This window comes from Euprymna scolopes, chromosome 33 (assembly GCF_053919585.1).
Source record: "Euprymna scolopes isolate OS-2025 chromosome 33, ASM5391958v1, whole genome shotgun sequence".
NCBI lineage: Eukaryota > Metazoa > Mollusca > Cephalopoda > Sepiida > Sepiolidae > Euprymna > Euprymna scolopes.
The window spans coordinates 73986947-74131125 of NC_136514.1; the positions used below are offsets into that span (position 1 = coordinate 73986947).

General features: G+C 33.0%; 3 protein-coding genes across 6 annotated transcripts in view; 2 read left to right on the top strand and 1 right to left on the bottom strand.

Moving 5' to 3' along the window:
- Positions 1-10931: 10931 nt before the first annotated feature.
- Positions 10932-25489, bottom strand: LOC145258298 (large ribosomal subunit protein eL36-like). Its single transcript, XM_080116340.1, has 4 exons — positions 25368-25489; positions 25028-25124; positions 16798-16932; positions 10932-11075 (listed from the first exon to the last, which is right to left on the bottom strand). The coding sequence occupies exons 2-4, from the start codon at positions 25121-25123 to the stop codon at positions 10968-10970; spliced, it is 339 nt and encodes a 112-aa protein (XP_079972466.1). The 5' UTR covers position 25124; positions 25368-25489; the 3' UTR covers positions 10932-10967.
- Positions 25490-48710: 23221 nt separating this feature from the next.
- On the top strand, positions 48711-109849 carry LOC145258299 (uncharacterized). Of its 2 annotated transcripts, XM_080116342.1 has the most exons (11): positions 49109-49220; positions 52150-52236; positions 56431-56494; positions 69194-69284; positions 76499-78954; positions 88968-89136; positions 92548-92686; positions 96968-97046; positions 98371-98418; positions 105036-105097; positions 109672-109849. In XM_080116342.1, the coding sequence occupies exons 3-11, from the start codon at positions 56465-56467 to the stop codon at positions 109784-109786; spliced, it is 3189 nt and encodes a 1062-aa protein (XP_079972468.1). In that variant the 5' UTR covers positions 49109-49220; positions 52150-52236; positions 56431-56464; the 3' UTR covers positions 109787-109849. The 2 variants fall into 2 exon arrangements, with proteins under 2 accessions (XP_079972467.1, XP_079972468.1); XM_080116341.1 differs by lacking the exon at positions 52150-52236 and having other exon boundaries at positions 48711-49220.
- Positions 109850-141214: 31365 nt separating this feature from the next.
- The window catches only part of LOC145258300 (uncharacterized), an 84899-nt gene continuing 81934 nt past the window's right edge, over positions 141215-144179 (top strand). The window contains exon 1 of one of the 3 annotated variants that reach the window (XM_080116345.1): positions 141215-141774. The gene's annotated coding sequence lies outside the window, so the exon portion shown is untranslated. Of the gene's footprint in view, positions 141775-143086; positions 143436-144179 lie in introns of those variants that run through there. The other 2 variants (XM_080116344.1, XM_080116343.1) reach the window with 2 other exon arrangements.

Consider the following 144179-nt stretch of genomic DNA (forward strand, 5'->3'; position numbering starts at 1 on the left):
CTTCAAAATTGTGGTCTTTTTCCCTGAAAAATTTGGCTTCAAACATTGATTATAGTCTGGCAACCCTGTTCCAGCGCCCATTTTAAAATCAGTTCAAAAAGATTTTCCTTAGAAAGATAACTTGTTTTCGGGGCTACTCAGTCAAATTAGCTTAACCTAATCAAGTTAACTAGAAGATTCTAATGATTGCTTTCAGGTCATTATTTCATTGGTTGAGTCATATGATGTCAGCAAACATGAGCAGATGACAATTAAATTTAGGTGGTTTTCTTCAGATGCGATTTTGGTGTTGAACCCTCAACAACTTATTTTTAATCTACATGGATATAGTTTTCCTATGTTATGAAAATTGTTTTCACTTAAATTATTTAATTATTCTCCTTTATGATAACTCAATATAAAAATGTCCAGAAGTGATTGAAATATATGTTATTTCAACATGCTTTCAAACTATAAAGAAGTTGAGATGATTGATCCCTTAGTTGTTAAGTAATATATATTTGAAATCATTTTTGAGACTTTAAACAATTTTGAGAAGACAAATTTATTTTTCTTGGAAAAACATCCAAGAATTAAAAAAAAAAAAAAATGTTGACAGAGAGTCAATGTTTTATTTTGAAAAATTAAAGACACTTAATTTATTGTATTTATTTTCTTGGAAAAATCCAAGAATTAGAAAAAAAAATTGTGACAAAAAAATCATTATTTAAAGTTATATTTGGAGAACCCCCATGTAATAACAATTTTATTTAAAGAAAAAGATTGTGACAATGTCATTATTTAACGAAGGTTATATTTGGAGAAAACAAATCCAAATGTATCCTATATTTATTGATAATGCATTGGAAAACATTCCGAATATTTTATAATTCAGTCAGAGTGGCTAAATATTTAAGTGTCATTGAATTAAAATTCATTTATCTAAACGATGAATGAATACAAATAAATAACTAAAATATGTCTTCACATCTCTAATTTAAACTTTACATCCCAGAAATTATTATTTCTTTACTAAAGAAAAGGAGAAATTATTTGTTAAATATTTATGTAATATTAGGTTAGGATATAAATATATTAATTTTCAGAGTATCGAGTAATATTTTGAGAATCAAGAAGAAAACAGAAGAAACGCATGAAATACATGTTTGCCCAACATTCAAGTAACCCTTTCGATTAATAACTGTTTTCTTAAATTTGTCCTCAGTCGTGCAAGATTTCCATAAAAAAGAATGGACCGTTTGATTGAAATTTTTTCACGGAGTCATGCAAGATTTGCATTAAAAAAGAATTCTGTTAAAAAATATGGCAATTTTCTCTTGAAAAAGGCGGCTTATTGTTGTGCAAACAAAAATTTTTTTTTTTTTTTTTTTGTAATTTTAAAAATATTTTTCTCTTATTTTGTGATTAGCATAGGACATTTTCCCCACATTTAAGAATAAACATACTAACAGTTTTTGCTAAAAATGTCTCCCTAAAATCGGCTCTTCCTCTCCAAATTGTAATTCCTAAAAAGGGAGCATCAAAGTGTTCTACTTGAAATGTGAATTTCAATTGTGAAATTCAATGCAAGCACCTCAAACACAAACAATTCATGCACACCGAATAAATTCTTTCAAACATCTCTAAATGTGAGAATATGTATAAACATATCGAATTCGTTAACTATGTTTATTTATGTATATATATATATATATATATATATATATATATATATATATATATATATATATATATATATATATATAGTGAGAAATTAATCTCACAAACTCAATACTCCCTGGCAGAGGCAAAATAATTCCACAAATTACAAAAAACTATACCTTTAAACTCAAATTTTATTCAGTTATAACAGCAAAGAAAAGTTATTAGTCCTGATACAGTCCTTGCAAAACGGTGAGTCAGTTTTGTCTCCCGAATAGGGAGCCAGTAGTTGGAGTGGTAGTTCGGTTTTCCTTCAAAAAGGATCCATGATAATTCATGGTGTTCTTGGCAAGATTTCTGGTGCCTTTAATTAGGCATAAATCGAGTCCCTTGGGACCCTAATTGAATTGAGAAATGTTCAAACATTTGTGATATAAAGATGATGAAAATGTTCAAATGATGCCATCCTCTAATTGGGATATCTTCGGCACAATATGAAGGTGTCTCTGCTTGTAGAGATTTCAAGTCCTTCTTCACCAAACATTTAGGTGATATAACATGAAGAAATTGTTGCGGCTCCATTCTCGATAAGGCATTCTTCTTGGATCCGACTTTTGGTGAGTCTTTCTTGCCAGGTGTTTTATCATAGACTGAAAACAAAATGGATATTTACAAAAAAGGCGCCAAGTAATTATCTTGGCCAATACAAATAAACCAATCACAGGCTGCCTACTAGAATTGTGCATAGGTGGCTTAAAACAATGAAACATGGCATGTAACTGGAATTTTTCACAATATATTTACCATATTTTTGTTGAAAATTTCCTGGTCATGTTTTTTTTTTTTTTTTTCTGACCTTTCACATACACGATTAAATTTAATATAAATTAGTGTTTTGCTGCCTTTTTCTTTTCTTTTTTTTAAACTAAAACATGATTTAAGTAAAACTTCTGGGTGCTTCTCCAGAATTCCTCCTATATTAATTTTTTTTTTTTTTTTTAATCTGTATGATGTATTTACTGTGACTGGAGAAAATGTCAGATTCCAAAAACTATATACATTGTCAAAGTAGTTTTATTTTTAACCAAGAAATTCAAATGTTATGAATAAACAAGGAGGGACAGTCTCATATTTAGAAACAAAGGAAGATAACAATAATTCAAACTTGTGAGATCAACATTGTAATGTAAAACTAATTGATTTTCGTGATTTTTGGAATATGATATTTTCGTTCTGTAACGGGTATATACATCATATTTTTCTGCATTTTTGTTTTTAATCTAGGGGGAATTTTAGACAACCACTAAATTTTGAAAACGAATTTTACAAAAAGTTGCAATAATTAAATTTTAATAAAAAATTATTTTGTTAATTTATAAATGTTAAAATACCTCATACACATAGAAACTGATATTAAAAGGTAATTATTTTTATAATCTACTTAAGAAATTAAACGATTTTGAAAATACTCGAACTAAAACGCGGTTTTGACTCGCTCGCGTTATTAAGGGAAGGGAAGTAACTCTAGATAATATATTTTAATGCACAGGCCGGCAATATTCACAATTTTGTGTCTTATGTTGAAACAGACAACATGGCCACCAAAATGTCACGTGATTTGTGTATATGTAAAATGCGAACCCTGGAAAAATGAAATTAAATATATTTTAATAGTTTTTACGTCTTGCTTCAATTTTTACTTGTTTGTTAAGCGCAGTTTTCTTTATTTATTTAAAAGAAAAATGTTGAAAAAAAGTTCTTGATTGTAAACAAATAATATTGGTTTAAATCTCTTATTAAAAAAGAAATGTTACGGTTTTTAATTTAATGTTGACTTTTTTCTTTTTTTTTTTCTTTTAAGTCGGAAAAGAGTGTTCTTGATAATTGCTCATCTCCTGACAAAAGTACACAATAAATGTTTTCTTTATTTTCCTAAATAAATGCAAGCGTTGAAGAAATTCTCATAATTTCATACAATTTTAGGTTAAATTCTCATTTAATAAACCAATTTATTGTTAGTGAAATTTGTTTGGATATAATTCCCAAACAACTTAAAACTATTATTTTTATTTTTTTATTATGATTATGGTGATGGTGATGCTGGTGTTCGTTAACTTTACAGTGTTATGATGCTTTACACGGGTTAATTTTTCACTCAAGAGCTGGCTTTTATATCAAAGTTAGTAAGTATTTTCAAAGGGTTAATTAGATGGAAAGCACCAGGCATAGTATGTTTGTTCTGCCAAGCAGAACCGACTTCTGGAGTACGGTGATGTTATACTTTATTCACAAGAAATTCAACTGTTTCTCAAGATCATCTGAAATTGAGCCAAGTGCACATATGATGATTAGCACGATGGAAGTTTTCTTATTCCCCAATCTAGCAGTCTCCACTCAGTTTCTGGAAGTTCTGTAGTTTCTCATTTTTCTTGCCTGCTAAGTTGATGTCCTTTGGGCAAGCCACGTCAATAATTTGGCATTCATTGGTCTTCTTATTCACAACTAGTCTGGGTGCCTGGCGTTGCCCAGATGTTTCGAGGTGTGTGTTGAGCAAAGAAAAAGAAAAGTGGTAGTAGGCAGGCAGGCTTGAACCCGTGATGCGAAGGCAGAAAAGAAAGTGAAGGAAAATCTGACGTCTTATCGCTACTACATGAGGCGACCAGAAGTCTAAAGTGTTCAAATATAACGTAATCAATGAAAAACAAAAGATGACTTGCAGAAATGGCGTTGCTTTTAAAGCTCCCATGAAAGCAAATTATACACAAGGTTGTTTTTAATGTGGGGAAAAAACCAGCTCCCTCTAAAACGGGGAATCTCTGGCAGTATCCAAGTAAATAGTAATTGTCTCAGTATGAAGGGTTTCCCCTACATTGACCAAGGACCAATTACAGAACTGATACTACCTGGCCTAAAGGCCAGTTGGTTGCGTTCCAATAGTTTTGCTTTATTTATACGAAAAAGACAGACAAACACTGGAGATGACAGCATAGTGGGAATTTTGTTTAACTCGATCAAAAAAAATAGAGACAATGTCCGTTTGCGAATGCAAGATAATACGGTCTGGGAAGTATAAGGAAACTTCTCACGGAATCTAACCAACGCGAGAAACCCGATGCAAAAAGCCTTTCATGAATATACGCAAATGTGTGCGCCAATCTTGCTCTATATATAATAGACCAGCAGCAGTGCCTGGTGTTGCCCGAGTGTTTAGAGGTGTGTGAATGGGGGGGGGGTGTTAAATCCAAACAAAGCGAAGTAATAACCCTGTTTAAATATTATAAACAAAAAAAAAAAAAAAAAGCGAACGTGATGGAAAAAAAAAAACCCAAAAAAAACGAACGATGTTAAAACTTCTTACTGAGGCTGCCCAGTATTACCCGGGTGTTTGACAGTGTAAAAAAAAAAAAAAAAAAAAAAAAAAAAAAAATTTCTGGTAGGTAGGTAGGTAGGCTCGAACCTGAATCCTTGAGGCGAAGTCGGAAAAAAACATGACTTACCTCGACGCTACGGGGGCAGCGGCAATGATAATGTTTGAAATTGAAGCATTAAGAAGTTAACTGATATGTGCGTAAATTTTATAAGGTCAAACATCACGCCATCATGGAATGAAATCCCGCACTTAAATTTGGCTGCGAGGCAGTTTTTTTGGTTTTGTTTGTTTCCCCAAGATGGTGGGAGAAACCCAGTCCAAATGAATAGCAATTGTCTGATATGATGGTTTTAACCGCATTGATCAAAGCTGATTTGCTTTCTGGACGTCCCCGGTGCGAAATCCGAGGAATTGACCTCATTTCAATTTAATTCCCCTTTATTTATACTAAATAAAAGAGCCAAACAAACACGCAACACAGCGAAATAGCACAAATTTTATAAAAGTCGATCAAAATAAATCTAGACACGACGTCCCTTGGAAATCGTAGATATTATGATCTAGGGGGTGTATAAACTGTGACACAATGACATAGCCTCTTTTGAGGGAGTTGGGGGCTTCTACATCAATAAACCTTGTGCCTAACTTGGTCTCTGTTTGTGAGGTGCAGGTATTAAGAAGGTGTTTGTGATTTTGAAAATGTTCTGGTATGACTCAAGCAAAGAATGACAGTTTGTTTATAATATTGAACCAAGGCAAAATGATATCAGACCTTAGAATTTCAAAGGTCAAACACGAAACAACATAGATACAAAAACAAAACAATGTTTAAACGTTATGTATTAATGCCCCCCCTCTCTCTCTCTCTCTCACTCCCTCTATTACTCTTTCTTCATTGAAAGAGAGAATTAAATATAATTCTATCGTTTTAAACAGTTGGCACTTGCATTCTGGAGTCGGCGGACGCGACATAGCATGCGTCTGGTTTCAACTGGTCTTTATAAAAATATGCTCCTCATTGTTAAATCTTAAATAAATTATATTTTTATAAAAATGAATTTGTTTGCTATTTTTGTACAAGCGTTAAATTTCAGCATACCATTAATGCTGACGATGAAAAGATGCCTGTAACGACGCAATGAAGACAAGAAGCGACCCATACCAGCCAGTTATAGCTGACGACATCTCGACCCGTTGTGTTGATGTTTCCATGTGCCTATCGTTCGTTCCCCCGGAGAGCTGGTTGCGTTCCCAGGACGTTCCTCAGCCAAGTAATTCACCCAGGGGAAACGAGAACCCCAGCGAAAAAAGCCTTTCTTGGACATACAAAAATGTGCCCGCCGCATTTGCCTTTTTATATATATATATATATATATAAAGACTACAATATCTGGTTACCTCTTCATTACACTGAACCATGAAATCCTCGATAATCTTAACTTCCTCATTTTCCACTACTGCTCCTGGGTAATGTTGGAACCATTTGTCCGTCATTTGGATTTCAAACTTCTGGCACAAACTCTCATGCAGATTTGCATATACTTTGTAATAGCGTCGTTTGTACTCTTTTTTTAGCTAGTATAAAACACGCACTAACAATGTGTGACACTGTTTCAAAATTTACACCACACAGCCTGCACTTATCAGAACAATCCTTCCTGTAGATATTTCTATTAATTGCATTTGTATTTAGTGCCTGCTCCTGAGCAGCAAATATAAGATTTTCTGTTTCTCTTTTCAAGTCACCTTTAGACAAAAAATTCCACATACCCTGGCATTTTAGTGTCTTAGTATCTTGCTCAAACTGACCATGAAGTTTCATTTTTTACCAACTCAGTCATCTTTTCTGCTTTGAGTCTTACTTTGTACTTCTGCTTATCTTCCAATCATTCTGTTTCTCTTTCGCTACTTGTTCAAGTAACACGTCATGACTGTTAGCCAGGAAGTGGTGCACACTTCTAAGCTCTACCTCGACACATTCTTCAAACCCACTCAGCCCTCATCCTCTTTTCTTCCTTATGATGAACAGCCTACGCACATCAGAATTTGGAGGAAGTGCTCCATACTTTGTTAATAATTTCCATGCATCTATCGAGCTATTTCATTTCCTCCTGAATCCATCCTACAAAATCTGCACTTTACCGAATTACAACAGCCCATGAATTGATGGCTGTGAACAGGTTCCTACCATTTGGTTGAGATTTCAGTATTTGGAGTTTTATCATACACACTTCTTTCGTCTTCTCTTTCATCCCCCCCCCTACTCCTTCATTTGGCAAAATGATCTTTCATGGTTACTCTCTTCTTCCCTCGTTTAAGAGCAACAATTACACATTTGCAAATTCCAAACTCCATATTTATGTCTTAACTTCACTGCTGGACAGGTTGAACCCGAAAACAAATTTCATTTTCTGTTTTGCCAAACAATTTCAGATCATCCATAACATGTGGCTGATCTCCGGTTTGTCCTTCTCCAGTTGCTGTCCTATCTTTTGTCTCTTAATACACGTGTCAATGGTAGGAGTGCTATCATGAATAGAAGTGGTGAAAAGAAATTTCCCTGGAAAATTACACATTTGATGTTCCTATTTACAATGCCTCCCCACGGGACAGAGTTAGACACCAGGGTCGTTTTTTTAATGTGGAGAAAAGGAACAAAAACAAATTGTCTCAGTCGTGAAGGATTTCTCCACTGACAGAGAACAAGAAATTGAAGTGTAGATCTGAAGAACAGATACTATACTTTGATCTTGACCCGAAGGCCATCCTGAAGTTTTGCATTTTAAAAATGGTTTTCCAACTGCTCATACTTTCCCTATGAACTCTATATTTTCAGCCAATCCTTCCAGGACTCATAGGCTTTTTTATGATCTACCAAAGATACATTCAAAATTCTTTAAAATACATTTATCAACCGATAGTTAGTCTTTTATTTCTAAACTCTTTTCCTCTCGCCTTTTTTGCTTAAGTGGTAGCAAACCATTTATTTCAAGATGGTCATAGATTTTTGTACTGAATATCACTATCAATGTCTTCCATAGCAAGCAATTGCTCTGTAATTTTCAACATCTGGTCTTTTAGCAGGATTTTCTATGACTAAAATAGTCCTTCCTCCTACCAACCATTCTGGTATTTGGCACAATCATCCAGAGACAACAAGAGGATTCCTGTGAAAGATGGCAACCAGTACCCATGAATTCTATCAGACTCGGCCCCTTTTCACTTAGGCATGAACTTCCTTTTCTTCAACACAATTCTTTTACAAGAATTCTAAAAATATTCAGTTTTTCCTATTGCTCCCATTATAAATAGCCTAAAAACAAAACCCCAAACTAGCGTGAAAAACTGGTGACTAATATCCCACACATTTACCTGGTTCTGTTTTTGTGATGTCACATGGGATGTAGTACAATTTACTCAAGTCTATTTGTATTATTCTGTAGAACTAATATTATTGCTTTTATTTTAATTGTTTTTAATTGCATTGCAACATGACTGTTGTTAGGCTAGGAACTGTAGTTCCTCAAAGCATAGACATTACTTCAGATTTGTGGAATTTTAATAATAGGTATTAAAACAATTTCTTTAAGTATTTTTTTTTAATGTTTTTAAAGGGGTACAATATAGACCAAAATCTCATTTGACGGTTAAAATATATTTCAGATTTGCATTAAATATGATCGAATCATTAGATGCCAATTAAGCAAGATTTCTGTAAGCCCTAAATATTTTCTAAAAAAAAAAAAAAATTTTGATCAAGCTTTGACTAAGGGTTCTATACATTTTCAACTTTATAATGAACTTGTTTACATGTAAAAAAAAAAAAAAAAGAAAAAAAAAAACGGCTCTAAAATGGACTAATCAATTAAAAAATTTACAATTACGCAAAAGCATTTTACGGATGAATTAATTGAAAACTCATGGCCACTCTACAAGACAAATAAGTTGGTTAAGGCTTGTGTGATGAAATAAAAAAGCACTTGGACTATGCCCTTTACTTAAAAAGTGGTTCATTATGAACAAGCTGCTAATAATATCAATAAGGCAAGACAGTTCTGCTAATATGGATGAAACCAATTTTAATCTTATTTCAAGAGAAGGCCACTCTAAAAAAAAGTACAAGGTGCAGTAGTTGTAGTCAGAGAAAATAACATCTGTTATTGCATGTATTAGTAACAATGGATTAATTGATCATAAAATTAGAAGAGGTTCTTTCAAAAAAGAGGATGCGAAAGAATGAACTGGGGAGTAATTTAGAAAGACAAATGAAATTTATGGAAGAGTTGTTGTCTTAGCTAACATTTCTTGTAATTCAATTGAAAAAGTTGTGGAAGCGGATGAATTTAGGTAACAGAAAGTTTGCGACATGCCCCCTATAAGCCCGATTTTAAATTTTATAGAAGTTTTGGACAATCATTAAAGCAGAATCTATTTGCATTTTAAAGAGGTGATGGTCAAGGATCCTTAATTACTAAAGAATTCTGCCGTAGCAAATTAGAAATGATGATAAAAAAAATTTGCACTAACTTCGTACATGTAAATATAGATATATTTTAAATAAAATTCTTAGGAAAGCTGATATTATTTTTATATCCTTTTAAGTAAAAATTTTAAAAAAATATTAAATTTACTGGACTTGGATTATTTTACATGAAAATAAGTTCATATTGAAATTGAAAATGTATAGATATGAAGGGTAGCAGTATTGTCTGATTTTAATCTTTATTAGCAGATGTGACAGTGATGAAAATATTCAGAATATTCGTTTCCAGATTAAAATGAAAAACATACAATTTGTATTAAATTAGGATTATTATTGTTTTGATGTTGAATGTTATTATGTTTTGATGTTGAATGTTATTCTTATGTTTTGATGCTGAATGTTATTATGTTTTGATGCTAAATGTTATGTTTTGATGTTGAATGTTATTCTTATGCTTTGATGTTGAATGTTATTCTTATGTTTTGATGCTGAATGTTATTCTTATGTTAAATGTTATTATGTTTTGATGTTGAATGTTATTATGTTTTGATGTTGAATGTTATGTTTTGATGTTGAATGTTATGTTTTGATGTTGAATGTTATGTTTTGATGTTGAATGTTATGTTTTGATGTTGAATGTTATGTTTTGATGTTGAATGTTATGTTTTGATGTTGAATGTTATGTTTTGATGTTGAATGTTATGTTTTGATGTTGAATGTTATTCTTATGTTTTGATGTTGAATGTTATTCTTATGTTTTGATGTTGAATGTTATTCTTATGCTTTGATGTTGAATGTTATTCTTATGCTTTGATGTTGAATGTTATTCTTATGCTTTGATGTTGAATGTTATTCTTATGCTTTGATGTTGAATGTTATTCTTATGCTTTGATGTTGAATGTTATTCTTATGCTTTGATGTTGAATGTTATTCTTATGCTTTGATGTTGAATGTTATTCTTATGTTTTGATGTTGAATGTTATTTTTATGTTTTGATGCTGAATGTTATTCTTGTTTTGATGTTGAATGTTATGTTTTGATGTTGAATGTTATGTTTTGATGTTGAATGTTATGTTTTGACTGCAATTGTAGTATTAATACTGTCAACATTAAAGATTTAACCTTCAACCTCCAAAAAAACTGTCACTTACAATTGAATTTTACCTCCATGCAATTGTAAGTGATACCAGCAATACAATTGCAAACTACTTAGGACTTCTAAGCAAAGAATATGCTACTCCCATAGAAATAAAGGGCTCCATTTGAAATCCCATACAGATTCTCAAGTTTGACAAGATACACCTAAAGAAAGTCGAAGGTTACATCAACCAAACATTTGTGAGGATATCACTCATGAGAACAATAGTCAAAATAAAAATATAAATAAATCCTCATCTTAAAAATTCAGAAAAAACAAAAAAAAACCCAACTCTTCAATGTAGGCTGACATAATGAATTTATTCACAATTATTTTTACTTGTGCGCAGCGGCTGCTGCAGCAGCCTGTTGAGCTTTTCGCATCTTCTGCAATGTGATTTGCATTTCTTCACGTTTTGCTTTGGCTCGGAGATGTGTTCCCAACTGAAAAGACAAAAATCAAATAATTTGTGAGAAGAAACTCAATAGCACAATATGTAACCAATTTGCTGGTTAAATGTGACAATTATTACAAACTGAATACTTTGGTTCTGTTATTGTAGCAAAATCTGACAACTTGTATGGCAACTTCTCAAATGCAACTGTGATGTTAAGTTATGTTGGTCAAAATTGCCGGTTCCTTCTTTCATCGGATTATTTTGATTATTGATACTTATTAAAGATATTCCGATACAAAACCTATCAAAGAACACTGCTAGGCACAAAGTACCTTAGTGTGAAAGTTCATAAAAATCAACCCAACCATTTTCGAATGCATAGGAAACAAACTCACACACATACAGAGTTCCTTGTACATAATAGAGGTTTCTAAAATACTAGCCTGGGTGCCCGGCGTTGCCCGGGTGTTTGGAGGTGTGTGTCGAGAGAAAAAAAAAAAAAAGGTAGTAGTAGGTGTAGGCAGGTTCAAACCCGTGACGAGAAGGCAGAAAAGAAAGTGAAAGAAAACCTGACATCTTACTACTACGCTATGACATGACAGGAAAATTTAGCGATATCAATCAAAAAATTGACTTGCAGAAACAGATAGCTAAGTTAATGAGTTGGTAGGTTAAGAATCACGTATGCGCAGAAATGAAAAGGGTTTTTATAGTTGGCTGAACGCCAGTTAAGCTTCCCCGCTTTCTACTTTGTATTATTCACTAGGGGGGTGCCTGGCGTTGCCCGGGTGGGGTGGGGGAAAGATCAAAACAAAATGGGCAAAGTAATAATTGCCCGGGTGTTTGGAGGTGTAAAAGAACAAAAGAAAAAGTTTTGGTAAGAAGGTAGGCTCGAACCTGAAGCCTTGAGAGAAGGCGGAAAAAACAGTCCGACATATTACCCGACGCTAAAGAGAGAGAACGGATGAAATTAAACGTTTAAAAAGACAGATTGAACGTTTTCTAGGTCAAGCATCATGCCATAGTCGTAGTAGTAGAAAAGGAAAATGAAGGAACGATTTTTTTGCTACCCTCATTGAAGGTAAAGGAATGAATGTCTTTTAGACAATTTTTCAATACTTGTTGTCCGAAGGGTCGAGCTTCAAAATGATACCTATCTGGCGCAACTCCGTCTTTGTGGAAAGTTTTTGCGAGACATACAAACACACACACACACACACATTTTGCTTATTATATATTAGATTTGTTTCCCCACGATGTTGGGGAACACCAGCTCCCCCCAAAAAGAGGGAACTCTGGCAGCGTCCAAATGAATAGCAATTGTCTATTGATCAACGCTAATTGAGTTCTGGACGTCCTGGCAGGAAGACCAGGAGGCACTGCTGTTTGCTTCGATCAGTTTCGCTTTTATACGAAAAAGACAAACAAACATTGGAAAGAACGGGACGGGGGGGAATTTTTTAAAAGTCAATTAAAATAAAGAGAGACGACGTTCGTTCGCATATCGAAGATATTATCTAGGAAGTATAAGAAAGTTCTTCATAATAGTAACCGAGGCAAGAATCCCCACAAAAAAAACAAAAAAAAAACTTTTTTTGACATACAAAAGTGCTTGTGGCCGCTTTGCCTTTTATATATACAGACTAGCGGGGGTGTCCGGGTGTTTTGGAGGTGTAAAAGAAGAAAAAATGTTTTGGTAGGAAGGTAGGCTCGAACCAGAAGCCTTGATGCGAAGGTGGAAAAGAAAGGGGGGGGGAGGAGACTGACATCTTACCTGCTCGGTCACGGTGGGAGAGGAAATGAAAACTGTTTTAATTTAACGATTATCAAGTTAAATGACAAGTGCATGACTTAACTTTGGCGCTGCAGGCAAATTTCTGCGTATTTGTTTGTTTCCCCCTCCGCCAAGATGTTGGGGAAGTGTACCAATGAATAGCAGTTTGGAGAAATAAAAAAAGGAAGAGTATGCCATTTGTTATTCCAATGATTTGGAGAGAGGGTAAAGATCATGTGTCAGACTGCTATTTCTGCATGACTAATCTTAATCACAAGAACGAGCATTGTATTCAGTACCTTAATGTTACGTCGGCCATATGACAAGTCCCTCATGGTCCAGGCCTGCCCATTCCTGAGCCAGATGTTGCAATGGAAGCTGAATACTCTTGAATTCCAATCAGTTGCAATGGAATCTAGCTCTGAATCAGAATCTGATACCGCACTAGACAGGGCAGAAGGTGGAGAATACATGCTAGAAGAGAATGACCGGTCAGTGCCTTCAACACAAGCCTCAATGACCTGACATGGGATTTAAACCTAGAAAAGGAATTAGCACAGCTTCTGGGTTCTCGTCTTTGTGAGAAAAATTTGTTAGCATCCGAGACAACATTCTTTTGGTACCAAGAGCGTGAAAGAGAATTTAGACAGTTCTTCATAACCCAGAACTTGTCAGGAGTTTACTGTAACACCATTGCTGGTTTGATTCAATCAATGGAGCTGGACTATGTAGCTACTGAATAGAGATTGTTGTTCATCGACTTTTCAAGCAGAAGTCTCAAGGCAGTCCTGTCCTCCTTCACAACGGAAATAGATAATCTTCAATTCCAATCGGTCATTCGGTGTAAATGAAGGAAACTCATGACAACATGGACCAGCTACTGTCTGCTCTGAACTACAATGACCATGGTTGGTTGATCTGTGGAGATCTTAAAGTAGTTGTATTGGTTTTGGGACTACAGGGTGGTACACAAAGTACCCATGCTTTTTGTGTTTGTAATAGTCAGGCTGATGATCAGCATTTTGTCAGACAAGAATGGCCACCACGACGTTTGGCACGGGATTCAAACAATGTTCAGGCTCGTTCTCTTGTTGAACCAAACAAGGTCTTACATATCTTACATATATTTTACATATCAAAGTGGGACTGATGAAGAACTTTGTGAAAGCAATGAACAAAGACGGCACGGGATTTACTTTTCTTCAGAAGTTTCCTCGAATAAGTCTCGAGAAGCTTAAGGCTAGCATCTTTGATGGGCCTCAGATAAGGGAACTTATGAACGACTGTTTGACGATGCATTGAATGCAGCTGAGCTGTTCGTTTGGTGGTCGCTTAAATCAGTGATAAGAAACTTTCTAGGAAATAACCGAAGTGCAAATACAAGAAAGAAGTCAATAAGCTCTTGAACAGCAATAAAAAAATTAGGGGCTTGTATGTCAGTCAAAATGCACTTTCTACGGTCCCACTTAAACTATTTCCCTCAGAACTGTGGTGACTTCAGGGAGAACATTTCCACCAGGATATTCGTATCGTGGAAGAATGCTACCAAGGCCAATGAGATGTGAACTTTCTTGCGGACTACTGTTGGTGTTTGAAAGGAAACGTGGTAGCTGCCCAACACAGGAGAAAGTCATCCAGGATTAGATTTTCTGTAATATATCCTCTTTATCTTCGGAACTATGCAAGAAAAGATTACTTCTTTTGTCGATTTTTTTCCTCCAAAATTAAAGAGAACAAATAGCACTAAATGGTGTTTTTAATTATTTTTTACTGCCTCGTATCTCAAAATTGTGACCTGATTGAACAAAATGAGTGTGACATTCTGCATAGCATATTACCCTGGAATCACTTATCAGATGCTTTACCTTTGAAACTTCGCAGACCAGTATTATGTAATTGCTAAAATTGATAATTTTTACAAAATTTTCTACCTTACGGATTTTTTTTCTTCAATTTTTGAATATTTTTTATTACTGGAACACAAAAATTCAGCAGGTGCCATTGGTTTCACTTGTAATTCAATATTTCAATTTTGCTACAATAGTCTGTTGCTTCTTTACAATTTTTAGAAATAAAATTTAGTAAAATTCTTTTTTCTTGAAAAAACACAAAAAAAAACACAAAATAAAATCTGATTGGTATGACTGCCATACCATAAAAACAAATACATAATGCCACTATATATGTATATATGATCCCCATTCTAAAGTTATGGGAATAAAGTGAGTAATTTATATACTTTTGAAAGGATCAGCAGATAGGTTTTAACTTCATTTTTGCTTTAAAGTTCATTAAAGCTTTTTATGTATAAGAATATTCAAAGTCTATTTTAGAAGAAATAAGATGATCATTAGTAAAAGAAAAACCAAGTTCACATGTGGTAAAAATAAGTTAATTACTACATGATTTGACGAGTTTTGTAAAGTTTACATTAGATTTAGCAGACACCAAGCTTTGTTATATTGAAACCTGTAGTTCTTGAATTTGAAAAAAGTGAAATTCTGCCTTTTCTGATATCAAAGTAACACCTTTGCTGTTGAGCCCATCGCCAAACCAGAAGTGATGTAGGTTTAAATTAAGGCTAGACAATCATAAAAAGGGGATGACTTTTGAAAATATTGGTGAAAAAAGCAACCCCTCCCTGTAGAAAAGTGCCCAGTTGAGGGTGAAGGAATTGATGTTTTCGGTCACAATTTTTATATTTGTCATCCGAAGGATCAATCTTCAAAATGATACAAATCCCATGAAAATATGTCACTTGTCAAAAGTTTGTGCAAGACATACAAACATACATTTAAACAGACAGGTAAGATTTATATTATAGATAACATAGTCATTAGTAAGAGAGAAACAATTTATCCATGCTGTTACACTGCATACACACGCTTAATACAGTGATAATGCTCTGCTGGTTAGTGATGATTTCCTTGAACTTATTACATCCATTCCTAATTCTTGTAATCACATTTGTACTTGCTTCACCCTGTGCTCCAAGCGTATCACGATAGTAACAATATTTCTCACCGTTAAGTTTCATCATGCAGATATGCTTTTAACACATAAATATCATTGGTCGCAATTGTTGTAGACATAAATTTTTGTCTTCTCCACAACCGCCCAACATCCACTGCCTTCGGGACAAGATCAAAGTGTAGTACCTGTTCTTCAGATTTGCACTTCAATTTCTAGCTCTCTGTCAGTGGAGGAGGAATCCTTCACGACTGAGACAATTTTTATTTTTGCTCCTTTTCTCCACGTTAAAAAACGACCCTGGTGTCTAACTGTCCCGTGGGGAGGCATTGTAAATAGGAACATCCACAGCATTTCTCATAAAACATTGAATTACATCAAACTCTTCCTACAAATCGAGTAGGGAACTTTCCAACGATACACTCACTGATCAGAACTTAGGACTTGGTAATATTCACTTTCCATCTCGTCCAAATCTTTAACGCAACAATGAGGCATTTTTTTATTTTATTTATTTTTTTTTTTTTTAAATTATTTCTGAGATTCAACATGCCACTTGTAATCATGTAATGTGCCTGGTATGAGGTAAATATGTTCAATATTCAAATGTAAGGTTCGATACTTTTAACTCTACATAGATTCCAGATTTTTAAAATAATTTGGTGACGAATGTTTGTATAAAAAAAATTAGATTGGGAAATGTTGCTCTTCCCAAAAGATCATTTCATTCAAATTGATAAAAGGATCATTTCATTCAAATTGATAAAAGGATCATTTCATTCAAATTGATAAAAGGATCATTTCATTCAAATTGATAAAAGGATCATTTCATTCAAATTGATAAAAGGATCATTTCATTCAAATTGATAAAAGGATCATTTCATTCAAATTGATAAAAGGATCATTTCATTCAAATAGATAAAAGGATCATTTCATTCAAATAGATAAAAGGATCATTTCATTCAAATAGATAAAAGGATCATTTCATTCAAATAGATAGAAAATTTGTGCATTTGTTACTTACTCGTTTTTTGCAGAATTTCAGAGCTCTTTTGTCCTTCGAGATCCTCAACAACTCCTGACACCGTTTCTCATAAGGAGAGAATCCTACAATTTCACGGACAAGATCCCTCACAAATTTAAGATGTCTGGATGATCTCTGGGGAAGAAAATAACACATTATGGCCAATCAGTAGGAAGTTTGGCAGCAATCACAAACGGTCTCACAGCATCAGTTTTTAACCAATGTCAAACTAACTTTACGGTTTATGCGATATTATCCAGGTTGTTAGCTTTGGTAGTAAAAACTATTCTAAGATGTAACAATTTCTGTGCTGTATTCTATAGAAGTGGATTTTAAAATAAAAATTAAATTAAATACCAGGTCATCACTTATCAAGTCATGATGGAAAGAATATATCAATATATCGTATTCCCAAAATTACGTAAACTGATCAAGTAGTTTAAGTTTAAATTTTATAGCTAACCGAGGAGCCACTATCTCGCAAAAAATGGGGGATAACTCAACATAATTCAAATTTACAAGCTTTTTGCCGTTTCCAATAATTGCTTAAAATTTATAGAAGAAAAAAAAGGTACTTGTACAGTTTAATCAAGACATTCAAAAATAAAAATATCAAAGATTATATTGTATGCATCCGTTTTGGACTGAAGATCTGCGAAAACAAATTTCATTTAATTTGATCAAGTAGTTTTTTTTTTTTTTACAGCGGAGAAACATTTTCTTATAAGAGCGCGTTGAAGTCAGCCATCATGGAACTTGTTGAACACGTCACGGCGAGATAACTCGATGTAAAGCGCCGATACTCCCTCACCATCTTTATTACTAGCTTTTCTTGCTAAACATCGAACCTTTTGCTCGGTTCGATAAATTGCTTTTTCGCTGTAAAAAACTACTCGATGAAATTAAGTGAAATCCCCCCCCCCCCGACTACGTGCAATATAACCTTTTTCAGTAAAATTTTACATTACGTTCGTATATAACAAAATATTTTTTGTGTAGATTTTTGTGTAAATATGCAAACCATTTCCACCGCAAAAACAGTTTTCATGATATGAAGAAATTACTTTTTCGAAAAGTGGGTGATCACTTTTCCATGTAAATTTTAAATGAGCACCCACTTTCTGGCCACCTGAGAAGCATTTTTTTTTTTTTTTTTAGTGTTTATTGGCCAAAAGCTTTTTCGATTTCTTTTTCTGTTGTCATCTTTCAATAAAGACAAGGAAATAAAGAAAAATCGGTATTTTTTACTTTAAGGCTTGTCTCACATTCGTATAGAAAAAAAAAAAAAAGTTTTGTTTTCGGTGTGCTTTAAAAGAAGATGGTAACCGTTTCTGTTGCAAATTTCTCGTTTGTATGGTATTAACCCCTTAACTTTGGGACTATTTTCCATTTCACAGCCCAGCCTTCGTTTACACTAGGCACGAGGATAAAAAAGGCTGTTAAATGCGCACTCACGTCTCAAACTGCCTTGTCAGTGTAGTATTGGAAATTTTTTTAAATTAGACGAAAAACAAGTAGTTTTCCAAATATGAAGCCATGTAATTCTGGCCATTTTTGTACGCGCAAGTGCGTGATGGTATTAACCCCTGGACTTTTATATTTCACAGCCTAGCCTTCGTTTACGCTACGCAAGAGCAGAAACGAAGGCTGTTAAATGTGCACTCACGTACTAAACTGCCTTGTCACAGTGTACTATTATTAGATGCATCAGTAGGTGTGTCAGAAATTTCGTGAAAAATAGTGAATAATTCCACCTCGTCTTTCCAAGCTTATAATTCCTCGAAAAATGTAATTCAAACCCTAATCTTTTTTTTTTTTTTTCAATTAAAGGTTTCAGTAAAAAAAAAAAAAAAAAAAAAAAAAGGTTTTAAACTTCGGACTTTACAGCTAAATTTCTAAAAAACACTTTTTTGTTTTAAATTTGATTATGTTATTTATTGATCTTTTTCCTTCAATTTGTGATATATAAAACTGGTGAGTAAATTAATTATTTATTTTTTAATAGACACTTGAAAAGGGTGGGGGGTGAATAAAATAATAATAATAAAAAAAAACTTTTGTCTAAAATATTATATTCGGTTTATTGGAAAGAGCATAAAATTTCACATTGACCCTGAAAATATCGTAAAAATAGAATCAATAGAAAATTTTTGATTTTTAAAGTTTAAAAATTGAAAAATACTGAGCTCGTAAAATTCATTACTGTTTAAAAAAAAAAAAAAAAAAAAAAAATATTTCTATTACTTTTAAAACAACTTGAATAGTTTTTTTTGGAAGTATAATCCATAAAGAAAATAAATAACCCACTTTTAACAGAGAAATTACAAGATTTAAAAGAGAAATTACGAATTTTTTATATTTTATTCGCAGTTTCGTGTTAGGGGTGTCAAAAATTCCTACAAAAATTCTGATACACCTAGTGCATCAGAATTTGAGGGCAATTTTTGGCACCCCTAACCCAAAACTGCGAATAAAATATAAAAAATTCGTAATTTCTCTTTTAAAAGTGGGTTGTTTATTTTCTTTATGGAATATATTTCCAAAATAAACTATTAAAGTTGTTTTAAAAGTAATAGAAATATTTTTTTATTTTTTAAAAAAGTTTACAAAGTGTCTGCGCGACTTCATGCAGCCATTTTTTTTACATAATAAAATCAATTGAATTTTACGAGTTAATTTTTTTCTTCAATTTTTAAACGTTTAAAATGCTATCAAAATTTTTCTATAGGTTAAATTTTTACGATATCTTCAGGGTCAATGTGAAATTTTATGCTCTTTCCAATGAACCGAATATAATAGTTTAGACAAACTTTTTTTTTTTAAATTCACGCCCGCCCCCCATCTTGAAATGTCTATTAAAATTTTAATAATTTACTCAAAGTTTTATATATTTTGGGGGGGAAAATTTACCTGTAAAGTCCAAAGTGTAAAATTTTTTTTTTTTTTTTTTTTTAATTGGAAGCCTATGTTCTGCTTGTATTGTACAGTAAGTATTGGACGCTGACAACAATTTTTTTTTTTCATTTCATTCAACGTTTTCTTTTTTTGGGATATTAAAAAAAAAAAATTCACTCGATAAAGTAGAATTAAAATATATTAAATCCAAAAATTTACATATTTCTTTGTGAAAAGAAAAAAAATTCCTCGACTGTATTTTTTTTTTTAAAGGGCAAAAACTCGTCTTAGTTTTACTTCCTTCTATCCATCTGTAGTTCAAAACAACAAAAAAAAACTACTTTCCGTTTTTCGATAAGAACGTAAAAAAGCTTACATAATGTCGCCTTTTTCAAATCGGCGTTTAAAAATTTTAATTTAAAAAATGGAATTTAAAATATAAATATGGATAAATTCTTACACATTGATTAGTAATTTTTATACGTAAGTGATTTTTTGGAACTTCGATTATAAAAAAATCGTAAAATTTGGTTGATTTTCTTCAAATCTTTTTTTTTTAAAGAAAACCGATTTAAAAAACAAATATTGCATAATTTGCTATTAAACCTGTTTTTAATTTTTGGTCTTTGCACCTTTAATTGAAAAAAATAAAAAATAAATAAAAATAGGGGTTGAATTACATTTTTTCAAGTAGTTATAAGCTTGGAAAGATATTCAATTTTTTTTCACGCATTCTTAAGGTCGGTTAGTGAAAAATTAAAACAAGTAATTTTTCAAATATTAAACCATGTTATCACGAGCGGCCATTTCGTACGCGCATAGTCGACGCGCGTGCGTAGGCGATGGTTAGGCTGTGAAATAGAAAAGAGGGATTTGTTTTACTGTATACAGATTCGAAAAAGTTATCAAAAAACAAATATATAACAAATAAATGTTATCAAAGGCAAGATAAGTTATTTTTCTACCTAACGGATATGTTTTTATTGTTTTTGTTTTTTTTATTTAATGTAACATTTATTCAGCTCGAAAAATAACTGTTCACCGATGTATTTGAAAATTTAAAATGGCGCCCGACTCTCTTTGACACGGTAAGTTTTGGAAAAGTAGTTAAAGATTAAAAAATAGGCAAAATATTGTTATAAAAACCCACCGAATATGTCAGCCTATGCCACGGTAACATATACTGAGCAAGTTTCTAACAGTATTGTCTAGTTTTTTTTTTATTTTTAACTCCTTTTCCCAAACTTACCGTATCAAAGAGAGAGTCGGGCGCCATTTTAAATTTTTCAATACATCGGGGTAAACACTGTTTTTCTGAGCTGAATAAACATGTTACATTAAAATACTAGAAAATTATCCAGTTTGGTAGAAAAGTAACTTATCTTGCCTTTGATAACATCTGTTATATATTTGGGTTTTTTCTTAACTTTTTCGAATCTATGTATACAGTAATACAAACAAAAAACTTTTTAGCCAATAAACACACAAAAAATGCCCCCCTCAGGTGGCCAGGAAGTGGGTGCTCATTTTAAGTTAAATTTACATGGAAAAGTTGTCTGGTCAGCCACTTTTCGAAAAAGTAATTTCTTTATATAATGAAAACTATTTTTTTGCGACGAAAACGGTTTGCAGAAATCTACACAAAAAATATTGTTATATACGAACGTGAGACGGGCATTAAAGTAAAATAATACCCTTTTTTCGATATTTTCATTTTTTTTAATGTCTTGATTAAACTATCACATGTGACAATTTCATGAACAATTACAAGTTATTTGTAACTCATAGCAATGAGAAATATCCACTCTAAACCTGTTTTTCGCCTGCTTTTTATTAATAATAAATAAAAAAAACTTCAAACTTGGAAATACGATTTAAAAAATAGCGCGGATCAGTAAGTGCACTGACTGCACTAGAACCTAATTTTTAGTGTTTTCATTTAATGTAAAGTATTCATTCGGCTCGAAAAACAGTGTTTATCGATGTATTTGAAAACTGCAAATGGCGACAGACTGTTGACTACGTAAGTTTGAGAAAATGAGTTAAAACTTTAAAAAAAAAAAAAAAAAACTATACAAAATACTGTTAGAAACCCAACTAATATATATCAGCCGATGTTATTTTTTTTTTTATTTTTTAATTACATTTCCACTCCAAACAAGGCATATTGCCACTTTGTTGTAGGGAGCTACTACCAGGGACATAATACTTGGCCTTTTGGCCAAGATCAAAGTGTAGTATCTGTTCTTCAGATGCTGCCCTTCCATTTCTTGTTCGCTTTCGGTGGAGGAGAAATCCTTCACGACTGAGACAATTTGTACTATCAGGGACATAGGCATCAGGGGTACTGTGTAGGGAGTTGGGCAGCAAGGTGTCGGTTCACGTTGAACTTCTGCATGTCAGTAGATTTGGGGAAGCAGGGACCCGGCAGGGAATAACAAAGTCTAGCTGTCCTGGGGAAGAAACTATTGGAGTAGAAGGCTCTCTTACATCTAGGGATCTCTGTGAAGGGGTGTGGTTTAGCTGCTTGTCGGGTTTGTCAGGGGTATTTAGGTCGAGGGGGCACAAATGCTTGCAGTTCGTCAGCATTCACCGTTAAAGTACTTGTAGAAAAGGCAGAGGGATGCAACATTTCGTCGATGGGACAGGGGCTAAAGTTTAGATGACAGTTCAGGGACCTATCAGATTGGCGACTCTTTTGAACCTTGTCTAGGAGCGAGAGACTAATGGTAGATGCACCAACCCAAATATGACAACAATACTCCATACATGGGCGAATGGTGGCCTTAAACATATTTAGTGTTTCTAACAGTATTTTGAGGTTTGTATTACTGTACACATGGATTCGAAAAAGTTGTCAAAAAAAAAAAAAAAAAAAAAAATTATATATATATATATATATATATATATATAAAACAAATAAATGTTATCAAAGGCAAGATAAGTTACTTTTCTACCAAACTGGATATATTTTTTGTGTTTTTATTCAACCCGAAAAACAGTGTTTACCGATGTATTGGAAAATTCAAGATGGCGCCCGACTCTCTCTTTAACACGGTAAGTTTGGGAAAAGGTGTTATAAATAATAAACTAGACAAAATACTATTACAAACCCACTGAATATATGTCAACCTATGTCACGGTAACATATACTGAGCGAGTTTCTAATATTTTGTCTAGTTTTATAGCACCTTTTCCCAAACTTACCGTGTTAACGAGAGAGTCGGGCGCCATTTTGAATTTTCCAATACATCGGTAAACACAGTATGTTTTTCGAGATGAATAAACATGTTACATTAAATAAAAACACAAAAATTTATCCAGTTAGGTAGAAAAGTAACTTATCTTGCCTTTGATAACATTTGTTATATATTTGTTTTTTTGGCAACTTTTTCGAATCTATGTGTACAGTAATACAAACCCATATTTTGTACAGTTTTTTTTAGTTTTAACGTTCCCAAACTTACGTATTCAATAGAGTCCGCCGCCATTTGTATTTTTCAAATACATTGGTAAACGCTGTATGTTTTTCGAGCCGAATAAAACACTTTACATTAAATAAAAACACTAAAAAATTATCCAGTTCGTAAATTTTTAGATTAAGTCTATCTCCACAATTTTCTTTTAAATGACGACTTTTAATGGTTTTCGACTATGCGGAATACGGAAATCGCATTGAAACTTTGCAGAAATGAGTAGTTATCGAGATATAAATTGTATTATGCATTGTATTCTTTGGCGGACATCTTTGTTACGCACGCAGATTTGTTTATGGCGCACACGCGTAAAAAAGATGGCCGCCAAAAATACAATGCATAATACAATTTTATATCTCGATAACTACTCATTTCTGCAAAATTTCAATGCGATTTCCGTATTCAGCATAGTCGAAAACCGGTAAAATCCATTGAAAGCGGTCGGTGGTTCTATGAGAAAATAAAGCTGTGTACGCATTATAAATGTTTCTTTTCTGTGTCTGACGTTATACATTAGTACATTAGGGGTCATTTCGAGTTAAAAGTTTATTTACTGCGCTCATCTGGACTAGAGAAAATCATGATTTAAATGTGTATGTCTCGTCTAAATAACTAACGATAATTCTCTGATATGGCCGACCAGACGGGTGATCAAAAAGTCAGATCGAGCGTACCGGAAAACGAAATGAGATCAAATTGACAATTGTTTAGTTCCTATCTTGATGAATTTATGTGGAGAGAGCGAGCGGGAACCAATAAATTCGGCGAAATCCTTTGCTGCATCGCGTACATTTATTCTACATAAAAAACATTGAAAAACAAAAATTTTAAAAAAACATTTGAAAAAAAATTTAATTAAAATTAATTAATTATAATTATTTTCCATGTTTTCTTTTGTTGTTGTTGCATTTATTTTACCTAAGTAGAAAATAAAATTTGTTTAAATTGTTTTTTAGAATTTCCGAGTTGTCAATTTGGTCTCATTTCGTTTTCCGGTACGCGGTAACGCTCGATCTGACTTTTTGATCACCCGTCTGGTCGGCCGTATCAGAGAATTATCGTTAGTTATTTAGACGAGACATGCACATTTAAATCATGATTTTCTCTAGTCCAGATGGGTGCAGTAAATAAACTTTTAACTCGAAATGACCCCTAATGTATAACATAAGACACAGAAAAGAAACATTTATAATGCGTACACAGCTTTATTTTCTCATCTAAGAACCGCCGACCGCTTTCAATGGATTTTACCCGAAAACCTATAAAAGTCATTTAAAAGAAAGTGGTGGAGGTGGAGCTAATCTAAAAAATACCACGTTTTTATGATAGCGCGTTGAAGAATTTTTTAGACCACGCCACGGGGAGATAAGTCAATTTAAACCGCCGACACTTCCCCCCCCCCCCATCTAGCTTTTCTTCCTAAAAATCGAACCTTTTGCTCGGTATCATAAATTGTTTTTTCACTGAACTTCATTTCATAACGGATACGTACACTTTAAACTTTTCGATAGTTTCATTTTTTAATGTATCGATTAAACTGTACAAGTACCGTTTTAGATTTTTATTAGACTGTAAGGTATGTAAGTACAGAATAGATACAAAACAACCTCCCCATGGTAGAATGGCTTTCTAAATAATACCGTACCAATAAATAGCACGGTCCGTAAGCTGCACGAGTACGCCAAAAAGTATAAATTTAAAAATGAAAATATCTATAAAAGAGTGTGTGCCTTATTTTAATTCGAAGAATATATAGAAATTGAATTTACAAAACTGAAAAAAATATTTTGAAATCAGTTTAAGATCGTGCATTTCACTTTTAAGATGGACAATTACAACAAGAAGTAAAATTAACTTACGTCCTTTCGTCTGGAAGGTTTCAATTTACGGCCAGGCAACTTAGTAACCTTATGGCCTTTGTTGAGACCAATAGCCAAATCGTAACGGAGAGGCATTCTGAAAAAAAAAGATCACATTTGTTTGATTTAAACGCACGAAAACAAACACGTGTAAAAATCTTTACGGACTAATAGGAATTGAAATTAAAATAAGACAACAAAGGCAAACGAAAAATCGATAAAAACCACATATAAATAAAGTAGATAGATATGTACACAAATTGAAAAAAGAATAGATTTGAATTTAATTATTAAAAGGGTATGATGAAAAAAGATAAGAGACAGATGAAATTATGTATACCTGATGGCGTGGAAAAAATGGCTGAAAGGAAGAGGATTGTGGGTAAATGTCGGTGCTGCCCTCTTTCAATAAAATAAGGTAAACGCGAGTTATCGCCCCTTAATTTTTTTGCCTCCTACCACAACTCGATTAATTCTTTCTGATTTTTCAACCGCTGACTCTCAAATTAAAATTGTTGCTTAGTTTTTTTTTTTTTTTTTTGGGGGGGGGGGGGGGCTAGAAATAAAGGGTATTATCTGCTCTCAGAACAGATGAAAAAGGAATCCTTCTTGACTGAGGCAGTTTTAATATTTGTTCCAATCGAGGATATATATGAAGAATTACTCCACCCTCGAAAATTCCTTTAAAATTACCACTCATGTAGGTTTTCGGGGGCGCTGAAAACGAAAATAAGGTTTAAAATTACGGCAAACGAGTAGTTTCTTAGATATTAAGAAATGTTAGTTTTAAAAAAGAGGGGGTCACTTTTCTATATTAATTTAACGTAAAATGAATACCCACTTTGTGGCCACGATTTTTTTTCGTGGGTGGGGTGGGGGGCTTTCTTTCCATCCTCGGAAAATCCTTTAAAATTACCACTAACTTTTAAAATTCCAAGAAACAAGTAGTTTCCAATATATGAAGAAATGCACTCACTTTATGGTCACCTTTTTTTTTAAGTGGGGGGGGGGCTGCCGGTTTGTTTCTCGTTCTTTTTTTTTTTTTGAGGGGGATATTCAATTATAGAACTTGTATAGTTTTTTAACAGGTGCTTATGCAGTTTAATTAACTGTTTTGAGCAGAAGAACTGTTTAATATTTTTGTAAAATATTAAACAGTTCTTCTGCTCGTTTAATGTCGGTGCGTTACTTACGTTAAAACGGTTAATTAAACTGCATAAGCACCTGTTAAAAAACTATACAAGTTCTATAATTAAATATCTTACTCCAAAAAAAAGAACGAAAAGCAAACCGGCAGTTCCACCCCCCTCAAAAAAAAAAAAAAAAGGTGACCATAAAGTGAGTGCATTTCTTCATATCTTGGAAACTACTTGTTTCTTGGAATTTTTAAACGTTAATGGTAATTTTAAAGGATTTTCCGAACCCCCCCCCCCGAAAAAGAAATCGTGGCCACAAAGTGGGTACTCATTTTACATTAAATTAATATAGAAAAGTGACCCCCACTTTTTAAAAACTAACATTTCTTCATATCTTGGAAACTACTTGGCCTTGATAATGTGTTGATGCCTATGAAAAAAAAAAAAAAAAGAAAAAATCCAATGTAAACAAGTTCTAATTGAATCGTCCCCCTAAGTAATCCAAGTTACAAAATTCCCACTATTTACTATGCTAAAATCACAATGACTAATGTATACCTATTAACCCTTATCCTCGAGTGGCCTCTTGGCCTTGATAAGTGGTGACACCCATGTAAAAAAAAAAAAAAAAAAACTACTCGTTTGCCATAATTTTAAACCTTATTTTCGTTTTCATGACCCCGAAAACCTATAAGAGTGGTAATTTTAAAGGAATTTTCAAGGGCGGAGTAATTCTTCATATTTATCCAATCAAGAGTACCCCTTTTAGGGAGCTGGATTTTCTCCCACTTTAAAAACAAATTTTATGTAAAACTCTTCCCTCGTGAGGAGGCAAATAGGACCACTATTTTATTTTATTACTTGTTTAATGTTTATCAAAACAAAACACATCCTCCATTAATTCTTCAACTAACCCTAAGTTGGAGTGGCAATAATAATTTTTAATAAACACTATTTGATGTTATTATTTCGTAATTAATTAATTAATATTTGTAAAAGAGAAAAATCCGAAAAAAAATCAAATTAATACATTAATATCGTGGATTAATTTTCCCTGCAACTGTTTGAGAAAATCAGACATTGATAGTCCATAAAATTTTCATAGAGAACTGTACTGACCTCCAATTTCCTGCATAAAATCGCTGATGTCACAATTTTGTGCATAAATGAAATATTGACAGATGGTCAAAAACATTAAATATGAATAAATGGAAGTAACATCTTTATTTTACTTATAAAATATTTTATGCTTTTTAAACTCTTCAGCTTTATAAAATATTGAAATTTCAAACTATTATAATATATTTTGCTAATATTTTGTAAAATGAAATATGTGCAAGGCTTACGTACAAAAAATTTCCTCCTTGTATATTTTATGAAAATTACATAAACTAATCTAAGTGGAATGAGTAGAGAAAATTTTGTGGAAATCCGACCATTAATTGATTTTTGCTAAATTTCTTAAACATATGTATGTCTGCGCCTTAAAAAATGGTGACCATAAAGAAACATTGAAGGTTTCTCCATTATTGTATCGAAATTCGAAAATCGAAAAATTGAATTTCAAGCAGACCCAAGGGTTATTTACTTCATTGCCATGTCACATTAATGAACAGATCCAAAAATTATGAAAAACGATAAGGTAAAAAGTTAATTATTAATAAAGAAAAATTTCGAAGATAATTAACAAAAATTGGATTTTGCTTAAAAAAGAAACTGGAGAGGTAATTATTTTCTGAAAATTTTGAAAATCTTAAGTCAATTTAACAAAACTCAAATTTCACTAATTATCTTCAAAAACTATTTTCATTAATAATCAATTTTCTACCTTATCGGGTTTTTTTTGTAATTTTTGAATACGTTCTTCAGGACGATATAACAATTAAATAAATGCCACTGGCTTGATCAGAAATTAAATATTTCAATCTTAGAATTTTGCTCTGATAATGAATAAGTACCAAAATTGTTTTAAGGCGTCGATAATGTAAATGTCACGGTTTTAACCAAAGGAAATCGCTCATTAAAAAAGGATCCCAATTCAAAACATAAAAACCACAGCCGACAACCCTTCAACAAGTAGTTCGACGGGAATAATTATTCTGTGGAACTCTGAATAGTACCATTCCTGCTAGAATAATATTCACAATTTTCCCAGCTTCAATTTGATATGACACATGAATATAAACCTCAAACAGATGACTCCCTACAACACTTTAAAGACACAAGAACAAACACAAATCAAGAACAAAAAACGATGACCAGCGTCGCAAAGCCACAGTGTCTACAACTACGTCCGCCAGACGAGTATAAATACAGCAAGTTATTTCAACCAAAGGCAGACCAGACTGGCTCCTCAGGTAGCGAGGATCCCTCCATCAGTGACCCAACCCAATTCAGCAGCAGCAGCAGCAATCATGTTCACGCAGAACGGTTTAGACTACCTTCCCGACAACGGCTGAACACAGTAGCAGCAGCAGCGACCACTCGCCGTCAATGCACTTAATTCCCAGCAGTCCAGCTTCTCAAGCCAGCACACATTTCCCATAGCCACTAGCGAAGACCTCATAACTGTGCCAGTTTAAACACCAGCTGGACTCCAACTCTCAACCTGTGATGTGCTTTATTGGTACCTAGAGAATTGGGTATTTTTTTTTTACTATCATACGCATCATAGTTTCTCCCCAAACTAAAATGTGATTCTATTTGGGGGTGGGGCTATTGCATATAAAACAGATTGAAAAATTATCCACAAATTAAGAATTTTAAGAAAAAAATTAAATATTTTAGAATGGGAGAAGATTGTTTTTCTACAAAAATTTAACATAAATTGAGCACCCATTTAAAGGCTAATTAAATGGAGATGTGTCACCAACTATTTTTTAAAATAATTTGGAGGGAAAGCTGTGCAAGATGGATGGAGGTGTGGGTTACCTAAACACTTCTTTTTCTGGCAAAAAAAAAGTAGGGCTGACCAAAAAATTGCAGGGCGGAGGGGTCATTTTTTTTTCAACAATAAAATAAAGCAGGGGTCTCCAAACTACAGTCTGCGGGCTAAATCCAGCCTGCAAAAGTATTTAAAACAGCCCATGGAGCTCTTGTTGAAAATAAATATTTAGGAAAATCAGAAAATGATTAAAAAAATGAGATTTTGGAGAACCAGTTTCACTAAAAAAAAAACAAAAAAACAAAACAAAAAAAAGCAAAGCTAATGAGCGAAAGAGTATAAAACACGTCCAGATCATTTTTTATATTTTCGCCTGCATAGCTTTAAAGAGTCAGCAATGGCCTCCCATTCGAAAACTTTGGAGAGTCCTAAAATAAAATGCAGAATTAATATTGTTAATATTGTTAAGAGTCAACCAATCGATTTTTTAAAATATGTCAATTTTTTAAATATGTAGTTTTAAGCAAAAACAATATTACTTATTTAATTGTTTTGTCGAAAATAGTAAGGTATCCAAAAATTATGAAAATTCATTCAGAGGAATAATTGCTATTGTGTTTTAAGTAAAAACAAGTCTATTGGTATAAGTTAGAAATGCTGGAAGCCATAGAAATAGATTTATTAAGTCATGAAATAATGGCTGAAGTCTGAGATTTAATGATGGCTCCACCCGGATTAATTTCATACAATATTTTTAGAGCCAAATTAATAAAAAGAACATTGGACTATCAAGAGAAACATCTTCATCAACTGCTTGTTGAAGAAGAATTAGGTGAATGAAAGCCTTCTGAACTCCTAAGGAGGATGAAGCAGTTGATAAGAGAGAACCCACTCCTGCTTGACATTTTAAACAAAACTTTTCATCAACCGATTACCATCAAATGCTTAAATGTCCAAAGAGTTGGTTGACTTGGCCAACAAAATCCTTGAAGTAACAACTACTGTAGCCTATTGAGTCAGGCTCAATCCTCAAACTCTTCTTTTCATCCATTTGTGGATGATAAGAATGCTGTAGACTTATGAAATTTAATAAAAAAAATCCATCAAGACCTGAGCAATCGATTTGCAGAAACTGAATATAAGGTAGCAACAACAAGAGCAATCATGATGCAATAATTTTCAGCAACCTTGTCATTGTTGGGAGCGCTGCACAAGTCACCCCGAACAAATAAATAAAAAGAAATACACTACAAAAATAATGTAAAATAAACTTTTGTTTATTTTCGTAAAAAGAAAAGAATTTTTTTTTTTTCTTGGCGTGCGAGAAGGGCTCAGCCACTGAATCATTTGACGAGTGTCGGCTTGCGGCGACTTGACTTTTTGCTGGCATCTGCTGTCTATCTCTGTCTGTCTAGTTTACTCTCTAATAAAAGAAGTTCTTTTTGGCCCTTTTATATGTTTTAATATGGCTCCCAGAGGCTTGTACAATATAAGTTTTTTTTATCGCGCCCTGATTGGTCAAGAATTCATATTTTTAACGGAGAAATGTGCTTTCGCCGACATTGGCCATTTATCAATCGTCCTCCTTTTTGACCCTAAGGGGGTTGGAGTGGGGGAATGCTGTAATGCCCACGCAAATTAATTTATAAATTTTAATGTGTGTGTGTGTGACTTGGAAAAATAAAATACGAAACAGCACACCATGCTAATAGTAAGGACATATCTTTTCATTAAAATCATAATAACAATAAAAACCTTTGTTGTTTTCATTATCGTTTCTGAGAAATGCCAAAAAACCTGTTCATTCACAAAGCCTATTAATACACCAGGAAACGGTGCATCCAGGCAGTAAAATTGATCGACTCCTAGTGGGATTAGCATGTGTCACACCTTTTATGTTAAAGATAATAACACTGGTATTCGTTTCTTCATAGACACTGGTGCTGAACTGAGCATTATTCCTTATAAATTGCTTGATGAAAAGAAAAAGCAAACATCATTACATTTACAGACTGCCAACCATTCTTCTATCCCGACTTTTGGAGAAAAGTCTATAACTTTGAATTTAGGATTTAGACGCAGTTTTCAGTGGGTATTCACAGTTGCTAAACTATCAGTTCCAATTTTGAGAGCAGATTTTTACATCATTTTGGGATACTTGTGGATGCTATATGAGGAAGATTAATCAACAATAATACAGGATTTATAGTTCATGATAAAATTAATAACTTAACAAAGATAAATCCTATCATTTAAAAAAAGTCAGCCAATGTATATACGAACATCCTTAAGAATTTTCCAAACATAACTCAACCCATTTTTTGTGATAATAAAGTCAAACATAATGTCAACCATCATATTCAAACAGAAAGAACTCCAGTGAATGCTCGTCCGTGCAGACTCAGACCTGATCATCTTAAAACTGCTAAACAACAATTTCAACATATGTTAGACCTCGGAATAATTCTCTCTTCTAATAGCAGTTGGTCATCACCATTTCACATGGTTTCCAAAAAGACAACCAGTGACTGGCATCCATGCAGAGATTATGAGACATTGAATAGCCACACTATCTTGGATAATAATTCAATTCCACATATGCATGATTTTTCGAATTCGCTCCATAGGAAATCTATTTTTTCTAAAATTGATCTTGTTTGTGCATATAACCAGATTCCTGAGGATCCTGAAGATATGTCTTAAACTGCTATTACCACCCTGTTTTTTTTTTTGTTGTTTTTGTTTTTTTATACATGAGAATTACAAGGCCCAGAAGCCACTCAAGGATAAGGGTTAAGAGTGTTCAGTAGTCAAAAGGACAATATCATAGTAATCATTAGAAGTGTAAATTTGGTAAATTGGATTACTTAAGGCGAACGGCTCATCAAGAACTTGTTTACATTGGACTTGGAGACGACCATATTGTAGTCAGCTGGAAAGCAAATAAACAAAAGAGAGTTCCACAGGCGTGCAGTTCTAAGAAAGAAGCTTTGTTCATGGAATCTAAGTTTAGGTTTGAGCGCAGATAAAGAGTGGGGGAAATTATTGATAGTGTTTTTAGCCAAACAAGAGGGGGGACCATAGATTGGAGCCCAGACGAGCACTTGCCATGAAAATAATGATAAAACAGAGACAGGTTCAAAACGTCTCTTTTGTGTGAAAGACGTTGCAGGGAAGAGAAAAGGGCATCCCTGTTGCAAGTTGCATTTCAGTGAAAAGAGAAAAAAACTCGAACAAATATTTGAAGGAGGACACAAACACATGTGTGACAGATATAAAGAGAAGTATATTTTATTTGGGTAAGGAAGAGGAAGCAGGGAATAAAAAAAAGGGATTATGGGATTACAACGTAAAAGGGAGGTAATCATAAAAGGGTTCATGATAAGAGTTATCGTACTTACTTTCAACAATCTCCCACTCGGCCACACAGTCTATTCTGAACTCTGTCAAGGCAGCTCCTGCCCTGATGTGATAGTAATACTCCATCTTTGGACGTACCTGGCTCTTATATAGGTAGAGAATTGCATCAGCAGGTAGATACCTACAGGATCGATAGAAAGATCCCACCATTTTTCCAGTGACCTTGGCAACGGATTTTATGTACGTGTTCTATTTTAGATCAGAAGTAAAGGTCAAGCCCAGAAGATTTTCAAAACATGGAGCCTCCCTGACGAGAGCCATTCATTTTAATTGATGTTCAGTTGATGATGTAAAGATTGAAGTATGGTTTTAGATGCATTAAAAGTAAGCAGACACTTTTTACCCCCATTGTACCACATGCTGAAGATCAGAGGAGAGAAAATCAGAGAGAACTTCGTCATTTATGGCCTTTGATGTGCTGCCATAGATGGTAGTGTCGTCAGCAAAAATGTCTATGAATGATCTAAGGATGTGATTTGGAAGATCATTAATGTAGATCAGGAAGAGAGTTGGACCCAGCATGGACCCGTGAGGGACACCAACATTACTACTATGAGTCAACTGTTGTTTGAACTTTACATGTTCTTCTTGGGATGCCTTTTGGTTTAAGGAATGGTGGTCAATATTTTCAAAGGTTCATAGACACAGTTATGTGTGGATTACCATTTGTATATGCTTATATTAACGATTTATTAGTGGCTAGTTCTTCTGAGGATGAACGCATCCAACATCTTCATCAATTATTTCACAGACTATCAGAATATGGTGTTATCATGAATCCCAGTAAATGTGAGTTTAGAGTTTCTGTATTATCTTGGTCATGTTATTGATAAGCTTAAAACTATTATTTATTATCCTGCTCCAACTTCTCTTCTCTTCATAAACTCCAGAATTCTTCAGCTTGATTAATTTCTACAAACGAACTTTACCCCACTGTGTTGAAATTTTATGACCTTTAATTGATTTTCTGTGAAAAAGAAAGAACAAAAATGAAAAATTATATGGACCGTTTATAGGTTGCACTAAAGAAGGACTGAATCATCTCGACCAGAAGACCAGGAAACTCATGACTATACATAATGCACTACACCCAAAGGATCGATTCTGCATGAAAAGGAAAGGCAGAAAAAGAGAGCTAGTTTGTATAAATAACAGAAACTAGACTGTATAAATAACAGAAAAAAAAAAGAATGAGAAAAATACATCATGCAGAACACTGAAAGAATAATTACTGCAGCAAGAGACACGGAAAAAACAAACAAGACAGAAAAAAGAAGAGATAAGGAATAAGACAAAAAAAGAAAAATGTGGAGAGAAGCATCTACATGGAAGATTCATAAGGATGACAAAAAATGAGACTAATGAGAACACTTGGACATGGCTATAAAAAGGAAAGCTAAACAGAGAAACTGAATCTCTAATAACAGCTGTGCAAGATAACACAATTAGAACCAACCACATCAAAGCAAGGATCGACAAAACACAAGAAAACAGCAAATGCAGATTCTGTGGACAAAGAGACAAAACAATAAACCACATAATAAGCAAATGCAGCAAAATAAACCAGAAAGAATATAAAAATAGACATGATCAAGTTGGGAAAGCAGTACATTAGGAATTATGCAAAAAACTGCATCCTGAACACCCAGACAAATGGTATAAGCACAAACTGGCAGCAGTACTTAAAAATGAAAGTTACAAAATCTTATGGGACATGAATATACAAATGAATAAACTCATCCAAGCAAGAAGACCGGATGTCATAATAGTTAACAAGAAAGAAAAGTCCTGTCAGATTTTGCCGTGCCAACAGATCACAGAGTGAAAATCAAGGAGACAGAGCAGCAGAGCAAATACACGGAACTGGCCAGAGAACTCAAAGGAATATGGAAGATGAAAAAAGTCAAAATAACACCACTAATAGTAGGAGCACTAGGAAAAATACCGAAAAACTTTGAAAAAAAGAATGGGAGAGATTGGAATCAGAGGAGTTGTTAAGAAGATACAACAGATAACAATAATGAAAACGGCTGAAATGTTAAGGAAAACCTTTGAATGTGGAGACCAACACACAAGCCAGGCATACATTATAGGCACAAGCTGGACATCTAGACACTGCCGCACTGCCGCAGGTGTAAAACACAAAGGGACAACACATGGAACCATGAAAACTGAAAGTGCATAATTGCAAATTAACCCCACCCCATCCTGTGCCCCAACCTTTTTTTATGTGACCATAAATTAATGCGACACAAAATAAGTGAGGAGGGTTAAGGAGGATGGCATGATCGAAGAGTGAAAGCACTAGCCACACCTCCACTAGTGCAAAGAGGACTGGGACCTTGGGGAGACTTATTGTCACCCAAATTCCAGTGAAGACCAATGGTCACTGACAACAAGAAATCAATGGTAAGTGGCTGTTGCAATAAGGCAAATTCAACTGCAAAGGTTATTGAGAGAGGTGGACAGTACTGGAAATCTGGAGAGACTTATCACTCAGACTTCAGAGAACAAGTTGTTCTCAAAGAGAAATATTTGATGATGGTCTGTGTGACTACTCCTAGTGAGTAAAAATAAAATAATAATAAGAAGAAGAAGAAGAAGAACAACAACAACAACAACAGCAACAACAGCAACAACACCATTAGTAATAATGCTAGTAACTATAATAATAATAATAATAATAATAAATAATAATAAAATAAATAATTATCGTAATAAAAACATAATAATAAAATAAAATAATAATAATAATAATAATAATAATAATAATAATAATAATAAACCAAAATATTAATAGTAATGATATAAAATGATAACAAAAATATAAAAATCATTTTTATATTTTTGTTATCATCTAATAATAATGATAATAATAATAATAATAATAATAATAACCACTACCAACGTAATAATAACAACGAATATAATAGTAATAATAAAAATAAAAATAATAATAATGATAATAACAATAATAATTAATTAATTTTAAAGGATATTTAAAAAAATATATATTATTTAAGCAATTTATATAAAAAATAAATCCTACACTCAATATTTATCACATATAAATTGTTACAGAGTCTATACAGATTTAAGTTTATGTAATAATAAGGTATATGTAATTTATAATTTTAAATATACATGGTAAGTATTAGAAATTTAAATTGTTAAGAGCTCAGGATTAGGATAAAAAAATTACAAATCAGAGTTAAGACATTCTGGAATTATTGGTAATAGTCAACACTTTGGAGATAAATTGAAGGAAAGTGAATATTTGAAGAAAAGAATTAGCAATTTCAACCAATAATCAAGAAGTTAAGATTAAAATTTAAAATTTAAGATTAACAAATTTAAAATTCAAGTTAAACTATACTGAATTTCCAACATCTTAAAAACTGACGTATATTTGAATAAATTGAGACATTCACATACAATGTAGGCAAGATATATAATATAGGTTATATAACATGAATCATAATAATCTATAAAATCTAATATATAAACGGCTATATGTCTGTCTGTCTCCATATTTTTAGACTCTATCTCCTCCGAAACTAAAAGTCACAGAGCGGCGCGAGAGGCATCAAGTTATTGGATATTTTACAGGCCGTTCTTTTATGTTTTTAAGTAAAAAATGAGCCAAAATTGAAAAAATCGTTAAACATTTTGTACATTCATCTTAGTTAATTTTTTAATTTTTAATCAGTTTATATATGTGTCATGTTGATACAGTGATAACGTTACCAGCTTTGAATGCTGCAGTTTCAGTTTCGATTCTAGCTGATGGCACCTAAATACCTTTTATTTTACTTCTGAAATCACGACTATAATAATATATACGAAATCTGGACAAATTAAAATATATTTAAGCGTATTTTACGTCCGCCATTATAAAATAATGTGTAAAAATATATGAAAGTAACATCATTAAAGGGAGGGGGTAAATTAATATATAAAGCGATAAAAGTGAGGTAAAAATACAGTGATAAATAAATTTTAAAAAATGATCCATAGGTACAGGTTAGAAATAACTGGTATGAAGATGTGATAAAGATAGTGCAGGTAGAAGTTTAGTAGATCAACTAGTTTGTGAAAATTTTAGTAATTAGGAGTAGTACAATAAAATACAGGAGTAAGTAGTAGAAGAACTAGATTAGATTAGACTGTTAAAATGGTAAATTAAAGGAGTGGAGAAAGTAGGTGGCTAAAGAGCTGTGATTTATAGTGCCTACAATTAATTCATATCTTTTTTTTTTTTAAGAATTAATCATTATCCTTAAATTTTGTGATAAATAGCTTTTCATTCAGGCAAAGAAAGCAAGGTGCATTTAATGATTGACAGGTTTTATTTATTTTTTTTTAATGCCACAATTAACAATTGGTGTTAGATTATTTCTTATTAGATCTCTGTAAGATAAAACAAGTGATGTCTTATCACTATAGTCTGGATTGACAAAGGAGTATTTATGCCAAGTATATCTTTGTTTGCAGCTAATTCTACCCTATGCGACGAAGGCCATCAACTCCCCATATTTCCTCCTATAACACAGAACAAGCTAGGTAACATACAAATATCCGTGCATGAGGTCGCCAAGCTAATCAAGAACCTTGATTCCAGTAAAGCAACTGGCCCTGATGGCATCCCAATTATAGTGTTAAAAAAGCTTCAACCAGAACTCGCTCCCATACTTACGAAACTATTTAAGTGCTGCCTTAAGGAGAAGTGCTTTCCGACTTCCTAGAAGACCTCATCAGTTTACCCTGTATTTAAGAATTCAGGTGATAAGTCATCTCCCTCTCAGTACAGACTAATAAGTCTCCTGTGTGTTATGAGTAAGTTGCTGGAATCCATATTAAATAGAGAAATAGTCAACCACCTCAGCAGGAACAACCTTTTTAGTGACACACAATATGGTTTTCGCTCTGCAAGATCTACCGCAGATGTGCTGACAGTTATATCCCACAGGATTAGTGAATCTCTTGACAAAGGCTTCCTTTCTAGGGCAATTGCTCTTGACATATCAAAGGCCTTCGACAAGGTATGGCATAAGGGTCTACTTCACAAGATTTCCAGCTACGGTATAACTGGAAATGTTTTCTCAATCATTAAATCATTTCTCTCCGATAGGCTCATAAGAGTAGTGGTAGATGGACAAAAATCGGAGGCCTGCAATATAAATGCTGGAGTCCCTCAGGGGTGAATCCTGGGCCCAACTCTCTTCCTCATCTACATCAATGACCTTTCTAAACACATACTTAAATCATTCGTTGACATCTATGCTGATGACACGACCATCTACGGCAACACATCAAAGGCTGTAAATGACAAAGTTCTCTCTGATTCTCTCTCCTCTGATCTCGAGCGCGTGGTTCAGTGGGGGAAGACGTGGCTGGTTACCTTTAATGCATCCAAAACCAAACTCCTATCATTATATCATCAACGCTCTGATCACCATCTGGCATCAATTGGGATGGATGGCTCTCGTCTGGGTGAGGCCCCGTGTTTTGACAAGCTTCTGGGTTTGACCTTTACTCCTGATCTGAAATGGAACACGTACATCAAGTCTGTTGCCAAGGTCACTGGAAAGATGGTGGGATCCTTCTACCGCTCCAGAAGATATCTCACTACTGATGCAATTCTCTATCTATATAAAAGCCAAGTACATCCAAGGATGGAATACTGTTGCCATATCTGGGCAGGAGCTGCTAAAAACAGCCTATCCTGCCTTGACAGAGTACAAAATAGACTTTGTGGCTTAGTGGGGGATGCCCTTTTCTCTACCCTGCAACCTCTCTCCCACAGAAGAGACGTTGCGAGCCTATCCTTGTTTTATCGTAATTTCTATGGCAGGTGCTCGTCTGAACTCCAATCTCTGGTCCCCCCTCGCCAATCTTTCACGAAAAACACCCGTCTAGCTGAATCCACTGTGAAAAATTTCCCCCACTCTTTATCTTTGCCTAAATCAAAACGTGGATTCCATGAACAAAGCTTCTTTCTTAGAACTGCACGCCTGTGGAACTCTGTTCCATCTGCCTGCTTCCCACCAGACTACAACTTGGATGTCTTCAAGTCCAACGTTAACAAATTCCTAATGAACCGCCCCCTTAAGTAAACACTTCATCAAATCTCCACACTAACGTAATGTACTTGCAATAACCCTTATCCCTGAGTGGCTCCTGGGCCTTGATAAGTGGTGATCACTGTGTAAAAAAAAAAAAAAATATTGCTTGTTTGACTGATGTAGTATTTAGGATCTTCCTGTGCTCTAATGTTGACTTGATAAATAACTGAGGTTGTTAGACAATTCTGTTTAAGGAGACATTCAGACTTATTCATACAAGTTTTAGTTTTTTTGCTTTGCTTAAGTTCTATGTTATCTTTCGAGATTTTTTTATTGTGTTTTTTTTACTATTTTTTCTAACTTATTACTGCAGCTTAATTTAACAGAATTTTTATTAAAAAATTTTGTGAAGACTAGGAGGGGGGAATGTAATTTAATGAGATTTAGAAGTTTTTTTTTTTACCTAGGTTATATTTTAACGATTTCGTTGAAGCAAGGTGTAAACCAAATGATTTTTCTTTTATGCTCTTTTCTAGATCTGTTCATACTAAGTGTAAGTTCAATGTATTTTATGGTCACTGTTTTTAATGGCCTTATTATAAAAGTTCTTATCGTTATTAAAACTAATTCTTCTGCTGATGATGCTGGGGATGTGTTTGATAATCGATTTTGGGTGGTTTATATATAAAATAGTAAAAGAAACACAATAATAAAATATATATGGCATACTCGGGTTAACACACCGGTTTTTGTCAGATCACCGAAGTTAAATAACGTTGAGTCTGGTTAGTATAAGATGAGTGATCACTTGTTACTGGTGTTTAACAATATCGACTTAAGAAAGGTGTGGTTGGAGATTGCACACCTACCACAAAAATTTTTCATAATGCGCAGGCACCCCCTTGTGGGTATCCATAGTTTGTTAAAGACTGAAGGAGCCCTTTTTGGGTGGTTTACAAGTAGATGAACATAGATATGGTTCATTTCTCCTTTGTTAAAATTTCATTGGTTGCTTTACCTCTAAAGAACATTAACCTAAAATTATATATATATATATATATATATATATATATATATATAAACACTGAACAACAGTTTGTTACTTTTTGAATATTGTCTCAATTTCTACAACTGATTTAGCATATTTTTATACTGATGAACCAGAAAATGGTATCCGTTTCTCTCTATAGGATTAGAATTTTGTACTTAGTTGAGTTGAAAAAAAAAAAAAAAACTTGTAAAAAATCAATTATATTTTTGTGGCATTATCAGCTTATTTTGTCAACATATATCATATTAAATATGTTTTCAAGAGAAAAAAATGTTTTGCCAAATGTTAAGTGTCGAGCCATTCTGTAGAACAAAGATAGCAGCAGTAGATCTAGTTGGCAAAGAATCAATGTAGTTACGATCTCAAGTGTTGAGTGATTCTGCAGAACAAAGATGGCGGAAGTAGATACATTCTGGTTAAGACGGAGACTGAAAGCAAACTGAACGGAATCCAACATTTGATATTTTTATAATGTGGTCGGAGGCTTCGCATTGGTTGGTTGTCATAACACGTAATTATAAATAAGATCGTCCAAATTTTGGGAGTCATGCCCTCCATTATTAGCAAAAACATTCTACCCCGCCCCCCTTTTTGATATAATGAAAAAAGTCCTTTCAGACTCAATTTGGTTTAATAGTGTAAAAAATAAAAGTGTAAAAAAGTTTTTTTTAAATATTTATTTTTCCCCTTTTTTATTTTATTTATTTTTGGGATTTATCCTTATTTTTATTGGACAGACAAAAAATATATAAATATATTGGTATAATATGTGTGTAAAAAGAAGCCATTTTTAATCCAATTGTTTAAGATTCTTTTTTTTGTTGTTTTTTTGTTTTTGTTTTTTTAACTATATTTACAAATACATACAGATATACATACTTTTTAAATATATATAGAAAAATACATACAGATATACATACTTTTTAAATATAAAAATACATACAAATATACATACTTTTTAAATATATATAAAATACATACAGATATACAGAACGTATATGTTATAAGAGGAAGCTATGACATTTTTAATTCAATTGTTTAGATACATACACATACATATACATACATATACATATACATATACATATAATGTGTTTTTTGAAGAAAGGTTTTTCTGAAGAAGAAAAAAAAGAAAAAAATCACTTTTTTTTTGTTATAATGAAAAAGTCCTTTCGGACTTAATTTGGTTTAATAGTGTAAAAAAATGTTTTTTAAATATTTATTTTCCCCCTTTTTTTGTTTTATTTATTTTTGGGATTTATCCTTATTTTTATTGGTCAGACCAAAAAAATATATAAATATATTGGTATAATATAAGTATAAAAAGAAGCCATTTTTAATCTGATTGTTTAAGATTCTTTTTTGTTGTGTTTTTTTTTAAATAAATATACAAATGCATACAGATATACAGAATGTGTTTTTTTTTTACACAGGAATCCCAACTTATCAAGGTCCGGAGGCTACTCGAGGATGAGAATTACTGGGTATACATTAGTGTCTGTTGTAAGAGAAAGCCATGACACTTTTAATCCAATTGTTTAAATACATATACATACATATATATCTATATACATACAATGTATATAGCTACAAAGATAAAATTAAAACGTTTTATCGCTGAACTTTTTGGAATCTTATTTGAAATAAATCTATTTACAGAAATGCAAAATGAGAAGTCGAAACCACACACACAAAAAAATTGTAAATTGTCCTGAGCATGACAATAACTTACGACCATTTTTTTTCTTGTTTTCCTAACCAAATTAACAACAAATATCTAACAGAATGTTTGGAGTTTTTTTTTCACAAAAAAAAAAAATGATTTTTTACTTCTTTTTTTCTTCTTCCTTCTTCAGACAGGAGCTAATTCTCACATCTCGAGATTTGAAATCCATTTCCTCCTTGGCAAGAAACATTTCCCTCGCAAATTATCTCACAAAAAAAAGAAAAAAAAATTTTTTCCACCGAAAAGCAACAATTGTTTTTACACACACAAAAGAAATAACTATGTACTGAACAGTCGAGTCCAAAAACGCATTACTGGCAACTAGTCATCCAAAACACTCCCAACAGAAAAACACACTCGAAACATTTATTTTTTCACAACCTCCACCGGAGTAAACTCATCAACAAAACAATTCGTCATGCATCAAGCCTTGTGTTGACACAAAAAAACAGATTTTACAAGCAGCTGTCATGGGCGGACATATTACAAAATCCTTACTACTTCAAATTTTCTAAATTACAACTGACACACATAAAAAAATCTTTCTTTTATTTCGATAAACATTGTTGGTGTTCTTCTGAAAACCAATCCAACAAGAGGGTATCTGTATCAGCTGAAATTTGCTACAATTGCAGACAGGAGCTAATTCTCACGGATTGAGATTTGAAATCCATTTTCTCCTTGGGTTATCACAAGCCAGCTCTCAATTTGGTGGTGGAGGTGGAATTTGGCTGCTTGTCGGGTTTTTCGGGGGTGCAAAATGAGTGGAGAGATGCAGCATTTTGTCGATGGGACAGAGGCTGAATTTGGTAAGGAATCGGTAATTGGGGGTTGGGGGATATTGGACTCATCCCCTCACAAGTATATAATAGATCCAATATATCTACATTGGAGAACACTGTAGAATAAAAAATATAAGAAAGCATTCTTGAAACTCAGTCCGATGCTAAAAAAATTTTTCCAATAAAAGAAAACAATATGAATCAAATATTTCAACCAACTCAGGCCTTCATCAATGAATTATAGACGTGTTTTCATTTCTATTTTTCTTTTCTTCATTATCGGACTATAATGGCAAACGTCAAAGATAGCCAGCCTCACTTTGTGTTGAGTAGAGGCAGTTAATGTCTTCAATTTATATGAATAAGAACCCTGATGTATAGAAATATTGGATCGATTACATAAAAACATGTGCCACAAATTCAAGATATTAATGACCGTCTCTATTGGGCACTGGGAGAGGTTGGCTGTCTTCAGTGATCGTTGTTATAATAATTTGATAATTTATTTGCTTCCCCACGAAGCAAATGTGACTCAAGGTCGTTTTTAATGTGGGGGAACACCAGCTCCCCTAAAAGTAGGGCAAAAGCAGAGCATCATTCTTATAGCTCAACAGTGAATTATAATTACACCAGATGTACCCGCCGTTGCCCGGTATTAAATGTAACATTAAAGTTTTTGAAAAAAAAAATGAAGTAAAAAAATAAAGAAAAAACTGGAGGAAATTCACACATGTGCATGCGAGTATTGTTTTTTCTAAACAGTTCACGGCTTGTAAATAAAAATAAAAAAAATACTCGAGCTGAGATTGAAACCAAAACCTAAAGACAGTGAGTCAAGTACGATAACCATCAGGCCAGCTTGTCATGATCTTTAAAAAGTGTTTTCAAACCTATTTATTCTTAACATAAGGAAGCTGTCATGTGTACGATTCATGCATGCGCAGTCGTGAAACAGTTGACAAACAGATAAAAATCTGATGAGCCCCCCCTCCCCATACTAATTTTTCAATTTTGACCCCTTAGCAGCCCTTTTTTCTGGATGAAAACATTGAAAAGCTTTCCACATGTCTGAATAACCTAGATCCCAAATTTCAAGTCTAATGATCAAAAATTTGTTGAGTATATAGGTTGAGAGTTGTCCTCACACACACACACACACACACACACACACACACACACACACACACACACACACACACACTTTTCTAGATATAATAGACAGATAGAAATGTTTATAATTCATTATTTTTTCACAACCTCCATCGAAGTAAACTTGTCAACAAAACAATTCGTCGCCAATGTTTAGCAACGAGCAATTTAATGACTTCAAATTCCACTGGAATCGTTCAAATTTAAAGAAATTATATACAATTCTACAAAAAAAATTTGAATACTGTCACAAGCATCAAGCCTCGTGTTGACACAAAAAAACAGATTCTACAAACAGCTGTCATGGACGGACATATTACAAAATCCTTACTACTTCAAATTTTCTAAATTACAACTGACACACATAAAAAAATCTTTCTTTTATTTCGATAAACATTTTTGGTGTTCTTCTGAAAACCAATCCAACAAGGGGGTATCTGTAGCAGCTGAAATTTGCTACAATCACAGGCAGGAGTTACTTCTTATGGCTTGAGATTTGAAATCCATTTTCTCCCTGGCTTGTCCAATCACAAGCTAGCCCTCAATTATGTGACCAATTTTTTTTTTTTAGAGGATGGTCACCACTTATTAAGGCCCGGAAGCCACTCGAGGATAAGGGTTATTGCATGTAAAGTAATCAATGGGATAGTATCGTAGTAATCGTTAGTATTGGAGATTTGATAAAATGTCTTACTTAAGGGGGCGATTTGTCAGGAATTTGTTTATGTTGGACTTGAAGACATCTAAGTTGTAGTCAAGTGGGAAGCAGGCAAATGGAAGAGAGTTCCACAGGCGTGCAGTTCTAAGAAAAGCTTTGTTCATGGAATCTACATTTGGATTTAGGCACAGATAAAGAGTGGGGAAAATTATTGACAGTGGTTTCAGCTAGACAGGTGTTTATCGTGAAAGATTGGTGAGGGGGGACCAGAGATTAGAGCTCAGACGAGCACTTGCCATGAAAATAACAATAAAACAAAGACAGGCTTGCAACGTCTCTTGCAGGGAAAAGAAAAAGGCATCACCCACTAAGTCACAAAGTCTATTTTGTACTCTGTCAAGGCAGGATAGGCTGTTTTTAGCAGCTCCTGCCCAGATGTGTCAGCAGTATTCCATCCTTGGACGTACTTGGCTTTTATATAGATAGAGAATTGCATCATTAGTGAGATATCTTCTGGAGCGGTAGAAGGATCCCACCATTTTCCCAGCGACCTTGGCAACAGACGGTGTACGTGTTCCATTTCAGATCAAGAGTGAAGGTCAAACCAGAAGCTTGTCAAAACATGGAGCCTCCCCAAGACGAGAGCCATCCATTTCAATTTATGCCAGACGAGGATCAGAGTGTCGATGATGTAAAGATAGGAGCTTGGTTTTAGATGCATTAAAAGTAACCAGCCACCTCTTCCTCCATTGTACCATGCACTCAAGATCAGAGGAGAGAGAATCAGAGAGAACTTTGTCATTTACGGCCTTTGATGTGTTGCCATAGATGGTCGTGTCATCAGTATAGATGTCAACGAATGATTTAAGTATGTGTTTTGGGAGATCATTGATGTTGAGCCCAAGATGGACCCCTGAAGGACTCCAGCATTAATACTCTAGGTCTCTGATTTCTGCCCATTAACCACTACTCTTATGAGCCTATCAGAGAGAAATGATTTAATAATTGAGAATACATAAAAGGCGAAATCCAAAACTCTTACTACCGTTCGCCCTGGCTTCAGCTAGCAGCAGACATTAGCGTAGGGGCTTTGGCCCTAGGCCGAACATAAGTACAACAAGCTAACATGGCTCTCTTCAAACGCACATTTATTTCCACGTGCGGTACCCAAACGAACTTTGTTTATCATGCTACAGAATTGCTATCGTCGATACATCAATACACACACCATCATCATCATCATCATCATCATCATCATCAGTCACTCGTGTCCGAGTAAGACTGTCCTCCGTTGTGGCTTCTGTGGGTCCTCAGGTGAGCATAGAGCCCAATCCTAGACCCAATTTGTCTTGTGCAATTTGGGCAGATAAAGGTAGTGGTGGTGGAGTGGGGTTGGGTGTGTCTGGTTGATAATCTGTCCTTTCTGTGCTTGCGTTTATCCTCAGCAGCTTGATTTAGGTCACTACTATAAAGCACACACACACACACACACACACACACACACACACACACACACACACACACACACACACACACACACACACACTACAACACACACACACACACACACACACACTACAACACGTAAATACACTGAAGACTTTGCTCTTTCTTTCTCCTTTAACCAGCCTCCTTTGTCCCGATGATTGCTGGCTGCAGAGATGTGTGGACTGAGCTATTCTCTCCTCAACAAGCCGGCAATATATTAAATCTATTTTTACACAAGAACATTTCCACCTACTAACCCATTTCTCTCTTGTACACACTACTAACGAGGATGACAAATAAAGTTGTTTATTAAATGTTAAAATGAGATTTCTTTTCGTTGTCTTCATTATTAACTGAAGCATTTTTAAGAATACACTTACAAATTTCACCTTTATTATTTTTTGTGATATTTTAGCATCGCCTCTTTTGAAGACTATATCATTTATTTGACTTCCGTCAGCCAGTCCGAGTGTAATATTATGACCCTTTTAGGCTGTGATCATAGCGTAGTATCTGTTAACTGTGGCAAGCGGGGTCAAGGGTCAAAACATTATTATTATTGTTATTGTACTATTATTAATTGATTTGAGCAACGGATGGTCGCTGGATCAGTTATTATGATTAGAAGAATAAACAATTTAATTGGGGAAGAGATGATTGACATGTGAATCGCAAAAGGAATGTGAAAATAGAAAATAGATGTAAACATTATTTTGGATTTGGATAAACAAATAACTAGATGGAAACATTAGGTTGGTCTGAGACACATAATTAGGTGACGTATGAGAACACATGACGTAGTTAGTTTTGGAGAGATTCAGAGAGTTGAGATTTGACCACCAAAGCGGACAGACGTCTAGACAGGGATGGACAGACAGCTAGGAGTGGGCTGTAAGAATAGAAAATGTAGACGAACTGCAGATCCTGTGAAAACCATTTGAGACAACTGTAATAAATTTATATTATAAAAATATAAAGAGTTGTTTAATGGTTTCACAAGTAAGAACAGATGTCTCAATTGGATGGTGCTGATCATTTCATGGTTCGTCACAGAGCAGTGGGAAGATAGAACCCTTCAAGAAAAAAGGTATGAAGCATATATTATTCTTCTTATATATAAACTGTAAAAATACCCCGTGTTATAAGTCTGATACAACATGATCAGTTTACACGTCAATATCATATCCTCCTGGCTAAACAACATACATACGATTTATATGCTTATTATCTGTCTGTTAAAAGAACAATATCTCACATCCACTAGATAACACATGACACGTTTTTAATATATCATCTCCTCAAATATAATCAATATATGTTGCACAACAAAATGACTGTGGATTAAAGTTTGAATCAAAATTAATAAAATCAGATTCCTTGGTGATAACGTGTGCTGTAGCGTCACACTCTACAAGAAGATTTTTACCGTTTGTCATATTGCCAGATTTACATGTGAATAGAAATGTATGTTCTTCATTAAAGTTCTCAGCACTTTTGATAGAGCCCACTTTTGAGTTTTTATATCGGCATTGGAAACTTTTGTGATTGGGTCGTCCACAATTATAGCAGATAATTTTATTCTTTTTCTTGGGAAAATTATTTTGGGGAAAACATTGCAGGGAGATGTGTAATTTGGTTGTGTTGGTTTTTGAGAAGCATTTTAGAACTTCATAATATTGCTAGAGTTATTATTGTTCGTGAGCATCTGATTCGTCTCTTCGTAACTACGCAATGCCACTTTAAATTCACTAAAAGTTATGGGTTTGTCTTTTTGCATCATAACAGTTGTAAATAGTTTTAAATCAGCTGTAAGTCCCTTAAGTGTCATTGAGATTAACAGGCTATCGCTTATTATTTCACCCGAGAGTTTTAATGCATTTTCTGTTGTTTCTGCCCTTAAAACAGTCAGTAATCGTTTCGTCTTCGATACATTTTAGAGACGTTAGTTCTGTATCTAGAGATAATTTTGGCTTTTCCTTTTGATAAATAATACGTGATTTTTGGAATATGGCATTTACATTTCGTGACGGGTACATACACTATAACGATTTTTCGGTTCTTATTCAGAATTCAATCCAATTAAAAAAAAAAAACATACAGAAAATTCTTTATGATCTATGTGCAGTCACGGAAGGAAAATGTTCTATTCCAAAAAATTACGTAAACACAAGTAGTTTTATTTTTATTTAAGAAAATCAAATTTTATGAGTAAGCAAAAAGAATAAGATAAGTCCACAATAATTAAAACTTACACGATCAGCCTTGTAATACTATCAATTTCATGTTAATTGTTTTAAATCGTTTAAAAATGATTTTCTTTATAAAAATATGACTATTTGATCAATTTACGTAAGTTTTGGAAAATTACATTTTCGTTCACGTTCAGTGACCATAAAGATTTTTTTTTTTAATTACGTTGAACTTTCGACGTGCACCCTAAATAATTTAAAAACTGGCAAATATGTAGTTTAGCAGCGTAAATTATTTGACAGACAAAAAGTTATAAAATCTATTTATTATTATATAAAACACATTTTTAGATCCAGAGGCCGTATTAAACCAGAAAAAAATTCATTTTTATTATTTTTTCATCATTTTTATTAGACTAAATGTACGACAATCGAGGCCGCCATATTGCGTTTAAAATGTAGCCTTTCTAAGGTTTGACAGATTGGCCTTTTTAAGGCCAAATTTGGCCTTCTTTTTTTTTTTTAACGCTCTTGAAATTTTTTTGACCGCTATTTTTTATAATGAAAGAGCGTAAAAAAGCCCAATCTGTAAAACCTTAGAAAGGCCAAATTTTAAAAATAATATGGCGGCCTCGATTGTCGTACATTTAGTCTAATAAAAATGATGAAAAAATAATAAAAGTGAATTTTTTCTGGTTTTATTTCAGCCTTAGGGTCTAATAATGTGTTTTGGTACTTGTACAGTTTAGTGAAGACATTAAAAAAAAATGAAAATATCGAAAAAAGTTTAAATTGTATATATCCGTTATAGAACGAAGTTCTCCGAAAAAATATTTCACTTAATTTCATCAAGTAGTTTTTTTTTTTACAGCGGAAAAATATGTTTTTATGAGAGCGCGGTGAAGGCGGCCATCTTGGATTTAAAAAAAATTGTTTGAATTTTAGAAATGACAAAGGGAGATAACTCCAGTTAAAGCGCTGACACCCATCCCCATCTCTAAATACTAGCTTTTCTTCCTAAAAATCGAACATTTTGCTCGGTATCATAACAAATTGTTTTTTTGGTGTAAAAAAAAAAAAACAAAAAAAACTACTTGATGAAATTAAGTGAAAATTTTTTTTTTTCAGAGAACTTTTCGTCCCATAACGGATACATACAATTTAAACTTTTTTCGATATTTTAATTTTTTAATGTCTTGACTAAACTGTACAAGTACCTGTGTTTTATATAAAAATAGTTTTTTATAATTTTTCTGTCTGTCAAATAATTTACGCCGCTAAACTACACATTTGCCTAAAAATTTATAGAAAATTCAAATTTTGGATCTCAGGCAATCGGCAATGCCTCTTCCCAACCAAAGGAGAAGGTAAAACCCTGGGGGGATAACCCTATTTGATCGACAAGAATAGCAAATACAGCTGAGTGAATTGAGTCGTACCGATATTGGTGTGAAGTTTGTTTTTGTTTTGTTATAGGAAAACAGGAAAATTCAAAATTTGGACATAAATTGTTTTCACACGCAAAAGAGTTCCAAAATATTTCATTCACAAAAAAAAGTCACGATCTTTTTGTCAAACTTATTTTTTTGGAATTTTTAAAAATGAATCGGAAACATCGTCTTTTGTACGAAAAATTGAGATTTGCGTAAGTATTTACACATTTTAAAAAATTTAAATAAATATATTTTTATGTTTGTTTATTTTAAACAAGAAAAACTTAGACGATACCAAAGTTAACGCATGTTTTCTCGTGTTTTAAAATTACGGTACTCATGCACAGAGTGATCCGTGCTGAAATAATAACGTTATTATTTAAAAGGCATTCTTAACATGGGGAGGGGAGGGTGTTTTGTACCTATTCTGTACTTTCACCTAACAATTGAATAAAAAAAAAAACATATCATAAAACTTTAATTAAACGTGGAAATACGATTTAAAAAATAGCGCGGATCACTCTCTGCATTAGCACCAAAATTACATTTTTAATTACGATGTCATTAAATGAAAATTATTATTATTAAAATTGGAGAAAGTATAGATAATGATTAAACGTTTTTATTTATATTTGAAAATGCAATCGCAATAGTAATTGCGATTAGTTATTTGTTATGACACAATCTGTTATCATTTTCGATGAAGCGGGAAAAATAAATGCCATTTTGATATTAAAAATATTATACAGCTTGTGTTTTTATTTTGGGTTTTTGTTTATGACTCGCACATTAAATTAATATTTTTTGGTACTTATACCGGATACGGACCGTGCTGAAATAATAAACTTATTTATTGTTAACACGCAGAAGGAAGGATGTATTGTATCTATTCTGTACTTTCACCTAACAATTTAATAAACAGAAGATACCGTAAAACTTGAAATTTAACTTGAAAGCCCTGTCTAAAGAATAGCACGGTTCGTAAACTGCATATGCGCCATTTTTATTATTTACTGTAAATCGAATATTTATTGAAAAAAAAAAAAAAAAAAAAAAAAAAAGTAATTGTGTAAGACACGACACGACCTCCGTTTGACAAGTAATATTGATTTTCTTAACAGGACATTCAAAATGGCCCTTCTAAATTTATTTTCATATTATCATCGCTATATCAATAAAATTTTGGGTAAAATTTAAATTTCCGTTTCATTTTTAAAACAACCGTAAAACAAAGCGTTCTTCGCAAGTTTTGCCCAATCTGGAAAACTTGGGGATGCGGAAACACACTACAACAACATATCAATAGAAAAAGAATAATTAGTTTGAAATTGAGAGTGGGGATCAGTTTCGTATATAAATTTTAGGGTTACAAAAGGTTGACCTCAACTATGGCCTTCGTAATGTCAACACTGATTTAAACATTCACAAGTCATATTTGAGTAAAATTGACTAATAGCTTACTTTCGTGGTGATTCGGCCTTAATCAGCCCGGAACCACCACGAACGAAATAGTTCGTCTCGAAGTAGATTTAAAAAGTCAAAACAGTAAATCGGAAATGGAAAATGAAACAAAGTAAAACGATATATTGTTTTTATTTATTTACTCGCATTTCAGCCCGGCGTTGCCCGGGTGTTTGGATGTGTATGTTGAGCAAAAAAAAAAAAAAAGTGGTAGTAGGAAGGCAGCCAGGCTCGAACCCGTACCGCGAAGGAGGAAAAGAACGGGGAAAAAACCTGACGTCTTTGCGGTTACGATCACATCACCGCTAAACCTGAAGTGACTTATGTTTAAATTAAGGCTAGACAATCGAAAGGAGAGGATATCTTTCAAAAATATCGGCGAAAAAAGCGACCCCCCACATCATGTAGAAAAGTGCCTAGTTGAAGAAGAAGATATTAATGTTTTTAGCCAATTTTTCGATATTTGTCGTATGAAAGGTCGAACTTTAAAACGATATTGATCTTGGTAAAATCCGTCGCCTCTGTCGAAAGTTTTAGGCAGACATGCAAACAGACGTACATTTATATATTGGTAACTAAAAGTTTTTGACCCAAGCCGATAAAAAAGCTTGCCCTATCTCTGAATACCCTTTATGGAAAATTTAAAATGTTTAGACCAGAAATTGTCTGAGTAATTTGGTAGAGACCGCAGAGGTCAAATTTTTTTAAACTTTGGCCCCTATTATGACACCTTAACATTTATTGTTTTGGGCTCAAATCAAGTTATTAAGTTAGATCTATGTCCAAGGAACCTATATCTAAAATTTCAAGTGTTCCGACCCAAAATTGTCGGAGGAGTTCGGTAGAGTTCTCAAAAGTCAAATCGTTGAACTTTGACCCCTTAACAGCCAAATTTCTGGCCGAAAACAGATCACAAAGATTTTCCCAAATCTCAGTACCCTGTATATCAAATTTCGAGTCTGTAGACTTTAAATTGACAGAGTTATTGCATAGGAAAATGTACACACACAGACAGACACACAGACATGTTCACTTTTATAGATATACTAGCGAGGGGTACCCGGCGTTTCCCGGGTGTTTGGGAGGGGGAATAAAAACAAAAAAGTAAGTATGAGGATCGAACCCGAACCCTTGAGGCAAAGTTGTAAATTAAAGTGTGAAAAAAAAAAAAAAGTGCGATGTTAACCATTGTCCCACCGCGAGATGCTAACGGAAACACGTTTGAATTTATTTAATTAGTTGGATTTAGCAGGTGCCCGTTTTAATGACTTAATGAGGTCAACTTCGGAATAGTATTCATTTACTGCTGAACGCTTTTTTTTTCCACCCCCAAGATGTTATAGGAAAAAGACTAACCCACATGCGGCGAGCAACAAATATTGAATATTTATCTTCCCGAAATCGAGCAAATTAAATAGACAGGCAAGCTTCGTTGTTAACTGTGAGATATTATGATTTGTATGTGATATAAAAAGTTTTAAAAAGTTGTTAAGCGAGCGACCGCTTCTCTGAAAAAAGCCTTTTGTTGGCATACAGAAAAAGCGAACACACATACATACATACACACATTTTCGCTTTTATATATATATATAGATTTATTCAAATTTTCTATTTACTAATTTATTTATTTCGTTTCATCTTTCAGTTCATGTGATGTTTTTTTTTGTTTGTTTTTTTTAGAACTTTATTCAGGTTTGCCAGTATGTACCTCGTCAATTGGAGTCAGTGAGCTATTGATAGTTTGTGTCAACTCCATTACAGAAAAGTGTGAGTCACATGGCATCATGAATGAAGTTAGGAATTTGTAAGATCTTGTTATTGTTGAATATAGCGTTGAATAGTATGTGTGTTGTGTATATACGTGGCATTAAAATGTCTTTTATGTTCTTATCATAATGGACCATATGTACGTTGTGTTTGTGATATATCACGGACTGTTGTCCTCATCCTAAAAGTCTATCTTAACAGCTCGTAACTCGACTAGTGTTGTTGGTGCATGCATGTCAACATGTATCATATACATAACAAAGACGACATGCCTATCTGCTGCTGGTCGCTTCTGGGGGATTCGCCAACGTCTTGGGGAACCGGACCTGCTTTAAGGAATACGCTTCACAAGACGAAGACGTTAGATTTTATCTATTTTATTCACTCCCAGGTATTTGTCATAGCAAAAAGGGAGGGATCAATGAACTCTCGGCTTGTGAGTTTTTCTATGTCTCCATTCTGAGACCGTCCCCTCCCTCATGGCGAGACCCGTTTTAGCCCATCTGTCTTTCTCGACATCTCGGACCGACTCAACTAAACTTAATTCAGCTTATTCAAACCAGAACACCTGACATGTCACGTCGGATCCCTGTTTGGATACTTCTGGTGCAATTCACCAGTCACAAAGTTTGATACATGTCAAAACATGTCACTATTCCAATTCTCTGTTGTTTACTCTGCTAAATAGATAGATAATTATATAGGCAGACAGATAGGTACATACATACATAAACAGTTAATTATCTGTTTACCTATCTATATGTACCCGGCTATTATCTAACTTTATGCCAAGGGTTCCATTCACAATTCTATGCAGATTTTCAAGTTCAAAAGAAAATTGGAGGATAAGTCAGTTGGAATATGACAACAGCATTCAAGATGTGAACAATAATCCAAATCATTAATCTTCAGTTCAAAAATTCTGAAATATTGAAGAAATTTGTTGTTGTTAAATTCGTAATTTGGGTGGTAGAACTGTGGGAGGATTAGCTCCTTTATTATATTTGTAAAACTTGCTGAAATCGATTGAAGATTTTTTTTTTTTGGTTTTAACAACATAAACTAATATTTGCCTTTATATGACTGATATGTCAATCAACAAGTTGAAAGAAAGTACTCTACACAGAAATATACTGACACAGGCTATGCCGATGGCCTTATAATTTTTGTCGATACTATGAGACCATCTACTCCCTATCAACGGCCCTGTCGGTGGGGCATTAGAATACGCCGACTGCCCCCCTGCAGAGGGTAAAAGTCCCTCAATGGGGGTCCTGGATATGACCTTAAACTATATCCAGTGGTGAAGCCCCAGCTTGTGGGCTTTGGGGAGTGTGGAGCCACCCTTTAATTACTATTGCTCCACTCTGACCCGGAGTGGTAGTACCTGTTAGGGTCCCAACTATGGGTTAAATAGAAACTGACGTGAAAACAACAAATATATTCTATTAAAAAATTTTTTCTTCAAAATCTTTGGATTCGGCATTAAATAACCCAAAAAGGGTTGATATGCCGTAAAACAAAACCAACCAACCAACCAACCAACCAACTCCCTATCAACAACAATTGCCGACTCCAATGTCTTCTTCTCTTTCATCTCTTCTGGCCGTGTTGTTTTCTCTCTCATCAGCGACCGTCGCAAGTATGAAAAAATAAAACAACTCTAAACATAAACACATTCTGCACGTATCCGTTGTACTCTGGATGTGTGTGAAGCCATCGACCTTCTAAACGCTTATGTCTGCATTTTATTTTTCTGTTGAGACCATGTTCGTTAGTCAATTGATCAATTCATCGTTTCATCTTGGGCCCCTAAAGTGCTCTCGATCTGGTCCAAGCTGCAACCTTCTATCAATTGTCCTCAACTGTCACAAATTAATAACTGTTCTTAAATTGTCCCTATCTGTCGCAAAACTCACCCCCACTCCTAAAACTGTCGATAAACTAATTCTAAATACATTCAGCTCTATATCCAATTTTTTTTCTTGGTGACCTCCACACCTTGATTAACAATCCTATTTCAGCTTTCCCTTGTGTGCCTTGGTGAACAACTTTCTCTCCATTGCCTTTCCTACAATCTCATTTCCTATAATTTTGTTCTGCTGATCAACTTATTTCCTCTTTTTTGTTACTTCCTAATACTTTGAGGGGGGGGTGTCATATCATAAAACTATTGAACAAGCAGAAACCCCATTACACTGTCAGACAATAATAACAAATTGTATTGAACACAAACAAAACAGCACATTCTGAAGAATCAATATGGAAATATTTCTTCTTGAATGTAACTTTTCTCCAAAATGTCGATGAGTTAACCTGAACAGTGAATCTGTTGATGAGTTAACTCTTAACAGTGAATCTGAAAATCAAATGGACTAGATGTGCTAGCAACAAGGCTTGAGCTGGACTGGACAAGATGGAAGCAATTTGGAAGTCAACTGAAATGTTACTTCTTGCAAGCCATTGTTACATTAGCACCCGCACCTTCACCAAAAGATTGCGACCTAGTCAATAAGGTATTAGAATATGCTGACTGCACTCTTGCAGAGGGTAAAAGTCCCTCATTGAGATCCTAGTGGTTAGGCAGACCATGACTTTGTTATATAAAGAACACGGTTTTTCAACACACCACTTTGGATCTTATCTGAATTAAGGCTGGTCCAAGAGATCTGATCCAGTAAATTTACTGGTCACCACCAATGTAACAACAATTTTTGGGAACGTATACCAAAAAGAACAGTCGGAAATAAGTCATACATCATCCACTATAACTATGCAAATCCTACAGCTATGCACCTTGAAAATGAAACTATTAAACCTGGTGATATTGGACCAGAAAGAGAAAGAAGCAACTTTAATAGAAGTTAGTAGTCCCAATGATGCTGGTTTAAATGGAGCCAAGAGGGAAAAGATAACGAAATGCCAAGATCTTATATATGACATGAAAGGAAACTGGAATCTTAAGAAGATCTTTATTATTATTATTATTATTATTATTATTGTTGTTGTTGTTATTGTTATTATTATTATTGTTGTTATTATTATTATTATTGTTGTTATTATTATTATTATTATTATTATTGTTATTATTATTATTATTATTGTTATTATTATTGTTATTATTATTTTTGTTATTATTATTGTTATTGTTATTATTATTATTATTGTTATTATTATTATTATTATTATTATTATTATTATTATTATAGGAGCAACCGGACTCATAAAAAGAATTTCAAAAACTACCTGGTAAATAGACCCAGTGAACTAAGTGCAAGAGAGATATAAACAATTGCACTTGAAAAGACAATTAGAATCCTAAAAAGATCTTTTGTTTTGGAATGTCTGAGATTGCAGGTGTATGTCTGGCATCCAGTAGGATGCCCCATCTCCAGTTAGAATGAAATGATAAGAAAATTAAAAACAAAAAAGAGACCTGGGCACCTGCCCTTTATATAATAGATTAAATAAGTATTGCAAATACATTGCGATGGAATAATTATCTGATTTTTGGTCATTTAAAAAAGAAGAAAAACTAATGTATTGTTTTTTTTGTTTTTGTTATTTTTTACAACTATTAATCTCCTTCCATTCCTTCCATATTATAAATTGGGTAGAAGGCAACATGATTAACTGCAGAATAAAAACATGGAAAAATTCCTTTTCTAACAAAAAAAAGGTTGCTTCAGCATCGAGTCCGTCACAAGTTTTTATTTTTTCAGAAATATATCCAATCTTTTTTTTTAAAAAAACATAAAAGAGAAGAAAGAAATGTGCACATGTATATAATAAATGATAACACATTTAATATCTGTAAAATAATATTACAATAATTTAATAATAACATTTATACCGACCTTCATTTTTACAATATTTAAGAATCTCTGTAAATCTACTCTACTGCCATCTTTCTACTCCTGGCTCCAGACATAACATGTCTCCACTGAGTGGCTGTACATATTTTTTAATAAAAAATTTTTTTTTCTGAAGAAGAAGAGTTATACCTTGAAAATTCAAAGAACATAACATCTGAGTTCGACGCATTATGTTGATAAATTTCTAATTGAAAATTATTGCTTTCATTATTTTCATTATTCTTTTTAACTTGTCTCGTACCAAACAGTGTTTTTCTTCAAAACTGCATTGTCCTTAAATTTTTTCATTTATTTTAATGTACATGCGTTATCTTTGTAGGAAACGCAAAACAACGAAACGTGAATTTAATTTCATGCCGATAAAACAAAGTCTTCCAAAAGCAGTAAGTAACAACAACTATATTTTTATTTTCTGCTAACAAATTTTCAATTCTTCAAGTGCTTTATTTTATGAAATATATCTGTAAGGTCTTACATCTTCCTTAATTCCCTTTGCTTACTTAGAAGTTCCTTGGTCCTGCGATGTATGAGGCAGTCAAAGTATACCATCGTTTTCAATTTGAAACCAGATTCACAGTGTCTCTCCAGTTTCTTCCTGTTGCAATCAAACCTCTCAATTATTACTTCCAGTTCAACTTTGGTCTTCCTCTCTTCCTGTCAGGAGTGCATTGAAACACTTAGTTGGCAATTCTGTCTGGGGCCAAACCTAAGGCATGTCCGAGCCAGCCTAAACATTGTTTGCAGATTATTGACGATATTATCTTGGTCTCTGACTTTTTGGTTGATAGTTCGATCGCTCCATTTGATTCCTAGAAAAGACCAAATCTTAGTACCTTCCTTGGAAGTCTATTTCAGGGTCCAGAGATCCTGATAAGGAATGTGGCCCTCTCTTGGTTCAATCCAAATAAGTAGTGAAAATAGTTCCTGGTGATGGCTGCATAAAACTATTTTGGGTACAGGAATAATAAGAAGCAATTGAAAAGAACAGTAAATAACTCCATTATTTGCTCTGTGATTTGATTTAGGAACTCAGCATCCTGCAATACATGAAGTAGTCAAAGTATACCAGCATTTTCAATCTGAAGCCATTCTTATTCTTTCGATTGCCTGCTTTCCAGCTGACTACAATATGGTTGTCTTCAAGTCCAATGTAAACAAGTTCTTGATGAGCCGTTCCCCTTAAGTAATCCAATTTACCAAATTTACACTTCTTACAATTACTATAATATTGTCCCTTTGACTACGGTACTCTCTTTAATCCTTATCCTCGAGTGGCCTCGGAGCCTTGATAAGTGGCGATTTCTTTGTAAAAAAAAAAAAAAAAAAAAATCCACAGTGTCCCTCCAGTGTCTTCTTGTTGCAATCAAATCTTTTTCGATTGTCTGCTTTCAATTCATTTTTGGTCATCCTCTTCTTTTTTTATTAGGGATCCATTGGAGCACTTGCTTAGAACTTCTCTCTGGGTCCCATTTTTGGGTATGTCCGAGCCCATGTACATGTGTTGTTTTCAGATTATTTATGATACCACCTGTTGGTTAGTGTGGTCTACATAGACGATAAAAGGCTTTGGATAATCACAGATTTCAAGGGGATTCTGCTAAAATAGTCATATTTTAAAAACCAAAGCACTTTTAGTCCTCCAAATACCATCGTTTTGTTCGGAAATGATTACTTTCAAATGAATTAATATGTAATAACATACATTATATATTTTAAGAGTTTTAAGCAAATAGAATGATAAAAATGTGAACATCATAAAACAGCATTTTCAGTAAGGTTCTGTAAAGACTCCTACGACCCCCAACTTGTAAATGCTTGTACTGTGTTTGTATAAAGAATTTTGTCATGAAATTTGGAAACTAATCTGGAAGAGAAGTCATTTTTAATAGTTTGGAGTGTCCAAAATACTTTTAATCACTCGTTTTGTGTTAAAAGAAAGAATTCAACACGATGAGTATTGAAAATTTTGAAAAATTTTCTTCGGACATCCACTCGTAAGTAAAACAATCTTTTTACTGTTTTTATCCATTAAAAGTATAATTGTATGCTGTTTTCTCTTGTGGTAGTTAGCAGTTTAAAATGATGATACCCTATCCCCCCCAAAATTGTTTCTATTTTTGAGTTTCGATGAAAAACTGCCTTGTAATATTAATAGCATCAACAGCAGCGATAGCACAGCTGTAAACAACAGACAAGTTTTTTTTTGTTGTTTAGTTTTATTCCAGAACGGTTTTTAAAAATAATTGTATACATGCTTAGTTAGAGCTATTTGGTTATCAGAGTATAATTAGTTTATTTTTTTTTTATTTTTTTTTTTTTTTTACATAGGCATCACCACTTATCAAGGCCCAGAGACGACACGAGGATAAGGGTTAAGAGTGTACAGTAGTCAGTTGGACAATATAGTAATTGTTAGTAATGGAAATTTGGTAGATTTGTTAATTTAATTGAAACGGCTCGTCAAGAATTTGTTTACATTGGACTTGAAGACAATTGGATTTAGTCAGCTGGAAACAGGAAAACGGAAGACAGTTCCACAGGCGTGCATTTCTAAGACAGAAGCTTAGTTCATAGAATCTACGTTTAGGTTTAGGTACAGATGGGGGAATTATTGATAGTGTTTTCAGCTAGACGAGCGTTTCTTGTGAAAGTTTGGCGAGGGGGGACCATAGATTGAAGCTCAGTTAGGCACTTACCATGAAAATAACGATAAAGCAAACTCAGAACAGAGGTTGCAGAGAAGAGAATTAGAGCTATTTTTTTATCATAGTATAACTAGTTTATTTTGTTACCATAGTATAACTAGTTTATTTTGTTATCAGAGTATAACTAGTTTATTTTGTTATCAGAGTATAACTAGTTTATTTTGTTATCAGAATATAACTAGTTTATTTTGTTATCAGAATATAACTAGTTTATTTTGTTATCAGAATATAACTAGTTTATTTTGTTATCAGAATATAACTAGTTTATTTTGTTATCAGAATATAACTAGTTTATTTTGTTATCAGAATATAACTAGTTTATTTTGTTATCAGAATATAACTAGTTTATTTTGTTATCAGAATATAACTAGTTTATTTTGTTATCAGAATATAACTAGTTTATTTTGTTATCAGAATATAACTAGTTTATTTTGTTATCAGAATATAACTAGTTTATATTATCAGAATATAACTAGTTTATATTATCAGAATATAACTAATTTATTTTGTTATCAGAATATAACTAGTTTATTTTGTTATCAGAGTATAACTAGTTTATTTTGTTATCGGAATATAACTAGTTTATTTTGTTATCAGAATATAACTAGTTTATTTTATCAGAGTATAACTAGTTTATTTTGTTATCAGAATATAACTAGTTTATTTTGTTATTAGAATATAACTAGTTTATTTTGTTATCAGAATATAACTAGTTTATTTTGTTATCGGAATATAACTAGTTTATTTTGTTATCGGAGTATAACTAGTTTATTTTGTTATCGGAGTATAACTAGTTTATTTTGTTATCGGAATATAACTAGTTTATTTTGTTATCGGAATATAACTAGTTTATTTTGTTATCGGAATATAACTAGTTTATTTTGTTATCGGAATATAACTAGTTTATTTTGTTATCGGAATATAACTAGTTTATTTTGTTATCGGAATATAACTAGTTTATTTTGTTATCGGAATATAACTAGTTTATTTTGTTATCGGAATATAACTAGTTTATTTTGTTATCGGAATATAACTAGTTTATTTTGTTATCGGAATATAACTAGTTTATTTTGTTATCGGAATATAACTAGTTTATTTTGTTATCGGAATATAACTAGTTTATTTTGTTATCGGAATATAACTAGTTTATTTTGTTATCGGAATATAACTAGTTTATTTTGTTATCGGAATATAACTAGTTTATTTTGTTATCGGAATATAACTAGTTTATTTTGTTATCGGAATATAACTAGTTTATTTTGTTATCGGAATATAACTAGTTTATTTTGTTATCGGAATATAACTAGTTTATTTTGTTATCGGAATATAACTAGTTTATTTTGTTATCGGAATATAACTAGTTTATTTTGTTATCGGAATATAACTAGTTTATTTTGTTATCGGAATATAACTAGTTTATTTTGTTATCGGAATATAACTAGTTTATTTTGTTATCGGAATATAACTAGTTTATTTTGTTATCGGAATATAACTAGTTTATTTTGTTATCGGAATATAACTAGTTTATTTTGTTATCGGAATATAACTAGTTTATTTTGTTATCGGAATATAACTAGTTTATTTTGTTATCGGAATATAACTAGTTTATTTTGTTATCGGAATATAACTAGTTTATTTTGTTATCGGAATATAACTAGTTTATTTTGTTATCGGAATATAACTAGTTTATTTTGTTATCGGAATATAACTAGTTTATTTTGTTATCGGAATATAACTAGTTTATTTTGTTATCGGAATATAACTAGTTTATTTTGTTATCGGAATATAACTAGTTTATTTTGTTATCGGAATATAACTAGTTTATTTTGTTATCGGAATATAACTAGTTTATTTTGTTATCGGAATATAACTAGTTTATTTTGTTATCGGAATATAACTAGTTTATTTTGTTATCGGAATATAACTAGTTTATTTTGTTATCGGAATATAACTAGTTTATTTTGTTATCGGAATATAACTAGTTTATTTTGTTATCGGAATATAACTAGTTTATTTTGTTATCGGAATATAACTAGTTTATTTTGTTATCGGAATATAACTAGTTTATTTTGTTATCGGAATATAACTAGTTTATTTTGTTATCGGAATATAACTAGTTTATTTTGTTATCGGAATATAACTAGTTTATTTTGTTATCGGAATATAACTAGTTTATTTTGTTATCGGAATATAACTAGTTTATTTTGTTATCGGAATATAACTAGTTTATTTTGTTATCGGAATATAACTAGTTTATTTTGTTATCGGAATATAACTAGTTTATTTTGTTATCGGAATATAACTAGTTTATTTTGTTATCGGAATATAACTAGTTTATTTTGTTATCGGAATATAACTAGTTTATTTTGTTATCGGAATATAACTAGTTTATTTTGTTATCGGAATATAACTAGTTTATTTTGTTATCGGAATATAACTAGTTTATTTTGTTATCGGAATATAACTAGTTTATTTTGTTATCGGAATATAACTAGTTTATTTTGTTATCGGAATATAACTAGTTTATTTTGTTATCGGAATATAACTAGTTTATTTTGTTATCGGAATATAACTAGTTTATTTTGTTATCGGAATATAACTAGTTTATTTTGTTATCGGAATATAACTAGTTTATTTTGTTATCGGAATATAACTAGTTTATTTTGTTATCAGAATATAACTAGTTTATTTTGTTATCAGAGTATAATTAGTTTAATTAGAGCTATTTGGTTATTAGGAGAGTTGCAGAGTTGGATAGTAAAAGTTTGACTCCGACTCCTAGAATTCCTAGGATGCCGACACCAACTCCTTTGATATCTTTGACTCCGACTCCGACTTCTGACTTCTTGACCCCTATGTGGAAATCTATTCTGCCAATCCACATACCAGCCTCCTACACCTATTCAGCAAGCATTTTATAAATACTTTTCATGTATATTTTTTACGTTTAACATTCACTTGAATGATAAATATACTCACATATACACTCAACCAGCTTTATAGAATAAGTTAAAATAATAAAAGGATAAAAAATTTACAATGAAATTTTATTATGCTATTAGTTCAAAAGGGACTACAATATTTAAGGATAAGGAAACCTCTTTAAGCCATGGCATTTCGAAGCCAAACGCTTCTCATCAGAAGACTAAAGACATATTATACAGTGAAGAAATTTTTTAAAAGATAATATTGCCTTTATGGAAAGAGAATCAAAGGAAAAACAGGAAAAAGCTATAAAGGGCTATAGTAGCATGAGTTGCTTCTTATCGATTTAGGCCAGTTTTAAAAAAAAATTTTTTTTTTTTTAGATAAGATTCAAATTCCGGATCAATCCTGGACTAATCCAATTGCAAAATTCTGTTTGATGTTGATCCTGTGTAATGTCGCAACCAAAATGAAAACAGCTGTACAGACAGAATATGCATCCGATGATCGTAAATATCTTGATGAAGTAGAAGCATTGCAGAACAGTACAAAATAATATATCTCCAAAAATAAAGACGAAATCAGACAAAAATCAGCTAAATTGTGTAACTGGTAAAACCAAACAAGAAAACCATGTAAAAAATAAATTTATTTGAGTTAAGGAGTCGGAGTTGGATAAAAAAGTCTGATTCCAACTCCAACTCCTAATATTCTTAGAAATCTGACTCTGAATCCAGCTAAAACCTCTGACTCTAACTCTGCAATCCTGGTTATCAGAAAACAATTATTAAAGTAATCCCAACCAGTTTGGTGTTATGGACTTTGTCCAACTTGCAATTTCTGATGAAATTTTTAAAATATTTATATGGTTTAAAAGACAAGAAAATAAGCTTTCTAGATGTATAACTTGCATGCACTTTTATAAATTGCATTAGTTTTTAACAGTGAATTAAACAGTGTTTTGCTTTGAACAACTGAAAGTGTGAAATATGATTTTTTTGGTTCACGTATACGAACGGTACCCCCTCCATATTTTTTTTTTTTTTCATTTTCGTCTTTTTTACAAATTTTTCAGCGGATTATTATTGGATGGACACTAATCTACTAGATTATAAAAAAAAAAACACACAAAAAAAAACAATAATATTTAAATATTTGTAGGGGTGCTCAGTTTCTAGTGAAGTTGAGAAATAAATAAACGTCTTAAACTGGAAAGTTTAAAAACAAAATAATGTGTCACTCAGTAGAAAAATAGACAAAAAATGTAATCTATATATATAAAAGCGAAAATGTGTGTATGTATGTTTGTTTGTTTGTATGTATGTATGTGTGTTTGTGTGTCCGCTAAAAACTTTCGACAGACAACGAAAATTCACAAACCCGGTATCATATTGAAGCCCCATCCTTCGCTCGAAAAATATTGAAAAATTGGCCAAAAACGTTCATTTTTTTTCATCCCGAAATCGACAATTTTCGACAGGGAGGGAGGGGGTCAACAAAAACTGTCCTCTCGTGAGGATGACCGATTCTACACATGCATCAGATGACGTCATGACCTGATTTACTTTAAATACTTGAAGAACTGACTAAATTTCATGTACATCGCGTTAGCTCAGTTGGTTAGTGCGTTGGTTCGTTATCTAAACGTTTTGGGTTCGAATCGTGGTGTGAGACGTCTTTTTTTTTTTTTTTTCGATTTTTTAAATTTAAATATTGAACCAGTGTTATTTAAGCCATTTTTCATGTAATGTTCGTTTTTCTGTTTTTTTTTTTTTTTACTTCGCTTATCCACCCCCGACCCCACACCCCAAAACACCCGGGTACCCACCGATTTTTTAAATTTTAATATCGAAACAGGCTTATTTAAGCCATTTTTCACATGTTCGTTTTTCTGTTTTCTTTTTTGTTTTTTCAATTTTTACATTTAACATCGTTCGTTTGCCTTACATTAGTTTTTTTGTGTTTTTTTTTTCGATGTTTTGATTACCCTCCCCCCCTCCCGCTTAAGTTTTAACGGTCGTTTTTAATGTTTTCTTTTTTACTTCGCTTATAACAAACAAACCTGGTCATTGACCTCATTTGCTGAATAGCTATTGCTTTCGTCTTCGTCATTGTTGTAATGCTCTACGACTTCCGTGCGCGCACCTGTCAATTTGGTTCTTAAATAAATTCAAACATCTTTCAGTAACTCATTCTGGCTGGCCGATTTTATTTTCAAACTTCGCCTCAGGGCTTCGGTTCGATCCCCTCCTCCCCACGGTTTCTTTTTTATTTAACAGCACACACACCTCCAAACACCCGGGCAACGCCAGGTACCCCCGCTAGTCTATATATATAAAAGCCAAAATGTGTGTATGTATGTTCGCTTTTTGTGTATGTCCAAGAAAGGCTTTTTTCAGAGAAGCGCTCGGTCGGCTCACAACTTCTTAAAACATTTTATATCACATATAAATCATAATATCTCTGAAGTAGCAACGGAGCTCACCTGTCTACTTAATTTGCTCGACTTCGGGAAGATAAATATTCAACAGTTTTCGCTCGCTGCGTGTGGATTTGGACAAGGGGAGCTGGTCCCCCCCCCCCAACATCTTGGGAAAATAAAAATAAAAACCCTGCAGTCAAAGTTGACCTCATTAAGACATTAAAACGTGCACCTGCAAATTCTAAGTAATTAAATAAATTCAAACGTGTTTCCATTAGTATGTCGCGTTGGCCCAATGGTTAACGTCGCACGTTTTTTTTTCACACTTTAATTTTCAACTTTGCCTCAAGGATTCGGGTTCAATCCTCATACTCACCTACCAAAACTTTTTTATTTTAATTTAACCCCCCCCCCCCCCCGGAGTTGTGATTTACCTCCAAACACCTGGGCAAAGCCGGGTACCCCCCTGCTCGTCTATATATATAAAAGGCAAAATGTGTGATCATTTCATGTATGTCTCGCAAAGGCTTTTTTCACCAACGGGGGGTTACTATCGCTTAGAACTGTTTATGTACCCCCTAGATAATAATATCTATGATTTGGGAAAGCGCGTAGCGTCTAGATTTAATTACAGGGACTTTTACAAAATTATTGCTATTTTGGCTTCTCACGTGTTGATTGGGCTTTTTTGTATAAAAAGCGAAACTAATTCAAAGCTAACACTGTTCTCGGGAAACGTTCAGAAGCAATCAGCTTTGATCAATGTGGGGCCAAACTCCATATATCAGACAATTGCTATTCAATCTGGACAATGGGGAGCTGGTTTCCCCCTCCCCAACATCTTGGGGAAAAAACCAGTCAAAGTTGGGTAAACAAACCCAAAAGGCCCCACAGCAAAAGTTAAGTCCGCTACTTCTATTTGACCTCATTAATGAGGTCAAATAGAAGTAGCAGAGTTAACTTTTATTGCGGCCACGTGTCAATTCTGTTTTTAATACTTAAATAAGTAAATTCAAATGTGTTTCCGTTGTATGTCGCGGTGGCCAAGTGGTTAACGTTGCATGTTTTTTTTTTTTTTTTTTTCTTCACACTTTAATTTCCAACTTTGTCTCAAGGGTTCAGGTTCGATCCTCATACTTACCCTACCAAACCTTTTCTTTTTTAATTTTAATCCCCCCCCCCCACTCCGGAGTTTTGATTTACCCAAAACCACACACACCTCCAAACAACCGGGCAACGCCGGGTACCCACCGCTAGTTGAAAATAAAAGTCAAATTCATCCAAAATTTGTGACCAATTTGTCAGCTTTAGCAAATGTTTTTTTTTTTTTTTTTTTTTTAAATAGATGGGAAAAATATTTGATACTTTTCCAAACGTCACATTTTCTGTTAGAGTGACATTACTTGTTTTAAATAAAATTTATCTTTGTTTTAATTCTTGTAAAGTTTCACAACCTCATTTACCTAAGTTTGCTTTTTTAAAAGTAATTTGATGTTCAAAATTTAAGTCATAACATTTTCAAAAGAATTATGAACCACTAACCGTAAATATGAGTGTCAAACACCCTCTTAAAATTTAAAAAAAAACTCCTTTAATCATACCTCTATTCGTAAGCCTCCTCCTAAAACCTTTAGCCCTAACAATAACGCTAAGTCTGAGGGGCAAGCTCCTCATCAAAAAAAATTCGTCTGTATGTTACATATAAAAAAACAAAAAAAAAATAGATCCTACCTTAAAATGAACATGATTTATCTCCCATAAAAATAAATTGGTTAACTTTCCTAAAATGCTAGAATGGCCTCAATATAGTGAATTATTTTACATTAAATTTATGTGAAACTAACCCCTATTCTAAATTCTAAAATTGTTTTTGTTGTTTTTGTCAAGTCTTCAGAATGTTCACACATAATTTCCCTTAGCCCCAACCAAAAGTCAGAGTGGAAAGCCTCCTCATCCTCCCATAATTGCACAAATACTCTCTTAAAACTACACATAACTGGCTTTAGAAAAAAATGGTTAACTGCCCTAAAGCGCTAGAATAGCCTAAAATGAATAATTTTACATTAAATTCTAAAATAATTTTTGTTTGCCTTCCATTGAAGTTTTTCAGGATGTTCACATGTAATTGCCTAAAAAGGTAGAATCTTATTTTAGAGAGGTAGTCAGATGGGGCGAGGTGGGGGGGGTAACAGACAGTGTTAATCTACAATAATAACCAAAGAAATATTGCAATTTATTCATTTTTAAACAGTCTTAGACTTTGATTTCAGTTTCTTGTACATAAAATGCATTATAATTCAACTTTGAGTTTTCTAATTTCTTTTTTTAATGAATACATGGCATTTTTAAGGAATTGCAGCATATTTATGCGCATTTACTGTAGATTATTTGGAAACCATTAATTTCTTAAGATTTTCAGTGACATATTCTGATCCCTTGCACAAAAATAAACTTATGTGGCAAATTTCATTGCTTAATCTTGTGTTTTAACAAAGATATAACATTTTTAATGAAAAAGTAGCGCAAAAAATGCATATGGTCTAAAATAGGGAAAAATATCCAAACATGCAAAGCACAAAATAGTCAAAACTGCCTTAATTTTAATTGGATTTTAAAAATTTTAATTGGATTTTAAAAATATGTATCTCATTATTGAGATATTTTAAGCCATTTAAATATTTTCATGCGTGTTGCTACTCTACGTTCTTGATTGATAATTCAATTGTTCCATTTGATCCCTAAAATCTTTCTAAGGCACTTGGAAGCAAATGCATCCAATTTCCTCTCTTGAGATTTCAAGTTTCACTTCCTTATAACAGTGTGAACAAAATGTTGCTTGTTTTTAAATCTTAATTTAGATCTGATGGTGAATTTTTTTTCAGATCTTGCAGAGCTAGTTAAGTGTTGCTAAGGCATTACCTACCTTGCACTGCAACTTGTAGTCTACAGTGTCTTTCTTGTTTATGTGATGGTGAAGTTGTCAACTATATCTATGATGGAAGAATGCGAATAATTTATTTTTTGTGGTCTCTGTTCCAAAAGAGTGGGAGAGAGAGAGAAAGAAAAATATCAGTATTATATTCACATTAATAGACCTCATATATCCACGTTTTTGTTTCTTCAGATCTAAATAAATAATGCATTGGTACTATCTTAATTTATTTTTTGGTTGAAAAAAAATGTTAAAAATGAATTACTTCATGACTTTTTGAAATTTGAAATGAATTTGGAAGTATTTAAACTGTCATATAGAAAGTAAATTAAACCAGTTTCAAAATTCTAAGCAAATCCTAATGTATTAAAAAGATTGGAAATTTTTACACTTTTTTTTTTTTTTTTTTTTTTTTTACTAATGAGTCACTGCTTATGAAAACCCAAGTGTCATTCAAGGAAAGGATTAAAGAGTTTGTGAGGTGGATGAAAATTTGAGGCAATCGAGTTAATGTGCTGACTTTGATTATCCAATAATTTAATTTATAGATAGCATGATGACTAGTATCTTACTATCACCTTGGGGCTTTTCCACACTCCTCAAAATCTCCAAGTAGAATCAATAATTAAAGAAACTAATGACTTACTTCAGAATATACGAGGTGCCTTCGATAAGTTTCCAGACTTTTTTGTACTGACATTTAAAATTGTAGTAGACTCTATTGTTATTCATATTATGAGATGACTGACCAATTTTTATGATTTCAGGTTCAAACGAACAGCTACAGCAGCAATTGGAATACACCCTACTAAAGCCTGATTGTTGCAACTGGTGAATTTCAAAAATGCAATCTGGAAGTGAGGATGCTTTAGAAGAATATGCAATAAAATTCTGTTTTAAGTTTAGAAAAAATGCCACGGAAATGTTTTAGACTGCTTTTGGACTATCCTATCTTCCATGAATCGAGCACCTGTTTTTGAGTGGCATAAGAGATTCAAGGAAAGCAGGGAGTTTGTGAGGGATGATGAGATATGTAGGAGGAGTAAGGAAATCAGAACACCAGAGTTGATTGGCCAAATAACGAATTTCATGGATAAGAACTGTCGTGTGTCTGTAGAGGCAATAAGTGCACAGTTTGATGTCAGTGTGGGAATTATGTGCACAATTATTTGCAAGGAACTGTCTCAAGGGTACTCAGAGAAGAAAGAAAGACGTCATGACAGCAGGGAGATATTTTAATTGGTCAATTCAGATTCTGCAGTTTTTGATGCTCTAGTGACCTGCGATGAAAGCTGGATTTACTGCTATCACCCAAAGACAAGGAACAGAGTTCCAGTGGAAGCATGGTGGTTCTCCCATACCTAAGAAAGCCAGGCAGAGCAAATTCACACAGAAACTTATGATAATCCCTTTTTTTGACAGCACCAACATGATCTACATGCACTGAGTTCCCACTGGACAGTCAACAAGGAATGCTATGTTGAGGTTTTAAGGTGAGTTCAGGAAGCGATTCCGTCTGAAGGGGTCAGCACTCTTCAAATTGGGTCAGTGGCATTTCTACCAGGACAATGCACCAGTCCACAACTCTATCCTTGTCACAGACTATTTGATCAAAATGGGCATCAAGACAGTTCCTCACCCTCCCTATAGTCCAGATCTTGGTCCCTGTGACTTTTGGTTATTCCCTAAGCTTAAGGAAAACCTTAGAGGCTGTCATTTTGAGACAGTTGAGGAGATGAAAGAGCCTGTGACAAGGGTCATTGATACACTCACACAAGAGGTCTTCCACAACCTTCCAGAAGCTGTTGGAATGGTACAACAAGTGGATTGCAGCCAGAGGAGATTACTCTGAAGGGGAATAACAATAAAAGTGGTCATACTAAAAAAGTCTGGGAACTTATTTAAGGAGTCTTGTACATTGTTTTTAAATAAATGCCAAACATTATTTATGTAGTCTCCAAACTATGGTAAAGTTATATTTAAAAAAAAAAATTAAACCAGAAAGTAAATTTTATGGTCGACAGGATAAATGTTTAACTGGATCATGTAAGGTATCAATTTGATATATTTTTCAAGATTCTTTCCATTATATTTTCAGGGAGATGTCCAGAATAAAGACATCACAGTCAATGAACAGACTTTTGCTTTGTCACCTCCAAAATGGGCTTCCAGTCCCAGGGAAACTCCAGGTACATTTTTAGTATTGTAGTTATGCTAAATCATAATTTTTCAAACATTTTAATCCGATAAACATGTCGATCTTTTAGAAGTTTTTACAATTCATAATTTATTGAATATTTCGATTATTGTAGCATTTTAACAAAATAAACAAGTTCTTTATATTGGGTACTTTATTATTTTTTTTAAAGGTAGCAAACTTGAAATTAAAATAAATCACAGAAAAATATTTTTATACAAATATGTGGTTCATATCGAAAATTTATTTTTTACATTTATTACTTAAATATAATATCTGGCATATACCCCCTGCAGCTCACGTATGTATGTCATAATCTAGAGGCCCAATTTCCACAAACTCTATGCATTAGCTTAGTATGTATTTAAACAATAACACGTCGACTGTTGTCTTCCAAGTGATCAATGTGTCTGGTTTATAAGTGAAAACATGGAACTTTACATATCGTCAAAGAAAATAATCTAATGGAGTTTAATCGTACAAATAAGGTGGCCAATTGATCGGTCCATTTTGTGATATTATTTGTTCATCAAATGTAAATAAAATAAATTTGCACAATTTGAAAATGCTGCTCAGATGTCAGTCTCTTCATTATGAATTGCCAAACCAAACTGAACACGAAATAACCAATAGTTGCTATTTCTGCAGATAAAGAAATAGACTGTCAGTTCAAAATTTGCCGCCTCTAAAAAAACACCCTTTACATATGTTTGGTGTATTTATACATACTTGTCTGATGTCATCACTTCTTTTAGTCATTGCTGTTTCATCTAGTGCTGTCTATAGAAATAAGCTTCTTTTCATGAAGAAAGAGGACACAAGGAGATGTATGGTGAGTTTTCTTCAAGGATTTATTTGGAGAGAATTAACTCGGGAGAGAGTGACTAATGTTATTTTAGTTAATTATTTAGTTCTTAACTTCCTAACTTCACTGAAATGAGTAATGCTCACAGGAAGACATTGAGTTAACATTAGATTATTTCTACATTATTGGCAGTGTCTCATTCACATGGCTTCTACGGAGAAATTTATTTGAAAACATTTTTTTCTCTCAGCTCAAAAACGTAACATCATTTGTCATTATCTCTTTTATCTACCTCTGCCTCAACTTTATGTAACTCATTTCTGGAAATGATTCTATTTTACAGATCCGGATTATTATCATGCACTCAGTGTGCCCTTTGTCAAAATTGGCACTAGCTAATTTAATTGCTATTGACATAAGTTCCTAATATTTAGCATTATTCGGGTTAGTGTTCTTATCTTTGCTGCGATTCTCACATTCTCATATCCTATCGGTGGAGGTACAAATTTACCCAGTGCAATCCTATCCAGACGGGTGAAACCCCTTCAAAAACAAAGCCACCTGTAAGTAACGGATGGCGACCCATGATACCTTAGAATGTGATCCTAGTAGCAAAGCTGTTTTTCTACTATAGTCTTAACTTCGTTTTTTTTTTTTTTTTTTTTTTTTTACTTGGGAGTTACCATTTATCAAGGCCTGAAGGTCACTCAAGGATAAGAGTTAATGAATGTAAGGTGGTAATGTGGTAACTTTGGTTAGGCGGGATATTAGAGACCCTGTCCGATCAATCAACTGGTTGCGTTATGCTCTAGCATCTGTAAGTTCATCCGCAATGGTTTTGTCCAGTTTGATTCTTATAAAAAAACGTAACGTTATTTCTCTTTTAGATTCCTCCTAAATTTATATTATACAATGGTGGCTGAGGGTCAATCGTGTTGAGAAATAAAACACAATTGTTAATGCATAGGAGTAATATCTTCTTTTTTATTTCTGTTAATTTTCAACCGAAACAATGTATATTGCCACGTGAACATAAGGGGGCTAATATTTGGGATCATGTCTAAAAGGGAATTATGTGGGGAGTTGAGCAACGAGATGTATATTTGTTTGCATTACATTTAAACCTCTGCAGGTTAATACAGTCAGGGAAGCAGGAAACAGAGAGGGAATTCCAAAATCTAGCAATCTGAGAAAAGAAACTATTAGAGTAGAAGGCATTCTGGCATCTAGTGACCTCAATAATGAAGGGGTGGAATTTTGCTGCTTGTCAGGAGTATGTCCATCAAAGGGGCGCGAGTGCTATGAGTTCATCAGAACACGTTCCATTGAAATACTTGTAAAACGGGCATAGGGATGCAACGTTGCAGTGATAGAACAGAGGTTGGAGCTTGGCTGATAGTGTGGGACCTATTTGAGACTTTTTAATTCCTCTCTAAGAGTGAGAGCTTTGTGATAGGTGCACCAGCCCAGATGTGGCAGCAGTACTCTATATATGAATGAATCGTGACTTTGTAAAGATATAGGACACTCTCTTGTGTGAATAATTTTCTAGTATGGTAGAGGGAGTCTATCTTTTTTGCAGCAGGTTTAACAATGGCCTCAATGGATTTGTTCCAGTTCATGTTGTCTGTGAATGTTAAGCTGAAGAGTTTGAAGGATGAGCTCTCGACTAGAACGTTATTTGTCATGCATGCAAATCAGTGGTTTTTCTTCTGAGAGTATTTTTTTTTTTTTTTTTTTTTTTTAGAGTAATAAATGCACTGTCTTTTGTAAATTTTTTCTAAGAAAGAAAGAAAAGAAATAACTCAAATCACCTGCGGCATGGTAAACATCCAAGACACAAGCCAAAGTGACGTTTTGATGTCATTGAAGATAATTTGAAGACGTTTAATATGAATATAAATTTTTAAGAGTGATGCAATGCATTCTAAGAATATAAAATAATTATCCCATACATAGAATTACTGGCAGGAAGATCCAACATTGCCTGGGATTGAATGATGATCAATAAATGTTTCACACTCCCACATTTTTACTGTCATCGAAATCAATGAAATCAACCATTTTTCAATCAAATCAATTGATTGCCTGTGCTAGTTGGGGACCCATTGCATTACACCGGAAGGAAGCTTCACATACCTCCCTGCAATGACTTTGTCCACAATACATTGTCGTCTACATTGCACTGTAGAGAACCTATTGTTGATGTTATAAATTTATTGATTTTATATGTCGGGCCTTTTGGCTTGTTTGGTAATAAAATTTCTCAAATGCACTTGTGATATTAGGCTGTGTAGGGTGTTAACTTTGGTGAAAATTGCCTGTTCTTTTCTTCATTGGATTTTTTCGATTATGAGAGATTCCGATACAAAACCTATCTAAGAACACTGCCAGGCGCATAAAGTATCTCCGTGTGTAATTTTATACAAATTGCTCCAGCCATTTTCGAGTCCATACAGGGATTTACATAGATAAATCTTGTTGAATTTAAATGTCATTTTAATTAATTTAATTGTCTCAAATCCACAGTCTACCTAACTTTGATTGTAATAATCACATTTATGTATGCATTTAGCCATAACTTTGCCCTCACATTTGAGCATCACGAGAAATGATATCCAAATTTTTATTTTTTTAATTGCATTTTCACCCCAAATAATGCACAGTGCTACTCTGATGTAGGGGCTCCTATCTGGGATATAATTTGTGGGGGTAATTTGTAGGGAGTTGAGCAGCAAGATGTCTGTTTACATTACACTTGAACTCGGTATAGCCAGGGAAGCAGGAAACCGGAAGGGAATTCCAAAGTCTAGCAGTCCTAGGGAATGAACTCCAGATACACAAATCTGCCCATGTAACAGAAACTAACGATTGAGCACATCTCATTAATACCACACCTGACTACAATCTAAAATCTTTTTTCAACAATTGGATACAGAAAAAAGAAAATTTTGTCCATACAAAATGTGATAAATAATGAACAAGCACCCACTTTTTTTTAGTTATTGTTTAATTCCTTTATGTTAAAAGACTTTAGTAAAAGGTGATTACATTCGTACAATGAAATGATATTTATTACAAATGCATCGACCTTAAAAAGAAAGATAAACTTAGTCAAATTTAAATGATGTTGTTTATAAACAATTTAGAGTTTAACCATTTTAAAATAAATTGTTCTCAAATCGAATTCTATTCTCATTGTTGGCTTTGTAAAGAAGAGTTGGTGTGAGTTAATGTTGAGATGGGAGATAGCCATTTTGTTGAGTCGGACATGTCTGTACTTATCCGACTAAGGTGGCTTGAAATGAAGAAGAAAATAGCGTGAGCAAGTTTCAGATAAAATACTGACATCTTCTTGACAATAAAATCAACTTTATTTAATAGGAATGTAAGGCAAGTTGGTTCAGTAGGCATGTACAGTAGTAGAGATGTAATTGTGTATAAGTTTTGTGACGCGTTTTTGGGGCTTGCCTCTTGTCTATAATTTTTATTTTTCATTTTATAAACGACTAGCGAGGGGTACCCGGCGTTGCCGGGTGTTTGGGGGGTGTTAAAAAAGAAAAGTAAGTATGAGGATTGAACCCGAACCGTTGAGGCAAAGTTGTGAAAAAAAAAAAAGTGCAACGTTAATCATTGCCCCACCGCGACATGCTTACGGAAACACGTTTGAATTTATTTAATTAGTTGGATTTAGCAGGTGCTCGTTTTAATGAGTTAATGACGTCAGTTTGACTGCGGGATTTCATTTACTGCTGAACGCTTTTTTTTTTTCCCCCAAGATGTTATAGGAAAAAGACTAACCCACATGCGGCGAGCGACAAATATTGAATATTTATCTTCCCGAAATCGAGCAAATTAAATAGACAGGCGAGCTTCGTTGTTAAGTGTGAGATATTATGATTTATATGTGATATAAAAAGTTTTAAAAAGTTGTGAAGCGACCGACCGCTTCTCTGAAAAAAGCCTTTTGTAGACACACAGAAAAAGCAAACACACATGCATACATTTTCGCTTTTATATTTATAGATAATGGAAAAAGCTATTAACCATTAGTCTTAAGTGAAAGATGATTGAATTATTACACTGAAATGTTGTTAATTATTACAAAGCACAGATCTTTTTTTTTTTTTTTTTTTTTTAAAGGGGGGGGGGGGAAATAAGATTGGTCTAATCAAATTTAATTAATTTAATGGTCTCAAATCCATGGTTGACTTTTTCTTTCATTGTAATTAAAAATCATCTTCAACTGATGTCTAATGTCAAGGAGTTAAACAATAACTAAAAAACAAATCGGTTTTCAATCTCGTTAATTTTAAATGAAAGAAAATCAGAACACATCTTCTTGTAATGTGGTCATTAAGCTTGAACCATGTTCAAACTTCAAACCTCTCTCGGACCCCCACGCCATCTGGTTCCATTCGTAAAGGAGCAAGCAAACAAACAAAAATAATTCTGACTCAGCTTTTTTTTCTGTTTTAGCAAAAAGTATTTATTACTGTTACTTTCCAAACAATGTTTGCTTATTTTATTTTTTTACTGTTCATTTCGTATGTCATGAGATTAACGAAATCCTGCCATCTCAACATCAGCTTAAAAGTATCTCACCGTCACCATGAGGCCACATGTCCATCTCAGCTGGCTCTCACTTCACTTCTCTGGCGACGACATGAAATAGTTTTCCCTCTTTTTCTTGCAACGCAAGCTCGTGCACACTTGCAAATTTGCATAGGTGCTTTAACGATTGCTGCTACTAATATTTTCGATAGCCAGCTATCCTTTCGGCTCCTGCTGATGTTTCCACACTCGCTAATACGCGCTCAGTTACCTTCTCACAAATTAATGATTAATGTACTTGAAGAAAGATTTAAATCGACCGTGGATTTGAAACCATTTTTCTGTTGTGTAGATTTCAGTGTCCCATCTTTCAATTTAAATTCAATTCAATGTAATGACCACAGCTCCCAGTTTTCTTTGATGTTCATCAGAGAGGCTTTGTATGAACAGACTTGAACTTTAAGATAAAGAATGGACGCTAAACAAATTTGAAAATGTTCACAATAATTTCATATTCGTTCATTTTTTTTACTCAAATAAAATATAAATAAAGAAAGGAGGAATGTTTGAAATTCGTATTATTTTGATCGAACTACTGTTCTCATCTGGATTGTTATTTTCACAACATTTCGATCAATGTAACCTCCAACCTTCTTCAAGTGTATCTTGTCAAACTGTGGATTCTTTCTGTCTGTCAAACTCGAGAATATGCACAGAATTTTGAATGGGACACTTTATTTAATCCACAGAGGTAGCTTGCTCGCGTTCCGTAAGCCATGATTGGGTAGTATTCCTAAGTAATTCACAATTGTATTTTGACTGTCATCCACACTAAGGATTGAACCTTCACACTCCAAAAGAGTGCAACTTACAACTGAATTTTACCAAGTACTTTATTCAATGATCCTTGCAAATAATATCCATATAATATTAATAATCTCAAGTGCTCAAAATATTAAAATTTAACGTATCATACTTTTTTTTTTTTTTCTGTAAGGCAGTCTAGAGATCAGTATTGTTTTTATGCTCGACCCTTCGGACGACAAATATCGAAGAATTGGCTAAAAACATTAATTCCTTCACCCTCAACTGAGCACTTTTCTACAGGGAGGGTTTGCTTTTTTTGACAATATTTTCAAAAGTCATCCCTTCTTTTCGATTGACTAGCCTTAATTTAAACGTACATCACTTCTGGTTTGGCGATGGCCACAACAGCAAACACGTCACTTTTTTTTTGTTCTTTTCCTCCTTCGCAGTACGGGTTCAAGTCTGCCTGCCTATTACCACTTTTTTTTGCACAACACACATCTCCAAACACCCGGGCAATACCAGGCACCCAGGCTAGTTTAGACTAAGTTAGAAAGACAAGGAAATTAAGTAAGAAATAATTTACACAGTCTCTCCTGCAATGAGTAAATTCTCTAAATAAAACCCTGGAAAATTCAGCAAGTCTCTATTGTGTTTCCATGTGCAAATAGTTTTGTTCATCTAGCTAAACAGAAGAATAGAGGTCGACAACCATGAGGAAATCATGGCGCACAAATGGAAAAGATACGATCTGAGAATAAAGATCAGCAACTGCGCATGTATTTAGGAAAAAGATTTTAATTGATTTATCTATTTATTTGATTGCTCACTGGTGAAAAAATATGCGTTTACATGAAAGACCACGTGTGAACTGGTTTAATGCTAAAATATTACATATCTAGCCACACTGAAGAGTCACGAAACGGTGAAACAACTGATTATATTTATACACACATATATTTTAGAAATACTCGTATTCATGCATGTTTCTCACAATATGTTTTATATAAAATATGTTTCCAAATTTTAATTTTTTTTAGCTACCCTCGGACAACAGCGGAAAAAGAAAATGTTTGTGGATATTTCACTTATTGAACCTCTCCCAGGTGAAAAAGTCCCTGCACCCAAACAAGATGCAGACCCAGACGAGCGGACTATAAATTTAGCTGCCCTCCGTGCAGCAGCTGGACATAATGACCCAAAGAAAGAAACAAAGGAAAAAGATGCCTCTGATGAAGGTTCCGATAATAAAGATATAGTCGGAAAAAATTTGAAGACGAAAGAAACCGATGAAAAAGGATCAGAGAAATCTGCACCAAGTTTGTCCAAAGTTCAAAGTTCAGAAAAGGAGTCAGACTCTCGGCTCAAGGAAGCCGATAGCCAACCTGCTGTTCTAACAACTTCAAAAAGAAAACCAGATTTGCCTTTGGATAAAGATTCAGAAGAATCTGTTAGGAAAATCTGGCAATCAGTCCGAAAGCGAAATTCTGGATCCTCTAAGGTTTCAAGATCACGGAGTTCTAAGAGTGGGAGCCAATCTTCAGGAATGGGTGAATCGGAAAACGATGTTCGCAAAACCTCAAAGTCATACAAACAAGAGGTGAAGGAGGCAAAAGGTTCTTCTAGTGAAGGATCTTCCTCAAGAACCAAACGGTCTAAAAGCCGAAATGAAGATGAAATTACCACGCAGAAAAATGTTCCAACAAGATCACAATCTCGAAGACTAAGCGAAGGCAGAAAATCAGGTGCTGATTCGGCAAATTCTCCTGATGATGAACATCGTCCGAGGGAGAGGCGAGTCAGTAAAATGTCCAGCGATTCTGCTGAGGATGTTGGATTCGGAAAGACATCGACAGATACAGTAACTGCGAGTGTGTCATCTGTACAGAGGAAAAGAAAAGTGTCAAGTGAAACAAAAACGTCCGAGGGAGTGCCATCCAAATTGCGAAAATCGTCTGAATCAGGTAAATCATCAAATAATGAATTGGCAGATATAGACAAAAGATCTGACAGCTCAGCAAAGTCCTTGACTAGAAGTTTAGCAACACAAGAGAAACGTGTAAAGCGATCCAGCAGTTCTGAGAAATCCAATACTATAATATCAACAGCCCAGAAAAAACATAATACAAGATCTAGCAGTTCTGAAAAGTCTACTTCTAGAGTGTCTACTGCCCAGAAAAAACGTAGTACAAGATCTAGCAGTTCTGAAAAGTCTACTTCTAGAGTGTCTACAGCCCAGAAAAAACGTAGTACAAGATCTAGCAGTTCTGAAAAATCCACTGCTGGAGTATCTACTGCCCAGAAAAACCATAGTACAAGATCTAGCAGTTCTGAAAAATCCAATACTAGAGTTTCTACAGCTCAGAAAAAACGTAATACGAGATCCAGCAGTTCTGAAAAATCTACTGCTAGAATGTCTACAACCCAGAAAAAACATAATACAAGATCTAGCAGTTCTGAAAAATCTACTGCTAGAGTGTCTACAGCCAAGAAAAAACATACTACAAGATCTAGCAGTTCTGAAAAGTCCAATGCTAGAGTTTCTACAGCCCAGAAAAAACGTAGTACAAGATCTAGCAGTTCTGAAAAATCAAGTGCTAGAGGCTCAACAGCCAAAAAGGATACCAGATCTAGCAGTTCTGAAAAATCTACTGCTAGAATTTCAACAGGTCAGAAAACACATGTGACAAAATCTAGCAGTTCTCAAAAATCGGTAGTAGAAGTATCATCGCCTGATAGAAAAAATGTCGGAGGATCAAGCAGTGTTGAAAAATCCATTGCTGTTCAGAAAATGCCTGTTAGGAAATCTAGCAGTTCTGAAAAAATCTTGCAAAACTTATCCCAAATGAAAAAATCTATGAACCGTGAAAAATTAGTCCCTGAAGAAGCCCAGCCTTCCACGAGCAGAGCAAGTTCTCACGTAAATGCAGAATCCAATATGTCTGCTAGTGAAGGTGGTTCTAAATCTGAAATGAATTCTCCCATCTTTCAGGGTAATTCTAAAAAATTGACCACCTCACAGCTCAGTGATAATTCTTCAAGTGAAGAAAAGTCACTTCATCCTGATAAATGGAAACTTTCTAAGCCCCAGGTCATGCCAGAAAAGAAAGGGGCAACATTTCAGAAAGGAGCCATGCCAAAACTGACAAAAGTTGCCCCCCCTCAGTCTTCCGCAGAAAGTGCTTCTACCGATGAAGACTTGTTTAACCCACAGAAGTATAAGATGTCCAATTACGAAATTTTAAGGCCAAAAGGTCAGCTTGATAAACCAGGGAAACTTTCTCCAACAAAACTGAAAAAAAGTAAACTTAAAAATTCCTCAGCAAAATCAACCAAATCTCAAAGTCAGAAAGCGTACGAACTGTCCCAAAATCGATCTGATTCAGATGAAAATTTGCCCCCCGCGAAAGGTATGAATCTATCTTCATCAGGAAAGAAATCTAAAAGGCGTTATTCCAAAGATGTTAGTGAGGAAATGTCTGAAGTGATTTCCCTGGTAAGTACTTTTTATTTTTTCGATTGATTATATATATATATATATATATGATAATTTAGATTATAAAATTTAATTTTATGAGCAAAGTGAAGGCTTAATCTTAATTATTATCATATTTGATTCAGTGTCCGTTTGCATTGAATGGCTTTAAGAAATGGACACATCAAAACGAACCTATTTCTGGCTAGGTCTTTATTTATCTCTCTTTCTCTCAAATACATTTTTATCATTTCCTCTCATGTTTTCCTTGACCTTCCTTTTTTAATTTGCTGTTTTGACTATTCTACATTTACTAACCCAAGAATTTTCCTCCATTTTTTTTCAACGCGGCAATACCATTGAATTCTGTTCTTCTATACACATCTCCCTATAATTGCCCGGACTTCATCTTCCTCTTAAATCATCAGAACTAAGCCTGTCTTTAAGACTCACAATACTCATCCATCATATCATTCTGATATCATCTCCATGCAACGCATATCCTTAACCCTCACTGGTCAGTTTTCACTTCCACACATCGTCACACTGAGTACACATGCTTGGTAGATTTTTCTCTGTTGGTTAGGAGTGTCAGAAAATGACTGAACTTGATCACACGAGCACCTTCTCCACCCTGTGCTCCAATGATCTCAATAAGGTAACAACCTCAATAGTTTCGCCATCCAGATATACGTTCTCATCCATCTCTATTGACTTACACTCATTGTTATCCTCTCTATTCCACTGCACTAATTTATACAAGTAGCACAAAACTCCTTTTCCACAAACTGAGCAGAGGAACTTCCATCTTTTTGGGAGTTTTCTAATACTTGATTTGGTCAGATGCATAGAGTGCATTGAAGGCAGTACATGTCGAAGACCTTGAGTGCATGAAAATCTTTGCATAGGAGCAGATCTTGCAGAGTTTTCTCAAAAACGACCGTTTATATATATTTTTTATGAACTTGCTTAAACTAAAAAAAAAAAAAAAGAACGGTCTAAAATATGTGTTAGAAACGTTGCGATAATTTTACCAGCAGTACACATGGAAATATTGAAATTGTTTAAAATATCTCAATACTGGCAGATATAGAAAGAACGTGATGATCTATGAAAGAATATCTTTAAATTTTTTAAATCTTAAATAAGGAAGTTATGAATGTTTTTGTGCCTTGCATGTTTTGATATTTTTCCCTCTTTAAGACCATATGCATTTTGTCACATTTTTCAGTAAAAATGTTATATCTTTGTTAAAACACAAGATTAAGCAATGAAATTTGCAATATAAATGTGCTTTTGTCAGAAAACAAAAAGCAATTATTTTAGAGTGGGAAATTAGTTTCACATGAATTTTATGTAAAGTAATCCACCATTTTCCAGACCATTCTAATACTTTAGGGCAGTTAATCAATTTATTTTTCTATGAGAAACAAATCTTGTGCATTTTTAAAAAAAAAGATTTTTTTTTTTTAGGGAGTTCAGGGTCTTTTATATTTTTATTTAGATTATTGTGTGTGATTTTAAGATAGTTTGTACGAGGGGGTGGGGCTTGCTAATCGGACTTAGGGTTAGTGAGAGATTTTTTGGGGGGATGGGGTTTGTCACCCAGTTGTCATGGTTAATGATTCGACAGGTTCAAGGGAGGTACTTTTAGGAGGTGAGTTTGTCGCTCGGACCTATATGGTAACATATAATTTTTTTTTCATATATATACCAACTTTTCAAATTTTTTTTTATATATATATCAACTTTTCAAATTGAAAAAATATCAAAATAATTTGGAGTACTACCTGCTCTAAAAGGCAATAATGGTTGGTAAAGGGGGAATCATTATACATTAAATTTATATGCAAAAATGATCACCCTCTACTCTAAATTCTAAATTATTGGTTAGCTTTTCTTTTTTTTCGAATAAATTTTGAAGAATTTGACCTGGATCCTTGGGATTTGATTTTCCATCAATTATGGTTTGGGCTTCACCAGCAGTCACTGGATTAAGTCAAGCAAAGTAACAGACGCAGAAGAATTTCAAAACAAACAAACAAACAAATCGTAAAAAATAGAAATACAATAAATAGCTAATAAAAACCTACTGTGAATTTATTGAATATATATATATTTTTTTTTTCAAGAAAAGTTGCATTTTGCATTGTTTATTTATTTTTATTCTTTTTTTTTTTGCAATTTTTTATCATCAAAAGTTGTTTTTTTTTAAAGAAAAGATGAATGTTTTTTTTAACCGTATTGTTAGATGAAAGTACAGTTTTTTTTTTTTCAAGAAAACTAACATTTTTGGTTTTTCTTTTTAAAGAAAATTGGCAGTAAACTTTTTATTTTGTAAACAAGTTGTTTTTTTTTTTTATAAGAAAAGATGAATGCTTTTTCTGAAAACTGTAAATTGTTAGGTGAAAGTACAGAAGTGTTTTCAAGAAAATTTACAAATTATTTTTTGTCAACAAATGTTAAAAAAATAAACAAAAAAATACCCCCCTCCCCCCCCAATAATTTAAAAATTACATTTTTATGCAAAAAACAAACAAAAAAATTGTTGATTTGGCATTTAAGCATTTGAACAACACTTGGCCTAATCCGGTGATTGCCAGTCAAGCACGAGCCATAAATGACGGAAAATCTAAAAATCCAAGTCAAATTCTGCAAAAGTACCAAGTTTTTTCAAGGTATTCATACATAATCACCTAAAAAATTGAATCTTATTTTTGTTTTTAAATTGGCAGCTAGAAAATCATTTCTAACTACAATCAAAGTTTGAAAATTAAGTATATTTAGAAACCAATATTTCTTGTAGAAAGTACTCTTTTACAAAAGAACCACAAAACTCATTATTTTAAACAAAAAGTGTTTTCTTTTTCTTTTTCCCAATTTCAAAGTAAATAGCTGATAATAGTTGCTGCTGCTGCTCCTACAACCACTTCCTTATAACTTATAACTAGGACTATGACAACAGCATATTCTTTTCATTGTTTTGACTCCCGAGTATATATCGACACAGTTAATCAACCGAGAACCACATCACTCTATATAACAGCATATAAGATATCAATGGATACGCACTCGAGAATCAAAACAATGAAAAGAATATGCTGTTGTTATAGCTCTACTTATAACTAAGTGATTAAGTCAAATTGTTTACTTGAGCTGAAAAAGGGTTAATATTTTGTGGGAGAGGTTAATTAATTGGTATCAAAATAGAAATCAACATAGAATTATCATTTTAACGCATGAAAATAATATAATAAAAATATTAATTTGCTTATTGAGTATGAAAAATATTTATTAAAAATGTTTGATTTTGACGTTTTATTTTAAAGAGAAAAAAAAAAATGAATGCACCAGTTCATTTTATACCGCAGCAATAAACAGGACTCCTGTTTTTTTTTTCTGATTTGTTTTCCAGATTTCATGACAAAATTCTTTACAGGGAAATGGTATGAAGCTTTTAAGCAATATGCAAGCCAAAAAAAAATCTGACATAAAATGATAGTTCCATAACATTAACCTTTTTATAATTATTTTCCTAAAAACTCTTCAAATATATAATGTAGATTATTTTTTTATCATTATTTTCCTAAAAACTTTTCAAATATATAATGTAGATTATTTTTTATCATTATTTTCCTAAAAACTTTTCAAATATATAATGTAGATTATTTTTTATCATTATTTTCTTAAAAACTTTTCAAATATATAATGTAGATTATTTTTTATCATTATTTTCCTAAAAACTTTTCAAATATATAATGTAGATTATTTTTTATCGTTATTTTCCAAAAAACTCTGCAAATATATAATGTAGATTATTTTTTTATCGTTATTTTCCTAAAAACTCTTCAAATATATAATGTAGATTATTTTTTATCATTATTTTCCTAAAAACTTTTCAAATATATAATGTAGATTATTTTTTATCATTATTTTCCTAAACACTTTTGAAGTATATAATGTAGATTATTTTTTATCATTATTTTCCTAAAAACTTTTCAAATATATAATGTAGATTATTTTTTATCATTATTTTCCTAAAAACTTTTCAAATATATAATGTAGATTATTTTTTATCATTATTTTCTTAAAAACTTTTCAAATATATAATGTAGATTATTTTTTATCATTATTTTCCTAAAAACTTTTCAAATATATAATGTAGATTATTTTTTATCATTATTTTCCTAAAAACTTTTGAAGTATATAATGTAGATTATTTTATCTTATCATTATTGTCTTAAAAACTTTTTAAATATATAATGTAGATTATTTTTTATCATTATTTTCCTAAAAACTTTTGAAGTATATAATGTAGATTATTTTTTATCATTATTTTCCTAAAAACCTTTCAAATATATAATGTAGATTATTTTTTATCATTATTTTCCTAAAAACTTTTCAAATATATAATGTAGATTATTTTTTATCATTATTTTCCTAAAAACTTTTCAAATATATAATGTAGATTATTTTTTATCATTATTTTCCTAAAAACTTTTCAAATATATAATGTAGATTATTTTTTATCATTATTTTCCTAAAAACTTTTCAAATATATAATGTAGATTATTTTTTATCATTATTTTCCTAAAAACTTTTCAAATATATAATGTAGATTATTTTTTATCATTATTTTCCTAAAAACTTTTCAAGTATATAATGTAGATTATTTTTTTATCGTTATTTTCCTAAAAACTTTTCAAATATATAATGTAGATTATTTTTTTATCGTTATTTTCCTAAAAACTTTTCAAATATATAATGTAGATTATTTTTTTATCCTTATTTTCCTAAAAACTTTTCAAATATATAATGTAGATTATTTTTTATCATTATTTTCCTAAAAACTCTTCAAATATATAATGTAGATTATTTTTTATCATTATTTTCCTAAAAACCTTTCAAATATATAATGTAGATTATTTTTTATCATTATTTTCCTAAAAACTTTTCAAATATATAATGTAGATTATTTTTTATCATTATTTTCTTAAAAACTTTTTAAATATATAATGTAGATTATTTTTTATCATTATTTTCCTAAAAACTTTTCAAATATATAATGTAGATTATTTTTTATCATTATTTTCCTAAAAACTTTTCAAGTATATAATGTAGATTATTTTTTTTATCATTATTTTCTTAAAAACTTTTTAAATATATAATGTAGATTATTTTTTATCATTATTTTCCTAAAAACTTTTCAAATATATAATGTAGATTATTTTTTATCATTATTTTCCTAAAATCTTTTCAAATATATAATGTAGATTATTTTTTATTGATCCAAAAGGATATTCGTTTCCGAACAAAATGGTTGTATTCTGAGGATTTGAAGTTTTTTCGTTTTTAAAATATGTCTATTTTTGTAGAACTACCTATAAATCTGTAATTATCCAAAGCGTTTTATGATTGATAGGTATTACTAATTTTAGTAATTAAGTCTCAGAATTTTTTAGATGAAGATTGATAATTCAGATAAATGTGATTACTATTCTCATTTTAGTTGTTATTTTCACAATGTTTCAATGAGTGTAACCTTGTTCAGGTGCATTTCTCAAACTTTGGAACCTGTTGCAATATTTTTGATATAATAATAGGGTATGATCACCAAAAGTTGAAAGGTTCTACTTATAGACACTGATGATAGGAACTGACCAATCAAACGGAACCACGTTCTGCTAGCAACCAATCAGAAATCAGAATTGCCCCATAAAAATATTGAATCTTTTAACAATTTTTTCATGTCAATATGAGAAAGATCTTTTTCTCTTTGCTGCAAAATTATATATTAAGTACAGAACAGCTACCCACTGTAAACTCTTCATGTTCAAGACTTGTACAGAATAGCTACCCATCGAAAATTCTTCAACTCCAGGACTTTTGCAGAATAGCTACCCATCATAAACTCTTCTGAAATTAAACATCGTTTTCAATTTAAGTTGAGAATTTTTAACTGAACCCTTTATTTCATCCATAAGGGTAGATTGTTTTTATTCCATCAGCCATAACCAGGTAGAAATATTAATTAATTGTTAATTTTAGTTATCGCCTTCTGTAAAAATTGAACCTTTGTGGATTAAATGAAGGTTTCAGTTTGAAATTCCATATAGGTTTTCGAGTTTGAAATAAAGATTTCTGATTCTTGTTCAGAATTCCTCCTATATGAAAAACAAAAATAACAGAAAATTTGTATGATGCATGTATCTGTGACAAAATGAAAATATCATATTTCAAAAATCACGTAAATTAATCAAGTAGTTTTATTTTTATGAAGAAAATCATTTTTAAGCAATTAATGATAATTTAGAGGTATTATAACAAATCTTGCTAGTTTGAATTGAGTTATCTCTCTTTGTTTTGATTCTTTATTTTTTAGATTGTTTTCAAAATGGCAGATAAGATAGCTGCTCTTCTGTTATTTATAAAATTTTAAATTCTTATTTAAAAATAAAATTACTTGATATATGATTTTTGGAATATGATATTTTCATTTTGACATGGGTGTGTACATCATACAGATTTTTTTATTTTGTTTTGTAATGTAGACAAGGATGTTGGACAAGGACCAGATATTTTAACTTAAATTTACTTAAAATAGCATGAAATATATTTAAGTTATTGGTAAACTGCGTTTCATGTACACATTTCCTGATTTGTCAAAAATATAACTTATTTAAATACAACCCCACCCTAAACCCACCTAAAAAAATGCCACCCCCAGAATTGTTAATAAAAGTAACAATTATTTCTGCAATATGCCTGACTTGCCCACTGAATTTGAGTTCTTAATGCCCAACAGTCTGTTTTTCGTATTATGTGGATTCTTCAAACTACTGTTCTCATCTTGAGTATTATTTTCACAGCACTTCGATGTAACCTCCGATCTTCAGGTGTATCCTGTCGAACTCTGGAATCTTTCTGTTGAACTCAAGAATCTGCACAGAATTTCAAACAGAACCTTTTATTTAATCCATGGGGGTAGCATGCTCTCGTTCCATCAGCTATAACTGAAAGAAACCCTAAGTAATTTGCAATTGTATTTTGAGTGCCGTCCGCACTGAGGATTGAACCTTCAACCTCCAGAAGAGAATTTTACCAAATACTTTATCCACTGCACTCTGAATCCTTGTGAATTACTTAGAATTTCCACAAAATCATGGCTAACAGAATGAGAACATGCTACTCTTGTGGATCAAATAAAGGATACTGTTTAAAATTTTGTGCAAATTCTTAAGTTTAACAAGATACACCTGAAGAAGGTTGGAGGTGACCTCAGCCAAAATGTGAAAATAATACCCTAGATGAAAACAGTAGTCTGAAGAATCCAAAATATGAATTATCAATACTCATCTAAAAAATTCAAAATTAGTGTGCTTTATTTCTGTTCAGTTATGTGGGGGCAATTTTATAATGGTACCCAATACATTGTAGCCTCAGTCGCAAAGTAGACAAAGAATAGGAAAGAACTTCAACTCGCTTTTTTCACATTGTAACAAAAATATTTATTTCCTCATTCTCCCTCCATACGTGACTTCTCGTTATAGCTGTGATGTTACCCACGTCTCTAATGTTATCTTGAACGTAATCCACATCTCTAACATGATCGTTTTCTCTAAGGTGATCTTTCTCGTTTTTATAGTCTTTTTCTTTACCGGTGACATCATTTCACATGCATTTGCACACGTGCATTCGCGCTCTGTTACATTTGTTGATCGTCTCATAAGTAGATATGATCCGTTGTGTTCTTCACACTTACCAGGCCTTAACGCTCTTCCCTTGTACACACACTTTTATCTGTTGGTTTATTTCAAAGATGATGTCTATCAAAACAATCTCCAAACTACTAAACTGTAGAATCAGAACCAAGTGAGAACCCATAACTCTGATACACTTTGCCAATAAAAGCATATTATTGGTATCAACTGAACTACTGTTCCTATCTTGTGTATTATTTTTGCAACATTTCAGCCGATGTAACCACTGAACTTCTTCAGATCTATCTTATCGAACCCGGGGTGTCCACAAGAACCCGGGGCGTAACAGATAAACTACTAAGTAAAATTCAAAATGACGTTCTTCTGGCTGTTAAAGGTTCAAGCCTCAGTGCAGGTGATACTAACAAAACAATTGTGAATTGCTTCAAACTTCTACTTGGTCATGGCTGATGAAATGAGAACATGCTATTCCCATGGATTAAATAAATGATTCTAAATTCAACAGTATACACCTGAAGAAGGTCGAAGGTTATGCTGCCCAAAATGTTGTGCGAATAACACTCAAAAGAAGAATAGTAGCCCGAATACTTCAAATAATGCAATTTATCAATCCTCATTTAAAATCTTCAGAAACAAAGCAAAGACTGTTGGGCATTCATAACTGAAACTTGATGGACAGGTTAGGCATAGTTTATTTGTACCAAATTCAAGGTGCCTTAAACAAGTTTCTAAACTTTTTTCTTATTGGCACTTTTATTGATAGTACACGTGAAACTCTAGTTTTCTTAGAAGTAATCTCCTCCGACTGCAATACACTTGTTGTACCGTTCCAACAATTTCTGGAAGGCCCCATGGAAGTTCTTTTGTGTGAGTGTGTCAATGACCCCTGTCACAGCTTTTTTCATCTCCTCAATTGTCTCATAATGACAGCCTTTAAGGTTTTCCTTGAGCTTAGGGAATAACCAAAAGTCACAGGAAGGTGAAGGAACTGTCTTAATGCCGATCTTGGTCAAATAGTCTGTGACAAAGATGGAGCACCCTCTGAATAAACGTCACACAAATCTTCCACATTTTTATTTCCTTGCGAATAATTCTGTCTACAGTTTCCACACTGACATCAAACTGTGCACTTATTGTCTCTATAGACATACGACAGTCCTTATCCATGAAATTCTTTATTTGGCCAATCAACTCCTTATTCCTGCCACACCTCTCATTATCCCTCACAGACTTCCTTCCTTCCTTGAATCTCTTATGTCACTCAGAATTGATTCTTGATTCATGCAAGATGGTCCAAAAGCAGTCTAAAGGATTCCATACATTTCTGTGGCATTTTTCCAAATTAAAACAGAATTTTATTGCATATCGTTCTCCTAAAGTGTCCTCACGTCCAGATTGCATTTTGGAAATTCATCAGCTGTGATAATCAGGCTTTAGTAGGGTGTATTCCAATTGCTGCTGCAGCTTTTCATTTGAACCTTAAATCATAAAAATTGGTCAGTCATCTCATTAAATGTATAGCAATAACATATACATAGCTTATAATGTGGAATACAATGGTTACAGTATTTGCCCCACCTTACAGTGTTATTCATAATGTTATTTGATTATATACATGTGTATTATATGCTGTACTGTATTTTGTTACTAATTTTTAATGCCATATCCTGGGATTCTACTGTAGTTCTCTCCAGGATATTCTATAGACATGACTAGACGATATAGAAACTGATAATATAAGCTGAATATTACCGATGTCTGTTTGTCCGTCTGTCTGCGCATAAACTCATTTCGTTAGATAGAAAGTAAATCTAAGAAGTTAAGCATTAGTTTTTACTCTCTCTCTCCATAAGTAAATTCTCTCCAATAAAATCTTGAAGAACTCTGCAAAGTTTTCTTGTTTTTCATGCAAGGGTGGTTTATTCATTTAGCTAAACAGGTGAGTCAATCAACAAGAAGACAACATGACCATACATGAAGTGAAAGTGATTCTTGTGGGGAACGAAATGGATTAGAACTTGGGACACCCAGGTTGTCACTCTGCATCGTTAACCACTGAACCACTCCCATAAGAAAAAGTGACTACAAAAAGAGATAGTGTATAAACACATTGCACATATATGTATAAAAAGACTTTTATTCTATTTAGTTTCTTGAACATTCATGGGTGAAAACATGAGAAATATAAAATATGTATATATGGTGTTTGGGGGAGTCATTCGCTAATTGAATTTAGACAATTTACATTTACACAAAAAAAAATTCTGAGTTTTGTTTTTCTAATGATTCAATCTTCATATTTGTATTTTTCAGCAAGACAAACCAGTAATTGCTTCGTTTGCTGGGTTACCGTTATTGGACAATGAAAGAGATGCGTCCGATAAAAGTGTGGATGAGGAGGAAAATGTCCGACTTGAGAATAGCATGCGACAGTTTGAAGAGATTTTGGATACGAATAATGAAAAACTCAACAAAATGTATGGTAAGATGCATAATTTTCACATCATCCTAAAGTAGTAACTCTATTTGCATGTTGAAATGTAAACTTTCATTTTTTTTTTGTATATGCAGTGCTTTGCAATGTATGTTTAAAACTACTGGTGTAACATGGTTAGAACTACTGGTGTGACATGGTTAAAACTACTGGTGTGACGTGGTTAAAACTACTGGTGTGACGTGGTTAAAACTACTGGTGTAACATGGTTAAAACTACTGGTGTGACGTGGTTAAAACTACTGGTATAACAGGGTTAAAACTGTGGTGTAACGTTGTTAAAACTACTCGTGTAACATGGTTAAAAGTGTAACCAAACAAGAAATCAAACGAGAACAGGGAATAAATTTAAACATAATCTTTTACTTAACACGTACAAAAGCCATTTAACATAAACCAAGAATAAAACAAAAAATGTTTTTACTTAAGCCGACGACAAAGTTGGTAAACCTAGTAGCAGGGAAGTGGATGAGGGGATTATGAGAATGAAGTCAGAGTACGCTGAAAAGTCATTTAATTATTCACATAAAGAAATTTTAAATTTGTGATATTACAGCCAAAGAAATATTTCAAAAGAAGTTACATAATTCTTAACAGGAGGTTTTAAAGAGGATTCTTTTGTACTGGATTTTTAATCCTGGAATTATACCGGAGTTGAGATCAAATTAAATTTAAATATAATCTTTACTTAACAGACAAAAATATATTTAATGAAAAATAAAAAACAGTTTATATAAACTGATAATGAAGTCAAAAAAACCTTGTGGCAGGTACGTTGATATGGGTATTAGAAGGAAGAGGTTAGAGTAGATTGTTATTCAGTGTATTCATACTAGCGGGACCTGTGGAAATTCCACAACGCCAGTAGAAATAATTGTCGATTTTGTTTCAATAATAATAATTATTTCTAATGTAAAATATTTTTATAGAATTAAGTCATTTAATGTATTTTTAGTCTATTATTTTTTAAAAATAAACCATGACACACGACTTGCATTAAATATTTCACAGTTTTTACATTGCAATTTTTAGAACAAATTTTTATGAGAAAACATGTCAAGGAAATCATTAATACAGGATAATTAGGTTTCACTAAGAAAATAAACAAAATTAAAACAAAAAAAAACATGTTCTCTTTAAAACATACAGCCCAAAACTGACATCATTTAAAAAAAACAATTTTTTTTACATTGCCTTTTTGGTGATCGGGAGATCCTATTTATCACAAAGAAGCATAGAAGGTGATAACCTACTGCGAACATTAAATTAACATGTCTATATCATAATAATTTAATGTTTGTAGTATGTTATCACCTTCTATCCTCCCCTTTTAATAAATAAGATCTCCCGATCGAATAATTTATAATCTAGAAACCCTAACCAGTATTAATATACAGATAAAGATAATCTCAAAATTTTAAATTCATGATATTTGGACCAGAGAAATATTTTAAAAGAAGTTACCTTTTGTTAATAGAAAGTTTTAAAGAGGATTTTTTTCGACTTGATTTTTTTTATCTTGGAATCAACTTGAGGTTGAACTCATTATGTTGATAAAAACCTTGTTTTATAGAGAGCGCCACTCAGTATTAGAATATTTTAGAACCTTCTCCATCTTCCTTGAAGATTCTGGAAAGTTCTGACACCTTTTGAATTTTTCTAATTCTTTCTATTTCTTTTTCTTTGTAGATTTTCGTGAAAGAAAATTTTCCTGAAATGACAGATAAGATCTCTCTCTATATTTAGGAAAGATAAATTAAGCCCTCATAAAAATAGTGATAAAGTTTTTTTAACTCCCTCCAAACAAGGCATATTGGCACTAAGATGTAAGGGGTTACTGTGATGACACCTAAGTACGGAATAGTGTTTCTACCTTAATTTATGTTGCCTGTGAATGTTGTGTCGAGGAGTTTGAATGATGAACTCTCAGCTAGAATATTGCTTCTTGTCCAGAATTCCCCCTATATTAAAAAACAAAAATGAAGAAAAATCTGTATGATGAAACGAAAATATCATGTTCCAAAAGTCATGTAAATTAATAAAGTTTTATTTTTATATAAGAAAATCAAATTCCCATTAATCCCTTAAAAATATAAAAATAAAACTATTTGATCAATTTATGTGATTTTTGGAATATGATATTTTTGTTTTTTCATGAAATCATACAGATTTTTCTTCATTTTTGTCTTCTAATATATAAAATGCAAAATGGGCATGTGTGTTTGTCCACGAAAGACTTTTTGGGTGGGGGTTCTCGCTTCGGTTAGATTCCGGGAGAAGTTTTCTTATACTTCCTAGATCATAATATCTCAGATTCGCAAACGGACATGGTTTCTTTCGGGGTTTTTTATCGAGTTAAAAAAACTTCTCACTGTCCTGTCGTGTCGGCTGTTTGTTTGACTTTTTTGTGTAAATAAATTGAAACTAATCGAACGCAAAGGTCAACTCCCAGCCTTTGCCCGGGTAGTATCTGTTCAGTAATTGGTTCTTGGTCAATGCGGGGGAAACCCTTCATACTGAGACAATTACTATTTATTTGGATACTGCTAGAGTGCCCTCTTTTTTGGCCTAGCTGCTTTTCTCCCACATTAAAAATGACCTTCATAGAAGTTTTAAAAGCAACACCATTTCTGCAAGTCATTTTTTTGATTGATTACGTGAAATTTGAATACTTTATACGTACGGTCGCGTCATGGAGCAGGGGTAAGATGTCAGATTTTCTTTCATTTTCTTTTCCGCCTTTGCGCCACCCAGGCTAGTTTAATATAAAGGAATTCTGGACAAGAACAAGAATGTTATTATCCATGGCAATCAGTGACTGGAAAAGTTTGTTGTAATTGTTGAATGGAAGGAGATTTGTCTTAGTAACATTAAATGTTATCATTCTCTATCATACACACGCACCATGGTCGCTTCCTTCAGTCTTGACAGACTAGGGATACCCACTGTAAGGGTGCCGTCGCGTGAAATTTTTGTGGCAAGAGTTGCGCAATCTCCAACCACACCTCTCCTGAGTCGGTGTTGTTAAATACCAGTGGCAAGTAGAGTTTCAGGACAACTAGAAACAATGCCGAGATAAGCGGAGAGCACATACAGCGCCCAGGATTCCCAACTGACCACCCATCAGGTACTAGCAAAGCTCATTGTTGCTTAACTGCGGTGATCAGACTGGTTCTCATTAGATCACACACACACACACACACACACACATACACACACACACACACATACACACAGGGGAGTTGTGGCCCCCTAGGTTAGGAAATTAATTTTGATTTTAGCTTTTTTCATTTGTTGCCTATTTACATGTGTGAGTGAAGTTGCGGTTTAATTTGATGAGTAAAATTTATCATGAATTTTTGTTTTAATTCTGAAATTGAATTTTTCTTTTCTTTTTAAGATACGTCGCGGGATTTGAGATTAAATCTACTTCAACCAAGAAAAGATGAAAATGAAAGTATTCCTTCGCGATCCGTAAATTTTGTCACGGATCTTGATGTTCTGTGGAACTTTGTAGAAAAATCCTTAAGCATGATTATGTAAGCTGATTTTATGTTTTCTAATTTTTTTGTTGAAAATCGTTTGGATTGTCCACATTTACTATCTTGGTGATTGTGATATTTACGTTTTGTCAGATGTCACCGCTGACCTTCTTTAGGGACATCTTTTTGAACTTGGGAACTGTTGACTCAGACTCCAAATCTGCACGGAATATTGAATTGCACCCTTGATTTAATTTACAAGCAATGATTGTTCCCATAACTGGGTAGAAATGTTTATTAAAGATTTGGTGCTTGTGCAGTATAATTCATTTTTAAAAAATGCATTTTAAGTAAAAAATACTATTACGTGTCGTGTCAAAATTAATAAAAATTTAAAAAAAAATAATCAACTAAAAGATTTGCTTGAACTATTTTTTTACAAAAAAATGTAGGTATTAGCAATCTGCTATTTTATTTTCTACTTTGTAATTGTAAATTTTAATATTTTGACAAAATCATAGGCTGCAGTTACCTCCCTTGGATTTTATAAACTCTTAACAATTTCGATAAAACGGTACTTATACAGTTTAATCAAGACATTAAAAAATGAAAATATTGAAAAAGGTTATATTATACGTATTTGTTATGGAACAAAGTTATCCGAAAAAAATTCACTTAATTTCATCTAGTAGTTTTTATTTTACAGCGAAAAAACAATTTGTTATAATACCGAGCAAAAGGTTTGATTTTAAGGGAGAAAAGCTAGTAATAAAGATGGGGAGGGAGTGTCGGCACTTTAACTGGAGTTATCTCCCCGTGGCACATTCAACAAATTTCATAATGGCTAACTTCAACGTGCTCTTATAAAAACGTGTTTTTCTGCTGTAGAATAAAAACTACTCGATCAAATTAAATGAAATTTTTTTTCGGAGATCTTCAGTCCAAAACAAATACGTACAATATAACCTTTTTCGATATTTTCATTTTTGAATGTCTTGATTAAACTGTACAAGTACCAATAAAACTGTATAATTTGATATATTTTATTTTTACTTGTAATTATTTTTCTAATCAATCATTTTTCATAATTTTTACAAATTTTGACATGATATATAAGTACATAATGGTGTTTTTACTTGTAATTATTTTTCTAATCAATCATTTTTCATAATTTTTACAAATTTTGACATGATATATAAGTACATAATGGTGTTTTTACTTGTAATTATTTTTCTAATCAATCATTTTTCATAATTTTTACAAATTTTGACATGATATATAAGTACATAATGGTGTTTTTACTTGTAATTATTTTTCTAATCAATCATTTTTCATAATTTTTACAAATTTTGACATGATATATAAGTACATAATGGTGTTTTTACTTGTAATTATTTTTCTAATCAATCATTTTTCATAATTTTTACAAATTTTGACATGATATATAAGTACATAACGGTGTTTTTACTTGTAATTATTTTTCTAATCAATCATTTTTCATAATTTTTACAAATTTTGACATGATATATAAGTACATAATGGTGTTTTTACTTGTAATTATTTTTCTAATCAATCATTTTTCATAATTTTTACAAATTTTGACATGATATATAAGTTCATAATGGTGTTTTTACTTAAAATGCATTTATTTGAAATTGAAATGTACTGCAAAGATTTTGCTCGTGTTCTTATTTACTTGCTTCCCTATGAGGGCAATAAGCACAACGTTGCTCTTTAATGTAGAGAGAAATCCATATTCCCAAAAAGGGTTACTCTGGATCGAAAAAGAAATTGCCTGAGTATAGAAGGACTTCTCTTTCATTGACCGATGACAGAATAGACTAAGTGTCTTAGACTTAGGAACCATCACGTCTTGCGATGCATAAGGCAGTCAAAGTATACCTCATTTTCAATCTAAAGCCAGATCCACAGCATCCCTCCAGTTTATTTCTGTTGCAATCAAATCTCTCAATTGTCTGATTTCAGTTCATTTTGATCTTCCTCAATTTTTCCATCATGCATTCATTAAAGCACTTGGTTGCTAATTCTCTCTGGGACCAATCTTAGGGTATGTCTAAGCTAGCCTAGATGTCCTTTGCAAATTATTAACGATACTACCTATTGGTTAGTGTATCCTTTGACCTCTCGGTTGGTAGTTCATTTATACCATTTGATCCTTAGAATCTTACTAAGGCACTAAGTGTAACATTCACTAAAAGTTGTTTTCTGGGCTAATAATTCACAAAATGATGACTTTTCTAATTTCCAACAAAGTTTGGGCAGATATATTCTGATAGTTAATAATGCTATCAAATTAAATTTGATACTATTGTTTATGTTGTTTCATGTGTTTTGTTAATGCTATCAAATTAAATTTGATACTGTTGTTTATGTTTTTTCATGTGTTTTGTTAATGCTATCAAATTAAATTTGATACTATTGTTTATGTTGTTTCATGTGTTTTGTTAATGCTATCAAATTAAATTTGATTCTATTATTTATGTTTCATGTGTTTTGCTAATGCTATCAAATTAAATTTGATACTATTGTTTATGTTGTTTCATGTGTTTTGTTAATGCTATCAAATTAAATTTGATACTATTGTTTATGTTTTACAAAAATTTCATTTTTTCACATTCAATCCACGACTGTATTTGTTTCTCATAATTTCTATCGCTGCAAAAACTTTCTCACACTTGAGGCGATTCTCTATCTACAAATCTATCAAATGTTGTCTAGAATACTGTTGTCATATTTGGGCTGGTGAATCTCCTATTTGAGTGTCCTTGATAGCATTCAGAAGTATATCTGTAATTTGATTGGTTCTATTTTTTTCTTTTTCTTCTACTTAACTACGATAATGTAGCGATTAAAAAGATGATACCGATATTAAAAAGATGATAGCGATACAGTTTCGGACAGAGATTCTCATGGATGATTCTACTCTTAAGGAGAAATTCTTTAAAACATTTTTGTCTTTCTTAACAAATCTTTATTGCGTTCGTATTTTAGATTCATTGCTTTTCTTGCTTCTCTTATGAGAAGCAAATGATTCTCTCTATGGTTTCAAACACTTCTCACACCTGACGTTATTCTCTATGTCTACAAATCTGCTATCGCATCATGCATGATGGAAGCCTTAATTGCAAATTAATTCGGATTTCTGATGCAACAACACTATAATAGCGAAATTTGGAAAACAAAAAAATTGATTAAAAAAAATAATGGTATCTACTGACTTTTTGTGTCAATTTCAACTAAAAATAATATCTACTTAATTATGTCAGAAGTAATTAAATGTTACTTAAATTAAATATTACTTAAATTAAATGTTACTTAAATTAAATATTACTTAAATTAAATGTTACTTAAATTAAATGTTACTTAAATTAAATGTTACTTAAATTAAATGTTACTTAAATTAAATATTACTTAAATTAAATGTTACTTAAATTAAATGTTACTTAAATTAAATGTTACTTAAATTAAATGTTACTTAAATTAAATGTTACTTAAATTAAATGTTACTTAAATTAAATGTTACTTAAATTAAATGTTACTTAAATTAAATGTTACTTAAATTAAATGTTACTTAAATTAAATGTTACTGCATTATTTAAAATAATACAAGTTTTTGATCTCCATCATAAAAAACCCTCAACATGTATCTTTGGGAACATTTGACATAATAACAAGGCAAGTAATTCATATTTATGATTATTAACGCACAATTAATTAAAAATTTGCAATAGTTACACAGTATTTATCTTCCTGTTGAACTCTCCAGAATTATTTTAGCCAAACATTTTATTTTCAATAATTTTTGTCAAAAATATGGTTTCTTTAATAATTTTTTCTACCTTTATCGTTTTTCGTAATTTTTGGATATGTTCATTACTGTAACATGACAATTAAGTAGAGAGCATTGGTTTGCTTTGAAATTCAATATTAAAATTTTGAACTATAGTGTAGTGGCACTGGATTTCTACCCAGTCATGGCTGATGGAATGAGAGCATGTTACTCCTGTGGATTGAACAAAGGATTTTATTTGAAATTCCATACAGATTCCCGAGTTCGATAGAAAGATTCCCGAGTTCGATAAGATGCACCTGAAGAAGGTCGGAGGTTATATCAACTGAATAATCCAAATAATACAAATAGTTGATCCTCATCTAAAAAGTTTCAAAACATAAAAAAAAAAAAATTATCCAAAAAATCAAAATCTTCATGATCATGTGATCATTTAATTTTTTTTTTAATGTCTCCCTCGTATTTGGTAAATATCTTCTTTTTTTTTTTTTTAATATTTGTTTTTTTTTTTTTTTCCTCAAACATAGAAAAGAAGCTGATGATGAAGAACATAAAAGTTTGATTAAATCGATGCGCTCATATCTTGGGAAATACTTTAGCAATGCGGTAAGTAGTTCTTTTGCTTTCTTATAACCTATTACTCAAGACTTTAGTCAAAAACCCAATCACTCCAACTCCGATTTTTGAAATTTAAAAAAGTCCAATTCAAGCTTCTAAAATTTTCAAAGGCCCAATTGCAGCTCCTAAAATTTTCAAAAGTCTAATCCCAACCCCCAAAATTTTCAACCTTCAGTTCTAGTTCTTGAAATTTTTAAAGGTAAAACAGCAGGTCAAACAGCAGCTCTTCAAAAACTTGAAATAAATTAAAACTTAAGATTATAAATGTGAGCAGAATGTTTTAGGACATATATGAAACATGAAGAATAATTAAAAATCATGTGGTTCAATTCTATGCCTCGTTTTTTTGATTATGAGTTATCTTTCTTGAATTATTTAATCCTTCCATAAGTCAAACACTTACGGAGTGAGTCGATTGTTTTTGCCAGACACGTTTAGTAGAATAAAAACATCTCTCTTGGGTAATTCAACTCTACAATTACCATGTTTGTGATGGAGGTTTATCGAATTATGAGTCGGATACGTTCTCAAATGGAGTACTGCTACCACATCTAAGAATACGTTCTTTAAAATTGCAATCTAGTGGGAGATGATCTCTTCTCTCCAGTCTGTTTTTCATCTCAAAACCTTCATTTCTTTATCTTGTTGCTTTGTTTTAGTCTTACGTATTCCACCTCACTTCACCTTACATGACATGACCTCTCTTCCTGTTACATTTTCGTGGGAATTGATTTATTACCCAAACTTCATGTCACTTGTACTTAGTTTGACCCTTGTCAAGCTTAACATGAGCTAACGTAATCATTATCCGACATAGACTCATCCATAATGTAACAGTTCTTGTCTTAAGTGTTATTGACACAATATTTCAGCTGATCTAACTCCCGACATTCTTCAAGTATATCTTGCCAAACTCAGGAATCTTTCTATCAAACTTGGCAATTTATACAGAATCTCGAACAGAATCCTTTATTAAATCCACGGGGGTAGCCTGCTCTCGTTCAGTGCTGGCCCTAGAACATAGTTGCCAATTACATAAGTCCTCTCAGTCATAGCTGACAGAATAAAAACATGCTACTCCTATAAATTAAATCTGCACGGAATTTCTAACAGAAATTCTATGCAGATTCCCAAATTCGACAGAAAGATTCCTTAGTTTGACAAGATATACCTGAAGAAGGTCGAAGGTTGCATCAGCCAAAACGTTGTGTGAATAACACCCAAGATGAAAATAGTAGTCTACCTAATCCAAATGCATGTTTGTTGGTTAATTTGATTTTGACTCTTTAATCTTGTTTGTTTTACTCTGCAGATACATGAAAGACTGAACCAAAAAGAGATGATTACATCCCTTAATCGTGTAAGTAATTTTTTTTTAAACATATTTTTCTTTTTTCTCTTTTTCATTTCTTTTTCCTTTTTTTCATTTTTCTTTCCATTTTTTTTCTTTTCATTTTTTTTCATGGTTCTTTTCATTTTTTTCTTTCTCAACTCATGTTTCGTATGTTAACACTACTAGAGAAAAAATAAACAGAAAAACAACACCTGATGCCAACAGTAGGTTCAATAACAAATCTGTTAAAAAATTTCAAGGGCAAAGCAATCCTAAACAATTTAGCAAGCAGACTATGCAGACTGGTAAGTTAGTATTTATCTCCCTCCCAAGGGTCAAAAAATAGGATTGAAGAGCCAGCTCCCCAAAAGAGGTCTGTAAAAAATGTCTGGGCAGCCCTGTTGGCATTCCTTGGTGGGGGCGTCTCAAGCAGTTAGCAATAAACTAACCTCTTCTGAAAGAGAGAAGGCAAAGCCTGGGAGGATCGACCTCCTAGAACTGCACAGAATCAGCAACATACCACAGTTGGTAGGGGAAACACCATTTCAGAAATGGTTTAAACTCTATTGACTTTGATGCTGACGGAAAAAATCTCCTGTGTCAGGTAGGCATGTAAGTTCAGTAAAATCTCAATTCAATGTTTTGTAAAGTCCAAAAGCAAAACGGTCATGAATTGTCTTGCAAAGCGCAATTAATTGCAAATGTAATGTTGTCCAGAACCCAACATATGCTGTGCTGAGTTTCAGTCGCAAAGGAGACCAAGACAAAGAATAGGAAATAACTCCAATTCGCTCATTCTTTGTAGCAACATTTATTTCGTCATTCTCTTTTTACCACTGTGACGTCCCTCACATTATCGTCTTCTCGAACGTTCTTCCCAACTCGCACGTTATCCACGTCTCTCCCGAAATCTTGAACGTTATCTTGTCCCTCTTGTAATCATTGTACTTTTCTTTTTTATAATCCTTTTTATCTCAACAGCGATGTCAATTTGTATGCATTTACTTACACGCAACCATGCTATGTTACATAAATATATTGAGGAAAAAATTAAAATCTTAAAATTCAGTTTTCGTGCATTACAAAGGAATCATATGTGCACCTTTTTTATGGAAATCACTCCAGGCAAGGCATGAAGTTACTTGATGTAAAGAGCTAAAAAAAAAATGAAATTGTACTTCAAGGTTTAAAACTAGCGAATGATATGTGTTAGATGAATAGATTCCAATCCAGAAAACTGACAGCAGATCTTCTTCCAAATGAAAAACAACTGATTGTTCTTAGCACAGAAACACTTGAAGAGGTTGATCTGTTCAAATGTCTTGGCTTCATCATCACTGCAATAGGCCAAGAAGAGGAAGCATCCTCAACTGCATCAGCCGTGCTCGCACCACTTTATATTGACTTTGATTGCGCCTCTGGTTTCAAAAAGACATAAGGCTGAACACCAAAGTCAGAATCTACCAAGCCTTCGTTCACATGATTCTTTTTTATGGCAAGTTACCTACACAAACTGGAGATATTCAATCATCACTGCCTAACACCACAGTCTCCATCACCATTGACAACAGTTTATCTCCAACAGTAAAGTTCATGCTCACTGTAAGATTCACTCTCTCCAAAAATTTCTCCTTGCCAGATGCCTTCGTTGGTTTGGTCATGCCCTTCAACAACACTCAGGTGACTTCATCAGAGAAGTCATCAACCCAGCAGCACCAAAAAACTGTAAGAAATGTTGTGGAGGCCAATTCAAAACCTGGATTCTAGATTGATTCTGGGCCTTCACCTTTACGAGGTCTGTTGTTGGAACAGCAAATAGCTTGCAATCATAGTGAAAGCAGCGTTGGATCACCTGTGCCTGGTTAGCCAGTGTTCAGGACATGATAAATTCATTGAAAAGATCCGACCCAACCAACCCAGGATGAATGTTGCGACCATGACCATGAGTCCAATGGTAATGTTTCACAGGTGAGAAACCTTTGCAAAGAATCTGTCTGTGAAGGGCGAATAGAATGTTTGGTCCTTGTCCAGAATTCAATCTAATTGAAAAAAAAAATGCAGAAAAATCTTTATGATGTACAAACCTGTCACAGAATGATAATTTCATATTCCAAAAATCGCAGAAATTTATCAAGTAGTTTTTTTTTTTTTTTTTTTTTTTTAATAAGAAAATCAAATTTTATGAGGAAGCAAGGATGTTGTCTCGCTCTGCCATATTTAATAAATAAAGGAAGACAATTAAATTTGAACTATCGAAACAGAAATAGAGGTCAAAATCGGTCTGTAACGTGCTATGATTTACTATTAATTACTAAAAATTGTAAAAAAATTATATATATATATATATATACTAGCATTTCAGCCCGGTGTTGCCCGGGTGTATGGAGGTGTATGTTGAGCAAAAAAAAAAAAAAAAAGCCGTCAATTTTTTTAACTTTGACTCCTATTATGACCCCTTAACATTTATTGTTTTGGGCTCAAATCAAGTTATTAAGTTAGATCCATATCCAAGGAATCTATATCTTAAATTTCAAGTGTTTAGACCCAAAATTGTCAGAGGAGTTTGGTAGAGTTCTTAACAGCCAAATTTCTGACCGAAAACTGATCACAAAGATTTTCCCAAATCTCAGTACTCTGTATATCAAATTTTGAGTCTGTAGACTTAAAATTGACAGAGTTATTGCGTAGGGAAATATACAGACACAGACAAACACATTCACTTTTATGGATATACTAGCATGGGTGCCCGGCGTTGCCCAGGTATTTGGAGATGTATGTTGAGCAAAAAAAAAAAAAGTGGTCAATTGTTTTTAACTTTGACCTCTATTATGACCCCTTAAAATTATTGTTTTGAGCTCAAATAAAGTTATTAAGTTAGATCCATATCCAATGAACCTATATCTAAAATTTCAAGTGTTTAGACCGAAAATTGTTGGAGGAGTTTGGTAGAGTTCTCAAAGATCAAATCATTGAACTTTGACCTCTTAATCGCCAAATTTCTGGCTGAAAACCGATCATATCGATTTTCCCAAATCTCAGTACCCTGTATATCAAATTTCGAGTCTGTAGACTTAAAATTGACAGTTATTGCGTAGGGAAATGTACACACACAGACAGACAGACACTTTCACTTTTTAAAACACTTGATCGATTTAAGTGATTTTTTAAATATAATATTTTTGTCCCGTGACGGGTACGTATATCATCAAAGATTTTTCTGTATTTTTGTTTTTTAATTAGTTTGAATTCTGGACAACAACTGAATGTTTATTTTCATCAATGAAGAAACATAAGTTCTTTGTATGAACGTCTTACAAGAAGGAACCAAAGATTGAAATTCATATGAGCCCCTTGCATGGAAATAATGATAGAGCAGAGAGAAGACTATCTCTTCTGTAAAGAAAGGGGCTGTAGGGCAGACAAGAGATCACCTCCTACTCTCCATCACTGTTGGGATTGATTTTGGTTGAAAACAGTGGCAAGTTTTTCATTAAAATAGGATAAAAATATTTGGAACTTGTGCAGTATAATTAGATATTTTTAAAAAGTGCATTTTAAGTTTAACAAAAAAATATATGTACTTGCATGTCAAGTCAAAATTAAAAAAAAAAATGCAAAAATTACAAAAAATGAATTAAAGATTTGCTAGAACTTTTTTAGAAAAAATAAAATGTAGATATTTTTGTATATTCTCGATCTGCCATTTTTCTAATTTGAAATGTGGAAGTTAATGAAAACAAGGGAGATAAGTCAGTTTATCATATGTAAAAGAAGACCATACGATAAAACTGCATAGTTCGTTGTATTTTATTTTTACTTGCAATTATTTTTCTACTTGATCATTGTTCGTAATTTTGGGAATTTGTACTATTTTCGACATAACTTCAAATACATTTTTTTAATATCCAATTATAATGCACAAGCACCAAAAATTCTTGTGTATTTTTTCATACGGTAAATAAAATAACAAGGAAAGACTTCGTTGGTAATACAACATGAATCACACATGGCTTGTGGTTTCTTCTTTATACTTCAAAATTTGAAAAGATAAAAAGGGGAACAACTACGAACTACAAAAGTGGTCTCCCTTAGATCGGTATCTTTTTTTTTTTGTATTTATAATCAAATAATTTACCATCCTTTTTATCCTTAAAAATAGGAGTATATTAACAAGTAAATGTTTAAGATAAAACATACTGTTTTGTTAGAAAGTTAGTTGCAGACACAGCCTTAATATCATAATAGATTAGCAGGACTACCAAGTGTTGTCGCGGAGACATAAAAGACGAAATAGAAAAGGTTAAAATTTCTATCTCTCTACCTCTCTCAATCCGTCTCTATATCTTTCTCTCTTCCCCCCCCCTCTCTATTTTTTTTGAATTTTTCTCTCCCACCTCTCTTACACCTTCACTCTGCCCATTCCTCTCTCTTGTTTTAATGTATTGAAATTTACCTTTCCTTCTTTTTTTTGGTTTTACTCATTTTCAACCCGAACAATGCATGTTGCGACTTGAACTTTAGGGGTTACTATTTGGAATCATTTCTAACAGAGGATTGTGGGGAGTTGAGCAGCAAGCTGTTTATTCACAGTACATTTAAACTTCTGCAGGATGGTACAGTCAGGGAAGGAGGAAACGGAGGGAATTCTAAAGTGTAGCAGTCTGTGAGAAGAAACTATTAAAGTATCAGGCTTACTGGTATCTAAGGATCTGAACAGTGAAGGGGTGGGGTTTTGCTGCTTGTGAGGTTAGTCGGGAGTATGTATGTTGATGGGGCACAAGTGTTATGAGTTCATCAGAGCACATTTCATTAAAGTACTTATAAAACAGGGATGCTTTATCTATAAATATAAAAGCGAAAATGTATGTGTGTATGTATGTATGTTTATGTGTGTGTGTGTATGTGTGTGTGTGTATGTGTGTATGTATGTATGTGTGTATGTATGTATGTGTGTTCGCTTTTTCTGTATGTCTACAAAAGGCTTCTTTCAGAGAAGCGGTCGGTCGGTTCACAACTTTTTAAAACTTTTTATATCACATATAAATCGTAATATCTCACACTTAACAACGAAGCTCGCCTGTCTATTTAATTTGCTCGATTTTGGGAAGATAAATATTCAATATTTGTCGCTCCCGCATGTGGGTTAGTCTTTTTCCTATAACATCTTCGGGGGAAAAAAAAAAAGCGTTCAGCAGTAAATGAATACTATTCCGCAGTCAAACTTGACCTCATTAAGTCATTAAAATGTGCACCTGCTAAATCCAAGTAATTAAATAAATTCAAACGTGTTTCCGTAAGCATGTCGCGGTGGGGCAATGGTTAATGTCGCACGGTTTTTTTTTTCACACTTTAATTTACAACTTTGCCTCCACGGTTCGGGTTCAATCCTCATACTTACTTTTTTTTTTATTTTTTACCCCCCCCCCCCACACCTCCAAACACCGGGCAACTCCGGGTACCCCTCGCTAGTCTAATAGATAAAATGCAAAATGGGCACGTACGTTTGTGTATGTCCATGAAAGGCTTTTTGCATCGGTTAGATTCCTTATACTTCCTAGATCATAATATCTCAGATTTGCAAACGGACATCGTTTCTTTCATTTTTTTTGATCGAGTTTTAAAAATTTCCCACTGTCCTGTTCTCTCAACTGTTTGTCTTCGTATAAATAAAGTGAAACTATTCGAACGCAACTGCCGCCTCTCCAAGCCTTCCAGCCAGGTAGTATCTGTTCTGTAATACTGCCAGAGTGCCGCCTATTTTGGCCTAGCTGGTTCCCCCCCCCCCCATTAAAAACGACCTTCGTGGAAGGTTTAAAAGCAATGCCATTTTTGCAAGTCATCTTTTTGATTGACTACGTTTAATTTGAACACTTAATACTTCCGGTCGTGTCATGGCGTAGCGGTAAAACGTCAGGTTTCCTTTCACTTTCTTTTCCGCCTTTGTATCGTGGATTCGAGCCTATCTGCCTACTACCACTTTTTCTTTTTACACCTACAAACACCCGGGCAACGTCGGGCACCCACCCAGGCTAGTATAATAGCATAACAAAAATCTGTGGCGTAACGGATAAAGTACTTGACAAATTCAGTTGTAAGTTACTCTTCTGCATCTGTGACAGTATTCAAATACAATTGCAAATTACTAAGAATTTCTACTCAATCATGGCTGACGGAACAATAGCATGCTATTCCCGTGGATTTAATAAAGGGTTCCGCTTGAAATTCCTAATACTTTATCCATTATGCCATGGATCTGTGTATTAAATAAAAGGTTCCGTTTTAAATTTTGTACAGATTTACAATTTAACAGGAAGATTCTTGAGTTTGACAAAAGACACCTCAAGAAGGTCAGAGTTTACATCGGCTGAGATGTTATGCGAATAACATTCAAGATCAGAATATTAGTCTAAATAATCTAAATTATACACACTTTTGGTAACTTAAAATAAGCAGATCAGTCTTTAAATGGGAGTGGGAGCAACTAAAGGGGAGGCATCAAAAATAAATTACTTTGCATGCCTTATTGAGGTCTATGTAAACTAAATTTCAACTGGAACTGTTCATCTGCTAAAGTTATAAGTGTATGTACAAGCACACACATAGGTTATTTTTGATTTATATATAAATTATTTTGTGTTTTTCAGAAATCAAAAATGATCAATGCATTGACAAGTGAGATGTTGCGTTTGAAGCAGGAAAATCGACAGTAAGTATATTTGCATTTTATAAATGGTATTGGAGAGGCATCTATAATATAAAGGGCAGTGGTGTGTGTATGTTTGGATGTGTAGCTAAAACTCAAAAACAACCAAACAAATACCCACAAAGTTGGTATTTTCCTGATCAGCGTTGCTACAGATAAATAATAAATTCGTAACAAAGCATATTAATTATATGATGGTAAATTGATGCAGATTGATTGAGGGAGGCGGGGACAGATTATATACTAACTAAAGGGAAGTAATTCTGATTTTTAATCAAAGAATTAATTCCCTCATGCCAACTCATTCCTCAAGAAATCTATCTAAAATGTTGTATATGTGTGTCCAAATAGAGGAATGGATTGGGCGGAAAAGAAGGAGGAGAAAAACGAAGGAGGGGGAAAGAAAACAAGTTTTGGTACTTGTACAGTTTAATCAAGAAATTAAAAAATGAAAATATAAAAAAAAAAAAGTTATATTGTACGTATCCATTATGGAATGAAGTTCTCCAAAAAAAAAAATTTCACTTAATTTGATCAAGTAGTTCTTCTTTTTTTTTTTTTATTTTACAGCGAAAAAACAATTTGTTATGATACCAATCAAAAGGAAGAAAAGCTAGTATTTAAGAAGGGAAGGGGGTGTCAGCGCTTTAGACTAAATTATCTCCCCATGGTGTGTACTAAAAATCCAAACATGGCTGCCACTGTCCAGCACACTGTCATAAAAATGTGTTTTTCCAGTGTAAAAAAAAAACAAAAAAAACTACTCAATCAAATTAAGTGAATTTTTTTTTTTTCTTTTGGAGAACTTCAGTCCAAAATTGATATGTACAATATAACCTTTTTGATATTTTCATTTTTTAATGTCTTGATTAAACTGTACAAGTGCCGAATTTTTAATAGAAATGTTACAATTTTTACTCTGGCAACGATGGGTAGCTCTGCTAGTTCTACGTAAGAAATACAACTCCTCAATGATGTCTTTTGATTTCTTTACCAATTGTACAGGCAAGAACATATACAAAATTAGGTGCTTATGCAGTATAATGGGATTTCAAAAGTGCATTTTAGATGAAAATATTTTTACGTACTTATATCTCTTATCAAACCTTATTCAAAATTCCAAAAATTACGAAAATGACTGATTAGAAGATCTATTAGAACTATATTTTTTCAAAACACAGATATTAGCAGTCAGCCATTTTCTATTTTGTAATGGTGGATTTGTCAAAATCATAGATTGTAGTTACCTCCCCTGGATTTTAAAAACTCTCCAACATTAACAAATACAATAAAACTATAATTCGAAAAATTTTATTTTTATTTGTAATTATTTTTCTACTTGGTCATTTTTCATAGTGTTTAGAATTTTCACTCATTTTGACATGACAAGTAAGTGTTTTTACTTGAAATGCATTTGTTCAGAAATCCCATTATACTGTACCAGTACTCCAAATTATTTTTTTAAAGTTTGGAAATTGATCTGTTTGTATAGAACTAGAAAAATGTCATTAACAAAAAGGAATAGACAGAATACTCATTACTAAGGCATTAGTTTATACGATGTCAATATCTGAGTTGGAATTTCACGTAAGTTTAATCTTTTTTATTTTAATGTGTTTTATAAATTTAAAGAAATCAACATAACAAAAAAATATATACTTTTTTGGCATTTGTACAGCTTAATCAAGACATTAAAAAATGAAAATATCAAATAAAAGATTATATTGTATGTATGCGTTTTGGACTGAAGATCTCTGAAAAAAAATTCACTTAATTTGATCGAGCAGTTTCTCTTTTACAGTGGAAAAACAGGCTTTTATGACAGCGCGTTGAAAGCAAACATCTTTTAATTTTTTGAACACGCCACGGAGAGATAACTCAATTTAAAGCGCCGACACTCCCTCCCCATCTTTAATTCTAGCTTTTCTTCCTAAAAATCAAACCTTTTGCTCGGTATCATAACAAATTGTTTTTTTTTTTTTTGCTGTAAAAAAAAACTTCTTGATGAAATTAAGTGACATTTTTTTTCGGAGAACTTCATTCCATAATGGATACGTACAATATAACTTTTTTTTGATATTTTCAGTTTTTTAATGTCTTGATTAGACTGTACGAGTACCACTTTTTTAAACAAATTAATTTTTTATGAACAGCAAAAAAGTAGATGTAAACGGCATTTGACATTAGTTCAAATCAAATTTTTTTTGTTTAAAAACATAATTTCTAATGTTCTTTTTTGTTAATAAAGACAATATGTAAATACATTCATCATAGTTACTTACTCTCTCTCTCTCTCACATGCAAATACCAAGTACTTTTTTTTCAAAAATTTCACTTCATGATAATTATAAATTGGGGACTTTTGACTTTGGCGGCATTTTCACACGATGTCTTTCCACAAAATACACAGCATTCCGTATGTACACAGACTATGCACAACAGTTTGCAGTAACTGAGATAGGTATAGGCAGCCAGTTCCGGGACCAGCAGCGAACACTATAGATTTGTGGACCAGAGGTAGATTCGATGTCAGTTTTGATGGTGTGTAATCACATCTTCAGCTGTCCTCCCAGGCATCTTCACACATCTTGGAATAGTTTGAGAACTATTGCTTCTTGGATGAACTCTCCTTTGTTACAATGTGACCAAACCAACCAAGTCCCCTTTTTTTGGTTAACTGGGATGATCCCGCATCAGATTTGTCTATTGGAGACAAAATGGTGCTAGTGGACCAGCATAATTTGACAGACAGTGAAGATAAAACACTGCCAACCTTTTAAGATCTGCAACTCTCATTGGTCAGGTCTCAAAGCAATCCTAACCTTTGTGCTTATTGTGATCTCAGGACGATACCGTAGATGGGGTTTTAGGTTGTAAAGTGGTACTAAGAAAAGATGGAAAGTGACACACACAGATATTGTACCAACACCCTGCAAGGAGCAGGTATAAACTAGTACAAAATTAACTAAATTAAAATACCTCAAGTTGATTACACAAATAAGTGCAGCTTAGTGTGGATTAAAAGATATGCATTAATCCCTATTGACAGATTAAGTGGGATTAGGACAAAACCCCTTTCAACTCCAAATCAGTGTATAATATTCATCACAGAATGGGTAAAAAGAAAATTAGAATGAAATCATTGTGTACAGTGCTCGCGTACCGTAGCAACATTTTTGGCATCATTAAAGAATATAAACGATTTGTACGATTATGTAACCGTATTACTAGCACAGACTGTTGTCCACAGTCACAATGGTTACAAATTAAATGCGATCCCAACTGTGAGATCACATTTGAGTTTTGTATTCTAACTGATCGCCGTGGATACAAATGAAGTGCTGGGCCACACCATGTGGAACTTCCTCAACAGCCACGATTTATTCATAATGCCCTAACCTGACAGAATATCATGAAATGGTTTGGATTTACAAGCAACTTTCCATCATCATTATTCAAGAAAACTTTCCATCATTATTATTTTTTGATTTATTGATTATTATTTTTATTTATGGAATTTAATTTGAATAAATAAATTTGTTTTTAAAAAAATCTGTTGCTAAGGTTGCTGCAAAAATTGTTGGATCATTCTATTACTCCAGAAAGTACCTGACACCTGATGCAATCGTCTTTGCCTATATATGAGTTAGATTCGTCCTCAGACGAACTACTGTTTTATTGTCAAAGTATAAAATCAATTTCATAATCTAATAGTCATGGGTGGGGTGATCTCTCATAAAAAAGACAATGCTATCCTTTATCCTTATTTCCAACTTCTGGTTCCTTACAGCAAGACATTCGTAGCAAGAACTATTTCTGCTACTGCTTTCTTTTCTTCCTCTACATGCCTAGTATGAAGTGAAATTTCCCCCCCAAAAAGCTTCTTTGCTGGGACTTCCTGTCTGGAGAACAGGTTGCCACAGGACTACTTCCCTCCATATTACAACATGATCATCTTCAAAACTATTGTTAACAGCTTTCTATTGTGAACCCTCCCCCATTAATAATTTGAGTTTGGTTCATCCTCTCAATCATTCCAATCCTTTCATCTCTCAACTGATAGTCATTCCACCTCATTAACCTTTATCTTTGTGTTGTCTTTGAACTTTATAAGTGGGAATCCTTTAGTATTAAGTTAAAAAAAATTCAGTTTATTTATATATGCTATAAAATGAAAAATAGATAATTTTTCTTCTTAGGTACATCCACTCATTTCTTGAAGTTGTTTTTGTGAAAATCAAGAAGAAAATTATTTTTGAGGATCAGTTGTAAGAAACAACTTTTGATTTTGCAGGAAGTTGAAATTGAAAAAAAAAATTCTTGGGTCAAAAAAAGAAGAAAGGCATTTCTGAGAGTCAGGAATGGCAGAAATGAATTTTCTAAAGTTACAATACCTTTTTTTACTTTGATGACATTCTTTCTGTTATTCAAAACATTCTTTTCTTTGTCATCGAAATATTTCTAACCTAAACACTGACAATCAGCCATGCAACAAGCTAACCAGTATTTTCTGGGAGCCAATAATATAATACTTTTACTTCAGTGAATAATTTGTATGTTTCTTTTTTCTTTTTTAGATTGGCTAAAAATTTGTACGAGAAGGAAGCACACAACTCTCCAGAAAAGAACGATGAGATTTTGACCGAATTTGAAAACTTTTCCAAAACATTTGCACAATTCAAAAGAAATTAAATGATAGATTCTTCATAATTTATTTTAATTCTAAAGAAAAGAATAAAAGAAAAGTTGTTTTTTTTTGTTTTCTTTTGTATTTCTGTTCCAAAAAATGGCTCTTCGTATCAGCATTGTGTGGCTCATGTTCACATGACCCCATTGTTTTCTCGTCTTATTGACATGAAAGGTGAGGCCCCAATTTAGGAGCTTTGGACAGTGTTGAGTCACGTTTTGGTTGGCATTACTTCAAGGTCCATTTTGACTTCAAGTAGTGGTAGTACCTGTCAAAGTTCTGTCTTTGAGTCAAATAGAATTTGTCTCTGGTATGGCAGGAAACTGCATCCGGTGTATTATTATTGGAGCCATGTGCCTTTTGTTAAGAAAAATGAGATTCTACTTCTTTTAGGTGGTTACATGTAAAGAAACTGAAAAAGTATGCAGCGAAAAGAAACAAAACTTTAGAGTAAGGAATCATCACCACCATCATCATCATCATCACAATAATATTCCATTTAATGTCAGTTTTACATACTGACATGTGTTAGGTGGCTTTAAGAGATTGACTTCCAAACTAATCTATCTCTGACCAGGTCTTTATCCATCCCTCTTTCCCTAAAGTCCATTTTTATCATTTCCTTCCATGTTTTCCTTGATCTTCTACTATGAACTGAACCTGCTACCTCAACTGTTCTACATCAACTAATGCAAGAACTCTCATCCATTCTTTCAATGGGGCCATATCATCAAAGTCTATTCTTTTGCACACCTCTTTTACTGTCCAAATCTTCCTCTGAGGTCATCAGATTTAAACCTGTCTTTAAGACTGTCACTACATTCTAATGTCGTTTCTCTCCATGTCATCAACTCTCACAGGTAAGGTTTCACTTCCATACGTCACCACATTGCGTACGCATGCTTTATAAAACTCTTCCATTGGTCGACAGCAGTAATGCTCTGATCGTTATTAATAGCACAAGTTCACTGAACTTACTCCATTCACTGCTAATTATTGCAATCACGCATATATTTTTAATGTAAAATGATTCCTTACTTCAAGATTACACAATATTGGACCATATAGACTTAAAAATGCTGTCTGGTCCACAAGTGGGTGATCATTTTACATTAAGTTTATATGTGAATATGATTCCCTAATCTAAAATAATGTTTATTCATATTTTTACGTTCAAGTAGAATTTCACTTTATTTTTTTGTTTTTAGGGTAATTGACTAAGGCTGCATGTCTACGGTTTTACCATAAAGTCAACTCTTAGTTTTCATTATTCTCAGGTCCACTTGACCCAAAGTTATACTACCTGTCCTGATTATGACATACATTTTGCTACAGTAGAACCTCAGGATACGGCATTAAAAATTAGTAACAAAATACAGTACAGTATATAATACACATGTATATAATCAAATAACATTATAAATAACGCCATAAGGCACGGAAAATACTATAACCAGGGTCCGTAAAAACATTGTATTCCACATTGTAACCTGAAAAAAATCTACCCTAGAGCCACTGTATCCCGGGGTTCTACTGCATAACTATACTATACGGAACTTCAAACTGAACCCTCTATTTCATCCACAGGGGTAGATTATTGTTGTTCTGGTCATTAACTACCTAATCAGGATTGACAGAATGCGAACAATCTATCTCTGAGTAATTCTATATCAAATCATCCAGGACTTGAAATGCATATCCTCAGATTTTTTGCTTAAACTTGCACGCCCGATATGAACACCATAAAAACTAAGAAATCTTGAAAATTTGAGCATGTAATTCCAAGTGAATGCTGATTTAGAGCATTTTCCGTTTTGCGTAAATTGTGTGAGACATTACTGCAAGTTTGAAAAGATTGACCTAAAGAAGATGAAAGGTTATACCAGCCAAAATGTTGTTAAATAACAACAGAGACTAAAATTGTAGTTCCAAATAACACAAATTATCAATCCTCATCTCAAAAATTCCGAAAACAAATACTTGAAAATAACATTTTTTTTTAAATGACTGAATTTGGTGTTAAATTACTCAAAATAAGTTGATCCGTCATCATACAAAACTAAAATTGAATGGTTTTAAAATATTTTTTGATACTTATGCAGTATAGTCGGAATCCTCTGAGCAGGTTACACTGGAAGGTGCAAAACAAAAGTGTTATTTTTTTTTCACGAAAACGCTGGCCAAATTTTTCGATGAAAAATTAATTGAAAAGTGAAAATATTCTTGAATAATTATTGAAAAATTCTTACGGAACTTAAAAAAGATAAAACTCAAGAAAAAAAACATTCATTGTAAGGTATGTTTCATAAATATTTATTTTTTTGAATAACCAACAACTGATAGCAAATAAACAATTTTTATGATTTTTTTTTTTTTTTTTTTTTTGTTCAATTCCAGATAAATATTTAGATTTTTATATAACAATGATAGAAAAAAAGTGTTTTCGTTATGACTTTTTGTCTTAGGGTTAAGACGTGCAGGATTTCGATACCTTATTTAGATTTTTTTAATATAATAAACCAATCATAGCAAAAAAATGTTTTCTTTTCGATTTTTGGTATTAGGATTAAGGCATTGAGTGTTACAGGACCTTCCAGCATTTTCTACAAACTGCCCGGATGATTCTGACGATAGCGCAGTCCTTATACTGCATAAGTATCTTACTGGCCAAGAGAATGATTGTTCTGATAGAATTTTATATTTTTAGTCTGATCCTTAAACGAGTCATTGGATATTATTAGAATCTTCATACCAAATACCTCAGTTATGTTGACAGCTGAAAGAAACTGATTTAGCATGGCACCATATCTGATTTCAATCAAATGTCACATCTTTGAAAACATAAAACATATTTCTGAATTTTTTAGATGAACATTGATTATTTGTATTATTTGGGTCCTTTGGACTATTGTTCTCACCGTGAGTGTTATTTTCACAGCGTCTCAAATGATATTATTTCTAACCTTCTTCAGGTGTATGTTGGCAAACTCGAGAATCTTTGTAATACTTAGGATCCTACAAAAAAAAAGTTAAATAAAATATCTAGTAATAATAAATAGTGTTGTATATTGATAAGTGGTAAAATTATACACCTAAAAACAAAATGGGTTTAATACTCTTAAAATTCTTACTAAAATTATCTGCAAGGATCCATGGATAAAGTACTTGGTAAAATTCAGTTTTAAGTTACATTCTTCTGGAGATTAAAATTACAATCTTCAGTGCGGACGACCCTCAAAAATATAATTGCAAATTACTTAAGACTTCTATCCAGTCATGGCTGACAGAATGAGAACATGCTACTCTCGTGGATTTCATTAGAAATTCTGTACAAATTTCTGAGTTTAACAGAAAGATTCCCAAGTTTGACAAGATACACATGAAAAAGTCAGGCGTTTTATTCGATCAAAACAAACACTCAAGATAAGAGTAGTTGTCTGAAAAATCCAAATAATGTAAATAGTCGATCTTTTAAAAAAAAAATTCAGCAACGTTTACAACATTATTTCTTTGCGTGTATCTTGTTGAACTTGGGAATCTCTCGAGTTTGAGAGAAAGATTCCAGAGTTTAATTAGATAGACGTTGTGCAAATAACACTTAAGATGAGAATAGAAGTCCAAACAAAATTGTCGAATTCAGATTGTCTCAGGATAACATTTTTTTAATTAAAAAAAAAAATTCAAAACAAATTGTTTTTATTTCTTGTTTTTCTAAATAATCTGTTACAATCTTACAAAGTTAATTTTATGAACAACTATTGTTACGGATTCGTATCACATGATGTTACATCTCAATAAAGACAAAGTATGCATGAAAAAATTGGCAAAAGTGTTATTTTTTTTATTTATTTTTTATTTTTATTTTGAAGATTCTTTAGGGGAAAGCGTCAGAATTTAAAATATTACGTTTATTTGCAGGAAAAATATACAAAAACTAAAAAAGTGAAAATTCAAAGAGTAAGTCTATATTCCTATAATTTTTTTTTGTGTTGATATATTAAAAATCCTTTTTTTATTTATTTAAAAAGAAAATACAACTTTCTTATGTATGGGTCGTGAAATTGCATTCATCTGCAAAAGATCTAGCTAATTTGTATATTCTTTTAAACATTAATTTTAATTAATTCCCTATTAGTTTTTTTGGTTTTCTTATGGGATGATCATCTTTAGTTAACTATTACGTGTAATTATATTCATGCAGATATTCTACATGATTTATACTTGCATAATATTTGTATAAAAAGTTTATAGTAAACTCAAACCTCTTTCTATATAGATATTTATGTATGTGTATATATTTTTGCTTAAAAAATGTTGCCAACCGAACTCCTGTGTCAGTTTTTGATCTACAGACATGAAACTTAATATATAGTGTATTCAAATCCACACAAAATTTAATCTTTTTAATTTTAGCCGCGAAAAATTGGTGCAAAAATATGAAAATTTTAATGAAATTAGCCAGGTGAAGGTTGAATGACAGCATTACAAATATGCATAACATAATAGGTATTGGTTCATGTTTTAATTTTTAGCCATGCAGCAAACTTGTCTTCATAGGTCAGACATTAACATCAAAGGAAAAAGTAAATCGTAAGCTAAACGTTTTGGTTTCAATTCTCTGTGTCGGTGTGTGAGTCCTTTTTTTTTTTTAACTTTTTAAATCATTACTATATATTAGGTCCAATATAATATAATAATAAATACGAAATCTGTATTAATAAAAATATCACATTTAAACGAATTATACGACTTTTCCTTTTACATTGTTATATATTTCTTTTATTTTTTTATATATTTCTTTTATTTGTTGTATACTCTTCATTTTAATTAATATTACTAACTATTAGACTTTTTTACTTCACTTTACTCTTTTTTCTTTCCTCCTATTCTCAATTTTAATCTCAATCCTAATAATAAATATTATCCTTACCTCTTCCCACCCCTTTCCTTTTCTTACTCCTCCCTTCTCATCTCTATCCAGCACCTCGACCCTTGTTTTTGAGATCCATACATAATTTCAAAAGAATCTTTTTTTCCTTCAAATTTGTTTTTTATCTCGAATTATCTGAAGAGATGGACAGGTTTTTTTTTTTATTGTCCTGTCTATTGAAACCATTTGTAATGATTTAAGTGAAAAACATATTTAGCTCTACTCACGTATTGAGCACTTTTCCCCTGTTTTTTATCAAATATACGTCCTAACATATATATATATATCATCGTGTGTTAGAATGTTTTCATCTTAAATTTTACGCAGTCATGCAGAATGTAGAAACTATGCATCAATAGAATTCAGCATAATAGTGAAATGAACCCAATCATCTAATAAGAAACGATAAAAATGAATAATTGATTAATCAACGCTCGTTTTTCAAAGGAATATGCAAATAAGTTAACCTTCATGCATATCAATGACGGAGTATATTAAGAAATTCATTTTAATAATTTGAAGGCTTTTAATATCATTATCAGAGTGAGAAAATAACTCAACTTTATAAGTACATAGATAAAAAGCAGTTTGAATTTATTCTTTATTGAATTAGAAATAAATTTATTATTTTAAACAATTTGAAGCATAAAAACGTTTTCCAAAATTATTAGATTCGACAATACATAATCAGAAAAGGGTTGAGATATTGTCAAAACAAAACGTGTATTAGCCAGAGCTGTGGATCATTGGAGATATTTATTTCCATCTCACGAGATGATATGACACAATGGTCGGAAAGTAGGATTTAAAAAAAATCAACACCTTAGATGAAGAGTATTCTGGCCTTCAAAAAATGTCTGGGTGTAACGTTACCCAACACGTTGTAGTCTCAGTCGCAAAGTAGACAAAGAATAGGAAAGAACTTCAACTTGCTTTTTTTTTTTTTTTTTTTTGTAACAACAACATTTATTTCCTCATTCTCCCACCATGCATGACTTCTTTTTATGGCTGTGACGTCACTTATGTCTCTAACGTGCTCTCAAACGTCATCCACATGACCATCTTCTCTAACATGCTCTCTCTCTCCTTTTTATAGTCTTTTTCCCAACAGTGATATCATTTTGCATTTCGTATGCATTTGTATATGTGCGTTCACGCTCTGTTACATGGGCAGCTCCATCAACATTCCCTGGTAGTGGCGTCTCGGGCAATTAACAATAAACTAACCCCTTTCCAAAAGGAGAAGCCAAACATTTGAAGGGTGGACCTTCTAGAACTGCACAAGACAAGAGATATACCTCAATCAACAGGTAAGAAGTTATCTCAACAGTGGCCTGGACTGTTGGTGTTAAGGGAAAAAACCTCAGCTGAAAACTGAACTCTGGATTATTGAAGCTATACGAAATGTTTAGGTTAGGAAAATATGCGTTTTTTATTCATTTTTGCAAACATTGATGTTAATTTGAGAAAGATTTTTGTTTTGCTTATGAATATTTATGCGTGTTTCGTAATGAGCAGAAACAACTCGGTGTGTGTGTGTGCATATATATATATATATATACTTTTATGCACGTTGAATAATATTATATATTTCGTAATGAGCAGAAACAACTCTGTGTGTGTGTGCGTGCATATAAATATATATATACTTTTATGCACGTTGAATAATATTATATATTTCGTAATGAGCAGAAACAACTCTGTGTGTGTGTGTGCATATAAATATATATATACTTTTATGCACGTTGAATAATATTATATATTTCGTAATGAGCAGAAACAACTCGGTGTGTGTGTGTGCATATAAATATATATATACTTTTATGCACGTTGAATAATATTATATATTTCGTAATGAGCAGAAACAACTCTGTGTGTGTGTGTGTGCATATAAATATATATATACTTTTATGCACGTTGAATAATATTATATATTTCGTAATGAGCAGAAACAACTCTGTGTGTGTGTGTGTGCATATAAATATATATATACTTTTATGCACGTTGAATAATATTATATATTTCGTAATGAGCAGAAACAACTCTGTGTGTGTGTGTGCATATAAATATATATATACTTTTATGCACGTTGAATAATATTATATATTTCGTAATGAGCAGAAACAACTCTGTGTGTGTGTGTGCATATAAATATATATATATACTTTTATGCACGTTGAATAATATTATATATTTCGTAATGAGCAGAAACAACTCTGTGTGTGTGTGTGCATATAAATATATATATATACTTTTATGCACGTTGAATAATATTATATATTTCGTAATGAGCAGAAACAACTCTGTGTGTGTGTGTGCATATAAATATATATATATACTTTTATGCACGTTGAATAATATTATATATTTCGTAATGAGCAGAAACAACTCTGTGTGTGTGTGTGCATATAAATATATATATATACTTTTATGCACGTTGAATAATATTATATATTTCGTAATGAGCAGAAACAACTCTGTGTGTGTGTGTGCATATAAATATATATATATACTTTTATGCACGTTGAATAATATTATATATTTCGTAATGAGCAGAAACAACTCTGTGTGTGTGTGTGCATATAAATATATATATATACTTTTATGCACGTTGAATAATATTATATATTTCGTAATGAGCAGAAACAACTCTGTGTGTGTGTGTGCAAATAAATATATATATATACTTTTATGCACATTGAATAATATTATATATTTCGTAATGAGCAGAAACAACTCTGTGTGTGTGTGTGCATATAAATATATATATATACTTTTATGCACGTTGAATAATATTATATATTTCGTAATGAGCAGAAACAACTCTGTGTGTGTGTGTGCATATAAATATATATATATACTTTTATGCACGTTGAATAATATTATATATTTCGTAATGAGCAGAAACAACTCTGTGTGTGTGTGTGCATATAAATATATATATATACTTTTATGCACGTTGAATAATATTATATATTTCGTAATGAGCAGAAACAACTCTGTGTGTGTGTGTGCATATAAATATATATATATACTTTTATGCACGTTGAATAATATTATATATTTCGTAATGAGCAGAAACAACTCTGTGTGTGTGTGTGCATATAAATATATATATATACTTTTATGCACGTTGAATAATATTATATATTTCGTAATGAGCAGAAACAACTCTGTGTGTGTGTGCATATAAATATATATATATACTTTTATGCACGTTGAATAATATTATATATTTCGTAATGAGCAGAAACAACTCTGTGTGTGTGTGTGCATATAAATATATATATATACTTTTATGCACGTTGAATAATATTATATATTTCGTAATGAGCAGAAACAACTCTGTGTGTGTGTGTGCATATAAATATATATATATACTTTTATGCACGTTGAATAATATTATATATTTCGTAATGAGCAGAAACAACTCTGTGTGTGTGTGTGCATATAAATATATATATATACTTTTATGCACGTTGAATAATATTATATATTTCGTAATGAGCAGAAACAACTCTGTGTGTGTGTGCATATAAATATATATATATACTTTTATGCACGTTGAATAATATTATATATTTCGTAATGAGCAGAAACAACTCTGTGTGTGTGTGTGCATATAAATATATATATATACTTTTATGCACGTTGAATAATATTATATATTTCGTAATGAGCAGAAACAACTCTGTGTGTGTGTGTGCATATAAATATATATATATACTTTTATGCACGTTGAATAATATTATATATTTCGTAATGAGCAGAAACAACTCTGTGTGTGTGTGTGCATATAAATATATATATATACTTTTATGCACGTTGAATAATATTATATATTTCGTAATGAGCAGAAACAACTCTGTGTGTGTGTGCATATAAATATATATATATACTTTTATGCACGTTGAATAATATTATATATTTCGTAATGAGCAGAAACAACTCGGTGTGTGTGTGTGCATATAAATATATATATACTTTTATGCACATTGAATAATATTATATATTTCGTAATGAGCAGAAACAACTCGGTGTGTGTGCATATAAATATATATATATACTTTTATGCACGTTGAATAATATTATATATTTCGTAATGAGCAGAAACAACTCGGTGTGTGTGTGTGTGCATATAAATATATATATACTTTTATGCACATTGAATAATATTATATATTTCGTAATGAGCAGAAACAACTCGGTGTGTGTGCATATAAATATATATATATACTTTTATGCACGTTGAATAATATTATATATTTCGTAATGAGCAGAAACAACTCTGTGTGTGTGTGTGCATATAAATATATATATACTTTTATGCACGTTGAATAATATTATATATTTCGTAATGAGCAGAAACAACTCTGTGTGTGTGTGCATATAAATATATATATATACTTTTATGCACGTTGAATAATATTATATATTTCGTAATGAGCAGAAACAACTCTGTGTGTGTGTGCATATAAATATATATATATACTTTTATGCACGTTGAATAATATTATATATTTCGTAATGAGCAGAAACAACTCGGTGTGTGCATATAAATATATATATACTTTTATGCACGTTGAATAATATTATATATTTCGTAATGAGCAGAAACAACTCTGTGTGTGTGTGCATATAAAAATATATATATACTTTTATGCACGTTGAATAATATTATATATTTCGTAATGAGCAGAAACAACTCGGTGTGTGTGTGTGCATATATATATATATATACTTTTATGCACGTTGAATAATATTATATATTTCGTAATGAGCAGAAACAACTCTGTGTGTGCATATAAATATATATATACTTTTATGCACGTTGAATAATATTATATATTTCGTAATGAGCAGAAACAACTCTGTGTGTGTGTGCATATAAATATATATATATACTTTTATGCACGTTGAATAATATTATATATTTCGTAATGAGCAGAAACAACTCTGTGTGTGTGTGTGCATATAAATATATATATATACTTTTATGCACGTTGAATAATATTATATATTTCGTAATGAGCAGAAACAACTCTGTGTGTGTGTGTGTGCATATAAATATATATATATACTTTTATGCACGTTGAATAATATTATATATTTCGTAATGAGCAGAAACAACTCTGTGTGTGTGTGTGTGCATATAAATATATATATATACTTTTATGCACGTTGAATAATATTATATATTTCGTAATGAGCAGAAACAACTCTGTGTGTGTGTGTGTGCATATAAATATATATATATACTTTTATGCACGTTGAATAATATTATATATTTCGTAATGAGCAGAAACAACTCTGTGTGTGTGTGTGCATATAAATATATATATATACTTTTATGCACGTTGAATAATATTATATATTTCGTAATGAGCAGAAACAACTCGGTGTGTGTGTGCATATAAATATATATATATACTTTTATGCACGTTGAATAATATTATATATTTCGTAATGAGCAGAAACAACTCGGTGTGTGTGTGCATATAAATATATATATATACTTTTATGCACGTTGAATAATATTATATATTTCGTAATGAGCAGAAACAACTCGGTGTGTGTGTGCATATAAATATATATATATACTTTTATGCACGTTGAATAATATTATATATTTCGTAATGAGCAGAAACAACTCGGTGTGTGTGTGCATATAAATATATATATATATACTTTTATGCACGTTGAATAATATTATATATTTCGTAATGAGCAGAAACAACTCGGTGTGTGTGTGCATATAAATATATATATATACTTTTATGCACGTTGAATAATATTATATATTTCGTAATGAGCAGAAACAACTCGGTGTGTGTGTGCATATAAATATATATATATATATACTTTTATGCACGTTGAATAATATTATATATTTCGTAATGAGCAGAAACAACTCGGTGTGTGTGTGCATATAAATATATATATATACTTTTATGCACGTTGAATAATATTATATATTTCGTAATGAGCAGAAACAACTCGGTGTGTGTGTGCATATAAATATATATATATACTTTTATGCACGTTGAATAATATTATATATTTCGTAATGAGCAGAAACAACTCGGTGTGTGTGTGCATATAAATATATATATATACTTTTATGCACGTTGAATAATATTATATATTTCGTAATGAGCAGAAACAACTCGGTGTGTGTGTGCATATAAATATATATATATACTTTTATGCACGTTGAATAATATTATATATTTCGTAATGAGCAGAAACAACTCTGTGTGTGTGTGCATATAAATATATATATATACTTTTATGCACGTTGAATAATATTATATATTTCGTAATGAGCAGAAACAACTCGGTGTGTGTGTGCATATAAATATATATATATACTTTTATGCACGTTGAATAATATTATATATTTCGTAATGAGCAGAAACAACTCGGTGTGTGTGTGCATATAAATATATATATATACTTTTATGCACGTTGAATAATATTATATATTTCGTAATGAGCAGAAACAACTCTGTGTGTGTGTGTGTGCATATAAATATATATATATACTTTTATGCACGTTGAATAATATTATATATTTCGTAATGAGCAGAAACAACTCGGTGTGTGTGTGCATATAAATATATATATATACTTTTATGCACGTTGAATAATATTATATATTTCGTAATGAGCAGAAACAACTCTGTGTGTGTGTGTGTGCATATAAATATATATATATACTTTTATGCACGTTGAATAATATTATATATTTCGTAATGAGCAGAAACAACTCTGTGTGTGTGTGTGTGCATATAAATATATATATATACTTTTATGCACGTTGAATAATATTATATATTTCGTAATGAGCAGAAACAACTCGGTGTGTGTGTGCATATAAATATATATATATACTTTTATGCACGTTGAATAATATTATATATTTCGTAATGAGCAGAAACAACTCTGTGTGTGTGTGTGTGCATATAAATATATATATATACTTTTATGCACGTTGAATAATATTATATATTTCGTAATGAGCAGAAACAACTCGGTGTGTGTGTGCATATAAATATATATATATACTTTTATGCACGTTGAATAATATTATATATTTCGTAATGAGCAGAAACAACTCGGTGTGTGTGTGCATATAAATATATATATATACTTTTATGCACGTTGAATAATATTATATATTTCGTAATGAGCAGAAACAACTCTGTGTGTGTGTGTGTGCATATAAATATATATATATACTTTTATGCACGTTGAATAATATTATATATTTCGTAATGAGCAGAAACAACTCTGTGTGTGTGTGTGTGCATATAAATATATATATATACTTTTATGCACGTTGAATAATATTATATATTTCGTAATGAGCAGAAACAACTCTGTGTGTGTGTGTGTGCATATAAATATATATATATACTTTTATGCACGTTGAATAATATTATATATTTCGTAATGAGCAGAAACAACTCGGTGTGTGTGTGCATATAAATATATATATATACTTTTATGCACGTTGAATAATATTATATATTTCGTAATGAGCAGAAACAACTCTGTGTGTGTGTGTGTGCATATAAATATATATATATACTTTTATGCACGTTGAATAATATTATATATTTCGTAATGAGCAGAAACAACTCTGTGTGTGTGTGTGTGCATATAAATATATATATATACTTTTATGCACGTTGAATAATATTATATATTTCGTAATGAGCAGAAACAACTCTGTGTGTGTGTGTGTGCATATAAATATATATATATACTTTTATGCACGTTGAATAATATTATATATTTCGTAATGAGCAGAAACAACTCTGTGTGTGTGTGTGTGCATATAAATATATATATATACTTTTATGCACGTTGAATAATATTATATATTTCGTAATGAGCAGGAACAACTCGGTGTGTGCATATAAATATATATATATACTTTTATGCACGTTGAATAATATTATATATTTCGTAATGAGCAGAAACAACTCGGTGTGTGTGTGCATATAAATATATATATATACTTTTATGCACGTTGAATAATATTATATATTTCGTAATGAGCAGAAACAACTCTGTGTGTGTGTGTGTGCATATAAATATATATATATACTTTTATGCACGTTGAATAATATTATATATTTCGTAATGAGCAGAAACAACTCGGTGTGTGTGTGTGCATATATATATATATATATATACTTTTATGCACGTTGAATAATATTTATGCATGTTTCGTAATGAGCAGAAAGAACTCTGTGTGTGTGCATATATATATGTATATATATAATAAATTCCACAGCCAAACAACATTGCAGCCCACAAGAGCCATGACAGTCAACGAACCGGAAGTCCAAGACTCGAGTTTAACCTTCATTTGGGCTATCAGTTAGACACATCCGAACTCAGGATTCGAAACCCAAGCTTCTTGCATGCGAGGCAAGCACTCTACCAACTGAGCAAACGCCCTGCACACAAGAATTTGGCTGTGGAATTTATTATATATAATCTCTCACATTCTGAAAATCATATGTATGTATATATATATATATATATATATATATATATATATATATATATATATATATATATATATATATATATATATACACTTTAATACATGTTGAATAATATGTTTCGTAATGAGCCGAAAGAACTCTGTGTGTGTGTATATATATCTATAATATAAAGCTGAATGTCTGTGTGTGTCTGGTCACGAATAGACTCCTATATGGTTGACTATTTTAAAAAACTGATATAATGATAGAAGATGTATCGAGACACAGGAATGGGTATGTTTGATCTGGCAGAACTATGGTTCATTAAAATTGTGGGGCCTGCGTTCGCGCCTGGTCCACAAAGTATGGAAATAAAAAATTTAAAAATTAAAAAAAAGCATTTACAAGTATTTTTGATATAGATGTACATAAGAATACTTTGATAAGTATATTTTAACTTAAATAGGGATGGTATAATAAAATTGTGGGGTCTGCGTTCGCACCTGGCCTCCATAGAATGGAAATAGGCACAAACTTAAATAAAGACTTTTCATATCTATCTGCGTAAGTATACTTTGATAATTATGTTTCAGTTTAAAGAAATATGGTATAATAAAATTATGGGGTGTTCATTCGCACCTGACCTCTATAGAATGGAAATATGTCACAAAGTTTACAAGTTTTTTTTTATATAGATCCACAGAATATTGTAATAAGTGTTTCAGTGTGAACAGGTATGGTATAATAAATTATGGGGTTTATCTATTTTATTTTTACTTTCATTTAATTTCATCATATTTTGCTTTGGTTTTGATACCCCCAAATTCGAAGCTATCTCTTTACAACCCTTCCTTTTCATAACCTATCATACTTTCATAAATCAGAGTCCATTTTCTGTAGGCTGTTTTTGAACCCAGTCAGCGACGGGTACTTTTGCTAGTATATATATATATATATATATATATATATATATATATATATATATTTATTATTAAATATCATTTTACGTGCATAAAAGTATACTTTTATGCACATTGAATAATATTTAATAATAAAAAAAAGAAAAAATATGTTACATTTTTGTGTTTTCATTCGTTCTTTTATTTTTGAAATTTTTGTTGGGGTAACGATGGAATTGACATATAATAATGAAAAACTGGTCAATTTCCTTAGTATAGCAGGTGTGGCCAAACCGAACTTCATGTTGACCCTGGCAACGCTGGGTATCCATGCTAGTAAATAATAATTTTTATAACGGGTAGAATGATAAAATTGTCGCCCTAGAAAAGACAACATGATTCCATTTCCGTTTGATGAAAACTGTTTTTCTTTTTTTATTGCAGATCATCTACTACTTGGCCAGTTGTGTACAAATCCCAAGAGCGATAGGAGCTTGTAATACAATGTTCAACAAGCGAGATGAGAGATGTGCCACTGTACAAGTTGTGCTCTTTACTGATTCATGTTATGACAACAGGACCATTGCCGGCACCCTCAAAATGCAAATCTGGACAGTTCAACGCTTGAGGAACATGCCCAGGATGATGAAAAGAAAGTTTCCGGCCATGGTTATGGTCTTTGATGGGTTTCAAGTGAGGGCCACATCATATCTCCTCACATTTTTGAAGTCGACTTAAGTCAACAGCAACATGTACCTTGATGTGCTGAAAAGTGTGGTGATCTCCTGTTGCAATCAGGTGGCTGATGGCAGACCCTGGGTGTGGCAGTAGGACTCGGCACTGGCCCACAAAACTAAAGACACCCAAGTTTGGCTTCAGAAAAAGTGCTATGACTTTGTACCCTTCTCTCACTGCCCCCCCCCTTTTCTCCCCCAACCTAAACATGCTGGTTTACTTCGTTTGGTCATACATCGAGAAAATCACCAACATGACCTCCCACAGCACCAAAACCAACCTGATCGCCGCTATCCACTAAGTATTCGCTGAGCCCCCGCTGGCGCTTGTGGAAAAGGCATGCTCCTAGTTCTAGATTCGTATCGAAGTGGTGATTGAGGCTGAAGGCGGCTACATTGAATAAATGTCAGCTCTACTACATAATCAAGTTACCTGAATTGATTTTTTTCATTAAAAGTTTTAAAATAAAGCTGTAGTGTTGTTTTCTTTAGGGTGACAATTTTAGCGTTCTACCCTGTACCTACAGACACTAGTGTTTTAGGTCCTGGATATGAGCTTTAACTATATCCGATGGTGAGGCCCCAGCTTGTGGACTTTGGGGAGTGTGGAGCCACCCTTTAATTACCATTGCTCCCAGGTCGACTCTGACCCGGAGTGGTAGTACCTGTTAGGGTCCCAACTATGGGTTAAATAGAAACCGACTTGAAAAAATATATACATATTCTATTAAAAACTTTTTCTTCAAAATCACTGTATTTAGCATTAAATAATCTGAAAAGGGTTGATACGCTGTAAAACAAAATCAACAACCAACCGTCAAATCATCAGCGAAGGAAGTGATAATTACTTCTGATCGAGAGATTCAGACCCAGTCAACAAAACACCCGGGCATTGCCCGGGTGTTTGTATGTGTATGTTGAGCAAAAAAAAAAAAAAGAAGTGGTAGTAGGAAAGCAGGCTCGAACCCATACCGCAAAGGAGGAAAAGAGCAGAGTAAAACCTAACGTTTATGCTGTTACGACCACTGCCAAACCGGACCCGATATTTTTTAAAATTAAGGCTAGACAATCTAAAGGAGAGGATAACTTTCAAAAATATCGGCGAAAAAAGTGACCCCCCCCTGTAGAAAAGTGCCTAGTTGAAGGGGAAGATATTAATGTTTTTAGCAAATTTTTAGATATTTGTCATATGAAAGGTCGAACTTTAAAACGATACTGATCTTAGTGAAATCCGTCACCTCTATTGAAAGTTTAAGGCAGACATGCAAACAGACATACATACATACATTTATATATATTGGTAACTAAAAATTTTCGACCCAAACTGATGAAAAAGCTTACCCTATCTCTGGATACCCTTTATGTAAAATTTCAAATATTTAGACCAGAAATTGTCTGAGTAATTTGGAAGAGACCGCAGAGGTCAAATTTTTTAAAACTTTGACCCCTATTATGACCCCTTAAAATTTATTATTTTGGGCTCAAATCAAGTTACGAAGTTAGATCCATGTCCAAGGAACCAATATCTAAAATTTCAAGTGCGTAGACCCAAAATTGTCGGAGGAGTTTGGTAGAGTTCTCAAAGGTATAAATCATTGAACTTTGACCCCTTAATCGCCAAATTTCTGGCCAAAAACCGATCACATCGATTTTCCCAAATCTCAGTACTCTGTATATCAAATTTCGAGTCTGTAGACTTTAAATTGACAAAGTTATTGCGTAGGGAAATGTACACAGATACACAGACACGTTCACTTTTACAGATATATAGATTCAAAAAGGAGGTTTCAGCAGTCGTATATTCAAAGAGAAGACAATGAACACAACAAGAGTAATAAATGACAAACACACATTTGAATTTAACAAAATGTTTATTCAGAGGAAAATATACAAAAACAAAAAATCTAAGCCAAAGAATAATGATAGAAATTGTAATTATCAGATTATGTAATTATGTAATTATGTTTTAAATTGTAATTATCAGATTATGCTTGTGAAAAGGTGTCATATGAAAATCAAATATTTGAATGCAAAAATGTTCATTTGTTCAAATAGGTCACTCATGAATATAGATAACTTGGTTGGATCTCTATGCTCCGTTTGGGAAAGTAATATATGAGAAGTATTTCAAAAGTATTTTTTTTTTTAATTCTGCCTGAATGAGGATTGCAAATTGCATTGTTAGGATGACTTAACTTATGCATTCATGACCTAAAAGTTTCATCTCTCTGTTGCAGATATTAATGGTGTGAAACTCTAAGAAAACAACCATTTTCATATATGTGCACCAGAAGCAGAGATGGGTCTGTGAACTCCTGGCAAAACTTCAAGAGTGGTGGTGACTATGTAGAAAAATGAATTCTGGAACACAAAAGGCTGCTTGTTTTAATGGTACCATTTCCATCTTCATAGCTCTTCAACTTTTTTTTTTTTTTTTTTTACACAGTGATCATCACTTATCAAGGCCCGGAAGCCACTCAGGGATAAGGGTTATTGCAAGTACATTACATTAGTGAGGAGATTTGCTGAAATGTTTACTTAAGGGGGCGGTTCATTAGGAATTTGTTAACATTGGACTTGAAGACATCCAAGTTGTAGTCCGGAGGGAAGCAGGCAGACGGAACAGAGTTCCACAGGCGTGCAGTTCTAAGAAAGAAGCTTTGTTCATGGAATCTGCGTTTTGATTTAGGCACAGATATAGAGTGGGGGAAATTTTTCACAGTGGATTCAGCTAGACGGGTGTTTTTCGGGAAAGATTGGCGAGGGGGGACCAGAGATTGGAGTTCAGACGAGCATCTGCCATGGAAATAACGATAAAACAAGGACAGGCTCGCAACGTCTCTTCTGTGGGAGAGAGGTTGCAGGGTAGAGAAAAGGGCATCCCCCACTAAGCCACGAAGTCTATTTTGTACTCTGTCAAGGCAGGATAGGCTGTTTGAGTCCAAAACAATAAAATAGGAAGCTTTACTTTTAGAATGACCCTCGTATGATAAAGTGCTATTTGGACGCCCATGCACAGCCATGGCACTATTCAAAGACATTATCGTTCTCTAAAATGGTCTACTAAAGCCAGGGACCTTGCTATAGTGGACAATTATTTTTTATTTTGCAATTATTTTTTTTATTTATTTATTTATTTTTTTACATAGGCATCACCACATTATCAAGGCCAAGAGGCCACTCAAGGATAAGGGTTAAAGAGTGTACAGTAGAAATTGGACAATATAGTAATCATTAGTAATGAAAATTTGGTAAATTTCATAACTTATATGGAACGGTTCATCAAGAACTTATTTACGTTAGACTTGAAGACAACCATATTGTAGTCAGCCGGAAAGCAGGAAAACGGAAGACAATTCCACAGGCGTGCAGTTCTAAGAAAGAAGCTTTGTTCATGGAATCTATGTTTAGGTTTAGGCACAGATAAAGAGTGGGGGGAATTATGTATAGTGTTTACAGCTAGACGAGTGTTTCTTGTGAAAGTTTGGCGAGGGGGACCATAGATTGAAGCTCAGTCGAACACTTTCCATGAAAATAACGATACATCAGAGACAAACTCGCAACATCTCTTCTGTGAGGTAGAGGTTGCAAGGAAGAGAAAAGGACATCTCCTACGAGGCTACGAAGTCTATTTTGAACTCTATCATTATTTCTGGTGTTGTTTACCATCTTGGACCATATCAATCTTACTGTTTGATTAAATCTATATTATTGGTCCAGAATATATGTACATTATGACTTTTAATAAATTTTTCCATGGTATTTGTGCAACTATAACTACGTTTAATGGTATTTTATTATAAAATATATACCAGATTAGTAGGGCAATATCAAAAGATTAAGGAACATATGGCCAATTTGGCAGACAGTGTTTTTTTTTTCCCCCTGTTTCTTTGTTTTGTTGATTTCTTTTTTCGTGAAGAACCACTGCACATTAAAATTATGATGAGTTCTTTTCTCACACAATTACAACAATAATCATATTATTATAATGATATTCGAAAAAGAGGCTACATCAAAGGAAGGTCACTCTCATATTTTTGTCTAGGGTTGCTGGATTGTCTTTTTAAATGCAAATTTCTCGAATTTGCCCATTTTTTTAAAAAGTAGTTTGGCCTTCAAAAATGTATCTAACCTGTTTCAAAGCGTAACATACGGTCTAAGAACGTAACAAGTCGAATATTATATAGTTGATCAATCTTCATCTTAAAAAATCATAAATCTAAAAATGTTAATGTCTTCACATCAGAGGAATTGAAAATGTTATTAAAAATTAAAGGTTGCTGGAAAAAATGGTTGGATCATTCTATCGCTCCAGTAAATATCTCACTTTCGATGCAATTCTCTACCTGAGCCAATATGGGTGTATGTGCTGTCTAGTTTTCTTTCCAATCTTTTGGTGTGTGTCCAGGCTGTAGCACTGTAAACAAAGACAGACTGTACCACTGCCCTGAAGAACCGCCTTTTCAATTTGTCAGTTAGCCTTAAAGTCCATACTGAATGCAGCCCATCCAATGCGGCCCATGCTTTTTGGATGCAAATTTCGATATCTCTCTCTGTGGAAACTATGTTGCTGCCCAGATACTTTAATTCAGCAACTTAAATTAAATATATCTTGGCAAAATCATGTATTGCTATGGACTCCACGACATGGACGCGCAAGCAAAGGACGACCTAGATGCACGTACATCCAGCAAATAGCACACGACGCCAACTGTTAACCTAAAGATCTGAGGCAGCTGATGGCATACAGGAAACTCTGGAGAGGAAGAGTCACATGGTCCGGGCAAGGAGCTCGTCCTGATGACAATGACGATGACGACCAAGATCGACTTTGTAATCTAAACGGCGATGTCCTTTTCTCTTCTCTACAACCTCTTTCCCACAGAAGAGACATTGCTAGCCTGTCTCTGCTCTATCGCTATTTTCATGGCAAATGTTCAACAGCGCTTCAACCTATGGTCCCCCGCCTCTTACACAAAAAACAGCCATCAAGCCAAAATCACTATCAATAAATTCCCACACTCTCTATCGCTGCCTAAACCTAAACATGAATTCCATGAACAAAGCTTCTTTCCTAGAACTACATGCCTGTGAAACTCTGAACTGCTAGTCTGCTTTCCAGCTGACTATAATATTGTCATCTTCAAGTCCAACATAAACAAGTTTTGATTGAGCCATCCTCGTAAATAATCTAATTATACCCAATCTCCATCACACACGATTCATACACTACTGTCCCTATGACTACTATACACACATTGACCTGTAGTGAACTACTACTATAATGCTGCTACGGTATGCTTCCCTTATTTCTCTCTTTCTCCCTACTCTTCTACTTTTCCCTTCCTTTCTTCTCTCAACGTCACCAGAGGTTTCAGCCAATCAGAATAGAGGACTGCCTTGGAGGGAGATACAAAGAAGAAATCTCTCTCAGAAATGCGGAAACGATAGAAGCATCAACACGTGACGGACCAGTTTCTCTGGGTAAAGACTTTTATCAAAGAAATGTACCATCCTCTTTGTACCCTTATATCTTGGAAACCTTTATAAAACATCATCAATCCTAAAGTCTCGTCACACTTAATTATAACCAATGTTTTCTTTTACCCAACAGTTCTTTTTCAGCACTCTTGTTCTCTCTCTAATGTCGGAGGTGCCCCAAAAAGGGGACTGACCGAAATGGTGACCCTTTTTCAAATGTCGTTAAAATTTATGGTAATCGCCATAAACCCTTATCCTCGAGTGGCCTCCTGGCTTTGATATGTGGTAACCCTTTGTAAAAAAAAAAAAAAAAAAAAAAACTGCGACGTTTTTAATGTAACAAAATTTCTAACATTAATAACATTGTTTTTTTTTTTTCTTGTAACTCAGCCTTATCCACCCAAGCTCAGCACACTCCAAGCCTAATCTTTACTAGGTGTCTGTTCAGAATTTAACCTAATTAAAAAAATTATTAAAAGATACAAAACAATCTTTATGATGTAAGTACCCCTCTTGAAACGAAAATGTCATATTCTAAAAATAACGTAAATTGATCAGGTAGTGTTTTATTTTATCTAAGAAAATCAAGTTTTATATGGAAGCAAGGATTGTGTGCCTTGTAATGACTACGACTTACAGTTAATCTAAAGAAACCGTAAAAAACAATAATTTTCAAAATAAAAAACTACTACTTCCCTTAATTCAGTTGACATTTACAATTCTTGACAGTATCTGTTTCGTAGCACAAAATCAATCATTTAATTATTATATCAATTAGTGATGAGTTAAGGGCAAAAAAGATTCACTAATTGATATAATAATTGATTGTTTTGGGCTACGAAACAGATACTGTCAAGAATTGTAAATGTCAACTGAAGTAAAGGAATAAATTATAAGATGGTCAACATCATGAACTTTGGAATATAGACTTTTGTCATCCATTCACTATATGTATATATATAGTGAATGAATGACAAAAATCTATATTCTTATTTTTGTAAATCTTACGAGGGGTGTGCAATAAGTAATGCCCCTAACCCACTTCCAGTTGTCTGATCTAGCTGAAATTTTGCATGTGCAATGATTTATATCTCTACGGGTTATGTGGCAAATTACAGCTCTGAACTAATTGTGGTTTCTGTTTTACAGGTGTTTGAGCTGAGTCAGGTGTGAAATGGAGCCTGTTGAATGTCGAGCAGTGATCCGGTTTTTGTATTTGAAAGGACGCACACCACAGGAGACTTTTGATGAAATGAAAGAAACTTATGGTGATAATGCTCCATCATATGACCTTGTAAAACGCTGGCATTGTGAATGCAAACATGGCCGCAAGTCTGTGCAAGTTGTGAATGCAAACATGGCCGCAAGTCTTCTGCCATTGATGAGGCATCTGTCCGTCAAGTTGAGGCTACCATTTTGGAAGATCGGCGCATTACTATTCGCCAAATAGCCCAAGATGTCAAGATTAGTACAGGGTCTGTGGAAACTATCATTCATGACCATTTGCATATGCATAAGGTGTCTGCCAGATGGATTCCCAGGTTGCTCACACCATTCTAGAAGCGAGAACGCGTCGAGTGCTCGAGGATCAATTTGGAGATGTGTCAAGAAGATGAGTCAAAGTTTTTCAAAAGACTGATTACACAGGATGAAACCTGGGTCCATTCCTATGATCCAGAGATCAAAGCCCAGTCAATGCAGTGAAAGCACTTGGACTCACCACCTCCAAAGAAGGCAAGGGTGCAATTGTGCCTCTTTTATTATATTTATTATTATTATTTTATTATTACTACCAGCAAATTTCAACGAAATCAAATAAATTTAATAATTAAAGGAATCGTTTTTGGCATCAGAAAATATGCACAACTTTTCCCGATTCTGATACCCAAAATGTTTCGATTTTTCCAATTCCCAATTCTGATTAATCATCCCAGCACTAATATTAACCTTATATACCTTGATACTAATTTAGTATTATTTTTATTGTTTTTACAATGGAATTACCACATATCAAGACCCAAAGGCTACTCAAGGACAAGAGTTAATGAGTGGTCACTAAGACAACAGTATAGTGGAAATTAGGCAGAATTAGGAGTATTATAATCATGAACAGTAATATATTTAGGTTGATGTACAAAGCGTAGAATTTCCGTTGAGTCATGCTAGCCTTAAATATTTCTCAATCGTTTTTCACCAAATGGAGCCAAAACCATGTGTATGATAGAAGATTAATGGACTTCTAATTATTGCATTTAAATCTTTTTCAGATTTTGTTCATTATCAGCAGACAATAAACACGGAAAACATAGAATGCGCTCTTATTTACTCATGCAGAGAACACATGTTGTGTGTGAATAGCACGGTTAACATGGTGCTAGCTTGAATCAACGTGCTTAAGTTCAAGTTAAGTGCAGAGAAGTCGAAAGGTTAAGACCAACAGGCTTCAAACTTGTTGACTTTGATAGATGAATACATTGCACCTGTGTACTAGCAGGGGTCACAAGGCAGGTTAATGCATATTGATTGCAAGTTGTGTTGATGGGATTTGCTACATATTTCAATATATAAGGAAGAAGCACACGAGTTTTTAGTCAGATTAGAATCAGAGCCAGTCAGAACGAGAGTGTCTTGCAGTCAAGGAAACGGAAAAGAAGAAAGAGATCTGAATCGATTCAGCGGTGCAGAGGCTGTCACAGAAATAAGAAAAAAATCCTAACTAACAGCTGTCTACAAATAATAATAAACAAGTTGTGTTTTAGGGGTATCCATGATTTGATTTCCAGATTAAAGGCAACCGTCATGAGAGCCACCGACCAAAGAAAAGAGAAAAAGTATGTGTCTTAAGATCACCTTATAGACTGTATGTGACACACGTACACGCATCCATGACTATATACACACATATGCACACACAAAGACAGTTGATTAACGGCCATATCATAGTTATATACATACCATAAAAATTATATATATGCAACACATATTTGATCCCCTTTTGGCCACCATATTTGTATTGTTTTGCACCAAGAGTCTAAAATTACACTGACTTCAATCAAAGCATCCCCCCTGCTCTCTGTAATGTAATTATACAAAATAATTTTATTTACAAAACCAATTTCTTTTACAAATTAGTTACAAAATTTTGATAGTAAGGGAAGTGATAATCTTGTTTCCATAAAAACAAAGAAACCAAATAAAATGAGGAACAGGTTAGTAAGACGCTACAAACACTTTCTAAGAATAGATTGTCAGCTGTTTTTTGGTTTGTTTAGAACTGACAACAAACCGACCGATTACTAAGTAAGAGCAAAGAAAATAGGAGTGGAGCTTGAGAGATGGTTTTTTTCCAAAATAAATGCAACGACAAAATAAAAGTTTTTTTTTAAATGGAGAGTAGATAATACAGTGGATGTGTTATCGGCAGCTCCAGTAACTCTCGCTTCTCCTTTTTTGTCCCTCAGTCCTCATTCAAATGAGTGATTTTTCTGACAAAGGATGAAGAAAAAGCTGCTTTAAAGGTCGGTAGTACTTGGTGAACAGTAGTCTGAGATGTCGGAAATTTTCTATCTATGTCTATCCTTGTGGCCATGTCACTAGTAAGGGTGCTGGAGGTAAATGTTTTGTCTGGGCTGACGTTATCCGTCTGATAGTCAGGGACCCGAACCTTGGATTAACCACTAAGGAGGCTGTCCTGTCAGTAGGCGCAAAGTACTGGGACTGCTGTATTTTCATTTGGTGAATGAATTCTGGACCATGCAGTAGTCTCTGGTGGGGCCTCTCGATGCCATACTAGTGGGTAATTGTTACGGCTTTACCTTTACATGTGCTACAAAAAAAAAATTTTTTTCCTGTCTTTTTCTCTCTTACTTTCCCTCTCTGTACTGCTCTAACCAAGTATGCCGACCTGTTCCACAAATCCCAAAACCTCAACATGAATTATCTCCAGAAAAAAAACTCGAATAAACGTAGAACCCCATCTTCCAACGTAGACCCCTACTACCAGGTCTCCTTCTCCAACATCAGGGGTCTACGTTCCAACCTTCCAGAGATTGAAACCCAATTACAGGAGACGAAACCGGACATATTCTTTCTAAGTGAAACTGGAATAGGGCCGACCACTTCCCTAGATGAGTTCATAATTAACAGATACTCTAACTTAATAGCTAAATCTGACCCCCAAGATCGCCATGGGCATGGAATATGTGCCTACATTAAAGATGGCTTCCCGTGTGACAGGGATATCTCTAGAGAAGATCCTAATTTACCCTATATGTGCTTCCGGGTTGCACTTGCTTACACCAGTGCATTTATATTTGCACTCTATCGGCCCCATAACAGCGGAGTTACTATCTTTAAGAGTATATCTGAGAAAATAGACCACATCCTGTCTGCACATCCCTCGACTAACATCCACATCTGTGGTGACTTCAACGTCCATAACATGGAATGGCTGACCCATTCAAATAAGACAGACGATGAAGGGAGGTTTTATCATGATTTTGCCATTGCTTATGACCTCACTCAGATTGTTCGTGAACCCACCTGTGTGCCCGATACTACTGGTCAATATGCAAGCCTCTTAGACCTTTTTCTCTCAACTTCCCCTGAGCTATGTTTATGTTCCGTTCATTCTCCTCTAGGATCCTCCGACCACTCCGTCATATCAGTTAAGATAAAAATGAAATATGATAAGTCCCCAGACGTACCCCTCCACCGTACTGTATACCGATACTCTATGGCTGACTGGGACATCTTCCGTACATTCATATCTGATTTACCTCTGCATTCCATGTTTAAAAAAGATGTGTCCTCTATAGCATCAGATCTGACCGAATGGTTAATTATAGGCATAGACCAATTCATACCATCTAAAAAATTCCAACAAAAACCTAACAGCCAGCCATGGTTCTCCCCAGAATGTGCTGCTGCTATCGCGCACAGAAATAACTTTTTCCATAACTACCAACGTAATAGATGCACTGAGACTAAAGCTGCTTTCAGGAACGCCAGCAACCACTGTAAAAGAGTAATAAAAAATGCAAGAGAGCTATATGCCCAGTCTGTTAAATCCAAAGTAGCTGGTCAGCGGCTTGGTTCCCACCAGTTTTGGCAAATAACAAATAAGATCCTGAACAGAAGTGTGCGTTCTATACCAACCATTATCAACGGACAAGAGGTCATCTCGTCAGCATCAGACAAGGCCAAACTATTTGCAAAGGACTTTGCAGCTAATTCTACCCTATGTGACGAAGGCCATCAACTCCCCATATTTCCTCCTATAACACAGAACACGCTAGGTAACATGCAAATATCTGTGCATGAGGTCGCCAAGCTAATCAAGAACCTTGATTCCAGTAAAGCAACTGGCCCTGACGGCATCTCAATTATAGTGTTAAAAAAACTTCAACCAAAACTTGCTCCCTACTTACGAAACTGTTTAAGCGTTGCCTTAAGGAGAAGTGCTTTCCGACTCCCTGGAAAACCTCATCAGTATGCCCTGTATTTAAGAATTCAGGTGATAAGTCATCTCCCTCTCAGTACAGACCAATAAGTCTCCTGTGTGTTATGAGTAAGTTGCTGGAATCCATATTAAATAGAGAAATAGTAAATCACCTCAGCAGAAACAATCTTCTTAGTGACACACAATATGGTTTCCGTTCTGCAAGATCTACAGCAGATGTGCTAACGGTTATATCTCACAGGATTAGTGAATCTCTTGACAAAGGCTTCCTTTCTAGGGCAATTGCTCTTGACATATGCCATACCTTGTCGAAGGCTTTTGATAAGAGCCTACTTCACAAGATTTCCAGCTACGGTATAACTGGAAATGTTTTCTCAATCATTAAATCATTTCTCTCCGATAGGCTCATAAGAGTAGTGGTCGATGGACAAAAATCAGAGGCCTGCAGTATTAATGCTTGAGTCCCTCAAGGGTCAATCCTGGGCCCAATTCTCTTCCTGATCTACATCAATGATCTCCCTAAACACATACTTAAATCATTCGTTGACATTTATGCTGATGACACGACCATCTACAGCAACACATCAAAGGCTGTAAATGACAAAGTTCTCTCTGATTCTCTCTCCTCTGATCTCGAGCGCGTGGTTCAGTGGGGGAAGTCGTGACTGGTTACCTTTAATGTATCTAAAACCAAACTCCTTTCTTTACATCATCAACGATCTGATCCCCATCTGGCATCAATTGAAATGGATGGCTCTCGTCTGGGAGAAGCCCCGTGTTTTGACAAGCTTCTGGGTTTGTCCTTTACTCATGATCTGAAATGGAACACGTACATCAAGTCTGTTGCCAAGGTCGCTGGAAAGATGGTGGGATCCTTCTACCGCTCCAGAAGATATCTCACTACAGATGCAATTCTCTATCTATATAAAAGCCAAGTACGTCCAAGGATGGAATACTGCTGCCATATCTGGGCAGGAGCTGCTAAAAACAGCCTATCCTGCCTTGACAGAGTACAAAATAGACTTCGTGGCTTAGTGGGGGATGCCCTTTTCTCTACCCTGCAACCTTTCTCCCACAGAAGAGACGTTGCGAGCCTATCCTTGTTTTATCGTTATTTCCATAGCAGGTGCTCGTCTGAGCTCCAATCTCTGGTCCCCCCTCGCCAATCTTTCACGAAAAACACCCGTCTAGCTGAATCCACAGTGAAAAATTTCCCCCACTCTTTATCTGTGCCTAAATCAAAACGTGGATTCCATGAACAAAGCTTCTTTCTTAGAACTGCACGCCTGTGGAACTCTGTTCCGTCTGCCTGCTTCCCACCTGACTACAACATGGATGTCTTCAAGTCCAACGTTAACAAATTCCTAATGAACCGTCCCCTTAAGTAAAGACTTCATTAAATCTCCACACTAACGTACTGTACTTGCAATGACCCTTATCCCTGAGTGGCTTCCGGGCCTTGATAAGTTGTGACCACCGTGTAAAAAAAAAAAAAAAAAGAATAGAATTCACTCATTCAACTAGGTAAGAGGCTGCCTTAACCAGGAGAGTTGCAAATGGGCTCAGAACCATGTGCACATACTCAAAGAACACATACCTCAAACCTGGCTTTGTTTTGGATGCACAAGCTCAAAACTTGTACTCACCTTTCGTAGAATTCTGTGTAATATAATCTTTTTCTGTAACATCTAATTTTAACCTTAAGCTGACGCTTAAAAAAAAATAAAATCCTGATGAGAAAAGGATTAAACACCATGCAATCCATTCAGATGAATCGTCCACACCACTATTCTAGCAACAACCATTTTGTGAGAAATACCATTTGTTTCTCCACAGTCAACATTGTTAATTGCATACACACTTCCAACAGTATCATTGGAGCCAAAGTTTGTTAGCGTTTAAAAAGGTGTCCTCAGCTTTTTCTTCTTAGTTTGAACAACTAGGCATGTCTGCTAAGTCGTATTATTTGGATTATTTGAACTACTGTTCTCGTCTTGTGTGTTATTTTCACAACACTTCGGTTGATGTAACCGCCGGTCTTCTTCAGGTGTATCTTTTGGAACTTAGAAATCTTTCTGTTAAACTCGGGATCTTTTTGTTGATTGTAAAGATTTTTCTTTCTTTTTATTTTTAATATAGGGATAATTCTCATTAAGAACCGTATTTTCTATGCCATAAGTAATCCAGGAGTCACACTGAATCTGAACATGCAAGGTTTGTAAGTGTATCTTGTGTTGTTCCAAATTTTTAACCGGGGAGAGAGAGAGAGAGAGAGAGACACAGACAGACAGACAGACAGACAGACACACACACACACACACACACACACACACACACACACACACACACACACACACACACACACACACACTTTAAACTTTACTTGATATGATTCTCATTGTTTTTGTTTTAGTAACTACCATAAAAAAAAAATAAAGTAAACAAATATTTTATCTTTTTTGTGCAATAATTTGTCCCCTGATCGAATATGGGATTTTGCAATATAGACAACAAAACGAAAAAGGTGATAAAAAAAACAAAAACAAATATACAGGGTGGAGCAGAAATAAGAGATAACAGGTGTTTAAAAAAATCATGAAATATAAGATAACAGGTGTTTAAAAAATCATGAAATATAAGATAATAGGTGTTTAAAAAAATCATGAAATATAAGATTTTACTGAAAATGTAATTTTTTCATCAATTTATTCCAAAAGGTTTGCCATTTTATAAAATTAAGTTTGAAATGTTATGTATTTCTAATAATATAGGGCAGAGCAATTTCAGTAACCCTTGTTATTTTTTGCCTCACTCTGAATAACAAATAAATTATACCAAAGGCAAAATAAGTTACTCTTCTACCTAACCAGATAAGTTTTCTGTTTTTTAACTTATTTTAAAGCGTTTATTTACTTTGAATCACAAATAGTGGCATGTCTTAAGTTAGAACATGAAAAAAATGTCTGACATTAGACGGTCATCTTGGAAGTGTTAATAATCGCTCAAAAATCGAAAATTAAAAAAATGAAAGAAACCAGTGGGTACCAGTATTTTGTTTAATTTTCAAATTTTTGAGTGATTATCAATGGTCTGCATGCAGGGCGTATAGCAGCCATGATTATTTTCGTTCTAACTGGATAGAATGAACAAACAATTTTTTTTAACCAAAAACTGCATTAAAATAAATTTAAACACACACAAAAAATTATCCAAATTATATTCGTTGCCTGTTTTTTTTTTTTTTAACCACTTTTTTTATTTTGTTGGCTATACTGCAAAATGCTGCAGAATATTAACAGCATTTCTTTACTATAAACAAGTTGGGGTCACTCTAAAACCAATTGTTCAAATTTAGATCTTGTATACTTATCTTTGTATGTAGTTTCCAACTTTCAGTCAGACACCATTATATAACGTTGATTGTTTTTTAAACAACTGGCACAACCTGAGCAGGTTATATTCATACCATTCGAGGATACGTCCTTGACACTCAGTCCGACAAAATCTTGGCCATTTCTGAGTGTGGAATGACTTGCATCTGCAGGACTGAAGTAGGGTTCTGAATAGTTCTAGGAGGTCCATCTTCCCAGGGAATTGCCTCCTGTCTTTTGGGTGGATTAAGTTTATTGCTTACTACCTGAGGCGTCCCTACCGAGGAATGCCGATGGGGCTGATCAGGCAATTATTAAAAGGCCAACATGCTCCTCCTTTGTGGTTCGACTTTCCCCACATCTCTGACTTTGTGTCACCTATCCTGTGGTGAGAAGGAAGTAAAAATACCAAACACCAACCAATGGCAGTTACAGCCCCCCCCCCACCTTCTATGTGCTACTCTGATCTCAAGGGAGTAAATATTGCAGCATTTTCTATAATCAGAAACAAACTGAATCTGATGGTGTAAGGTTTATAGAAATATCTTGTGTAGTTACTGATTTTTAGGGAACATTTTCTTTTTTACATTTGACTCATGTTTTTTAAAAGAATATTCTCCCAGAGTCTGAAAAGATAAAACTTGTCTATTTTTTCAAAGATTTTTAGCAAAAAAAAAAAAAGAAAAAAAAAAAAAAAGATAGCAGGAGAAATTTGTTGTGAGTAAATATCACACGAATAGAGAGTAAGCAAGAACAGTTGTGCTTTGTCAGATATTGAGGATGAAGGCTACCGGTTATGGGATTTCAATCACCAATTTTAGGGAGACGGTCATTAGTTTTTAGGTATGTGTTCACGCCGATTTTGGAGGTTTCACTTTAGAGTGTTCTGTAAGGAGGAAGATATTTTTGGGATAAGCCGGTTTGGTTGGTTGGTTGGTTGTTTTACGGCATATCAACCCTTTTCGGGTTATTTAATGCCAAATCCAAAGATTTTGAAGAAACATTTTTAATAGAATATATTTGCTGTTTTCACGTCGGTTTCTATTTAACCCATAGTTGGGACCCTAACAGGCACTACCACTCCGGGTCAGAGTGGACCTGGGAGCAATGGTAATTAAAGGGTGGCTCCACACTCCCCAAAGCCCACAAGCTGGGGCCTCACCACTGGATATAGTTTAAGGTCATATCCAGGATCCCCATTGAGGGACTTTTACAATCTGCAGGGGGGCAGTCGGCATATTCTAATGCCCCACCGACAGGGTCAGGATAAGCCGGATTCAGAGAAATATTTTCAGTGAAAAATATTTGCAGGATTTATAATCAAATGTGAGAAAACGAAAGACATTGTCATACGGTAAACTAAACAAAATAATTCGTTAAGAAGGCAGTCACAAAAGAGATAATATGTTTAAAATGGAAGGTTTACAGCAATAAGAAAGAGTGAATATTTTTAGAGTTCTTGTGAAAACAAGAGATTCATAAGCTGAGACATTAGAAGTCTGGATCGCTTAATTAAGAGCCGTGAGTTTCAGAGGTCAGGGAAATCGTATTCAAAACTTCTCTGCTCATTTTTATAAATTATAATTCATTGAAGTTGTTTTTAAGAATCAATGGTCTTTTGTTTTTGTATTAGTAAAATATTTCAGTCAGAAGGATTGGAAATATTTAAATGAATGAAGTTTACATAGATTGCCAGGCGATAATAAGTAAATGAGTTGTGAGTGTGTCTGTGTGTTCGTTAATGTTTATGCGTGAGTGGAAGGAAATGTTGTTGAGATGAGCACCCATAGATCTCTAGACTCGGGTCAACTGGGTTTCATTGGTTTATTGAAAGAAAATCTGGCCTTTTAAAAGGTTTAGGTAGCTTCAAGAAAGATCATTTCAAATAAATTCAAAAAGTTTTCTGATTGGTCCAAAATATAATTATTTGTTTTTCTTTAGGATAGTATATTGTAAGAAATTCTGCAGAAATAAGCAGGCTCCACATTGGTTGGTTTGACTGCCGATGATTTTGTTTGAACCTATCAGATTAATTGTTCTTACTAACTGCCGAGGGTATTCTTGGCGCTAAATTTATCTTTTCAGCCTGCCAGTTTTTCACACAGACAACAGGTCGAAATAGACGTACGAAAACTCACTCGAGGCTTGTAGCCTCAAAACTCCTTTGTCTCATTGAGACGCATTAATAATGTGGGGTGAAATGTTATCATTTTCAAACACCAATGCCTTTGGGCAAAATATATTCATCACACACTGTTGTGCTTTTCAATTTGATTGACTTTCATCATTCCTTATATAACGTCTTTCAGAGACGAAATTAAGGTCTACATTTTGACCTGTCCTTTGTCCGCCATTCGGATGGTTATTCTCAGTGAACTTCATGATGACTACTGGACTTGCAGCATTCATCCTTGGAAGGCATCACTTAACTCATCGACCCGTTGCAACTTATCTTCGGACAGCATGGACTACTGAATCCTGCAACCGCGAAGATAAACATGTACTACTACCCTTTCCGGGTGTTACCAGTCCTGCTCGGCAGATAGCTCAAGATGACGCATCTTTTGTAATTTGAATTTTTTTTACTTTATTAAATTTACATGAAGTTTTAAGGTGAGCCTGATGTGATTTCTGATTGTTTTCTTTCATTCTGCCAAGGGCAAAACCGAGGTGAGAGAATATCTCACAGTATGCGCAGACGATATACGTATAAACGCATTTATGCATTTTGATTTTGTACATCGACTACACATACCCTTGTCCTGTCTTAATTTAAACCCGGTGGATCTAGTGTAGTTTTAGACTTTTAGTCAAAATCACACACACACACACACACACACACACACACACACACACACACACACACACACACACACACACGCACACTTCAACTTTACTTGATATAATTCTCATTGCTTTTTTTAAAACAATTACCAGTAAGAACTATAAAGAAATATTTTACCTCTTCTTCCGTGCTATAATTTGGCGACTCCAAAGGACAGGATATTAACACTAATTTCTTTACCACAAGTCAGGGTCACTTCTCAACTAATAGATCTTGTAAATTTATCTCGTGTAGTTTCTGACTTTTAGTTGAACACATACTCCTTCCCTCCCTCATTATAGAACGGTCATTGTTTTGAAACAGCTACGAATGGCAGTATCCCTACCCCTTACTAATTTAATCACAAGGGAATGAATATTAACAGTGTTTTTCGGTTCAAATCCAGAATTCAACCTAATTAAAAAAAACAAAAAATATGGGACCCGTCACGGAATGAAAACGTCATATTGAAAAAAGCACACAAATTCATCAAGTAGGTTGTTTTTAACTTAAGAAAATCAAAATTTATGATGGTGTGTCTCGGTCTGCCATCTTTAAAATTCATCTCTGGTTACCTCCGCCCTAACAACCTCTCCAGAAATATAGATCAAAATCAGCCTTGTAATGAGTCCGATTAATAGTAAATCGCTAATATATATATATATATATATATATATATATATATATATATATATATATATATATATATATATATATATATATATATATATATATATATATATATAAAGAAAAGATTAAAAAAGAAAATGATTTTCTATATATAAAAAGTCTATTTCATCATTGATCATTTTTTTGGAATATGATTTTTTTTTTCCGTGATGATCGTAGGGATTTTTCTGTGTTTTTGATTTTTAATGTAAGTTGAATTTCTGGACTTAAGTCACAGTATTTTCTGTATAACCATAAGCAAGCCGGGATCACGCTGAATTCGATAGTTTTATAAGGGCATCTGATGTGATTATTCCTAGACTTTTAGCCGGACACACACACACACACACACACACACAAAGAAAGTCGGAATTACGACTTTGCTTTTATGCAATAGATTTCTCCAATTGCTTGCTACAACTACTACTACTCATTCTCTTGCCCAAGCCACTATTACTACTACTATTCGTATGAATTGTTAGCGCTTCACATTTTTATTGTCATAACTTCTATTTATTATTTTATCATAGAGTCGCGTCACGTCGACTAGGGATATTTTTTTAAATTCTATATTCTCCGTGAAAAAAAATGTAGATTAAAATAATGTCTACGATGCAAACAAAAAGAGGATTAAATATCTAGAAAATACGGACAGATTTTTGTAACAAAACAAAAGCGTTGACTGGGAAAAGGTTAATTCCTATTTCAGTCACGTTTATTTTGTATTATTTTTTTTTGTTTATGAAACAAATTAAAAAAATATTCTAGAGAATAAATTATGGTAAGTAAAATAAAATTCTTATTTTTTATATATTTATATTTTATTTTAATATTTTTTGTTGACAAAAAAGACGACGTTATTAGAAAAAGCACGAATTAAAAAATGTTTTAATATTACAAAACTAAAAATCAAAATGGAAAATCTAAATAGAATTGAGACAATTTCACGTATTTCTCGTCCCTATGTAACTTTGTCCAATACGCATAAAATCTATTAATCAAATATTTAAATAGAAATAAAAGAAAACATTAACAATTTTTTCAAAATTTCTATTAAAAAACAAAAACAACAAAACTTCCAATTTAAACTTGACGAAATTGTGAATTATTTTTGGTACTTATGCTGTTTACGGACCATGCTGAAATAATAACGTTTTTATCTAGAAACCCCATTCTAAACATAGAGAGGGTGGGAGCATTGTTAACTATTCTGTATATTTGTATAATAATTTAATAAACAAAACTATCGTAAAAATTAAATTTAATTAGAAAACCCTATCTTAAAAAAGAAAAAGCAGCATGTAAACTACACAAGTATTTTTTTTTTCTTTTTATCAAATCTCTCTACCTGGGCAACTTCGGGTAAAATAAAATCCAAAATAGTTGTTTAAAAAAGACATGAAATTTATTTATTTTAGCAATTTCTCCTAAATCAAGAACTATTTTTTATATTTGTTTTTGCGGCACAAATAAACTTGACTATTTTTCCATGCCACATTTAATTTTAACAGAACAAAAATCAATT

Excerpts from the sequence above, each read along its gene's own strand:
- LOC145258298 (XM_080116340.1), bottom strand. The coding sequence starts at position 25,123 with ATGCCTCTCCGTTACGATTTGGCTATTGGTCTCAACAAAGGCCATAAG. Across the intron at positions 16,933-25,027 it reads AACCTTCCAGACGAAAGGAC|AGATCATCCAGACATCTTAA; the intron begins GTAAGTTAATTT and ends TTTCTTCCCCAG. Across the intron at positions 11,076-16,797 it reads TGAAATTCTGCAAAAAACGA|TTGGGAACACATCTCCGAGC; the intron begins GTAAGTAACAAA and ends TTGTCTTTTCAG.
- LOC145258299 (XM_080116341.1), top strand. The coding sequence starts at position 49,177 with ATGAATCGGAAACATCGTCTTTTGTACGAAAAATTGAGATTTGC. Across the intron at positions 69,285-76,498 it reads CAGTCCCAGGGAAACTCCAG|CTACCCTCGGACAACAGCGG; the intron begins GTACATTTTTAG and ends AATTTTTTTTAG. Across the intron at positions 78,955-88,967 it reads TGTCTGAAGTGATTTCCCTG|CAAGACAAACCAGTAATTGC; the intron begins GTAAGTACTTTT and ends TGTATTTTTCAG.